This window comes from Salmo salar, chromosome ssa06, assembly GCF_905237065.1.
Source record: "Salmo salar chromosome ssa06, Ssal_v3.1, whole genome shotgun sequence".
NCBI lineage: Eukaryota > Metazoa > Chordata > Actinopteri > Salmoniformes > Salmonidae > Salmo > Salmo salar.
In genome coordinates this window covers 69,108,608-69,230,503 of record NC_059447.1, presented here as the reverse complement: position 1 = coordinate 69,230,503, position 121,896 = coordinate 69,108,608, and the positions used below count along the sequence as shown (strand labels likewise).

Genomic DNA, 121,896 nt, shown 5'->3' with positions numbered 1-121,896 from the left:
AGGCGGTGTCAGAGGAAGGCTATACAAGTTGTCAAAGACTCCAGCCACCCTAGTCATAGACTGTTCTCTCTGCTACCACACGGCAAGCGGTACCAGAGTGCCAAGTCTAGGACTAAAAGGCTTCGTAACAGCTTCTACCCCCAAGCCATACGACTCCTGAACAGCTAATCAAAGGGCTACCCAGACCCCTCTTTTACGCTGCTGCTACTGTTTATAATGCATAGTCACTTTAACTCTACCTACATGTACATATTACCTCAATTGCCTCGACTGCACATTGACTCTGTGCTGGTGCACCCTGTATATAGCCTTGCTTGTTGTTTTACTGCTGCTGTTTAATTATTTGTTACTTTTATTTTAAATTTTTTACTGATCTATTTTTTAAATCATTGTTGGTTAAGGACTTGTAAGTAAGCATTTCGCTAAGGTGTACTACACCTGTTGTATTCAGCGCATGTGGCAAATAAAATGTGATTTGATTTTTTGTATATAATTATTTTACCTGCAGCACAATGTCTCTCTCTCTCTCGTTCTCTCTCTCTGGCAACGGCCCACTGGCACACGCAGGTGACGGACACACCATGACTCTTCCAGAATTTTCATTGCTGACCAAAACTAAACTAGGCATGCTTTTATCTCAAAAACGCATCTTGCGACTCCATGATTGAAAGGCCGCTGTAGCCTGTCAATGCAGGCCTACAATAATTATACTCCGATGCGTTCTGCAGAGATTGGGACAACAGTGTGCAACACTTTGCATTCGGAGGATACTGATCCAATTCTGATCGGAGTAGCCTAATTGTTTGATATTGTTGCTTTTGTCCATCGGACAACGTAAATGTATATTATTCTTGTACGAATATTTTTTTTTAACTTGCACCGGCAAGCGAACAAGCGTTAATAAGTATTCAGAGGCCTTGACTTTTTCCACATTTTGTTACATTACAGCCTTATTCTAAAATTGATTAAATTAAAACATTTCCTCATCAATCTACATGCAATACCCCATAATGATGAAGCGAACACAGGCTTTTAAACATTTTTGTACATTTATTACAACTAAAAAACGGAACTTTTTTACATAAGTATTCAGACCATTTGCCATGAGACTCGAAATTGAGCTCATCTGTATCCTATTTCCATTGATAATTCTTGAGATGTTTCTACAATTTGATTGGAGTCCAGCTGTGGTAAATTCAATTGATTGGACATCATTTGGAAAGCCACACACCTGTCTATATAAGGTCCCACAGTTGACAGATGTGTGCATGTCAGAACAAAAACCAAGCCTTGAGGTCGAAGGAATTGTCTGTAGAGCTCCGAGATAGGATTTTGTCAAAGCACAGATCTGGGGAAGGGTACCAAAACATTTCTGCAGCATTTAAGGTCCCCAAGAACACAGTGGCCTCCATCATTCTTAAATGGAAGAAGTTTGGAACCACCAAGACACTTCCTAGAGCTGGCCGCAATCGAGGGAAAAGGGCATGGTCAGGGAGGTGATTAAGAACCTGATGGTCACTCTGACAGAGCTCTAGAGTTCCTCTGTGGAGATGGGAGAACCTTCCAGAAGGACAACCATCTCTGCAGCACTTCACCAATCAGGGCTTTATGGTAGAGTGGCCAGACGGAAGCCACTCCTCAGTAAGGCACATGACAGCCCACTTTGAGTTTGCCAAAAGGCACCTATGGGGATGTCTTTCAGCGGCAGGGACTGGGAGACTAGTCAGGATCGAGGCAATGATGAGCGTAGCAAAGTACAGAGAGATCCTTGACGATAACCTGGACCTCAGACTGGGGCGAAGGTTCACCTTCCAACAGGACAACAACCCTAAGCACACAGCCAAGACAACGCAGGAGTGGCTTCGGGATAAGTCTCTGAATCTCCTTGAGTGGCCCAGCCAGAGCCCGGATATGATCCAGATCAAACATCTCTGGAAAGAGACCTGAAAATAGCTGTGCAGCGTCGCTCCCCATCCAACCTGATAGAGCTTGAGAGGATCTGCAGAGAAGAGTGGGAGAAACTCCCTTAACACAGGTGTGCCAAGCTGGTAGTGTCATACCCAAGAAGACTCGAGGCTGTAATCTCTGCCAAGGGTGCTTCAACAAAGTACTGAGTAAAGTGTCTGAATACTTATGTAAATGTTATATTTCTGTATTTTTTTTGTTGCTTTGTCATTATGGGGTATAGTGTGTAGATTGATGGGGGAAAGAAATGTAACGTAACAAAATGTGGGAAAAGTCAAGGGGTCTGAGTACTTTACGAATGCACTGTATGACTTTGTTCCCAGAACCAATGGGAAATAAAAAATGTACGGTCCCATAACTTTTAAGGAACAAGATGTGGTAGCTGGGATTAAATTATACTTTTTTATAATGACTTTGAGAATGTGGAGTAGGTTGTGTAGATCAGTAGGGAAAAAATATATTTATTCCCTTTTTGGATTTAGTTTCAAGACAGCAAAATGTGAAGACTGTGCAAGGGGTGTTTTAGACTTTCACTAACTGTACAGTATATAGAATAGGCCTGAGAAAGTTAGACTGTGTCACATATCAGTTTGCAACCAATGTAAAAAAAAAAAAGTACATATCATTGAGTTAATAAAGCCGCATACAAACATCGTCTATTTTTTGTTTACTTGAGTAAGGCAGCTCCAAAAAGCAGGTGTTTCAGCCTAGCTCTGTGCTTTCTGTGGTGGTGGGGCAAGCCAGCAGAAAACACGGAGCGTTATGCCATGATTGGCTCAGTGTTCTGTCACTCATGGGGACACAATGTCACCGCCAAGTCTAAGGGTAGAGCTAGAAAATGTTAGCCCTTTAGGTGCTGCCAGAGAGTTACATTAGAAATGCCCATCCAAGAAGACTCAAGGTCATTGGCCACAGATAAAATGACATCAAATCACGTTATATGTACAGTAGCTTTGATTGGACTGATCATGTCAACATCATACTTTCAAAATCTTAGCTAGCAGTCATCATCATGAATCAAGTCGACAATCTACTGGCAAATCCTTTTTAATCCTTGTCATATGAAGAGAAATTGTCACATGAGTTGACGCTGGAGAGACGAAGCAGGTACGGGGAGTCAAACATTTAATAAGGAACGTACATGGAACGAGACAGGAACAGCGTTAGCATACAAGAAAAAGGCAAAAAACAATCAATGCATCAGCAGGGAACAGAGCAGGGAAACTGATAAATATAGGGGAGGTAATAAACAGATGATAAGTGAGTCCAGGTGAGTCCAATATCGCTGAAGCACGTGACGAGGGAAGGCAGGTGTGCGTAATTGATGGCAGGAGTGCGTGATGCAGGGCAGCCTGGTGCCCTCAAGCGCCAGGGGAGGGAAGAGTGGGAGCAGACGTGACAGAAATAATGAAGAAAAATGATAGATAAAACGTATTCGGCCATTGGACATAAACATTCAAATTCAACAATGAGTGGTTTGGAAGGAATCAGTGACAGTGGCTAACTGCAAGCATTGTAAAGTAATCACAAGCCTGTTATTCAGTGGAATGGCTGTGTGGTCACAAATCTGGGATTAAGGAGCTATTTTCCAAGTCAATGAAGCATGATTTGTGCCACGCTCAAAACAACTGTTAACTCGGAACTGCGAAAACTTGACTTCAGTGAGTTCAAGACAACTGGGAAGTCGGGAATAAACAAGCTCCGACTGGGAAAATATGTTTTGAACGGTCATCCAACTCAGAATTGTAAGTCCGGCCTCTTTCTAAAGCTACAACCTGAAGATCATGATACAACCTTTTTTTTCCCGAGTTCCCAGTTGTTTTGAAACCACAATAAATCCAGAGAATGCCAGACTTTGATGGACCGCCACCTTCCTGTTCAAGTGAGCACAGCACAACAAGGTGAGTCCAAAAATGTATTGTATGCTCCTGCATAAGTGATGTAATATTGTAAGAGCTTTCATTGTCTGCTTATCCCCCTTTATTTATTCTACGGTTCTTACTTGGTGTACAGGGAGAACACTGTAAGAACGGCCCATGTTCTGAGTTCTGTCGCTGTACATTTCAATAGTGCTAAACAAATAGTTATATTGACTACGTCCGTCCTAGCTCGCTTATTAATGTCTTAATCGAAATTACGGATGGCATCTTATCCGCTTGTCGTCCCCTTATACCATAGTTTGTACATCTCAATTGTCTGTAGAAAACACATTTGTTTAAGTAAGTCAGCCATATCAGCTATGTTTCTTTAAAAGGCAGTAAATGAGGCTGAATGAACTGTTTCGCTGCCAGACAAGGCTCCGCTGATAACCAGGTGAAGCAGTGGTAAGGTGTTGAGACTGCTGTTGGGACAGCTTTATGTAGGCCCGAACAGTTTGTGGGCACTGTTTTTCACCGTTATAGTGCAATTACTGTATTGTTTAGTGTTGTGTAGTGGCTTTGCTGGCATGCACCCCACTTGTTTATTTTTGCCCCACCAAGATTTACATGTTAAAATCGCCACTGCTTATACCTGTATATTGACATCACCATTGACTTTATCTTGGTTGCTTGTTTGGTAGACCTCAAATAAACGTAATGTACAGTACAAAAAAGGAAGTCATTTGTGTTGCTTGCCACAAAGCAGTATCTGTTTAATATATACATTTACAATATGGTACAATTTATCTCAATAAAAATAATGAGTAAAAATAGTATTCCATTTGAAATGATCTTCTCTCGTACCCACTCCCTACCCCAGTCTGTCATCTATACAGAGTATTCAGTATGGTCATTGTTACCGAAGATTTTCTAAGTACTTCCTTCAATTAATACTTTCTCATACAGCGTTCAAGCCAAGGCCATAAATTAATTCTACAGCTATCAATGGTCCTATTCAATCAAAACCGTTATGGGATATCTAGGGCAATGCTAATATCCCTTTCATATATAGACAAAAATCACACTATTTTACCATGCCAGCTTTTTATACAGTACAAGCTTTTTTTTGTCAATCTGAAAGAGGTAAGGGTTAAAAAAAAACATGGTAATTTAAAACCCACCTAAAGACCTAGTCATGATTCCTGTATTTTCACAGACCCTGTAACCAAAATACAGCTATCAGGTCTGTTAACAGTACGGTTCTCCGCTTCTTTGCAGGTAAATTAATTAACACTTCCATTGTTTAACGGCACCCCCCTACCCTCCCAATTTGTCAGTTACCCACTGATATGTATAAAAGGGCATACCTGCAAATAAGTTGTAAATAAGGGGCTGTTTGAAACATTGCCTTATCTTTTTTACAGGTAACATACCATATCTTGTCTGAAATGTACATAAGAAAGATTATTTTGACTTATTTGTTGTTTCATTGTTTTATATTGCAGAGCTATAATTTGTTTTATGTGTTACTCTGGAAACTTGGCTACAGATTAAATACAACTCTTAGTTTTCAACAGTTGCCACTGGTCTTCAAAACATTCAGTTCATCTTTCCTCTTTTCCTCTTTACTACACTCATCCCTCCCCTCCCCTCCCTCTATCCCTTGTTTCTGCTGCCCTCCTCTACTACTCGTTCTTAAGGATGACTTGCTTGAGCAGCGTGATCAGGGGCTTGTGGGATTGCTGGGCATATGGCTTCATGAAGCCACCGTAGCGCTTGACAGCGGTTGGGCTACCCCAGCGGAAGTGACCCATCCGATAGGACCCATCCTTCTTATCCTGCAGCCCCGTCCCAGTGAGGGTTCTGGGGACTACCTTAGTCTGAGCCTTGGCCCCCTGGTTCCCCAGAGCTCCCGCCATCTTGTCCTCCCAGCTGCTCAGCTGCCTGCGTGCCTGCAGGGGAAAGGTGCCCTCGGAGGAGTCCCCCCCTTCCAGACTGGAGGCATAGACTTTGATGGTGCGGCGTTTGCGCCCAATGGGTTTGCCCCAGCGGAAGTGCTCCATGGAGTAGGAGTGTCTTTTGTCGCTGTGGGACTCAGGGTCAGCATCCAGGGCTCTCTCTCCAGAGGTCAGGGCTGCCAACAGGATGCCCAGGGAGAGGCTGTCCTCAGTGGACTGCTGGGCAGCTGATCTGGGCTCTGGGGATTCATCCTGGAGCCCAGACCTGAACAGGTGGATGCACTCCTGCCAGACGGAAGAAGAACAGGAGACGGGAGCTCAATACAAATGGATGGACAGGAACAGTGTTTAGTGATATATGGATGGATGGGTTAAAGAACAATCTATGAATAGTGAGTGATGAAAATTGCTATAGATGATGATTAAATCTTATACTGATTTTGATGATGATTAATGAATGAATGAAGGTGATGATTTTAACTCTGACTCACCAGGATCTTGTCCTCTGAAGGGAGGTCTTTGCAGTGGGAGCTGTCCCAGCCCTGCCCCCCACCCCGGGGTTGCACACACACACCACCACCACCGCTAACAGCCAGGACGCACACACCATATTCAACCTATCACTGCACAAGACACACAGAGGCACAGGGAGGATTAGCCAATGACAAAGACATGTACAATTATTGAATTCTGATCAGAAACACGTCATGAAAATAGACTGCAGATGATGAGGCGCATAGAGGAATAGGGCTTGAGTCTGTGGTCATTTCACCAGCAGTTCTACTGTCCTGCATCAATCTGAAATAAGCCCTAACATTGAAGAAAAAGTATGTATGACACAAAAGTGAATGAATGCAGTATTCACAGGTAAACTGGTGAAGGGCAAACTATAAGAAGGATGGATTAGAACCCATACCATTGGAATTCTATCACCCAACGTATGTGATGCTCAGACATTCTTTTCAAAGATGACTTCACTGACCTTTGTTTATCTGTTGCTCCTATATATCAGTGCCCTTGTGAACACACACACATACAATACAGATATGGAGCTCATTCATGCCCCTGTCCCACACATACACTGGAACAGTTTCTATAAAATATTGTGAAAGATATGCAAAGGAAGTCTCTGAATGGGAGGCAGCCTTCAACAGGCCTTGTGACGCATCTCCCCTAGTCTACTGCCCCCTGTTATCTTTAAGTTAGCACAAGTTAAAGTTGACAAACCACCACTCCTGCTCCCTATATCCTTAACTTTGTGGCTGTACTTCAGTCATCCCATCACTGATAACCATCCAGGTGTTCTATAATAGAATCTAGAGCATCCAGTTATGTATTTTCATTCAGAAAAAGATCCCAGCAAACCATAACTGGTTCTGTAAATGTTCCCAGAACATATTATTATGTTCAAAAACTATAATAACACAAAATCTGTCCAGTTGTGTTGATGATTTTTCACTCTTTGTATTAGGATGGTAAAAACGTACCTCTGATTTTGCAAGAATGTTCCAAACATACTGTACTAACACCAGGTACTGTATAAAGGCAGGAATGTGTTGCCTTTAAATAATAAAGAAACACCTTTTACTGACCATACAACATACTTTTACTGAACATACTAAAACAGTGACTGAAAAAACAAAGTATTGAGTTCCAATGTAACTGTGAGTGTGTGTCATGGCATTCTTACTGCTGTGGAGTTCTCTGCCAAACTCAATAGATCTATGTCTGTGGAAACTTGTCTCACCTTCATCAGAATGTTATTTAAAAGTTTCCAAAACATTTAGTTTTGATCTTTGGAGTGTTATCCCAGGAATGAATCCACCACGCCTCTGGGATGGCACTAACACAAGTACAAAGCTGTTTACAGCGTTATGTTAAGAGTTCCAGGTTGTGATGTTTGTCTTTGCAGAGATAGGATAACTACATCTAGAAATATAAGTACCCTCTATTATTTCTTACTCTACCAATCAATTATATTTACAGTACTTTTAGTTCCCTACAAACTTGATTTCAGAAATCATATTACCTTTTTATTATTGCCTGATAGATTGTGGTGAGGTGTAAATAGATGTGAATATGTACTAAGAGTAAGCCATAGTTGGAATCTTATAGCCAGAATTTGAATCTTAATTTAAGGATTTCAATGCAAAGGGAAATCCAATGGAAACATTAGGATTTTAAAGAAAGAGAAGATACTTGTGAATTAATACTTTTTCTATCTCAATTGCAAAGGCAAATATGAGACATAATTATTTGATTAACCTCTACGGGTTTGGTGTCCCCCCGTGGGATGGTTGAGCTAACGTGCGCTAATGTGATTAGCATGACATTGTAAGTAAAAAATAACATTTCCCCGACATTTCCCATAGACCTATATGGGAAGAAAGATTAACAAGAATTTAAGCTAATTGCACTGTCCAATTTACAGCAGCTGTTACAGTGAAAAAATACCATGCTATTGTTAGAGGAGAGTGCACAACAACAAAACACTTTTCACGGCAACTGGTTTGATACATTCACCTCTGAAGGTAAATAATGTACTTAAATTCAGTAATCTTGCTCTGATTTGTAATCCTGAGGGTCCCAGAGATAAAATGTAGCATAGCTTTGTTTGATAAAATCAATTTTTATATTCAAATGTAGGAATTGGGTTCCACAGTTTGAACCCCTGCTGTGTCTGTGACTGAACAGGGGGGGGTTAGCCATTTGATTAACTGTTCTTATGGCTTGGGAGAAGAAGCTGTTAAGGAGTCCCAGACTTGGCACTCCGGTACCGCTCGCCATGCGGTAGCAGAGAGAACAGTCAATGACATGGGTGGCTGGAGTCTTTTACCATGTTTAGGGCCTTCCTCTAACACCGTCTGGTATAGAGATCCTGGATGGCAGGAAGCTCGGCTCAGTGATGTATTGGAACATCATGTCATGAATTTGCAGAATAACTTTATAACAGTCTCGCAGGAATGTTGTTTGTTTGTTGTATGTGTTAGTAGTAATACAGTATATTCACCAACATTAGTTGAATATTCCAGGAATGTTCTCCAACATTTTCTATTTCTCCTACATTTTATTGCTGAAGTATGTTCAGGGAACGCTAATGGTCACATCACACTATACCTATGTGAGAGTCTCCATGGACATTAGTAGAACGCTCCTGTAATGTTTTCATAACCAATTCAACTGAATCCAGACATCATGAAGTATGTTCAAGGAATGTTTTTGGTACATAACGTCATAACGTCACACAATAACTTTATGAGACCATTCATTGTAGAAATATTCCCTGCTTCTTTAAAAAACATCGATTTTACATATCCATCAAAATAAGCAGAATGTTCCTGTAATGTTTCCTCAGAACCATTTCTATTGCTCCCACATTTTGTTGTGGCAGTATGTTCTAAGAATATACCGGAACATTGTGTTATTACATTCCCTGGCAACCTAATGAGAACCTTAGAGGAATGTTCTGTAGTAGTTTTTACAGGTTTTGTGTTAGAAAATTCCAAGGATATACTCTATTTGGTGATCAAAAACATTGTTAGAATGTACGTGGGATTTTTATCAGATGATTAGCTCAAACCCTAACAAGAATTTAATGGGAATGTTAACTAATGTCCTGGGAATGTTCCCGGTTTGCTGAGAATAAGTTGAGCTCCGCATTGCAGAAAGGTCAGCCACTTGTTTCGTCAGAAAGACTAGAGGAGGAAATGCCATTCGGAAAAAGGTTATGTTGGGGGGAAATTAGCACTGATTTTACTGTAACTTTTAAACTCTACTCAATTGATAATGACAAATACATTGACACACAAGTATACCTTTGTGTCTGAAAGTTACAGTAAAATAAGTATTCCCCCAATATTCTTCTAATTACTAACAAAGTAGTTTATATATTTTTTATATTATTATTACTACAAAAACTGATGTTATGAGTTGGTAGTCCATGCATGCATGTTCATATTTCCTCTCCCTGATCAATTGATACCTAATCAATATTTCTCATCTCTCTACTTTAGGACAATAATCTCACTGAATGATTTGGTGTTGTATTAGGCAGATTTTATTGTATTGGAATTGAATAATCACATCTACTTCGCTATTGTAATGAGTAGATGGTATGTGGGCAGACCTCGCAGTCACAGCAACAGTCTGTGCCTTCTACAGTATATACCTTTTATGAACCATCCTCTAGCACTAAGCTTTGCTCTACAAGGAGCCTCTCACATACACAGCAGTATAGTAGTGCATTACATTATTGTTTGACATTATTATTATCAGGAGCAGTTTTTATTAAACCTTTGATATGCACCTTGCAGGATCTTCGTTAAACTTTGTTTAAATTGTCAGGAAACTTTAAACGTTACAAAATTTAAATTCTTACTTATAACTTAACATTGATTTCATAATTATTTGATAGTACAAGTATTGGATTTGTCCAATCATTTGTGTCCTAAATAATTGGAAAATTAGTTATCCTAGTTGATATACAGTAAATATCCAAAGTTTCAATGTTTATTTAAATGCCAATATACCAATCTGTGTTTAATAGAGATGAACATTATCAGCCTTAAATTTATCCAACAAATATATTTAAAACATAATGAAATATATATTGCAGATATCCAGATTAGTCAGCTTACCTCCGCTAATATTCAGGGTAGGAATGTTAACATGCAATAGACCTGTGCAATTATCTAAAATCATACTTATGCACACAGCCTAGTGCCAAGTCTTACTTAGAATTCTCAACAAAATAAGACAACAGCTAATTCAGAGCATGAATGGAAAATGATGCAGAAGTTTGCTGTTGCTCTTTAGCAGGTTCATCTTTCTTACCTTCTTTCACTCTCTCGTTTTGTTCTTCCACAGTCTCCTGTCTTTCTCTGCAGGATCTCACAGCGCAGAATGGAATCACTCCTCTCTCTCTCTCTCTTCCCTTGGTTGTCTGATCAATTTCTTTTGTAGGAAATTGTCCTGTGTCTATGTCTGTGAGGTGGGAACTCCTTATATACTGTAGCCAACGACACGTGTGGGGGGCTAGGGGTTGGGGAGGTCATAGGAAATTCCACCCTCACACACTTTCCCTCTCTCTCGCTAATCGATGGTGGCTCACGTTACCGGATGACAGGTGAGGTCTTAGCAGGTAGCTGCCACTTGTTGAGTCATGCCATAGCAACTAATGTTGTGTTTCTTTGCGTTTATCAGTTTTTGAATCATATGTGTACGTGGGAAAATGGACACATCTCTTTCTGGGCTTAAAAGGTGACGCTGACATCGGATCTGAGGTTCTCTCCAGCCCCTATTGTCAGTGGATGGATACTCAGAGGTGCTAAACACTGCTACCTAATCAGCTACGGAGGAGTGATGTGGAGTAACATGTTTTCATAGGAGAAAGGGCAGCAGCGGGCAGCGTGCAAATTGAGTTGGTTCCATTGGTTTTCATCAAGGATAACATTTAAGGCCAAATCAAATTTTTCTCCGAAATCTGACTCATTGATGATCACACATCATTACTACATGTCACGACTTCCGCCGAAGTCGTCTCCTCTCCTTGTTCGGGCGGCGTTCGACGTCACCGGCTTTTTAGCCATCGCCGCTCCATTTTTCATGTATCCATTTGTTTTATCTTGTTCCCTGCACATCTGGTTTTCATTCCCCAATCAATTCATATGTATTTATTCCTCTGTTCCCCATCATGTCTTTGTGTAGGATTGTTTGTGTTACGTGTATTTTGATATTGTGGATATTGTTACGCGCATTACTTTTTGTCTATGTTCCGTTATCTGGGCACATTTATTGTTATTTTGTGCTGTCATTTTGACTGGAATAAAAAGTGCGCCTGTTCACTAGACTCTGCTCTCCCCACTATGATGTGGGGGACCGGGAGCTGTTGGCTGGGGTTAAGGCTTTGAAGGCATGGAGACATTGGCTTGAGGGGGCTAAACACCCTTTCTTCATCTGGACTGACCACCGCAACCTGGAGTACATCCGGGCAGCTAGGAGACTGAATCCTCATCAGGCAAGGTGGGCCATGTTCTTTACCCGTTTTGGGTTTACCCTGTCCTACAGACCAGGTTCCCAGAATATGAAGGCAGACGCACTGTCCCGGCTGTATGACACAGAGGAGTGGCCCATGGATCAGACTCCCATTCTCCCGGCCTCCTGCCTGCTAGCGCCGGTCATGTGGGAGCTGGACGCGGACATTGAGCGGGCGTTGCGTACTGAACCCGCTCCACTCCAGTGTCCCGTTGGACTTCAGTACCTTCCGTCTGCTGTCCGTGACCAGTTGATCTATTGGGCCCACATCACCCTCCTCTGGTCATCGGTTGGACGGTGCGCTGTCTGTCTGGGAAGTACTGGTGGCCCACCTTGGCTCGGGACATGAGGGTTTATGTTTCCTCCTGCTCGGTGTGCGCTCAGTGTAAGGCTCCTAGACACCTGCCCAGAGGTAAGCTACATCGCTTACCCGTTCCACAACGGCCTTGGTCGCACCTGTCGGTTGATTTTCTAACAGATCTTCCTCCCTCACAGGGGAACCCCACGATCTTGGTCGTTGTGGATTGTTTCTCTAAGTCCTGTCGTCTCCTCCCTATGCCCGGTCTCCCTACGGCCATACAGACTACGGAGGCCCTGTTTACACACGTCTTCCGGCACTACGGGGTGCCTGAGGATATAGTGTCTGATCGGGGTCCCCAGTTCACTTCGAGAGTCTGGAGGGCGTTCATGGAACGTTTGGGGTCTCGATCAGCCTTACCTCGGGTTTCCACCCCGAGAGTAATGGGCAGGTGGAGAGAGTGAACCAGGATGTGGGCAGGTTTCTGCGGTCCTATTGCCAGGACCGGCCGGGGGAGTGGGCGGCGTTCGTGCCCTGGGCAGAGATGGCGCAGAACTCGCTCCGCCACTCCTCCACTAACCTCTCCCCCTTTCAGTGTGTATTGGGGTACCAGCCGGTTCTGGCACCATGGCATCGGAGTCAGACTGAGGCTCCTGCGGTGGACGAGTGGTTCAGACGTGCGGAGGAGACATGGGAAGCCGCCCATGGTCACTTCAAGCAGGCCGACCTGCGCCAAAAGACCAGCGCGGACCATCACCGCAGTGAGGCCCCGGTGTTTGCACCAGGGGACAGGGTCTGGCTCTCGACCCGAAACCTGCCCCTCCGCCTGCCCTGCCGGAAGCTGGGCCTGCGGTTTGTGGGGCCATTCAAAGTCCTGAGGAGAGTGAATGAGGTATGTTACAGGTTACAGTTTCCCCCCGATTACCATATTAAGCCCTCGTTCCATGTGTTTCTCCTCAGGCCGGTGGTGGCTGGGCCGCTCCAGGATTCTGAGGTACGGGAGGTTCCTCCGCCCCCTCTGGACATCGAGGGGGCGGAGGCGTACTCCGTCCGTTCCATCCTGGATTCAAGGCGTCGGGCGAGGGGCCTTCAGTACCTCGTGGAGTGGGAGGAGTACGGTCTGGAGGAGAGGTGCTGGGTTCCGGTGGCTGATGGATTAGACCCTGAACTACTGCCTGAGTTCCACCGGCCGGATCGCCCTCCGGGTCGTCCCCGAGGCCGGTGGGGGGGGGGTGTACGTACGTCAACGTCACCGGCTTTCTAGCCATCACCGCTCCATTTTTCATGTATCCATTTGTTTTGTCTTGTTCCCTGCACACCTGGTTTTCATTCCCCAATCAATTCATATGTATTTATTCCTCTGTTCCCCATCATGTCTTTGTGTAGGATTGTTTGTGTTACATGTATTTTGATATTGTGGATATTGTTACGCGCATTACTTTTTGTCTATGTTCCATTATCTGGGCACATTTATTGTTATTTTGTGCTGTCATTTTGACCGGAATAAAAAGTGCGCCTGTTCACTAGACTCTGCTCTCCTGCACCTGACTTCATCTCCGATACACACTCCTAACACTACACCTTAATAAACCCTTAGAAGTTGGGTTGTAGAGGGGCAAGCAAACACTCTTTCCACCTTACACAAGCAGAATTGAAGCAGACCCCCCGCACACACACACACACACACACATACATTTGGGCAGTCTATGGCAACTAGGAATTTATTCTTAAATATATTCATGTAAAATATTCATTTCTTTATTTGTGTCCATATTATTGTCAAGAGAAAACAGCCTAATTGTAACGGTCGTCTGAAGGTGAAGAAGTGGACCAAAGCGCAGCGTGGTAAGTGCTTATGATTATTTATTTTACAAGAAACACTCAAACAAAATGGAAAACGCACAGTTCCATAAGCTAAACAGAAAATAACCTCCCACAAAACTCAGGTGGAAAACAGGCTGCCTAAGTATGATTCCCAATCAGAGACAACGATAGACAGCTGCCTCTGATTGGGAACCACACTGGCTCAAAAACAAAGAAATAGAAAATATAGATATTCCCACCCGAGTCACACCCTGACCTAACCAAACATAGAGAATAAATAAGATCTCTAAGGCCAGGGCGTGACACTAATTCATTTAAAAAAAGCATCTAATCAACAACTAAATAAATTCCAATGAACTCTGCAACCCTATTTACATTTTCAACAAACATATATTGACAGATGCAAATAAATATAAGCATGTCAAAATATAAAGGATATTTCATGCTGAAACCCTCTCTTTTAAACACCAATGGTATTCACAAAGTTGATGGGTTATATTTAGGATAATGTTGTACAGCTTTGTCATTAAAAAAAATGTAAATATTAAAATTGTCTTAATTTACGATGTAATTTAATTTACATGTTATAAACTTTTAAAGTGACCAGTAATACAGTATACCCTCCCTTTGCAACCCTACACATCAGTGGAGGCTGCTGAGGGGAGGACAGCTCACAATTATGGCTGGAAATTAGCGAATGGAATGACAAACATATGGAACCATGTATTCCACCCCTCCATTACCATAAGCCTGTCCTGCCCAATTAAGGTGCCACCAACCTCTTGTGCTACACACACACATTGTGAAAAACACTGGCTTCCGTTGCCTTGGAGGATGATCTGAATACAACATTGTGACTGCTCCATATAATTAAAGGAAACAAGATACAAAGAAATACCAAGGAAATCTCTGTTAGGGGCTGGAGAAAGAAAGCAATTACACTTTGTTTCTAGAAAAATCTGTCAATAACTAAGGTTTTACATACTTTACAGTACATTTTGAATTGATTTGTAAAAAGAAAGGGACTTTAGGCTAGCCACAGAATGGCAGAGGGTGACATGGTGGATTTCAAATATAAAGCTTTTCTCTCTCCAATAAAATGTTGCTTTGATGTTGTATATTGAAAAGAGTATTGAACAATTGTCTTTTTTTGCTTTAAAGGGGATATCAGCAGTTGAAACTTTAACAAAGCTTACCTCCACCTATGATTCGGTATAAAGCTGAGGGATGGATGAGGTTGGATAAATGTACCCACTCTCAAATTCATTGACAGAGCTATGGATGCATGGCTATGGCCATCCATGATATCGAAATGAGAGTTTTAACCAAGTTTTGAGGCTATATAGTGTTTGTTTACATTGACCTAGTTTACAAACATTGGAGTAAAACAAGCTTATATTTGGGGTTCTGATGGGGTATGAGGCATGTATAAGATACATTTCAAAGAGTCAATGAGTCCATATAATTCATTTACAAGTCCAAACATGGATGTAGCTACTGCAGATTGACACTTTCAAGATGTATTTAAAAAAAATTGAAAAGCCTACCATTATCTCAAAGACCTGAACTTGGTCTTAAAACAGGTGTGTGTGTGTGTGTTTTGGTTGGGTTAGGAGGCTTTTAATGTTTGGTTACTCAAATATACATGAAACCAGATGAACACACACTTTGATATTTGGAATGCATTTCTAGGAAAGTTGTTCTGTGCTCTGTCAAATAGTTATTCAACAGCAAGCTTGTCTGAACATGAACTAAGTGTGTAATCTACATTGATGCCATAGAAATGTCAAAGTGCTTCAACATAACCTGTAGGCGTAGGATCTTAATTTGATCACCTTGTTGTTGCTGGAAATTTCCTGCACATTTGTAGTGTATTCAAGGTTTAAAAAGCCTTCTAAAGTTTGCAATTTACACATAAAAATGTCGGACTTGATTTGCCCTAACAAAAAAAGGTATCAACCCCTACAAAAATGTCCATAAATTCACATTTCCTGTTGCTGCATGATTATTTTCCTGCTGTAAGAAACTGATCAAATCAAATCTCACACCTGTATATGCTTTATTATGAGCCATCAAAACAAATTATTTCAGGTTGATTTATGAGCCCTATAAACTCAGGGAAAGGGCAACTTTCTTTACATGACAACTTGTAAAGTTTTAAGGGTTAGGATTGGGGTTATGGCTAGGAATGGATTTGAACCGGGGTGTGGACATGAAACTAGAGTTAGGGTTAACCTAACCCAGTGGTTCCCAAACTTTTTAAACCCTCAACCTAGCTTCATGTCCACATCCCAGCTCAACCCTAAATCCTACCACAGTGGTGATTTTAGCATGTATATCTTGGTGGGACAAACCCCCCAACATTATTTTAGATGCATGCCAGCAAAGCCACAACACTAAACAATACATTAATTGCACTAAAATGGTGACAAATGATGCACACAATGTTACAGTATGGCCTACATAAAGCTGTCCCAACAGCAGAGCTTTATTTTCAGCACCATGGCTTGAATCCTTACCACTGCTACACCTGGCTATGAGCAGAGCCTTGTCTTCAGAATATGGGCTGTTCTCCCTGTACACCAAGTCAGAACCGTAGGATAAATAAAGGGAGCATATAAGCAGACAATGAAAGCTCTTACAATATTCTATGATTACATTTCTCAAAAACAGGTTATAGGCTACATGTGCACCACCAAGTCAGAACAGCAGGTGAAATTAAGAGGTGAATGATGGGCCGCCACTGCCCTACCCCTAGCTTCATGTCCACATCCCAGCTCCTCCCTTCCCCTAACCCTTTTTATGGGCTCCTGAGTGGCTCAGTGTTCTAAGACAATTCATCTCAGTACAAGAGGCGTCACTGCAGTACCTGGTGGTTCAAATCCAGGCTGCATCACATCCGGCCGTGATTGGGAGTCCTATAGTGCGGCGTGCAATTGGCCCAGTGTCGTCTGAGTTTGGCGGGATAGGCCGTCATTGTAAATAAGAATTTGTTCTTAACTGACTTGCCTAGTTAAATAAAAGTTAAAAAACTAACCTTAGCTTCATGTCCACATCCCCAGCCTGGTCTCATAGACTAGATGTAATGTTTTGTATTTTATAGTATATTTTTGCAAACACGTAACATAAACTCAGCAATAAAAGAAACAGCCCTTTTTCAGGACCCTGTCTTTCAAAGATAATTAGTAAAACAACGAGTAACTTCACAGATCTTCATTGTATAGGGTTTAAATACTGTTTCCCATGCTTGTTCAATGAACCATAAACAATTAATGAACATGCACATGTGGAACGTTCGTTAAGACACTAACAGCTTACAGACGGAAGGCAATTAAGGTCACAGTTTTGAAAACTTAGGACACTAGAGGCCTTTCTACTGACTCTGAAAAACACCAAAAGAAAGATGCCCAGGGTTCCTGCTCATCTGCGTGAATGTGCCTTAGGCATGCTGCAAGGAGGCATCTGGACTGCAGATGTGGCCAGGGCAATAAATTGCAATGTCCGTACTGTGAGACGCCTAAGACAGCGCTACAGGGAGACAGAACGGACAGCTGATCGTCCTCACAGTGGCAGACCACGTGTAACAACACCTGTACAGGATCGGTACATCCGAACATCACACCTGCGGGACAGGTACAGGATGGCAACAACAACTGCCCGAGTTACACCAGGAACGCACAATCCCTTCATCAGGGCTCAGACTGTTCGCAATAGCCTGAGAGAGGCTGGACTGAGGCAGGTCCTCACCAGACATCACCGGCAACAACATCGCCTATGGGCACAAACCCACCGTCGCTGGACCAGACAGGACTGGCAAAAAAGTGCTCTTCACTGACGGTTGCGGTTTTGTCTCACCAGGGGTGATGGTCAGATTCGCGTTTATCGTCGAAGGAATGAGCGTTACACTGAGGCCTGTACTCTGGAGCGGGATTGATTTGGAGGTGGAGGGTCCGTCATGGTCTGGGGCGGTGTGTCACAGCATCATCGGACTGAACTTGTTGTCATTGCAGGCAATCACAACGCTGTGCGTTACAGGGAAGACATCCTCCTCCCTCATGTGGTACCCTTCCTGCAGGCTCATCCTGACATGACCCTCCAACATGACAATGCCACCAGCCATACTGCTCGTTCTGTGCATGATTTCCTGCAAGACAGGAATGTCAGTGTTCTGCCATGGCCAGCGAAGAGCCCGGATCTCAATCACATTGAGCACGTCTGGGACCTGTTGGATTGGAGGGTGAGGGCTAGGGCCATTCCCCCTAGAAATGTCCGGGAACTTGCCGGTGCCTTGGTGGAAGAGTGGGGTAAATTCTCACAACAAGAACTGGCAAATCTGGTGCAGTCCATGAGGAGGAGATGCACTGCCGTACTTAATGCAGCTGGTGGCCACACCAGTTGCTGACTGCTACTTTTAATTTTGACCCCCCCTATGTTCAGGGACACATTATTTCATTTCTGTTAGTCACATGTCTGTGGAACTTGTTCAGTTTATGTCTCAGTTGTTGAATCTTGTTATGTTCATACAAATATTTACACCCTTAAGTTTGCTGAAAATAAACGCAATTGACAGTGAGAAGACGTTTCTTTTTTGTTGAGTTTATAATATGAATTGTAATTCGTAACATATAAGAAATGGGTGATGGATATCCACAAATGATTACATAGAGGCAAAAATGTAACATAATACTAAATGGAGTGTTACGTATTTACATACAGAATAAAATGAAATGTTCTGGGACCAGGATGACGTCCCAGCTCATCCCTACCCCTGACCCTAGCTTCATGTCCACATCCCAGCTCATCCCTACCCCTAACCCTAGCTTCATGTCCACATCCCAGCTCATCCCTAACCCTACCCCTGACCCTAGCTTCATGTCCACATCCCAGCTCATCCATCCCTAACCCTACCCTGTGGCTTCATGTCCACATCCCAGCTCATCCCTACCCCTAACCCTAGCTTCATGTCCACATCCCAGTTCATCCCTACCCCTAACCCTAGCTTCATGTCCACATCCCAGCTCATCCCTAACCCTACCCCTAACCCTAGCTTCATGTCCACATCCCAGCTCATCCCTAACCTTACCCCTAACACTAGCTTCATGTCCACATCCCAGCTCATCCCTAATCCTAATTTCACAGCATCTCCCTCCCTCCTTCCTTCCTTCCCTCCCTCCCTCCCTCACTTTCCCTCTCCCTCAGGGGAATCCTCTAAGGTGGATTATGGGGATAAGATGTCCACTGTGTTACAGCCACACTGCTCTAAATCACTCTTTCACACGGAGAGACAGAGAAAGAGAGGTGGAGATTGGAGGAGAGAAGGAACGACGGAGACGGAGAGGAATGGGGAGGGTCTTACAATCAGGATGGTGTAAGGACAGGGGCGAGAGACTGGCCAGGAGAGAGGTAAAGAAATACCAAACGTCTTCGTTTAAAGCAGCTCTGTAGCTAACTCTGTACATGCACCGGGGGGTTCTATACTGGGTTCGTTGTTGGGTCCTGTTGTGTTGTGTGAATAAATAGAGTGACTAAATAGTATGTTGTTTTGGAGGGGGGTTTGAGATACATTGGCTTATGTATTTGTGTACAGTAAATGCTACTCAGTCGTTTGAAAACATGTATATCAGTTATGATGCAATTCAACTATTATAACATGGTAGATTCCCCTAGTATTCATTTCAGTGCTCAGAGTTCACTGCCTATTAATCACGCTACTAGAGCAGGTCAAAGGTTGTGGTTGGGAGGTGGGCATCGGTGTGAACTATGAATATGTGAGACATTAGTGTATGGACTACAATGGGGCGGCAGGTAGCCTATTGGTTAAGAGCGTTGGGCCAATAGCTGAAATATCGCTGGTTGGAATCCCCGAGCTGCCTAGGTATAACAATCTGTTGGTGTGCCTTTGAGCAAGGCACTTAGCAGACGTTCTTCTGCAGAGCAACTAGGATTAAGTCATGTAATGATGATCTGGTGGTACATATAGGCCTACCAGTGTACAGTGATTTTATAGTACTAAGGCTTTTTTGCTATTCCTACAGAGAGAAAGCTAAACCTGAACCTGAACCTGCCAGTCTCCAGAGCCAGACAGACCACTCTCTCTGACCAAGCTAGAACGTTCCAACCAGAGGAGAACAATGGCCTTCCTACCCCCTCACTGTACCCCCCTCTTGGGCTTGTGGCTGGCTCTGTGTATCCTGCTGGTCCGGGAGGTCCATGGAGAAGACCCTACTAGTCATCAGATTGGCGGTGGTGGCGGGGGCTCCCAGTGTGGGGACTACAGTAACCAGGTGATGGAGGATGGGATGTGCCGTCTGGTGGCCACCCTGCCCCAGACCGAGGACCAGCGCTGTCCAGACATGTTCCGTTGCACAGACGAAGTCTCCTATTGGCTGCATGAGAACGAGGAGAGGAAACAGCAGATTCTGTCACTGAGGGAGACCATCTCAGAGCTTCAGGAGGAGCTGAGGAACCACAGGCACCGCGTCAAGGTTCTGGAGCTGCAGGTGGGTTCTAGAGATAGAACTGGAGGAATGGGCTAATGGTGTAGAGAAATAGATGGCGTTCAAATTCTAGAACTAGAGTTCAGGGGAAAACAAGTAGGCCAGGGCTATAAAGCTTAATGGAAATAAAAGTTCAATGACTGAGATACAGTGCTCTAGTTTCTGTAAGAGTGTGTAAGGCTGGAGGTGAGCCACTGCTTCAGATTCAGAGCAGGACATGTGCCAGTGGTCTAGAACTGCAGGTGAGCAACTGTTCTTGAGATACTGCTGTGGTTACTTTACGTTAAACTGAACGCTAAAAGCCTGCGGAACACGCTCTAACCCTACGTCATAAAGGAGGACTTCAGCCAACTAACACACACATACTGTAGACACACACATACACACTGACACCTGCCTCTGTTACTCCCCCTATGCTGTGGCAGCCGGTAGCGTACGGTATCACCCCAGGTGTCCCTCCCTCCTAGCAAGTCCTTGACCCTGGCGCTAAGGGGATTAGCCCTGGGTACTCTGGCCTGGCTCTCCTGGCCCTCCTCCACCACGTGCTGCCTCGCGTGTCTTTGGCACTGGGACTCAGCCCTTTGGCTAACCATGGCTTTTACCTGGTCTGGGACAAAAGGGGGATAGTACCCCTGAGATGTGGTTTCGGGTATGGGCTGGGAATATAGCACCTCTAGGTGGGATGGTTGGGGTTAGTGGTTTGGGGTATGGGCTGGGAATATAGCACCTCTAGGTGGGATGGTTGGGGTTAGTGGTTTTGGGGTATGGGCTGGGAATATAGCACCTCTAGGTGGGATGGTTGGGGTTAGTGGTTTGGGGTATGGGCTGGGAATATAGCACCTCTAGGTGGGATGGTTGGGGTTAGTGGTTTCGGGTATGGGCTGGGAATATAGCACCTCTAGGTGGGATGGTTGGGGTTAGTGGTTTGGGGTATGAGCTGGGAATATAGCACCTCTAGGTGGGATGGTTGGGGTTAGTGTGGTGGTTCCTTTCTTTACTATCAAATGAGGAGAGACAAACTTATCACAAAAGTCAGAGTTATACTTAAACTAAATCTTTTAATCACTTATTAATAAGGGAGCAGGTCAATACAACACACACATATAAAGTGAATCGATTGAGTGCTCTACGATAATGATGGCTGGTGGTGGAGTCACCCTCAGATGATTCGTTGAGAGCCCTGAGACAAAAGTACAAAGATCTTAGCTATAAAAGACACACCCCTTTCAACCTACATGATGAACAACAGATGTATAGAATGGGTCATAAGGTTAAGATTTGTATGAAAGATACTTATAATTCACAGCAGACAGCATCTGGTGGGTGAAGGTGGTGGTTGAATCCCCTCTGTATGTCTGTCTGTCATTTCCCTTATCCTTTTTACTCCTTTTTCTCACTCTCTCTGCAAATCTCTTTTTCTGGGGTCATACAGTATATTGCCCCACTATTATATCCCAACACTTCTCACCTTATTACAGGGGAAAAGGGCATAGCAGTTACTGCATAGCAGACTTTTCTTAGCATGTACAGAACATCTTTGTTTTATGAAAATGTACTTATTAGATACTTTCAAGGATGAAATCTCTTGAGATGCACCCTCTCGTGTCCAAATCAAAAAAATGAAACAAACAATACTTAATAACAAGAATAATATGGCAACTACGGTCTAAAAATAATAAAAATGAAATAATAACAAAAAAAAGTACATTAACAGCATAAAAAAGTTAATAGGCCTACAACTAATAAAAACTACTGCTAACACTACTAATACAAGTAATACAACTAAGTACCTATAATACATAGATACAATTCTTTACAAACATCTTCACATGGTGATGTTTCTATTACTTAAAAACACAAACAGATTGTTCTTAACATTCGAAAAAGGCCTTTCTTAAATTCACTGTGTGATTGTAATGTCCTGATTTCTGTATGCAAATGATTTCAGTCAGTTGGGCCTTTGTATCTGAAAGATCTTACTCCAACCTTATGATATACCCTGGGAATTTGTGATTGCTACTGTTGTTGAGTAGTGTGTGTCATGTAAAGTGAGTATATACTGGGCACAGGAGGTTGGCGGCACCTTAATTGGGGAGGACGGGCTCGTGGTAATGGCTGGAGCGGAATACGTGGAACGGTATCAAATACATCAAACACATCATGGTTTCCATGGATACAGTAAAACAATTCTTAGATCTGTATAGTAATCTAAGCTTATAGTTAATTATTTTTCAAATATAATCAATGTGCTTTTCCAAAGATCATTCAGAATATATCCTCAAACCCAGATATTTCAAACAATCAACACTTTCAAGCCTTGTTCCATTAATCGCATGGATTTTCAAATGGCCAGCTGTGGAGTTTATTCTTTGCTGTGTACATATCCATGCACTGTTGTCTTAATGTGTGTGTGTGTGTGTGTGTGTGTGTGTGTGTGTGTGTGTGTGTGTGTGTGTGTATATATATCAGAGCGAGGAGAAGACCCGTATTAACTCATCCTTGGAGCATCGTTTCCATGAATTGGAGACGCACTATGCCGAGGCCACCACACTAGTGCACTTACAAGGGACCCTCATCTACGACCTTCAGGTACACGGTACAGTATATATCTTATAGTACCAGTAATGTAATAATCTAAGTACATTTTTCAAACATGTTGAGAGCTTGTTGTCTGTCTCTCTAGGCCCAGATCCATAACCTGTCTCGGCTGGTAGAGAGCGTACGGAGGAACCCTGGCTGTATGATCAACATTGTCGGTACCAGCCCTCAGATGAGTTCAGAGGAGGCCCTGCATCCAGGTACACATACACCCGTTCTTGGTAAACACACACACACTATCAGATATATATATATATATATATATATATATATATATATATATATAGTTAATATTATTAGCCTTATTTTGGACTTATTTATCATATCTACAATTCACTGGAGCCAAGGTCTACAATTTACCAGTAGGGGGAGACAAGCCTCTTTAAAAGTATTCTCTGAGCCCAATCTCCCACTGTTCATCTCTGCTCAAATACTGCATTTTTAAGTTTGTGTCAAATACTGATGAAACACTGTGTTTTCTCTGTCCGCCAGAGGTGCAGCATGTGAGGAACTGTCCTATAGATTGTGCGTCTATCTACTATAACGGTGTGAGGCGCTCTGGTCTGTACACGGTGGTGCCTTCACTGGGGGTCATGCCTGTCGAAGTGTACTGTGACATGGAGACAGAGGGTGAGGGTTATATACACTCACAAGTGTCACACATGAACAGAGTTGGTTTTTAGTTTGAAGAACCAATTTGATTAGTCAATAACGCTTCCTCATAATGTGTGTTTGCATAACTTGTACACTACCAATGCCAAAAGTGTGCAAAGCTGTCATCAACGCAAAGGGTGGCTATTTGAAGAATCTCAAATATAAAATATATTTTGATTTGTTTAACACTTTTTTGGTTATTACATGATTCCATATGTGTTATTTCATAGTTTTGATGTCATCACTATAATTCGACAATGTAGAAAATAGTAAAAAATAAAGAAAACTCTTGAATGAGTAGGTGTTCGAAAACTTTTGACCAGTAGTGTATGTCATATTTAATGTATACGTATCCTCTCCTTCTCCCAGGTGGTGGCTGGACGATGCTCCAGCGGCGTGTGGATGGCTCCGTGACCTTTGACCGGAGCTGGAGGGAGTATAAGGACGGGTTTGGTGATTTGCATTCTGAGTTCTGGCTGGGTAATGACCATATCCATGACCTGACCAGCCAGGGAGACTATAGCCTCAGGATCGACCTGGAGGACTGGAGCAACAAGCACAAACACGCCCTCTACCAGAGCTTCAGGTGGGGGTTAGAGACAAACACGCCCTCTACCAGAGCTTCAGGTGGGGGTTAGAGACAAACACGCCCTCTACCAGAGCTTCAGGTGGGGGTTAGAGACAAACACGCCCTCTACCAGAGCTTCAGGTGGGGGTTAGAGACAAACACGCCCTCTACCAGAGCTTCAGGTGGGGGTTAGAGACAAACACGCCCTCTACCAGAGCTTCAGGTGGGGGTTAGAGACAAACACGCCCTCTACCAGAGCTTCAGGTGGGGGTTAGAGACAAACACGCCCTCTACCAGAGCTTCAGGTGGGGGTTAGAGACAAACACGCCCTCTACCAGAGCTTCAGGTGGGGGTTAGAGACAAACACGCCCTCTACCAGAGCTTCAGGTGGGGGTTAGAGACAAACACGCCCTCTACCAGAGCTTCAGGTGGGGGTTAGAGACAAACACGCCTAGGCATGCAGCCACATCACACACAAACATTCTACCAATAGAGTGCCTTTTGGGTAGTGTAATTTGAACATTGTCATTAAGAAAACATTTCCAACTTGAAGAGGTAAATTAAGAAAAATTACTAGAAAACGGACTGTAAAAGTGACTGGGTTGACAGTAAAAGGGTTGACAATTTAATCTTTATCAGCCGTAACTCCCCATGTGACAGGGGGAATGGAAGCTTGTTGTGTGGAACAGGGAGGGGGAATTGAATGCAAGCTTAACAACAATATTTTAACTTGTTAAAACATTTCTAGCCTATAATGGGTAACAGGGTTGACATGTTATACTCGATGTACTCAGTTTTCCAACACAAAACAAAAAAAATTGTAGAACCATCTCACCTGCTTCTACACTAGGATTTGACTATTAATGTTCAATGTTCCTTTTTCAAAATAAATAGTTTTACCATATTAAAACGAGAGTCCAGTTCACGTTTCAGGGTAGACCTTAAACCTGAGGGACAAATGTAAATTAATCACTAATCACATTAATTAAGTAAAAACCTCAGAAATTACTTGTCCAAAGCAACAAAATAACCAGGGCTTTACAACAATGGTGAAAACTTGGGAAAATCTTGGGGTTGAGTGGGTTAACATTTTTTGCAGAAGTTGGACATTCCAAAATGGTAATTTTCTGCGAATTTTTTATTTTTATTTGAAAGAAACACACTGTTAATGGAATTTGGAATGACCTAGACATTCTCTTTTGGGTGGCATTTTAACTTCTGCTTGTCCGTGTGCGTCTCCATACAGTGTGGATGGGGAGGACAGCCAGTACTGTCTCCATGTGTCAGGGTTCAGTGGGACGACGGAGGACTCATTCAGCTGGTACCATGACAAGCAGGGCTTCAGCACCCCCGACACGGGCAACATCTGTGCTGAGATATCCCACGGAGGCTGGTGGTACAACCAGTGTTTCTACGCCAACCTCAACGGAGTCTACTACAGAGTAACAACCTCACCATACAGACACACACACTGCACAATAAATGACCTTGTCAGATAGAATGTGAATGGTAAGGGAATGTTTGATAGAGGTATGTGTGTAATGATAATCAAAAGTATATTCATAGCCAATCAAACAATCAAATGTTTTTTCTAATCCCCTTTTTACTTTTACATCAGCAGTTGTCACAAAGTGCTTTACAGATATTTACAGACCTATAGGTATCTGGTCACCGGTATTCCTCCCTGTTACCACCCTGAACGCTGACGTTGTGTTTGTGACCCCACAGGGAGGCCGGTATTCCCCCAAGGGGAAGAACCCTCTAGGACCAGACGGAATCGTGTGGTATTCCTGGAAGGACTCAGACTACTACTCTCTAAGGAAAGTCAGTATGATGATCCGCCCACGTACCTTCCGCCCACGCATGTCGCCCTGAGGAACCACCGCATCCATGACAACCACCCCGATGACGGTCAGGCTCGTCTGATCTGATGACATCACCACGGACGTACATGCTCCACACTTTTACAGTGAAATGTGCTGTAACCTTACTCACTGGTCTGGACAAGGAGTGAGATGGATTTTCAATGTGTGCACATATTTTTGAATGTGTGTGGACATATTTTTGCATAATGTTTAAATTTGCATATGTGGCCATGCCACCAATAAGCCTAAAGTTCAGTGAAACAGCAACAGACTGACAGGCACAGGAGGCTGGTGAGGCGAGGACGGCTCATAATAATGTCTGGAATGGAGTGAATGGAATAGTATCAAACACATGGAAACCACATGTTTGATATCATTCAATTTATTCCGTTCCAACCATTACTGAGTCCATCCTCCCAAATTAAGGTGCAACCAGCCACCTGTGCCAGTGAGAAGCTCAGTCCTGGATACTGTGGGATGTTATACTAAAGTCTTCTGACCAATACAGACACAACAACAGATATTGTCCAGTAAACTCTGAGAAACAAGTATTGAATGGAAGGGGTGGCACACGTCAAGTAGTCCTTTGTGTGTGTTGACCTGTCTAGAAGATGGCTGGAGTTACATAGATTCCACAGTCCTGTACTATAATAACATGACTGTGCCAAACTAACAGCCTATTGCTGGAGGGAGGAAGGGGAACTTCCCTCCTATAGATCCACAGTCAGGTGGACAATATACTATACAATACATAACATGCTATATATTATACCATACATAATATATAGAAGAGAAAAGACCCCGTTTAAACGGCAATGTGTGTTAGTGTGAAGACTAAGGGCTGAATCCCAACTAGAAAAACACAAAACTCAGATTCATGTAAATATAACGTTCTTACATTTTAGCAGATGCTCTTAACCAGACTGACTTAAAGTCTTCCCTGTGGCTCAGCTGGTAGAGCATGGTGTTTGCAACGCCAGCATGGTGTGTGTAACGCCAGGGTTGTGGGTTCGATTCCCACGGGGGGCCCAATTTTTTTTTAAATGCATGAAATGTATGCATTCACTACTGTAAGTCGCTCTGGATAAGAGCGTCTGCTAAATGACTAAAATGTTAAATGTTAAAGGAGCAATTAGGGTTAAGTACCTTGCTCATGGGCACAGACAGATTTTTCACCAAGTCGGCTTGGGGATTCAAACCAGCGAACTTTCGGTTATATGCCCAACACTATTAACCACTAGGCTAACTGCCGCAGTTCTTAAACGGCAGTTAGCGTTCAGACACAAGGAAGTGTGGGTGTTTATGGCCTTGTGTGCACAATGAGATATTTAACTATTTGTGTGTGTAGAGTGAGATACACTACATGACCAAAGGTATGTGGACACCTACTTGTCGAACATCTCATTCCAAAATCATGGGCATTAACATGGGAGTTGGTCCCCCCTTTGCTGCTATAACAGTCTACACTCTTCTGGGAAGGCTTTCCACTAGATGTTGGAACATTGCTGCAGGGATTTGCTTCCATTCAGCATCAAGAGCATTAGTGAGGAGTGGCACTGGTGTTGGGCGATTAGCAGTCGGCGTTCCAATTCATCCCAAAGGTGTTTGATGGGGTTAAGGTCAGGGATCTGTGCAAGCCAGTCAAGATCTTCCACACCGATTTGCGACAAACCATTTCTGTATGGACCTCGCTTTGAGCACGAGGGCATTGTCTTGCTGAAACTGGAAAGGGCCTTCCCCAAACTGTTGCCACAAAGTTGGAGGCACAGAATCATATAGAATGTCATTGTATGCTGTAGCGTTAAGATTTCCCTTCACTGGAAGTAACGGGCCTAACCCAAACCATGAAAAACAGCCCCAGACCATTATTCCTCCTCCACCAAACTTTACAGTTGGCACTATGCATTTGGGAAGGTAGCATTCTCCTGGAATTCGCCAAACCCAGATTTGTCGGACAGGCAGATGGTGAAGCGCGTTTCATCACCCCAGAGAACGCGTTTCCACTGCTCCAGAGTCCAATGGCGGTGAGCTTTACACCACTCCAGCTGACGCTTGGCATTGCACATGGTGATCGTAGTCTTGTGCAGTGGAAATGCTGGAAACCTGTTTTGAGGCCAACATTTTTAGCAAAAACAAATACATTTGTTTTTTTTGGGGGGGGGGATGTTACTAATAAAGCCGCATACAAACACGGTCTCTTTTTTGTTTTCTTGAGTAAGGCAACTCCTAAATGCAGGTGTTTCAGCCTTGTTCAGTGCTTTCTGTGGAAAGTGGAGCTCAGTGTTCTGTCACTCATGGGGATACTATGTCACCGCCAAGTCTAATGGTAATGCAACCTTTTAAACTAGGCAAGTCAGTGAAGAACAAATTCTTATTTACTATGACGGCCTACCGGGGAACAGTGGGTTAACAGCCTTGTTCAGGGGCAGAACGACAGATTACTACCTTGTCAGCTCGGGGATTCGATCCGGCAACCTTACGGTTTCTGTCCCAACGCTCTAAACACTAGGCTACCTGCCGCCCCACAAGAGCTAGAACTTGAGCTAAAAAATTCTCGTCCCTTGGGTGCTGCCATAGAGTTACATTAGAAGTGCCCATCCAAGAAGGCTCAAGGTCATTGGCCACAGATAAAATGACGTCAAATCAAGTTATATGTACAGTAGCTTTGATTGATCATGTTTTATTTATTTTTATTTCCCCTTTATTTAACCAGGTAGGCCAGTTGAGAACAAGTTCTCATTTACAACTGCGACCTGGCCAAGATAAAGCAAAGCAGTTCGACACATACAACAACACAGAGTTACACATAAACAAACGTACAGTCACATATGGTGTCCAGGGCACAGCTGGGGGCAGAGGGTGGTCTATAGCAAGCGGCAACGGTGAGAGACTTGTTTCTGGAAAGGTGGATTTTTTAAAGTAGAAGCCCGAATTGTTTGGGAACAGACCTGGATAGTATGACAGAACTCTGCAGACTATCTCTGCAGTAGATTGCAACTCGGCCCACTTTGGCAGTTCTATCTTGTCGGAAAATGTTGTAGTTGGGGATGGAAATTTCAGGATTTTTGGTGGCCTTCCTAAGCCAGGATTCAGACATGGCTAGGACATCTGGGTTGGCGGAGTGTGCTAAAGCAGTGAATAAAACAAACTTAGGGAGGAGGCTTCTGATGTTAACATGCACGAAACCAAGGCTTTTACGGTTACAGAAGTCAACAAATGAGAGCACACGGGGAATGGGAGTGGAGCTAGGCGCTGCAGGGCCTGGGTTAACCTCTATATCACCAGAGGAACAGAGGAGGAGGAGTAGGATAAGGGTACGGCTAAAGGCTATGAGAACTGGTCGTCTAGTGCGTTCGGAACAGAGAGTAAAAGGAGCCGATTTCTGGGCGCGGAAGAATAGATTCAAGGAATAATGTACAGATAAGGGTATGGTAGGATATGAATACAGTGGAGGTAAACCTAGGCATTGAGTGACGATGAGAGAGGTTTTGTCTCTCGAGGCACCATTTAAGCCAGGTGAGGTCACCGCATGAGTGGAACAAAAGGGCTAGCTTAGGCATATTGAGCAGGGCTGGAAACTCTACATCGAAATATGACAATAATCACTAACCAAAATAGCAATGGACAAGACATATTGACATTAGGGAGAGGCATTCGTAGCTGAGTAATCATAGCGTCCAGTGAGTAGCTAGGCGAGCTGGAGACACAGCGATTCAGACAGCTAGCGGGCCGGGGCTTTGGGGGACGTCGCGACGGAAAAGCCTGTTGAGACCCCTCGGAAGGTTACGTCAGCAGACCAGTTGTGATGGATCGTCGGGGCTCCCTGTCGGCAGTAAAAGGGTCCAGGCCAACTGGCAAAATAGGTATTGTAGCCCAAGAAATTGGCTGATGGACCTCTTCAGCTAGCCAGGAGATGGGCCTAGCTCGAGGCTAGCTCCAAGCTAGCTGGTGCTTGCTTCCGGACAGAGACGTTAGCCAGGAGTAGCCACTTGGATAGCAGCTTGCTAGCTGCGATGATCCGGTGTAAAGGTTCAGAGCTTGTGGTAGGAATCCCGAGATGTGGTAGAGAAAAAGCAGTCTGATATGCTCTGGGTTGATATCGCACTGTGCAGACTGGCAGGAATTGACTGGGCTATCAACATGTCAACATCATACTTTCAAAATCTTAGCTAGCGGTCATCATCATGAATCAAGTCGACAATCTACTGGCAAATCCTTTTTAATCCTTGTCATATTAAGATAAATAATTAAGAGAAATGATAGATTAAACGTATTGGTGCTCATAGGACATTGGACATAAACATTACACAACAAGTTAGAAATCACAAACTCAACAATGAGTGGTTTGGAAGGACTCAGTGACAGTGGCTAACTGCAAGCAATGCAAAGCAATCACTAGCCTGCTATTCAGTGGAATGGCTGTATAGTCCCAAATCTGGGATTAAGGGGCTCTTTTCCAAGTTTAAAATGATAAACATTCAACATTTGCCATGTTGTCAATGAAGCATAATTTGTGCCGCGCTCTAAACAACTTAACTTGGAACTGCGAAAACAACTGGGAAGTCAGGAATAAATTACTTTTGAAAATACGTTTTGAACGGTCATCCAACTCGGAACTGTAAATCTGGCCTCTTTCTACAGCTACGACCTGAAGATCAATGACGTCATCACGATTCGACCTTGTTTTTTCCCCCCCAGAGTTCCCAGTTGTTTTGAAAGCACCATAAATCCAGAGAATGACAGACTTTGATGACAAAATTTGTCCATGAAGGACAGCCGCGCTACCTTCCTGTTCAAGTGAGCACAGCACAACAAGGTGAGTCCAAAAATGTCTTGTATGCTGCTGCATAAATTATGTAATATGCATACTGTAGCTAAGAAAGTAATACTAAGTGTATGTTGTGCAGTAAGATGTTAGTAGCCCATGTGCCTCACCTTAATAATTTGGTCCATATACCCCTCTTAATTTTGCCTACTGTTCTGACTTGGTGGTGTACATGTAGCCTTTAACCTGTTTTAGAGAAATGTAATTATCGAATATTGTAAGAGCTTTCATTGTCTGCTTATATGCCCCCTTTATTTATCCTACGGTTCTTCTGACTTGGTGTACAGGGAGAACACTATAAGAACGGCCCATGTTCTGAATTCTGTCGCTGTACATTTCAATAGTGCTAAACAAATAGTTATATTGACTACGTCCGTCCTACTATAGCTCGCTCAATGTCTTAATCGAAATTACAGATTGCCTCATCTGCTTGTCGTCACCTTATACACCACATTTGTTTTAGCAAGTCAGCCATATCAGCTATGTTTTTTTAAACGCAGTAAATGAGGCTGAATGAACTGTTTCGCTGCCAGACAAGGCTCTGCTGATAGCCAGGTGTAGCAGTGGTAATATGTTGGGACAGCTTTATGTAGGCCCTAACAGTTTGTGGGAACCGTTTTTCACTGTTATAGTGCAATTAATGTGTTGTTTAGTGTTGTGTTGTGTAGTGGCTTTGCTAGGATGCATCCCACTTTTATTTATTTTTCCCCCACCAAGATTTACATGCTAAAATCGCTACTGGTCTTGTGTGTGGCTGCTCGGTCATAGAAACCCATTTCACGAAGCTCCCGATTAACAGTTCTTGTGCTGACCTTGCTTCCAGAGGCAGTTTGGAAGTCGGTAGTGAGTGTTGCAACCGAGGACAGACAATTTGTATGCACTACAGCACTCGGTGGTCCCATTCTGTGAGCTTGTGTGGCCTACCACCTCACATCTGAGCCGTTGTTGCTCTTAGACATTTCCACTTCACAATAACAGCACTTACAGTTGACCCGGGGCAGCTCTAGCAGGGCAGAAATTTGACAAACTGACTTGTTGGAAAGGTGGCATCCTATGACACTGCCACGTTGAAAGTCACTAAGCTCTTCAGTAAGGCCATTCTACGGCCAATGTTTGTCTATGGAGATTCCATGGCTGTGTGGTCGATTTTGTACACCCGTCAGCAACGAGTGTGGCTGAAACAGCCATATCCACACATTTTATGACGTGTCCACATACTTCTGTATATATAGTGTATTTAACTCTTTATAGAGTGAAATATTTAACTCTTTCTTGGTGTAGAGACAGAGACCCAGCTGCACCTGATTTCAGTCAGAGCTGGGTGCAGGCAGAGTACAGGGTGAAAGACCTCTTTCATTCCTCCCCTCATAATCAGCACAAACACACTCTTTGACGCTCCGCTCTGCTTATAGACCAACTCATTCTCATTCCTATCCATCTCTACAGAATATTCAGACGGGGGAATAAGGGACCTGCTGTGTGTGTATATGAGTGTGTGGGTGGGTGTCGTCCCAAATACACAAGTCCGGCAGAACAAGACATGACTCACACTCACTCTCACAAACACACTCAAAGAAATGCAAACGTGTCCACGGAGAGTACAAATCATTTTTATTAAATCAAACTTAAATTTTACCTCTTTCTGGGTGACAACATATCGCAAATATTTCTATACATAAAATAATACCTCAACAACCAAAAAGCGCATGCATCAGATAGAATATAAATGTATTTGTATTTATGTGACGAGAATAGAAAGAGGGAGATTAAATAATGATTGATGATTGCACTGCGGTATTAAGTGGAGTGAGGCAGAGAAGAGCTGTCATAGACACCTGGATAAAGGCATGGCTGTGTCCCTATTGTCTTAACACATTTCCTTACTAACCACTGCTATGTAAGGATTTGATAGGTGAAAGCAATATTGTGAAACCGCTCAGCTGTTTTTGAAGGAAAGAAAACAAGGAAGCAATTTATGAGTATTGGGACCCAGCCACCATGTTTGGCACTGGCTTTGGGAGAAGCATTGGCTCGCTGATGTTTGGCTTCCATGGACGAGGAGTAGGCTCCCATTGCATAACCTCTAACATTCCCCATCGGAATCTGTCCTTCCAGAAGGGAGAAAAGCAGAGCTCTATGTTTTGAATAGTAAAATAAAAATCAGACAGGGGGGAATGAGCGAAGCATGCAGTTCTATTTTCTACAGAACGTCAACAAGGCACAGTGGCAGGAAAGGGTCGAGCTTCCTGTTAGAGATCGAGGAAGTGAGTGAAGGAAGGGGTGGGGCACTGCCAGCAGTGTTCAGACACACTCACAAGCAAGGGGTGTGGTGACACACTCCCTCTCTTATCTGCTGGAACTTAACTGACAAGGCATAATGCAACATCTCTACTCTGAACTGTGAGTGTGTGTTTCAATCACTTGAAAAATCATTTCTGTTGAAATGCTGTGATTAAAAAATGCTGTGATGCTGGGGTAAGGTCCAAAAGATGACCAGGGGATAATAAAGAACCATGGAGGGAAAACAACATCCACAAAGACGTGCTTGGTCATGGGAGAGATCCATAACACATCCATCCAAACATTACCAGATAACCAAGGTAGGGAACTGTAGGTTAACTATAATATGGAACTGAGGAAGTCATGACTAGCCCATGGATTCAGTCAAACAAGGAAATGCAAACAGTATCCTCTTTGCCAGGGGAAGAGAGCTGCGCTTTAACCTCTGAATTTTGAGTGAATCACTGAGGCAGTGAGGGCAATGCTTAACTGTGCAATATGTTCAATGAGGGCCTGAATGTTTGTCATGTTACCCTGACCTGAGACACAGGAAGTAGTCAGTGTTGTTTCCTGTGGGACTGGGTTGTTTGGTGCTGTATGTGGCACCCACTGTGCATCAGGCACTGTTGCAATCCACCCATCTGGGTTTCGACTGTCTACACCTCTTCCTAAACAGTTCCTAGACTGTTTAAAACAGATTACATTAGCATCATTAGCTAACGACTGCAGGAAATGAAATTGCACTGAGCGCAAAGGGAAAAAGCAACAGAGTGAGAAAAAGAAAAAGAGAGATCTCTTCGGTGTTAAGCTGTTTCTTGCATTTTCAGTCTTAGGAGGCAGGTTTACATTGTGGTGAATTGACTGTGTGCTTGCTTCAGCTTCTCAGCAATCTGCCCAAACCAGGAATAAAGAGAAAAATCCCATTGAAAGCCATGTGCTGAATGCCTAAATAAAAACATTCATCAGATTGGAGCATTGTTGATGGACTACTATTTGTATGTACAGAAGCATCTATTCATAGCAGTCCCTCTCATAGCAGACCTTGTGACCAGGGTCGGAGACAATTGCATGTGAGCATGTGGAAATGATCCATTCATTAATATAATTTCAATGCTAGCAATACTCATTTGCTTGAGATCCACTGTCATTCAGGCAAAGAACTCATAGGTTTTCTATTTGAGAAGAAGCTACTGACATTTTAGCTAAAATTGTGTTTTCTGGCTATGTGGGAATGTTTCTTTGTACAGGGTGGTTTGGACGACTGTTCTTACCGTCTCGTAGAACTTTACTTGCTCCTCCAGGTACAGCTGCATCACCCTGTTGTAGTCGTAGATACGGTTGCTATGGAAGTGGTTCATCTCAGCTGTGGGTGGGAGAAAACAGGAAATCCACTGTCACATGATGTGGTATAGATGATGGAACCATCTCTTTATATGCCATAGGCTTATAGTACCTTGTGTTAGCACATTTAACCATCGCTAACACATTTAGCATTAGCCCAGTAGCCTTACCTTGTAGTGCGTATGACATGGTGCTAACACGTTTAGCCATGGTCACTTTGTCTTGAGGGGTGATCTTGCTAGCTGCCACCAGCCGGTCTCCCTCCTTCACCTTCTCTATGGCCGCCTAACAGTGAAAAGACAGAGCAGTCTTCAGTTTTGCACAAAATCCTAGGGATTCAACTTTACAGCTATACTGGATTAAACATGGATCTACATTAATAGCAAAGACACTGTAGGTCCTAACCAAAATAAAATGGTTTTGTTCTTTTAGCAATGTTATTTTCATATGGTTGTTATTCTCTCGCTCCTCTGCCCTAGGCTCAGTATCATGTGAATATCTATTTCTCTCCCTCCCTCCTTCCTTCTCTCCCTTCCTCCCCTGTAGGAGCCTACCTTGTGTACTCCAATGGTGTCAGGGAAACATCCCAGAAGGCCTTTGTACTCATTGTTGTTCTCCATGAGGAAGTGCAGGTCTTTCCTGGGCTACAGGGAGAGAACATGGACAATTAGATATCAATCACACACACACACACACACACACACACACACAACAATATCCCCTGCAAACAGAGCAAAAGCCAATTCACATTACACTTTTGGTACTGAGCCAGAAAAGCCAATGAACAAGATGAGTACAATAATACAACTGTGACATCATCAGAAAGAAATGTAATAGCAATGTCTCAAATAGCAAAAAAACAGAAAACCACAAAAAAACTATAGAAAAATGACCAAAAACAAAGATAATAAAGAACCATGGAGGGAAAACAACATCCACAAAGACGTGCTTGGTCATGGGAGAGATCCATAACACATCCATCCAAACATTACCAGATAACCAAGGTAGGGAACTGACACACACACACACACACACACACACACACACACACACACACACACACACACACACACACACACACACACACACACACACACACACACACACACACACACACACACACACACACACACACACACACACACACACACACACACACACACACACACACACACACATACATACATAGCACTGTGTCTGAGTGCTAGTAACTACCCAGGACTGGAACTACACAGCTAATGCTAATGATTGGTGGAGGTCAAAAGGTCAAAAAGAGTCTGGACCAAGGACAGAAACCTCTGGACTGGAGCAACACATGCTTACCAGATGAGTCCTCCATGTGGACGCTGCTGCGACAACATCAAAAACAGGGTGGGGCTTTGATTTCAGTACAAACCACACTACACCATCATAGATATAAGTCTAGATATATCATAGATATAAGTCTAACTGATATTCAAACATTATGTTCAACTGAACTGTCAGAGGAACGTAGTGAACATATTTTGTTCTGGTTAGTGCTGCTGGCTTTAAATGAATGTCATGGAGTAATCATACAAGTCTTGACCTCTTCCCTTCAGATAACACACACCTCACACACAGGATGCTTAGTGAAAGGGTCAAAAGAAGGTCAGAACTAGGTTATAAAACAGACACTGTGAGGCCACAGGAAACGCACGCAGACATCCAGGAAGTGACATCAGACAGGAGCAGCTTGGGGCGATGAAGAGAAAAGAGAGACCAAAGGAATGGGAATAGAGCACAAGGCCTCTGGGGCTACAGGAAGTACACAGAGCAACAGGAAATTGCCCCCCCCCCCCCCGTCCAAAGCTGCTCCTCAAGCATACATTCCCTCAAAGGCTTATTTTGGATTCCAAGGCCTCAACAACTACTGAGACAAAACAAAAACAAGGCTACGTCTGACGTATAGCACACATTTCCTTTGAAATACTAAAACATATTTACAGCCCTTGAGCAACTACACTCTCAACAGGAGACTCTTCAGCAGCATCTGAGTGGAATAATGTGTCTGTGTTAAAACTATTCCCACTGAGTAGCATTAAAAGGAAGGTGAAATCCTAGTTAATGGATAGTGTGCTTGTGTGAGCAATCCCTCCTAGCCCAATGATGATGACCAAATAGAGTTCCTTTGTGTATAGTGTGTAAACTGGATGTTTTTGTGTTCTTATGACTAAGTAACCAAATTGACCTGCCAATTTAGATGTATATTTTTTATCCTGCCACATTATGCCAAACACTATCATGAAAGAGGACCACAATGGAAATAAGTCATAGACCTTTGTGCTTTTTTGTGTTCATCCTCGATGATTATTAATCAATTGAATCATTTTGTATGCATATTGTTGGATTCTAGCTTGAAATATAGTTATTCATTTTACTATACTAAAACTTATTGATACTTTTCATGTACAAGGAATGTATATGTTGGGGTCAATGAAGGGTGGATAGGAATCTGGTGTATGGAAAGTTATTGAGTGAGACAAAGGGAAGTGCAGAAAGTTCATATTCTGTTCCTAAGGAGGGAGGTAAAGGGCAACAGTGTAGTTAGTCTCTGTTAAGGCAGGCCAGCTGCGGAACTAGAGAGGAGCGGGGAATTCGGCTCGAGGTTAAGTCAACAGATGAACTGAGAAGAAACCTCTGGGAGGGGGGCCAGAGGGGCCCACTACAACAATCCTCCTACTACAGTCATATCTCACACACATACACTTTCACACCCACCAAGGTTCTAGCATCAGGAAGGGCCATGACTACACCAGTGAGAGAAACCAATTAAGTTCCTGCCTAGCGACAGAGATGTATTGGCTGTCTAGATGTGTAAGGAGTTGACCCTGCCTAGTGGGAGGTTATAAATATATGTGCTTGTGTAATCATGCTTTGTCTTTGCAGGTGTATGACCCAGTGGGTGAATAAACTTGGTTTGAGATTTTTCCTAGTCATCCGTTTGAGTTTTAACTCTGTTTGTTCAGAACCTAACACTATCTTGTTTTTAAATGATCAAATAAAAATAAAATGGAAATTCAATTCTGACACTGAAAATAACCACACATTCTGATCATTTCTTTTAACCCAGAGGAGATACAGGGTTAAGAGAGACACCTGCAGGTTATGACACTTCTGTACTGGTACTGTACCTGCTCAGCCACCATCTGAGCTATCTCCTCATAGGTCTTTCCTGCTGAAGTCATGGCATCGGTGAGGGTGGCCTCTCCTGCAGATACAAGAACATGTTTTTTACATTACACGCAACAACACTTCTATTGAACAAGCTAAAACATACGGAGATCCATATATATCCCATTTATTGGGGTAAATGTCTGTCCAAGCAGGCCTACCTTGGTATCCACTGCTGGTGAAGACAGACGAGAGGTTCTGGAAGGCCTTGCCAATCCTCTGGTACTCTTTGGGCAAAGCTGAGGACACACACAGTTTCGGTCATGTTATAACTATGTAGGCTGCATAGCTGCTGTGTAGTGTTTATGTAGTGTATACATACGTCCTGTGCATCTCTTCCAGTGCTCCTGGCCCACTGTGAGTAGGTCCTTCACACCATCATCCATAGCTTTGGTGAAACGACTGAACTGATCACACTTCTGCTCCCTGTTACGCAATGGAAACAAATGAAGAAAAACACCCCATAACATTTCATATTGTGTATGTCTGCTGCAGAGTGGTGTGATGTCACTCACACTTCGATGGGGTCCAGGTCGGGGGCTTCAGGCTCTATGGAGGAGAAGATCATCACTCCCACGTCCTCGTCTTTCTCTGCTTTTCTCTTCCCTGTTTTCCAGTCCTGCAACAACACACAGTGCTCAGTAGCCAATCCTCAGTGTCACTACCAGTCCTGTACAATCAGAGCTCCATGTCCAGTCTGATACTGCACCCCTCTGCTGTTCCTGGGGGAGGAAGATGAGGAAGACTCCTACTGTACCTTCTCGTCCTTGTAGGTCAGGAAGAGTTGGAAGACGTCGCTGTTGGAGACCACAGGGTGCCGACACATCCTGGTCATCCAGCCCTGCAACCTCTCCATCCTCATCTTGATAAACTCCTCCTCAAAACGCCCTGGCAGAGAGGGAGGGAGGGAGAAAGGGAGAGAGAGCAGATATAAGCGGTGTGCATTGAAAGGAGCACCCCAGGCTCCCCGTATACCTTCCTACATTAAGTGAACTCCTCTCGTATAGGATAGACAGAAGGTGTCTCAGTGGAGGAGAGAAGACGAGAGGTTAGCAGGTCAGTCTCTCACCTGTGACCTGCTTGTCCGGTAGAGAGGGGATGGGGATGGCTGAACCAAACTTGTCCAGTAGCCTCTCATACAGCCAATCAAAGTGCTTGTATCGGTGATTGACGGGTCTGTTTGTGGTCTGCAAACCAATCACACAAAGTTAACATGCACTATAATGCCAATGGGTTGGCATAATCTTGGCTTTCGGCAACTGCAGCTTTTCTCTGAGACAGCTTGTTATATCAGGCATCTGAACAATGTATCTGTCCCTAGAAATGATAGAGCCAGAAACATTAATGACCATTCACATTGATGCTAGTAGTGGTCCCACAGACACTTACGTTGGGTATGACATGGTACTCGATGTAGCTCTTCAGGCCGTACATCTTGGTGCCCTTCTTGGGGTCGGCTACGACACAGTCCAGCTGAGCCTCTGGATAGGACCACACTGGACCAACCTCCCCCATCTGAGAAGGAGCAGAGACAACCCTACTAAATCCTACAAGATAAATCCTACAGCAATTTGAAAAGACTACAGTACAAAAAATTGCTAAACAACACAGCCAACCACACTCCATTCAATGTCCAGTACTGATGAAAGTCCTCCACCAACTCACATAGATGGTTATCTTCTCCTTTCCCTTGGGTGGTTGCTTGCAGAGGAGGAACAGCTCAGGGCCAGACTTGGAAAACCCGGGGAACCTGCTCAAAGAGGAACACACAGGGGTAAAGGTCAGGGGTTAAGTGTCAGGGGTTAGGTAGAAAGGGACACTTGACAGTCTGGAAATCCAACGGCAATGGTTTAACAGAGTTGGGCTAACTATCCTCCACCAAACATCTCAGATTCTCAACCGCAAACTAAGATGGCCAAACTGTATATTGACTCAATGTTTATGACCGTGGGTAAAATCTGGGTAAAAGTAGTCTTTAGGTCATGGCTAGTGTTTGTGGGTTCAGTGTGATGGTTTGGAGTAGTAGTCAGCTGTCTTACTTGTTGAGGGAGATCTTCATGGAGGAGCCAGTAGCCCCTCCTCTCTGGATGGCCCCTCCATCTCCAGACTCAGAGTTTGACTTCACATCATCCCACTCATCATCCCACTCATCTTCCTCCGCTCCTACCCACACACACACACACACACACACACACACACACACACACACACACACACACACACACACCCTTAGTAACCAAATACATGGAAGAGAGACCATACAGCATAAAAAGCCTAAAACCGAGATCAGAGAACATGCAATAGACCAGCGGGTTTCAAACCTCTCCGAGGACCCCCAGACGTTCTTATTCCAGAGCTAGCACACCTGATTCCAATCACTAATCATTAAGCCCTTGATTAGAGAATTAGGTGAGCTACTTCAGGGCTCCAACGAAACATCTTGGGTGCCCAATGAGAGGTTTGAAAACCACTGCACTGCACTACCCCGTGCTATGTTTTGAGAGAAAAATTATAAATATACTGTACAGTATGTATCCAAACAGAAACAACAAACCTATTATATCAGTCTAGATAATCAGTTAGATATATCCACAAAACCAACCAATTAAGTGTTAAGCTATAAATACTGTGAATAGCTTTCTTGAGAGAAAATACACACAATGCAAACACATGCCTGCAATAGAGAAAATAATGTACATTTACTGGTTATACACATGCCAGACATTTTCTTAAAACAAAAAACAGTCACTCGCACAAACAGGGAAACCCTCCCAGCAGGCAATGCATGGTGGGATACCTGACCAGTCAATAAGGTAGGGATATGGATAGATATCTTTGGAAGGAAAAAGAGGCACTTTGTTATTTCGTTCATTCAATCAGTCACTTCTTTATTCAGGATATAAATAGTTTTAAAACGGGAAGTGAAAAACCAAAGCCAGCAAAAACTCTGCAAAGGCAAGTGATCTCATAACTATCGATGACATCACCCTCCCCTGTTTAAGATCACACCTAGAAAATGCATTGCAAAACACCACTCTTCATGTATGCCAAAGGCTATATTCTTATTCCCAAAACATAGATATTAACAATGGATAAAGTTCCTAAAAAGAGGTATAACAAGGGGAAAATATATTTTCTGGAGACATCTTTCTGCAAGTCTTTTGCCAGAAACTTGCTAAAGTAGGTCTTCACTACAGTATTACTAGCAAATTATTACCAAAGTGTTAAGGTCCATAAAGGGGCCCTCATTGCCCTTTAGTTCCTTTAGAACAGTGACTCTTACCTGGGCCCTGGTAGGCCTGAGGATGGCTCTGTGCTGTGGAGCCCCAGGGGTCAGGGGCAGCACTCTTGCCTGTAATGGTGCCCTCTGGCTGGGCCGCCCAGTTGTTGGAGGAACCTCCCGTGGTGTCCTGGTTCCATACCGACCACGGGTCTTTACCGTTACTCGCCTAGAGGAGCGAGAGAGAGGAGAGAGAAAAATAGGTAGGGGTAGAGGACAGCCTTTTTAACAAATCAACCAATACTGGTTTTAAATGACTTGTCAGGGAAAGAAATGACAGGGTATATAACTTGACAGAAATTTGAATACAAGACTGCTTGAGAAAAATGGACAGATGGTGTTCTCACTCCAACCCTTACCTGTCAGACTCCCTCCCCACACATCCCACTCAAAATACAGAGTCAGGCAACACACTCACGTGTGATTGTGTGTTGAATGGTACGGAAGTTGAACCCTGGACTTGAAGGTACAGCGTGTTTCCTCAAGTCACACAAAATGATGCAGAAACATCTCTCTCGCACAATGCCACTGTCACGCTTATCTAAATAATTGAGAAATTCATGCCTCGTATTCAAGTCCAGCATTGTGACGCACTGCACTGTACCATTCAGATCATGCCAAGGCACGGCAGGATGCAACATGTCACTGTAAGCATTTCTCCCAGTCATTTCCATGGCTGGAGGACTACATGTGGTGAAGGACAACACAAGCAGAACAGACACACATCTCATGCGTTCTACAGTCAGTCAGTCAGTACTTCATTCACTGAGACCATAGAAGAATTTTGCATCAAGACAATCCACAGGACGACTGCATGCCATGCGTATGGGGCAGACGTTGGCTATGCCGCAAGCATGTGTGTGTAGTTCAGGGCTGTTCCTGGAGAGCTACCCTTCTCTAGGTTTTCACTCAAACCCCAGTCGTAACTGACCCGATTCATCTCATCAACCAGCTAATTATTAGAATCAGGTGCGCTAGATTAAGGTTGGAGCGAAAAACCTACAGGACGGTAGCTCTCCTAGACGGGGTTGGAGAGCCCTGTGTGGATGGTGTGTGTGTGTGTATGTGAGATGTGTGCGCGTTTGGATAGGAAGTTGCTGACCAAACATCTCCATGATAGGCTACTTACAGTAAGCCACAAAACAAACAGAGGGAGAGAGAGTACATTAGAGGACCAGAGTGGTGGGGGACACAGGCTCATAGCAGCTGTAGTGTGTTACCACAGAACAAACTGCAGGAGTTTTGACTTATTCTGCTGAATTGTCCAACACTTTGTTTACAACATATAAAAACAATGGTAGAATTGAGACAAATGATTGCTGGCTCTTGCCTGGTGGGAGAGCTTGTTCACTGATCACTGTAATAATTGATTGGTTATAGGGAACCGTGAATGTTGAGATCATTCGTTTGGTGTTTAGTGCTGGTAATAAGAAACATTGATCTATAGCGGTGCATGTTGTATCAGAGATGTGCTGATCATTCATCTGTGATGGGATGCGTGTCTGGAGGTGTAGGGGGTCGGTAGGCTTGATTTGGCCTCTGATTTGGAGGTTCCAGTTAACATTTACCCTTGTTAACTGGCTCCAGGTCAGTTGTAGTTTGATGGGCAGAAAGTAAGTGGACCCTGGTTTAGGGAGTGGGGTGTAGGAGAGGGTGGGGGTGGTACAATGTAAGATCATGCTCTTGCAGGCTGAGCTGGGGGTGGGGGTTGCAGGGGGGAAGATTTGAGATGGGAGGTGGGGGACGGGGCCATGTTCGTGCCCCTGACCACCGCTCGGTGCTGGTTACCTCGTCAGGGGAAGAGGAGGAAGGTGGGGCCGGGGTGTCGGGGGTGTCCGGCTGAGGACTACAGGCCCCAACATCCACCTTGAGGGGAGAGAGGGTGACATCATCACAAAGCGCCTGTGAGTGAAGGGTAACCTGGGCAACGCGGACACCAAGCAGGGGCCACAGTGAAGTAAGAATATTTGATGAGAGACAGTAATTTGGTGTTCTGTTGTTGACTCCCCTCTAACTTATAATAGGGGTACCATGTCTTCACAGTTGTATAGCTATCCATTTTCCAAGAAAAATAAATAGCTTGCATCTAGCATACAGTGCCTTGTAAAAGTATTCAGACCCCTTGGATTCCTCTTGGATTTATTGTGTTACATAGTGGGATTAAAATGGATTTAATTGTCATATTTTGTCAATAATATACACAAAACACTCTGTAATAACAAAGTGGAGAAGTAAAAAAAAAAAATTCGGAATACAAAATGTAAGAACTAAAATATAGTTGTTGCATAAGTGTTCGGTCCCTTTGTTTAGGCAAGCCTAAATTAGTTCAGGAGTCAAATTTGGCTTAACAAATCACATAAAAAGTTACATGGATTCACTTTGCATTAAATAATAGGATTGGTAGATGGGTAACAAATATAGGGCTGTCGCTGACAACAACAAAGAATAAATTAAAAAATTGTCGACCGGAAGTAGTCTGTTCTTTCAAACAATCGATTGGTCGAAATTTTAAAACATGTATTTTTGCATATATAGACACACCCAATGTGCCCTCTAAGCGGCACGTGTGCGTGCGCACAGTAGCCCAAGACTACCACGCAGCTCCTCCGGGACTGCCGCACAGAAATACCAGCCCACAGAGAGAAGCACAAGATTAAACTTCACTTTCTAGAGCAGTGGTCACCAACAGGTCGATCGCGATTGACTGATCGAGCTCCAAGGCATTTCTAGTCGATCGCCAAACATTTCTGTAACAACAAACAAGGATAAAGCCTTGTTTTCCTCTTTTTATTGTATTTGTCTCAGGCTGTTGGCGGTAGGTGCACCTGATTTAGCTTCCCTGCGCCAGGTAGGCAAACTGTTGCCATTTTGAACCATTTCATGTGTCTGAAGGTACAAACACTGCCTTCCCGGCACAACCAGAGAGTAAATTAAGTGCACTATAGGCCTACCGCTGGCCAATCAGATGGCTCAGATGACCGTGTCTACAGTAAGGTAGCAGGCATTAAAAGAAAGCTACAGTAAAATTGATACTGTGAGATTTCAAAAACATGACTAGAGAGAGACTGTCACCGAATACAGCAAAGAGCTGCTGTTTTTATGAGTTCATGTTTAAGTTCTTACACAGCACTATCAACACTTTGTATTCAACACTTTTAGAAACCATAAAATGCGCGTTCTTCCTATTTCCACTCCGCGCTACAACAAGCACTGCAGCAGTAATGAACGAGTAGGAAAGTGTTTCTATAGGATTGCATTATTATTATTAACAGCTTGGGTCTTTTTTAATATCGAGGAATATTTAACTTTCTCTGTTCATAGGAGTAACAACATGAATCTGTGGATGAGGAAGAAATAATGTGGTGCGACTCTAGTTTCGCCATCAGCTGGAAGACAGTGTGCCCTTTTGGTCAGTGGAGGAAAGGAAGAGCGGAGGGATGTTGAGGAGTGGACCCTCAGTCTGCTGCTCTCTCCCTCTGCTGAGACTGACCATCAGATGCAGGCACCACCAGCCCAGTAAAATTAAAATAAAAAGTGAATTATTTAAATGCTTACTCAGCTGTGCGTCACAAGTAATACAACAATGAATCTATTACTGGTGTGATCATATTAACTTTTTCAAATGTTCTTACGTTACAGCCTTATTCTAAAATTGATTGAATAAAGCATTTTCCACCAAGACGCTCGGCCAAATGGAGTTTGCCAAAAGGCACCAAAAGGACTCTCGAACAATGAGAAACAAGATTCTCTGTTCTGATGAAACCAAGATTGAACTATTTGGCCTGAATGCCAAGCATCACGTCTGGAGGAAACCAGGCACTGCTCATCACCTGGCCAATACCATCCCTATGGTGAAGCACGGTGGTGGCAGCATCATGCTGTGGGGATGTTTTTCAACGGCAGGGATTGTGAGATTAGTCAGGATCGATGGAAAGCTGAACGGAGCAAAGTACAGAGAGAACCTTGATGAAAACCTGCTCCAGAGCGCTCAGGACCTCAGACTGCGGAGAAGGTTCACCTTCCAACAGGACAATGACCCTAAGCACACAGCCATGACAACGCAGGAGTGGCTTCCGGACAAGTCTCTGAATGTCCTTGAGTGGGCCAGTCAGAGCCCGGACTTGAACCCGATCGAACATCTCTGGAGAGACCTGCAATTAGCTGTGTAGCAATGCTCCCCATCCAACCTGACAGAGCTTGAGAGGATCTGTAGAGATGAATGGGAGAAACTCCCCAAATACAGGGGTACCAAGCTTGTAGCGTCATACCCAAGAAGACTCTAGGCTGTAATCGATGACAAAGGTCTTTCAACTTTCAACTTATGTAAAAGTGATACTTCAGTTTAATTTGCAAACATTTCAAAAACCTGTTTTTGCTTTGTCATTATGGGGTATTGCATGTAGATTGGTTTTTTTCCTCACCAATTGAATCCACTTTAGAATAAGGCTGTCATGTAACAAAATGTGGAAAAAGTGAAGGGGTCTGAATACTTTCTGAATGCACTGCATATGGATCTGTGCCATTTACTTTGAACTGGACTGTGTTTACAGCATGAGTGGTCGTGAGTTGATGCGCTTGTTTTGAGATCAAAGTGAGAGCTGCATGTAGCCACTTGTGCACATTTTGTTCATATCCTTTGCTAGTTACTGAGTTATTAGCCCAGTTATAGATCATTTGTAGTCAGCAATAGAGGAGTGATAGCTTCCTACAAGAGCACAAAATGTGTACATTTCTAGACATCTTTGAAAAGCAAGTCAGGTAAAGAGTTTTTTTTTGTCATAAACAGGTAGTGTTTTATTTTGAGAAAGTCTTGAATAAGCTAAGTAGCCAATAGGCAGAGGGTAGCATAATTTGTCTGATTCTCTGTAATAACGGTATGGGAATAATAATGCATTTTATTTTGTAAAGTGGTTTCTTGCATCACACAACACTTTCAGTCACCTTGTCTGAAGGACAAGTGGATAAACAGGTTCATGTCAAGCACTGCATGCTCTTTTTTCAAAAGTCTCATAGAATGTAGGCCTGTGGCTGCTACTGTAGGCTGAATGATTTCCATGTTAAAATGTTATGGGATGCATTTTCTCCATTGTTTTTGATGCTATGCCACTCTGGTAGGCAGGCCTACATCATGATGAAATAGCCATGTCCACTGTTAAAACTGTAACTTAAAGCGGGTACAGCCTCAGTGTTCACAGTAAACGCGCACTGGAAGTTGAACAGAATTTTCACAACGTTCAAGTTTGCACTTGGGCATACCTGAAATTTGCTTAGTGCCGGAAAACAATTGAGGGAACATTGGACACACCTAGGGTTGTGGCGGTCACGAAATTTGGTCAGCTGGTGATTGTCAAGCAAATAACTGTCGGTCTCACAGTAATTGACTGTTAATTAACAAAAACATTTAGCATCTCCTGGCTTCCACACATAGCCTACAAGCCATTTTAAAAAGTCCAATAAATCCATGTAATATAGCCTACACCTACACAATAAATCCATGTAATATAGCCTACACTGACACAATAAATCCATGTAATATAGCCTACACTGACACAATAAATCCATGTAATATAGCCTACACCTACACAATAAATCCATATAATATAGCCTACACTGACACAATAAATCCATGTAATATAGCCTACACCTACACAATAAATCCATATAATAGAGCCTACACCTTCACAATAAATCCATGTAATAGAGCCTACACCTACACAATAAATCCATATAATATAGCCTACACCTACACAATAAATCCATGTAATAGAGCCTACACCTATACAATAAATCCATGTAATAGAGCCTACACCTACACAATAAATCCATGTAATAGAGCCTACACCTAGACAATAAATCCATGATTTATTTTAGACAGGTCTAAAGAAGCATGATATGAAGAAAATGTAGTCTATTTCAGAAGAACATAATAGCATACTCAGTTGCCCTGATGTTAGGTCCTGATCTAACTATGCCATATGGCTGTGGGCTACACTAGTTCATTTAGCAGACAAGATTTACTTAGAATTCTGTGGCATTATTTTATAGTATGAAGAATACAATTGAACAAAGCTGAATAAAATAAATATTTTCTCCAAACGATTTGAGGGAGTGCGCATATGCGGCTATTCTGGGTTGAGGTGTTAACAAAGAAATAGGTTTTCCTATATGCTTAATATAGAGTTATTAATGTAACTTTAGTTGTTCTACAAACGTTGAGCTATATATTTTTTAATTTTTATTTTAAGGCTTCATGATTAGATGACTGATGATTTGAAAAAAGTTGCTTGAAAGGCATGAGCTCTGCTTAGTTTTTTTTGCGCAGGCTTTTTGTGCAGGCTGTACACACCACAATAGTCTCATTCACAATTTGACAAGCACATGATAATGCCTCGAATTTCATGGCGGCATCCTCTTTGTGGCCGTAATGCATCCTAAAAAATCCATGCCTTTTGTGGCTCGGAGTGCTGCGTTGTGCTCTTCTCCATGAGTGTGCTGCGCAATCTAAAGCGCCTCTCACTCACATGGCTCTCAGTCAGGTCTTGATCAGGTCTTTCTCACAGGATACAAGTGAAGACAGACACATCGGGGACGCAACTGCGCACGTCCTTATCCAATTCAGAGTTGCATACTGAAGATAATAGAATAACTGTCCTCATTTACTTATCGTCAGCCAACAAGATGAGTAGGCCTAACGAACGGCAAAAGCACTAGCCTATGTCAATCTACTATCCCCATAGCACAAAAGTTGACCTATTCTATTTTGTGCTATAAATAAATATTCCAAACATAGTCTGGGACAGTTGTGGGATGTGATAGATCCTAAATTAATACAACCACTAGCATCATTTGTTTTGTTTATGCAATGTGGCTGATGCAACGGATCAGAATGTTTAGCTTAAAATGTTGATAAACTATTAGGCTATTTCTTCACATTAAAAGCGCTGCAATGCGCACATGGTAGTAGGCTATAAGTGCAAATTTTCCAATAGCGGGAAAACCCCATTATCAAAAGTGACCGCAAAATGCAATTATGCATGTAATGCTTTGATTATAAAAGGTGCATTTTTATGGTGAAAATGATCTTCCCCAAACTTGAAACTCACACGTTAGGCACTACTAAAGCAGATTAATGTGCATCATTTTAATAAGTTATTTGGCCACTTTAGTTGTGATACAAACCTTTAAAACATATAGGCCTATGGGCTAGGCTACATGAGGTTTGCGTCTATGATTAGAAAAAGTGGCAAAAAAAAAGGCATTGCTTCTGATGCTGGGCATCATTTACAAGTGATAATATATCATATCAGTGATAGGCTAATATTGTCACCCATCAGACTATTCTTGATTTAATCTTGTCTTTACATATACTAAATAATACATGTGTGACATTTGTTTTGATTTAGAATAGACCATTATCACGCACAGGGGCAGCGGGAAAAAAATACATGTCATCTATGCACTTAAAAAGCAAAGAGAGGACGCTTTCCCCCCATGTTTTATTTGATTTTCTATTACATTTACATTGATGTCAGATTAATTAGAGTGACAATAGAGTGCTGAGTACCAGACAGTTAGCAAGTTTGGTAGGCTACTAATGACCATCAGCAGCATCAGAGCTTGGAGAAGCCTAATTACCGTGACTAAACAGTCATGTGTAATTTGACTGCCTTCATGACTTGTGACCGCCGGTGTGGCGGTAATACGGTCACCGCAACAGCCCTAGACACACCCTTTGTGTTTTAATAAAATCAACTATAAATTCACATTGAGCTTGTCTGACGCTTTAAGCCCACTGTTTGATGAAATAAGACACAAATGACTAAAGAAGGAGCCAGAGATTAAGATAACCAGAAGAAAATAAACCTTAGCCTGAACCGACCATCCTCTTCCCGCTCCTACTGGCTTTTGCAGATTCTGCCGTGACTGCAACCTTTCTCATGTGGAATGCCAATTTATCTTACCATTTAGTACCATGCCAACTACATAAAAAATACCCTATAAAGCCAAGAAATAAACCATTGCAGTCTGCAGGTAGAAAATATTTGAATAAAATAAATATCCTAAGGGAGAGAGATGGAAAGATTTTTTAAATACATTGAGGAACTATTGTCATTCTCAATGGATGTAAAAACAGACTTCGCTTGTTTGCCGTTTGAGGTGAGGAAAACATTACTTTGAGAAGCTCCACAGCTCATTACTGGTGGTTCGTGAAGCCAACCAGAAATACTATCAGATCCCCAAATTGGCACATTTATATGCCTACATTAGTGCGCAGGCCAGGCAGCCTATAGGCCTAGTTCTATGGGTAATCAACACTGACAGGAGCGCTCCAAACAAAAGACAATGACTAAATTGACCAGTCAACTTATTGGGGTCAGCATGCATTCAGTTGTACAACTAACTAGGAATTCCCCTTTCTCTTAACAAATCAGACATCTCTTTAAGCATGGTCTATTTAAGTGATAATGCCCTCGAAGATGGTGTTTGGAGGATATATTGGCACGGGGGTTGTTAGGCCCGAGACAAAGTCGAGGGCTAGGGTTGCTACCCAAGCCGGCTGGTCGTTCATTCTATTGGTTCGGTTGCCAGAGACGTGACCCAGTCTTTCAGTCTTTTTGTTCTGTATCTATGGACGCGACCCAGTCGTTCGTCCTAAATGTTCCATTACCATACTGGCTGGCAACGTTCTTATCCCTTGCTTGCTAGCTAGCCAAATTACGGCTAACTTACAGTGTAAACGGGCATTTTAAAGTTATTGATTTAGCCGGTGGTAACTTGTGGAATAGACACTGGCTGGAATGTGGTTTTAACCAATCAGCATTCAGTATTAGAACCACCCGTTGTATAATTAATAATTATGCTGTGCATTATGTATTAAACCACCCAGACACCTCAAAGATAGTCATCCTTCTGAACTGAGCTGCAGGACAGGAAGGAAACTGCTCAGGGAATGATACCATGAGGCCATTGGTGATTTTAAAACAGATACAATGTTCAATGACTGATGGGAGAAACCTGAGGATAGATCAACATTGTAGTGACTCCACAATAAATGACCTAAATGACAGAGTGAAAAGAAGAACACAAACATACAAAATAAATATATTCCAAAACATGCATATTGTATGCAACAAGGCAATAAAGTAATACTGAAAACAAAACATGGCAAAATAATACACGTTTTGGCATTTGGGTAAATCCAACACCACACATCACTGAGTAACTGCCTCCTTATTTTCAAGCATGGTGGTGGATGCATCATGGTATGAGAATGCTTAACATCAGCAAATACTGCAGAGTTTTTCCAGGATTAAAATAAACAGGATGGAGCTAAGCACAGGCAAAATCCTAAAGCAAAACCTGCTTCAGTCTGCTTTCCACTAGACACTGGGAGAGGAGGTCACCTTTCAGCAGGACAATAACCTAAAACACAAGGCCAAATCTACACTGGAGTTACTTACCAAGAAGTCAGTGAATGTTCAAGTTTTGACTTAAATCTGCTAGAAATACTATGGCAAGATCTGAAAATTGCTGTCTAGCCATGATCCCCAACAGCTTGACAGAGCTTGAAGAATTTTAAAAGAATAATAGGCAAATATTGCACAATCCAGGTGTGGAAGGCTCTTAGAGACTTACCCAAGAAGACTCACAGCTGTAATTGCTGCCAAAGGTGATTCTAACATGTATGGGCTGAGGGAGCTGAATACTTGTGCAATGACTATAGTATAGTTATTTTATTAATTTACAAAAAATATATATCATTTTTCTTCCACTTTGACATGAGTATTTTGTGTAGATTATTGACAACAAAATGGAAATTAAATAAATGTTAATCCAACTTTGTAACAAAATTAAATCCAAGAGATGTGAATACTTTTGCAAGGCACTGTAGTTCCCATTCACTCATACTCACATTCTGTTGTATTTTTCAATACATACACAATCACACAATGTAACCCGTCTTTTGCTGAGTCCTAGACCAATATCTAAAAATAGGGATCATTTAAAACCCACAACCGTGCAGAAATAGTTATGGCAGCTGCTCTTGCTTCTTCATTTTAGAGGTTCGGATGGGTAGAATAATATTCATTCGATTAATAAAAAAACTGAGGTAATCCCTCAATTCTGCATTCTGCTATCTTTTTCACTCAAAACATCACACCACCATGGGATCGTTGGGAGCAGTGCATTGTGGTCTAGCTGGCACAGAGGCCACTGTAGCAGGGAGGGACTAGTATAGAGTGATAAGAATTAGTAAGGGGTGAGTCACATGTAAAAGCAGAGGAGAAGAGACAAGGGAAGTATGATATAAAGAAGTATTGGGACAAAAACCCAGAGGCAGACAGAGACATGAGGTTACACCACAATTATGATGATTTAAAAGACATTAGCTCCTATTTGAAATGAAATATTTTCTCACTGTGGATAAACATGTCATTACTTCTGTGTGCTACCTGGTTCTGAGTGGTGTTGTTGGCTGGGGCAGCGAAGGCGTCAAAGAATGATAGGTCTGGGGCGTGGGCAGCTACTGGGGCAGCTACATGTCCTACATTTCCCCCTCCTCCTGGGAGCTGAAGACAGAAGAGAAGCATTTACATTTGAGAGAGAGAGAGAGAGAGAGAGAGAGAGAAACATATTTACAAACAACCACATTTTACACCCTTAAGTTCTAAGCTCAAGTTCTGGTTGATTTATAGAAGGTTGAGTGGCTAACCACCTGGGAGGCCACTGAAATGGTATAGTGAAACTAATTGAGTAGCCATACACTGATAAACAAAAACAAATCCTAACTAACTCTTTAGACTCAGTAGTAGCCCTGTTTTGTATCCACCTCCCCCTCAGATTGTAGTCTGGTGTACGGAGATAGAAACCACTTGCTTTGGAGACACAGTGAACTTTAGTCCTGCTGTTTTCACTGAAGAGAACAATAACAGCATGTGGATATCAGTTGTCAATGGGAATATTATGATCCTGTGTGGAACCAAAACTGTCTAGGACAGCTGGGGAGGCAACTAAGGGTCAAATAGCTGGTGGGAGTCTGCCCAATAGTAACAAACACGCACTTCCATCTTGTGAATAAAGAAAGTAAGCACTGAGCACACACACACACACACACACACACACACACACACACACACACACACACACACACACACACACACACACACACACACACACACACACACACACACACACACACACACACACACACCGTGATCTGTTACTGCTGTGACTACTCGGTGCTGTTTGGAGTAAGACTAAACTGTTTAGCAGACCTCTCCTCTCTCTGCCATCGACTGACTGGACAGAACTCACATCTCTGTCTTGGCTTTAAGAAGACCAGAGTGACTCATCCCATACTGGTTGATACTGGATCACAGAAACACACCACTCAGAAGGGTCCCTACACCACTGCATTACATAAACATAGTGATACAACCCCCAGTCCTGAAGGGGGTATATCCTGTCCGGGTTTCCCAAAAACAGAGAGACTTGGCGAGTGCTGCCTTTTCCTTGACCCCCTTCCACAACCCTGAGCCCTTTCCCATTGACAATCCCAGTAACACTAGACAAGCTGCTTATCCATATGTAGTAACACTGTAGTTACACTACAAACAGGTTCAGGCTACATGGCGATTGCAACTGGTAAAAAAAAAAGTGAATTATACATAGAATATTTTAAAAACGGTGAAACAATATATGAGAAGGAATAAGACTTTGATATAAAGTGTAAATGAAGCCACTCCCTAACCTCAATGTAGTCTTCTGGCACTAGTCCAACCTCTCCCCTGGAATTCTGTGCTTCTATCCAGCCTCCTCCAACACCCTGAAACAAAACACACCAATAAGAGAGACTGTGATTGGCCTTGTGAGGAGAGAGTGGGTTTCATGATATGACGTGATTGGCTGATGACAGATTTGATGATGAAACAGTTACAGTCACTGCAGTGACCTTTGAACTGCCGTCCCCACATGATAACAGTGACATCACTTTGGCTCATCATACTACAGAGAGGAGCTTTTATTGTCTATGGGATCATGTGAGATATTGATCATGTGACTTTACAGGGCTGATGTAATTCAAACAGGACACAGAATATAGGCGTGCCAGCAAAACATGATACTTTTATACTCACATAAATGCACACAGAACTGATGATGTACGTAGTGTGGTGTGAGGGGGAAAGATGAGAGAAAGTTAGATGGGGGGGGAAGAGCGCGCACGAGAGAAGGGGGGTTCGAGAGAAAAAGATACTGTATGAGGACAAAAATAGAGACAGATCGAGAGATATGTGGAAGAGAAAGAGAGCGATAGAAAAAGAGATGGGTAACGATAGGTATAGAAAGAGAGAAGCGGGCTAATGAAGGGGGGGGGGGCAGTCATGTGCTCACCTGATTGGTGATAGTGACTGTCTCTCCCTCTCTCACGGTCAGCTCGTTGTTTCCAGGCTCAGCAGTGAAGTCATACAAAACCTGTGCCTGAGAGAAACAACAAGAGTCAACACAATCAGGGCAATCAGGCCAAACACAGACACACATCATCATTTATCTGCTGAGGAGTGGAGTGAGGAAATCTCAACCTCAAACAAGCTGAACTAGTTCTGCTGCCAAGGACTTCTGCTGTGCTGACTCAACCTCAGCACCTGTATATACATCTCAAACACAGAGCTTGAACCCTGATAGGCCCATTCCGACGGCCTCAACTCACCCCAGTGACTCAGTCCACGAGACCAGAGGTTCTCAAACTGTAGGGGGGGGGGGGGGGTTATAAACTTACTCTTGGAAGTTGTAATAGTAGAATGCACAGGGTGTCATTTAGAAATTGGGTAGTGCATCATCAGTTCCTCTTGTCATGTCAGTCATTACATATCTTAGAGAGATATTTAGAACTTGTCAGAAATGTCCAGATCAACTAGCCCATGTCAAAGTTATTTAGCTAGGATTTTTTGCCCATAGATTGTTGTAATGTTTGAGTCACTGAAATATCACATGAATACACATTAGACTTGGCAAAATGTGCAGAATTAGCTTAAAAATTGAAACATATTCTATGCACCCCATGACAAAATGTGTAGAATGAAAGGAAATAAGCTTTAAACCTGCGAAATGTTCTCTCCGCCAACAAGAGGGGTGTGAACAGTTTGTGAGATAAACAGAGCTTGTGCCCATAGAAATAGTGCATGTGCAGGGGGGATCTGACAGTGGGAACAGTGTTCGTGACAAGGGGCTCCTTCGAGAAACAGTAACCCCCCCACCCCCAATTTCCTCTACGCCTCTCTAAGAGGGAAGTGAGAAAGAAACAAATTATCATATCACTCCAAGATTAACCTCTTTCACTTCTTCACTGACGCTGTTTTTAGACAGCTCAGCTTGACCTCTGCACAGATTGGTCTATTGGTAACCCCAAGGCTACAGCAGTAACTACAAAGAACGTTGTAGCATTTCAGTATGAAAGGCCTCTGGGAGACTTAGGAAGCCATAGCTAGGGCCAAGAGTTATTCCTGGTTAGGTCACATGGTCAGGGAAACCTCCTGGCCTATGCTATGTACAGAAGATAAAAGAGGGGATGAGAGTCTCAGACAGAAGAGGGAATGCTATTGTCATAATGATGTAGAATTCACAGAGCTACGTCAGTGCTTGGGCAGCTAGCGTATCGATTAGACAGACTGAAGCAATGTCTGGTAATTCCACGGTAACGGAATTAGACTTTGACTCAGTTTTTTCACTTTAAAAATGTACTTAAAAAAAATAAAAAAATAAAACATTGATTTTAAAGTTCAACAACTTAATAACTTCCACAGAAAATGTTAGAAAAACTAATTTAGTGGAAGAACTGTGCCAACACAAACTTTGGTAATGGAATTAAGGTAAAATCTCCATCAGGTTTTAATGGGACCAGATTTTTTATGTACTCTAAATTAAAATTCAAAGATGTCTGCAGAAAAAATGGTGTGTCAGCAATGACATGGCACCTTGAGTAAAAAAATATATATTTTGGTTATTGAACTACAGTAAGTGAAGTGGATTTACACCCTGCAACAGAATTACGGTAACGGAATTACATCATGGGTCCCTGATCTGTAACTTTGGACATCACAGCCCAGTGCAGCGGAGCACAGTAGAGTACAGTGCAGTACAATACAATACAGCACTGCAGAGTAGGGTAGAGTTCAGTACAGTAAAGTAGAGCATAGTTCAATACAGTCCAATATACTGTACTATACCACATTGGACTGTACTCTACTGTGCTCTACTCACTATACTGTGTTGCTGTGCCCTACTCATTATTGTACAGTACTGTAATGTACTCAGTACTGTATTCGACAGTGCTCTACTGACTGTATTGTACTCAGTACTGTACTGTCCAAACTTGTCAAACATATAGTACCAGTCAAAAGTTTGGACACACGTACTCATTCAAGGGTTTTCTTTATTTTTACTATTTTCTACATTGTAGAATAATAGTGAAGACATCAAAACTATGAAATGACACATATGGAATCATGTCGTTTATTTATTTAAAAAGGCAAGTCAGTTAAGAACAAATTCTTATTTACAATGACCCTAACAACACTGGGCCAATTGTGTGACACCCTATGGGACACCCAATCACGGCCGGTTGTGATACAGCCTGGAATTGAACCAGGGTCTGTATTGACGCCCACATGTAGTGAACAAAAAAAGTGTTAAATGAAAATATATTTTAGATTCTTCAAAGTAGCCACCCTTTGCTCTGATGACAGCTTTGCACACTCTTGTCATTCTCTCAACCAGCTTCACCTGGAATGCTTTTCCAACCGTCTTGAAGGATTTCCCACATATGCTGAGCACTTGTTGGCTGCTTTTCCTTCACTCTGCAGTCCAACTCATTCCAAACTCTCTCAATTGGGTTGAGGTCGGGTGATTGTGGAGGCCAGGTCATCTGATGCAGCGCTCCATCACCCTCCTTCTTGGTCAAATAGCCCGTACATAGCCTGGATGTGTGTTGGGTCATTGTCCTGTTGAAAAACAAATGATAGTCCCACTAAGTGCAAACCAGATGGGATGTCGTATTGCTGCAGAATACTTTGGAGCCATGCTGGTTAAGTGTGCCTTGAATTCTAAATAAATCACTGACAGTGTCACCAGCAAAGCACCCCCACACCTCCTCCACCATGCTTCACGGTGGGAACCACACATGCAGAGATCATCCGTTCACCTACTCTGCGTCTCACAAAGACACAGTGGTTGGAACCCAAATTTGAGATTTTTTAGTCATCAGACCAAAGGACATATTTCTCTTCTTATTGATGTCCTTTAGTAGTGGTTTCTTCGCAGCAATTCTACCATGAAGGCCTGAATTCACACAGTCTCCTCTGAACAGTTGATGTTGAGACGTGTCTGTTACCTCAACTCTGTGAAGCATTTATTTGGGCTGCAATTTCTGAGGCTGGTAACTCTAACGAACTTATCCTCTGCAGCAGAGGTTATTCTGGGTCTTCCTTTTCTGTGGTGGTCCTCCTGAGAGCCAGTTTTATCATTGCGCTTGAAAGCTTTTTGCGACTACACTTGAAGAAACGTTCAAAGTTCTTGAAATTATCCGGATTGACTGACCTTCATGTCTTAAAGTAATGATGGACTGTCGTTTCTCTTTGCTTATTTGAGGTGTTCTTTCCATAATATGGACTTGGTCTTTTACCAAATAGGGTTATCTTCTGTATACCAACCCTAACTTGTCACAACACAACTGTTGGCTCAAATGCATTAAGGAAAGAAATTCCACAAATTAACTTTTAACAAGGCAGACCTGTTAACTGAAATGCATTCCAGGTGACTACCTCATGAAGCTGGTAGAGAGAATACCAAGAGTGTGCAAAGGGTGGCTACTTTGAAGAATCTCAAATATATAATATGTTTTGATTTGTTTAATAGTGTTTTTGGTTACTACATGATTCCATGTGTTATTTCATAGTTGATGTCTTCACTATTATTGTACAATGTAGAAAATTGTACAAATTAAATAAAAACCCTTGAATGAGTAGGTGTGTCCAAACTTTTGACTGGTGCTGTATTTTAGATTCTTCAAAGAAAACAATTATGAGCTGAACATAACAGTATACCAGTGGAAGGGAGGACAGTAGCAGGTAACCCTATGAACATAACAGTATACCAGTGGAAGGGAGGACAGTAGCAGGTAACCCTATGAACATAACAGTATACCAGTGGAAGGGAGGACAGTAGCAGGTAACCCTATGAACATAACAGTATACCAGTGGAAGGGAGGACAGTAGCAGGTAACCCTATGAGCTGAACATAACAGTATGCCAGTGGAAGGGAGGACAGTAGCAGGTAACCCTATGAGCTGAACATAACAGTATACCAGTGGAAGGGAGGACAGTAGCAGGTAACCCTATGAACATAACAGTATGCCAGTGGAAGGGAGGACAGTAGCAGGTAACCCTATGAACATAACAGTATGCCAGTGGAAGGGAGGACAGTAGCAGGTAACCCTATGAACATAACATATACCAGTGGAAGGGAGGACAGTAGCAGGCCCATGAACATAACAGTATGCCAGTGGAAGGGAGGACAGTAGCAGGTAACCCTATGAGCTGAACATAACAGTATACCAGTGGAAGGGAGGACAGTAGCAGGTAACCCTATGAACATAACAGTATGCCAGTGGAAGGGAGGACAGTAGCAGGTAACCCAACTGTGGTTTGTGACTATTATGATTTCCCATTTTAGCCAATTCAGTTGCAGCAATTCCGTTACAGATTTTTTGGTAATTCCGTTAACAATTTAGTAATGAATCACTTAATAATTCAAACAAAGATGAGTAAAATTATCAGTAAAATTACTATAACTAATTTGTAGGTCTTCCATTACAATGCCTTAATTAAGTGTTCCTACCTCTTGCCTTGATTCCACATTTGGTTGTGTTACAGCCTGAACTCAAAATTGATTACATTTGAGTTTCTCACCCATATACACACACAAAAGCCCATAACGACAAAGTGAAAATATGTTTTAAAAAATGTTTGCAAATGTTTTGAAGATGAAATACAGAATATCTAATTTACATAAGCATGCACAGCCGAGGCAATACTTTGTAGAAGAAACTTTGGTAGCGATTACAGTTGTGAGTCTTTCTGGGTAAGTCTCTAATAGCTTTCAATACCTAGATTGGGAAACATTTCCCATTATTATTTTCAAAATTCTTCATGCGCTGTCAAATTGGTTGCTGGTCATTGCCAGACAACCATTTATGTCTTGCAATAGATTTTCAAGTAGATTTAAGGAAAAACTGTAACTCGGCCACTCAGGAACATTGACTGTCTTCTTGGTAAGCAACTCCAGTGTAGATTTGGCGCACATCTCCCAGTGTCTGGTGGAAAGCACCCTGAACCAGGCTTTCCTATAGGATTTTGCCTGTGATGAGCTCCCTTCTGTTTCTTTTTTTTATCCTGAAACACTCCCCAGTCCTTAACAATTACAAGCATACCCATAACATGATACAGCCACCACTATGCTTGAAAATATGGAGAGTGGTACGTGGATTTGCCACAAAACATTACTTTGTATTCTGGACAAAAAGTGAATAGCTTTTTCCACCTTTTTTACAATTTTACTTTAGTGCCCTGTTGCAAGCAGGATGCATGTTTAGGAATATTTTTTATTCTGTACAGGCTTCCTTCTTTTCACTGTGAATTAGTTTACTATTGTGGAATAACTACAATGTTGTTTATCCATCCTCAGTTTTCTCCTATCACAGCCATTACACTCTAACTGTTTTAAAGTCACCATGGTGAAATCCCTGAGCGGTTTCCTTCCTCTCCGGCAACTGAATTAGGAATGATGCCTGCATCATTGTAGTGACTGGATGTATTGATACACCATCCAAAGTGTAATTAATAAGTTCACCATGCTCAAAGGGATATTCAATGTTTGATTTATCTACCAATAGGTGCACTTCTTTGTGAGGCATTGGAAAACTTCCCTGGTCTTGTGTAGGCCGGTGACAAAACAAATATAAATTTAATCCATTTTACATTCAGAATGTGTAACAACAAAATGTGGAAAAAGTCAAGGGGTGTGAATACTTTCTGAAGGCACTGTATTTGTTACTTCTATGAACTTTCATTATGGTCCCTCTTCATAAGGGCATGAAATTAGAAAATATTTTAAAGATACAGTATGTGGGTTTTTGGTAATGGAATTTAAAGGCACAAGGCAATATGTCTTCAATTTAAAGAAGGTAAGGAATTTCTCCAAAACGAAATATAAGTGTTGATATTAGTTGGCAGCGGTCTTTATCTATTTGTAATACCTTTTAAAACTTTCTGGTAGATGTTTTCTAATACAACTTTTGAATCTGTTTATCCAGAAATCAAAACCTTTACTTATTCCTAATTTTTAGGATGGAAAATGGTTGAAAAACATATCTATGCCTTCCTTCATTTCCCAAATATATACTTTCATTTGACACCCAATTTGATATGCTCCTATGAATTTCACATGTTGGTGCTCATGGGTCCTTTTCGATGGAAATGCCTCGTCGTCTGTCCGTCCGTCCGTCCGTCCGTCCGTCCGTCCGTCCGTCCGTCTGTCGTCCGTCCGTCCGTCTGTCTGCGTCCGTCTGTCCGTCCGTCCGTCTGTCCGTCTGTCCGTCCGTCCGTCCGTCCGTCCGTCCGTCCGTCTGTCCGTCCGTCCGTCCGTCCGTCTGTCTGTCTGTCTGTCTGTTTAGCACCTTCAGCCTCTGAATAGAGGTCTATTTTAATGTTAGCCTCCCAGCCAGCTTCCACGAGGCCGGGAAAAGACGGGGGACAGAGCTTCCACGAGGCCGGGAAAAGACGGGGGACAGAGCTTCCACGAGGCCGGGAAAAGACGGGGACAGAGCTTCCACGAGGAGACAGGGGACAGAGAGGGGGAGGAAGAAAGAATGATACCGTAGACAGAGTGAATCAGTCAGTTTTGGCATCAATGCAAGTTGTCAGAAGACTTTTGGGTGCTCTTTAGCTCAGTGTCTGGATCTACAGCTAGGCTACACACTGAAGCTGATGGAAGAGAATCGCGTTGGCTAATACAACATTCCTAATGATTCATAGAATGGATTACAATGAGACGAGAGGGTGGAAGCAAATAGCCAACATTCTTTGGAATGTCTGGACAGACCATAAAAAGGAATGCAGAACCTAGGCTATATAACAGGATCTATTTGATGTGGCCTTCGTGTAGCCTACATCCTATCCTCTTGCTGATGATAAAAGTACAGGAATGGCTGACATGTTTCTGTTGAATACTCCATAGGAAGGCGGAACCAAAGAGTCAAGATTCCTTAGAATGTGAAATCAATTTCATTTCTGTCCTTCAAACGCTACCCCAAAAGGAAGCATGCAGTCTCAAGAGAAATCACCAGAGATGAACTCAAAAGACAGCATTCTAGGATGCTCCATTAGACAGTTGAATTCTAGGATGCTCCATTATAGAATGTTAGAGGAGGAATCCTTCATTAGAACGAATGGGCCTTTCCCTTTCATTCCAAGCCAGTCTATTTCACGCCTAGCCTCATCGTAGCATTTTGCACATAATTATAACAGCTATAGATTACCTAGTACCATGCATAGTGCAACGTTAGTAGCTTGGTACCTTAGTTATCTTTAGTGGGCTTTTACGCGTATCAATAAGTTAACACCAAAGCGTTTAACATTTTCACCCTCTGCCACAAAGTTCTGTGCTCAAAGCACTACACTTCCCAGAGTTCTTAGCGTAAAGAAATGACCCGCACTGGAAGGGTAATAAAATGTCACAAGACACTTCTTAATGATACATATTTTCCATGTTTATATAAAAGCGTTCCTAAGCCATTTTGAAGTACAAACAACAGAGAAAATAAAATGTCTTCTCCCCTGTCTTAATACTGGTGAAATAGTTCACAAATGTAACACATTTCGAGGTGAGCGCCAGACTGAAAATAGAACTCTCCCAGCCCTGATATTCTCCTTCTCCGACTAACTCTGGTGTTAAAATAATTCAAAATGGATAGATCGCCAGCTTTCAGAAAAAAACACTTCTGTAAAGATGTCATCCTACCGTGTTTGCCATTGTCGGTGCATTAATCTATCATTACAAAACGGGCCAAGGTTTTCGTGGGTTACAAATCCTCAGCCAGACATTTCCTCGCAGCTCAACTGGGCGAAAACAAGGCACTTCTTGGGCGAGTCGTCGCAGAACAAATTTTAATACATCACTAAATACAAGATGCCCTTTAACCTCAAACCTGAGCGAGACAGCTAAAATGGTTGAGTGCCAAAAAATCCGCGACAGGCAATCCCAATTGTGTATATTCCGTCAACACAAATTTGACATTTCTTTATAGCGGGTAAATAGCTGAGCAAGATTCCTGAAGCCTACCGGTAGAAAGAAACCGGAAAGATAGGGCTCTGTCCAATGGTTCTCTCAAAACAAGCAGGCCTATAGGCTATGTATATGACAAGTTAGTTGTGTGTGTTTGCAGATCCAGGTCAGGACTCTCCTATCACTAGTAGCCTTGGCCTAGCTAAAAACAATAATAATAATCAAACGTATAATAATAATAATAATACTAACAACAACAGCAATAATAGTAAGGCCTAATAATAACATAATAATAGCGCTACTACTACGTCTACTTCTAATAATAATAATTTATTTTAATACATTTAGGTATGTTGTCTTTTATTTTGAAATTGTAATAGCATTAATTGTATGTCAAATTAGATTCAAATAAGAATTGGTTAGTGCCATGATGTTTCAATATAATAATTTAATTGTTACAATGTATCCTTGTGAAAAAGTTTTGACAGTTTGACAGCACATAACATACAGGTGTGAAGGGCGCTGTTCAAAAGAGGACTAATAAAATCCAGTGTCGCCATCTGCTGGACAGAAGCATGGTTAAAGGTCCATAGGCCTATTGAATTTACAGTGTCAGTGTCCAGTAGAAACCCATTCAAATTGTTTTAAGTTTGACACAGGCTTTTCTTCCTTCCTAGATTAATTTGCTCAGGAGTTTGTCCCACTGTTTAAAATGATTTGTAGTAATAGTTATAGGTAGATTCTGGAAATGTAATACAAATCTTGGGAGGAAAGTAATGTAATAGTTTAAGTTATTCCTGTTAGAACAAAGGTTCTAACGATGAACGTAGCCTTAAGATGCTTTTGGGAAACTGAGCCCAGTTCAGTTTATGCTTGGTGATGCCACGGGCGGCCCTATTCTTACTCCTTCCATTGTGTGTGATATGATGAAATAAGTGCCCTTTGTTATTATACTGTTTGGAGAAATGTAAGCACTAAATAATATATATATATATATGTTGCCCTACGTTATATCCCTTTGATACCCATGTCATCAGTTTGATAATGCTAATTACTCCTTTGTTATGTTTATCCTGGTAGTCTCCTCCGTTGGATGTTATATGTTAAGTCAATTCCCCATAGTCACCTGGCACTACTTTGTCATGTCTGCACCTCTATGTTATGTGTTGACCTCTATGTTATGTGTTGACCTCTATGTTATGTGTTGACCTCTATGTTATGTGTTGACCTCTATGTTATGTGTTGACCTCTATGTTATGTGGCCTCTCCAAGGCCTTACAAGCCACCACTCCTAAAACATCCTTCCTAACCTTCCCACCGGCCTTACAAGCCCTACAAAACCTCCATTCCACACCCTCTCCCAATGTGCCTCTGTTCGTTCCTGTGTTCAAGTGTGTTTGTGTAATAAATACCCCTAAACCTGGATTCCTGCTCAATCTCCTCATTTGCATTCTGACCAATGTGCCATGGTGGAAAAAACAGTCCTGAAACTAGCTTACAGTCTGTTCTTGCCCTAGTCCTTTTCTTCGATACTACTATTTGGATAGATAGGAGGTGGAGGATAAAGGTAGATAATGTCCACAGTGTCTAATTGTATAGTTGCAAGTCATTACTTGGCACTGAGCAGTACTAATATGAGTTTGACCTAAATGTAATGTTACTGTGTTAATTGCATCCCGATTCCCCACCTTTCTCCCAAAGCACACTTTCTTGTACGAATTTAGCAAAGCAATGCTGGAAACTATCCTACGCTTTTAAATCCATGACGAGGAGTGTGCAAATGCACACTTCAGGAGAAGGGTGGAGAAGAGCCCTTGTAGTTGAAGCCTACAGTGCTCTCTCAACCACCTTCTATGCCTAATCCTGTAGCTGAAGCCTACAGCAAAATATTCTGGATGTAAGTGTTACTCTACAGCATGGTAGTGTTCAGGTTATTGTAGTCCCATTCTCCACCACAGTTCTTGTGACATTTTGTTTGCAAGTAAAGTTTCTGTTTGCATACAGTAGTAAATATTGTCAATTGTCAACACTACAGTAGTGAGTTATTATATCTCACAGGGGACAATACCAGAGAGTCTGTAAGGGTGCTGATCTATGATATAGACTGTAATCAATCTGATTCTTCTGAATTTCTGTTGGCTGAAGGGTACAAAACATTTTGGGGGAAGAAAAGCCTTCCCTATATTCACTTATTTGTTCCAGTCCAGACCTTACATTGTGCCTTTCAACTCATCTATTTTGTGATCTCACCCTTTGGAAACTATGAGAAGGGAGTGGTTCACCTGACTAAAGTCAAAGATCTGTAGGCCTATATAACGACGAGATGTTTATGTCTCTGCCCTAACAATTGGAATCATTGTCCCAAAAGTGGGAAGGCAGGGAACAAGCCCATAGGTCCAACATAAGCCCATAGAAACACATTGGGCTTATTTTGGACAGATTTTGTCAAGAGTGAAAGCTCTCGCTTCGCCTCTTCCTCTCTGCCAATGTCATTGCTGTGTGCAGGCAAACCTCAGCAGCTTTTCCAGCAGACGACCCCCTCCTGCCTTCCAGATGCTGCTGAACAAGCTGCCCTCCATCAGCCATGTGGATGCTCTCCCATGGGAAGCAAGGACTGGAGTGGCACCAAAATGGCAGAAAAATGCCTTAGTGCCCTAAACCCCCTTCTTCCAATGGTCTGCACTTGTTAATTAATGTTAACTACCTCTAGCTAGCCAGTCAGTGGCACTGACAAGTTGAAACTGATTTAGTTTCACGCTATCCCATAAAATGTGACATTACTAACCATGTATCAATCAGACAATAACATTTTAAAGTTTATTGGGAAGTTTAATGAATAAGTTAGACACTCACCTGGCAACTTTCGTAGGTACATAGATCACTTCGTTTACATTTCCAACAGATTTTTCTTCTCCCCTTGACTGGTTGTCAACGGTTACTGGTCTTGAAACGCATGTGTACTTCTGGTAAACTGTTTGACACTTGTGGCAATACATATTGTTGCCACATTTTTGCCACAGATTGAAACAGAATCTCAAGAGAATTATTTGGCAGAAAAAAACTCTGTCGAACTGTTTGCAACTAGTGCCAATACATTTTATTGTTGCCGAAGGCTTGCCGCAGATTCACCACTATGGCAACATTTGCAAACTTCTGGCAACGGTTTGTGGCGCACCATTTAGTTTGCAGCAAATTTGCCACAAACTTGCTGGAAGTTTGCAGCTAAAATGTACTTTTGTAAGGGTTGCTCCTGAACTGTGTTCAGTCAAGTTTACAGTGCCAATTTTTTAGCCACTAGTCACATGTTCAATAAGGTATTCTGCAAATATCTGATCTTCCTCTAAGTCACAACAATAGACAAACACAATGTGCTTAAACTAATAACACACACATTATTGTATCTTTCTTGTCTATATTGAATACATAATTTAAACATTCACAGTGTAGCTTGGAAAAAGTATGTGAACCCCTAGGCTAATGACTTCTCCAAAAGCTAATTGGAGTTAGGAGTCAGCTAGTCCAATCAATGAGACGAGATTGGAGATGTTGGTTAGAGCTGCCCTGCAATGTAAAAAAACACTCACAAAATGTCAGTTTGCTATTCACATGAAGCATTGCCTGATGTGAACCATGCCTCGAACAATAGAGATCTCAGCAGACCTAAGATTAAGAATTGTTGACTTGCATGAAGCTGGAAAGGGTTACAAAAGTATCTCTAAAAGCCTTGATGTTCATCAGTCCACGTTAAGACAAATTGTCTATATATTGAGAAAGTTCAGCACTGTTGCTACTCTCCCTAGGAGTGGCCGTCCTGCAAAGATGACTGCAAGAGCACAGTGCAGAATGCTCAATAAGGTTAAGAAGAATCCTTGTGTCAGCTAAAGACTTACAGAAATCTCTGGAACATACTAACATCTCTGTTGACGAGTCTACGATACGTAAAACACTAAACAACAATGATGTTCATGCAAGGACACCACGGAAGAAGTCACTCCTCTCCAAAAAAAACATTGCGGCAAGTCTGAAGTTCGCAAAAGAGCACCTGGTTGTTCCACAGCGTTACTGGCAAAATATTCTGTGGACAGATTAAACTAAAGTTCAGTTGTTTGGAAGGAACACACAACACTATGTGTGGAGAAAAAAAAGGCACAGCACACCAACATCAAAACCTCATCCCAACTGTAAAGTATGGTGGAGGGAGCATCATGGTTTGGACTGCTTTGCTGCCTCAGGGCCTGGACAACTTGCTATCATCGACGGAAAAATGAATTCCCATGTTTGTCAAGACATTTTGCAGGAGAATGTAAGGCTATCTATCTGCCAACTGAAGCTCAACAGAAATTGGGTGATGCAACAGGACAATGACCAAAAACACAGAAGTAAATCAACAACAGAATGAAAATATGCCTGACCTCACCCCGATTGAGATGCTGTGGCATGATCTCGAGAGTGGTTCACACCAGACATCCAAAGAACATTGCTGAATTGAAACAGTTTTGAAAAGAGGAATGGTCCAAAATTCCTCTTGATCGTTGTGCAGGTCTGATCCGCAACTACAGAAAACGTTTGGTTTAGGTTATTGCTGTCAAAGGAGGGTCAACCAGTTATTAAATCCAAGGGTTCACATACTTTTCCCACCCTGTACTGTGAATGTTTACACGGTGTGTTCAATAAAGACATAAAAACATATAATTGTTTGTGTGTTATTAGATTAAGCAGACTGTGTTTGTCTATTGCTGTGATTTAAATGAAGATCAGATCAAATTTTATGACCAATTTATGCAGAAATCCAGGTAATTCCAAAGGGTTCACATACTTTTTCAATACAAAAATGTTTTTGCTCTTTCGTGAAGTTCTTCCTATCTTATGTTGTAAATCATTATTTTAAGAACAATAACAACAGTGTTACCTGTAGGACAATGTCTCTATCACAGGTCTCCAAGTGTACAGTAAGGGCTACAGCCTTCATCAAATCATTTGTGATGGTTAATTGTGCAGACTGATTGCTACGGTATGGACATGACAAATCGGCATGGACATGACAAATCAATGAACACTGTTATCTGCTTTATGACTCTGATTTTCCAGTTGACATTAGCAAGGAAAAACCTGCAATAACACCTCATGTCTTGCAGCTTTAACAGTATTGAGTTAAGAAACAGCTTTGTTAACTGTCTCACCGAGGACTAACTCAACTACTCAAAGAATGTTAAGGCCAAGGTTATGTAATCTACTCTGATGATATTGTTGCTGGCCATATATTCATAGATTGATGTGTTTAGAAAAAGTTGGTTTTGGCTTTGGTTATGTTGCACTGCAGCTATTTAGTTAAATGACACAGTCATTTGTGTGAATCAACTTGCTAGCTAGCTTCTTAGCCTGTTAGCTAGCTAACATAGTTAGGGGCTGAAGCTAGTAGTTCAGGGGATACAATCGACACATCTAACTTCTGGAGTTAGGAAGCCCCGCCTGCAACTTCAAAATCAGTGTTGGCCCTTAGCCCAAAAGGTCATGCAATGAGGTAGCCCCGCCTGCAACTTCAAAATAAGTGTTGGCCCTTGCCCAAAAGATCACGTAATGAGGTAGCCACGCCTGCAACTTCAAAATCAGTGTTGGTCATTAGCCCAAAAGGCCACTTAATGAGGTAGCCCAGCCTGCAACTTCAAAATCAGTCAAGCTAGTTTATACAGTGTGCAGCGGACATGAGTCGGTTATGGTTGCTCAAGGTCACGTAATGAGGTAGCCCCGCCTGCAACTTCAAAATCAGTGTTGGCCCTTTTTTACACAATCCAATATGCCGTCTCTATTTAGAACAAAAAGTAAGTAAAAATGCCGTCAGTCATCAAGCTAGGTAATAGATCACTATTACATACAGTACCAGTCAACAGTTTGGACACACCTACTCATTCCTGTGTTTTTCTTAATTTTTACTATTTTCTATGTTGTAGAATAATAGTGAAGATATCAAAACTATGAAATAACACATACAGAATCATGTAGCAGCCAAAAAAAGTGTTAAACAAATCAAAATATATTTTAAATTTGAGATTCTTCAAAGTAGCCACCCTTTGCCTTGATGACTCTTGGCAAATAAAGAAAAACCCTTGAATGACTAGGTGTGTCCTAACTTTTGACTGGTACTGTTCCTCCAGCATATTGACTGATCAAATAATACAGTAATACAGATAGCCAAATATAAGGGCCATGTAAGAATCTCTGTTAATTTAACCTATTTCCTGTTATTTTTGTGCCTTTTATATTCCCTATAGGGCGCAAAATTGCTTGGACCATGGCTGGCAAGTGAGCTGCGTCACATACTCCTAAAATAACATTGCAGGACTGTGGTTGGGTTTGGGACCAGTTCTTGAGGTTGGGAGTTGGACAGAAAGCCAGCGGGTGCAGTATGAAAAGCTGTAGGTGCAGGCAAGAACAGGATGAAGAAATTGGTCCGGCGCAGACCTCTACTGTACACCATGACAGTGAAGCCTGTAAAGTTAGAGCTGTTTATTACTGTGTCAGTGTGAAAAGTAGGGCATCAGCTGGGGAAACTGACAGATCAATAACGTTACATTGCCATACTGACTAATAAAAATTCACATTGCACTGAAAAAACATCACAATATCAATCTTCAATCGTTTGGCCGATGGTTTCATCCTTTGATTCAGGTCTAGTGTGATTGTGGCAAAAATAATAGCTAATGTTTGCCAACTTTTGGCCAGCTCTCTCTCTAACTGTACATCAACTGGCGAAAGCTAAGTTCATTTACATTTGTTGAAACGGGACAAAACAAAGGATTCAAAGCATGTCCACACAAAAAACAGCTGTTAGATAGTAGTAATAGCCACCTCATATCGCTATCTGACATATAGCTAGAGGCTAGACCTGGCTGTGGTAGCTGTACTAGCTAACGTAGCTAATTCATTCACCCCAGTCGAAAGGGGATGAAACATTTACTAACGTTACATGTCAGTTACAATACTAGCTCTAGCGCTGCCAATAAACACTAGTTTAGTTTTTTTCTGTTAAACTTCTTCAGGATTGGTGGGTCCCTTGCGGGACGGTTGAGCTAACGAAGGCTAATGTGATTAGCATGAGGTTGTAAGTAACAAGAACATTTCCCAGGACATATACATATCTGATATTGGCAGAAAGCTTAAATTCTTGTTAATCTAACTGCACTGTCCAATTTACAGTAGCTATTACAATGAAAGAATACCATGCTATTGTTTGAGGAGAGTGCACAGTTTTGAACATGAAAAGTTATTAATAAACAAATTAGGCATATTTGGGCAGTCTTGAGGGAAAATTTTGAACAGAAATGCAATGGCTCATTGGATCAGACTAAAACTTTGCACATTCACTGCTGCCATCTAGTGGCCAATATCTAAATTGCACCTGGACTGGAATAAATCATTATCGCCTTGCATTTCAAAGATGATGGTACAATGAAAATACAAAAAAGTTTGGTTTTTTCTTTGTATTATCTTTTACCAGATCTAATGTGTTATATTCTCCTACACTCCTTTCACATTTCCACAAACGTAAAAGTGTTTCCTTTCAAATGGTACCAAGAAAATTGGTTCAGTGCCTGAGCTACAGGCAGTTAGATTTGGGTTTGTCATTTTAGGCGAAAATGGAAAAAAAGGAGCCGATCCTTAAGAGCTTTTAAATTAAACAGCAGTTACCTTGCCAGCTACGTCAGTCAACTCAAGAGTAGCCAGTTTCTGCTCTGCTTACTTTTACAACTCGGTGAAAGAGCGCAACACATACACACTGAACTATGCTCAACTCTCCCTTGCTGGTCCAGCCAGACTTCCAGAAGCTTTGCTTTCACACAGCCTATCAGCTGCTTGGTGGCGTCCACTCAGTCCTAAATCCAGCCTTCTCAACACTCCAAACAGCCTACCCGACCGCTCTAGGCATCCGCATGGTCCTAAAGCACACCATTGCCGCTTTTTGTATCACATTGTTTTGATAAAACTGGGGGGGGGGACAAAAATGCAATTTCAGTATGTTGGGGGACATGACCCCGTCCTTCGTCCCCAGTGAATGTTGCGACCCTGCTTCACCCCATCATCTACACTAATTGAAGTGTATTTAATAAGTGACATCAATCAGGGATTGTAGTTTTCACCTGGTCAGTCTATGTCATAGAAAGAGCAGTTCTTAATGTTTTGTAAACTCAGTGTATATTCATTTACATACAAGCTGCAAACATTGTGTTTCCTGGTATTGTTAAGATATGGGTGTTTTTTTCCATGCTGTGTGTGTCGGCTACATGTGAGTGTTTCTAATGAGTGTTATGTGTGTGAGTGTGTGTGTGTACTGTACAGTAGTATCCGCCCACATCCATTCAACTCACAAAGGGACAGGATGTTCTCGAAGGAGAACTCAGATCAGTAACCAACGGAAACGACTAAACATATCAATAACAATGTGAAGAATATACTACTTCAATGGATTAGCATCTAGGTAGTGACAAAAACCTTGAGTTAAGGAAACGTATAATAAATCATAACACTGACTGATTGGAGAATTGACTGCATGATGAATGTCTACCACAGTAATAACACTGGTGGGTTATGGTGAAGTATTTGAAAAACACAGTGACTGAGTGATATTCATTGTTTACCCAGGTAGTCAAGGAGCTCAGAGTAGGGCTGTCGTAGTCATGAAATTGTGTCAGCCGGTTATTATATTGCAAAAGACTAACTAACATATTAATATAAACACGTTTAGCATCTCCGGGCCTTCACACATACAAGCCGCATACAAGCCGTTGATGCGCGCCTATGGAACATCTACATTTTAAAAGTCTATTAAATCACTTGAATATACACCATCACAATAAATCCATTATTTATTTTAGGAAGGTCTAAACAACTATTGATTGAGAACCACAGAGTTACGGCAAGTCGCAAAGAAAACAGGAGCTGCCGCCACTATTCCAGCACCATTTCAACTTCAACATTTCAACATCATCAAATCACCTCTGCTTAGTCTAATACAGTGACAACTAAAGATACCATAAACAATTTAGTCCAATCAATGTAAGCTAAATATGATGTGGCTGTCCATGGTTCTGATTTCTGTGTGCGTGCATGTGTGTTTGTGTGTGCGTTCATGCAAGTAGCAAGTTGACTCACGCTAATTGTAGAGAAACGCCAATGCCATCCTCCTCTCTTTCCTGTTGACGAAACGGTCTATGACTCTGTCATACAGTACACACTTTTAGTTTTTGTTGTCCTAGGCTACCTGGCTAAAATGCTGCTCGCTAGCCTAACTTCCATTCATGGGCAATGTTAGCTACTGTAGTTAACATTAGCCTTCTACATATAGCTACATACTGAACTTCCATCCTCTGTCATCAAGGCCAAGGGTGGCTACTTCGAAGAATCTCAAATATAAAATATATTTTGATTTGTTTAACACTTCTTTGGTTACTACATGATTCCATATGTGTTATTTCATAGTTTTGATGTCTTCACTATTATTTTACAATATAGAAAATAGTAAAAATTAAAAAACCCAGGAATGAGTAGGTTTGTCCAAACTTTTGACTGGTGCTGTATGTAGTAGTGATCTATTACCTAGCTTGACTGACAGCATTTTTCTTTCTGGTACTGTATATAAACATCTTACTCTAGTCTAAAATAATGTGTGATAGCCTAAAGCTAAGAAGAAAATGACATATTGTATGATCTAAAACCCTATAGTATGTGTTTGACTAAAGAAAGTAAAACAAAGTTATTGATGACCAAGACTTCCACCACAGGGATGAGTACACTTTGAATACAACTGGAATTGGTCTTGGATCAACCAATAATGTTATATACTGTATGGTGTCTATGGGAGAAGCCCAACTGACCCATTCCACTGATTAACCCTGGGATGTTGGTGTCCTGGTTGTTGGTGTCGAGTTACACCACCTCCTCGACAAAACAACATAGGCTATTTATAGAATATCATTTACTGTGAAAACTAATGGCAAAATGTTGTATCATGGATTCCAGTGCAATGAATCAGAAAGCGTGATTAAGTGCTGAGAATGGGAATAAGATGATTATCATATGACATCTCAAAGTAGATGAGCTGACTTTACTGTAACCCTCTATATTGGATGTGAGAAAATCAAATCAAATTTTATTTGTCACATGCACCGAATACAACAGGTGTAACATGGGTCGTCTAAAGGAGACCAAGGCGCCTAAGTATGGCTTCCAATCAGAGACAACGATAGACAGCTGCCTCTGATTGGAAACCATACCTGGCCAAATCATAGAAAGCAAAAACATAGAAATAGAAATCTAGAAAACCCCACATAGAAACAGAAAACCAAAACCACCCAAAACACCCACCTGTCACATCCTGACCACTCTACTATGGAAAATGACCTCTTACAAGGGTCAGGACGTGACAACAGGTGTAGACTTTACAGTTAAATGCTTACTTACAAGCCCTTAACCAACAATGCAGTTTTAAGAAAATACCCCCAAAAAAGTAAGAGATAAGATAAACAAATAATTAAGGAGCAGCAGTAAATAACAATAGCGGGGCGATACTGTATACAGGGGGTACCGGTTCAGAGTCAATGTGTCAATGTGCGGGGGCACCAGTGTCGAGATAATTGAGGTAATTATGTAGCTGTTCAGGAGTCTTATGGCTTGGGGGTAGAAGCTGTTTAGAAGCCTCTTGGACCTTGGACAATTTTTAAGGCCTTCTTCTGACACCGCCTGGTACAGAGGTCCTGGATGACAGGAAGCATGGCCCCGGTGATGTACTGGGCCGTACGCACAACCCTCTGTAGTGCCTTGCGGTCGGAGGCCGAACAGTTTCCATACCAGGCAGTGATTCAACCCGTCAGGGTGCTCTCGATGGTGCAGCTGTAAAACCTTTTGAGGATCTGAGGACCCATGCCAAATCTTTTCAGTCTCCTGAGGGGGAATAGATTTTGTTGTGCCTTCTTCATGACTGTCTTGATGTGCTTGGACCATGATCGTTTGTTGGTGATGTGGACACCAAGGAACTTGAAGCTCTCAACTTGCTCCACTGCAGCCCCGTCGATGACAATGGCAATGCTCTGTCCTCATTTTCCTGTAGTCCACAATCATCTCCTTTGTCTTGATCACGTTGACAGAGAGGTTGTTGTCCTGGCACCACACAGCCAGGTCTCTGACCTCCTCCCTATAGGCTGTCTCATCGTTGTTTGTGATCAGGCCTACCACTGTGTCATCGGCAACCTTGATGATGGTGTTGGAGTCGTGCCTGGCCATGCAGTCATGAGTGAACAGGGAGTACAAGAGGGGACTGAGCACGCACCCTTGAGAGGCCCCGGTGTTGAGGATCAGCGTGGCGGATGTGTTGTTACCTACCCTTACCACCTGGGGGCGGCCCGTCAGGAAGTCCAAGATCCATTTGCAGAGGGAGGTGTTTAGTTCCAGGGTCCTTAGCTTAGTGATGAGCTTTGAGGGTACTATGGTGTTGAATTCTGAGCTGTAGTCAATTAATAGCATTCTCACATAGGTGTTCCTTTTTCCAGGTGTGAAATGGCAGTGTGGAGTGCAATAGGGATTGCATCATCTGTGGATCTGTTGCTGTGGTATGCAAATTGGAGTGGGTCTAGGGTTTCTGGGATACTGGTGTTGATGTGAGCCATGACCAACCTTTCAAAGTATTTCATGGCTACAGACGTGAGTGCTATGGGCCGGTAGTCATTTAAGCAGGTTACCTTAGTGTTCTTGGGCACAGGGACTATGGTGGTCTGCTTGAAACATGTTGGTATTACAAACTCAGACAGGGAGAGGTTGAAAATGTCAGTGAAGACACTTGCCAGTTGGTCAGAGCATGCTCGGAGTACATGTCCTGGTAATCCATCTGGCCCTGCGGCCTTGTGAATGTTGACCTGTTTAAAGGTCTTACTCACATACTCACTTGAACACACAGTTGTCCGAAACAGCTGATGCTCTCATGCATGTTTCAGTGTTACTTGCCTTGAAGCGAGCATAGAAGTTATTTAGCTTGTCTGGTAAGCTCGTGTCACTGGGCAGCTCTCCGTTGTGCTTCCCTTTGTAGCTCTATCCAACAGCCCAGCTGGATAGATCTAGCTAGCTATCATACAAATGTGTAGGCTATGGATAGCTATGTTATGTATATGATTGTAGAAATAATCATGTATTTGCGTTCCAGCTGCAACACCGTTTTAGCTAAAATATTACAAAAGGCCTCCTCTACCCACCAACAAACTGTTCAAACGGTGAGTTAGTTAGATAATCACTTTCACTGGCAAGTATTCAACAAAAAACAGTGGGGATCCTCGGGACCCTTTTCACTGTAAACAGGTCTAACTAGCTAGATGTTAGCTGAGGAATGCTCACCTCTGTTCTCTTATATTGATATACATTCAGTGGCAAGTTTATTAATTACACCCATCTAGTACCGGGTCGGCCAGGTTTCCCCCAGAACAGCCTGAATTCTTTGGGGCATGGACACGTTGCTCAATTGGTGTCAAGGGACCTAATGTGTGCCAGGAATATATTCCCCATACCATTACACCACCGCCACCAGCCTGTACTGTTGACACCAGGCAGGATGGGGCCATGGACTTAAGCTGCTTTCGCCAAATCCTGACTCTGCATGATGTAACAGGAACTGAGATTTCTCTGGACCAGGTGATGCTTTTCCACTCCTCAATTGTCCAGTGTTGGTGATCGCGTGCCCACTGGAGCCTCGTCTTGTTTTTAACTGATAGGAGTGGAACCCGGTGTGGTCGTCTGCTGCAGTAGCCCATCCGTGACAAGGACCGACGAGTTGTGTGTTCCGAGATGCCATTCTGCACACCACTGTTGAACTGCGCCCTTATTTGCCTGTTTGTGGCCCACCTCTTAGCTTGAACGATTCTTGCCATTCTCTCATCAACGAGCGGTTTTCGCCCACAGGACTGCTGCTGACTGGATGTTTTTTGTTTGTCGCACCATTCTCTGTAAATCCTAGACACTGTCGTTTGTGAAAGGCCCAGGAGGCCATCCGTTTCTTAGATACTGGAACTGGCGCGCCTGGCACTCAAAGTTGCTTAGGTCACTCGTTTTGCCCAGCCTAACGTTCAATCGAACAGTAACTGAATGCCTCAATGCCTGTCTGCCTACTCTATATAGCAATCAATGGAAACAGGATGCGCCTGAGCTCATAGCAAAGGGTCTGAACACTCATGTAAATAAAGTATTTCTGTTTTTAATTTTATTTAATTTACAACCATTTCTAAAAACCTGCTTTCACTTTGTCATTATGGTGTATTGTGTATAGATTGATGAGGGGGAAAAAATAATTGTATCAATTTTTGAATAAAGCTGTAACGTAACAAAATGTGGAAAAAGTCAAGGGGTCTGAATACTTTCCGAACCGCCTCAATATAAGAGAACGGAGTTAAGCGTTCCGGAGTTAGCTAGTTGTTGTTAGAGAACCAGCTGTGCTTATGGCTTAACACAATTTAGTTTGCCGTGGAAAATATCAACGCTATGAGAACATTCTCATGGCCAAATCAGTGAACCACTAATATATCACACTAGCAAATACCAACCCCATCTACCATGATGGAAATAATTATGAAACTAGCTAGCTAGCTAGTTAACTTTATCTATCTACGTCAGCGTCCCCAATATCAAACGACTTTGTTTTGAAGGTAACAGTAACACAATAACAACAAGGAGTAACTAAATAAACCCAGCTAAGCTAGCACACACTGCAATAATAACAATCATAACAACAATAGTGAACTTATGTTTTTCTACGCATCCCAAAGGCATAAGTCTGACCACGCTCTCATAAGAAATCACACAGGGACAAAGGACGGTCTGGGACTGGGATCTATTTATACCCTTGTAAGAGCATGGGTCGGACCAACTGGCCAATCAGAGGCTAGAAACACTGCATGCCCATAATGTCGAGGCGGAATTTTGTACAGTGCCAATGTGGGCATGTTTACTGAGAAAAGATGGGCTTATTTCAGGCAAAGTGAGGGCAGCCCTCACCAGATATGGGTTGCTCACACTGGGCTAATTCCTTGGGGGCCAGTGTGGAACCTATGAGCAAAGGTGCCTACACATTGTCTCAATGTGAACATGTTTGTTGGGATTCCTTCCGTTCTTTTGGATCAAAACCTACAGAACTGTTCACCTGTTCTCCAACTCCAAATCAAAGGCATCCCTCCTCTCCTCCTCATATCATATATCACTCCTACAGTATATATCCAGACTCAGGACTTCCAGTAATCCACTGACAGTGTCCTTTGTCCATCACTGGGTGGGAGGGAGCTGTAGGAACAGGTTTATATGGGGAAGGAAGGAGGAGGTAGGAAGGACCCAGGAGGAGGAGAGGAGGGGGGCAAAAGGAGAGAGAACATCTCAGAAAAGTTAGAGCTAGGGAGTGTATGTGTGAGCGTGTTATGACCCTGTAGGACTCTGTTGTTTGAGTGACTGAGTGTGTATCAGAATCTTAGCGGTGCTCCGTAGCTAGACAACTCAGCAGGTAGAGTTCTCAGTCTCAGGGTCTATCTGTGGGTGACAAGACAGTATGATCCCTCTACTCTTCTCCCTGCTCCTGGCTTGGCCTCCAGGGACAGGGGCACAGCAGGACAAACTCATGCCCTTCGTGGAGAACCTTGACGCAGACAGTAACGTCATCCTTAAGTGGGGGTTCAGTGAGGTCCAGGGCACCATCATGTTCCAGCTGACCGTCAAGACCACTGGCTGGCTGGGATTCGGGTTCAGCCCAAATGGAGGCATGGCTGCATCGGATATTGTTATGGGAGGGGTCGGACCAAATGGCACCTATTTCATGGTATCTAAACTATTAACCTGTTATTATTAACTCGTTTCTAATCATTACTATTAGACACAAGAGAATGAGTGGTAATGTATTGTAGTAGTTGTTGTTCTGTTACGTCCATGAATAGCAGTAGTTATATTGTAGGGATAGATCTTAAAAGTAGGCTACTGTAACAGTAAAGTGGCTATAGTAGTAGCAGTAATCATGATTATCTAGTCCAGTCTTTCCCAACTCCAGTCCTCAAGTACCCCCAACAGCACACATTTTTGTAGTTGCCCTGGACAAGCTCATCTGATTCAACTCATTAAGGTCATGATTAGTTGACAAGTTGAATCAGGTGTGCTTGTCCGGTGCTACAGCAAAAATGTGCGCTGTTGGGGAACACTGATCTAGTCATATGGAGTTTTTTTTTACCTTTATTTAACTAGGCAAGAACAAAGTCTTATTTACAATGACGGCATACAATGGGTTAACTGCCTTGTTCGGGGGCAGAACGACATATTTTTACCTTGTCCGCTCGGGGATTCAATCCAGCAACCGTTCGGTTACTGGACTAACGCTCTAACCGCTAGGCTACCTGCCGACCCAGAGAAGGAGGAGTTGAAGGTGTATTGGTTTTCAACATCTGCAAACTGTTGGAAGATTAAATTACTCTTTAAAGTTACCTGTGAATGTGTTGCTCCTTCAGAAACGCCACAACATTTTTGTTTAATAACACAGAACTCGATTAAGCTTCATATAGACTCCAGATAACAGCAGTATTTCTGTGTTGTCTCTCTTTCAGGATTATCATGCCACAGGGAACTCATTTCCCTTGGTGGATAAGAAACAGAGCTACACCCTCCTGTCCCTGAATGAGGTAGATGATCAAACCACCATGACCTTCTTGAGGTCCATCCAGTCATGTGACCAGGAAGACTTCCACATCACCGTAAGTCAACTGTTTCACACAGAGACACAAACTGTTAATAAGTAATCTGTACTAAAAGTCTTGAAAGGATTGAAGAGGAAAATCATGTTCCGTTATCATGATTGACTATTTCTATTCATGAAAGGTTAGTTTACAAATATCTGAGCAACCTAAGCCGGTTTTGAGAGTTGTTCCCTTTTAACTTAAATAAATGTATTCTTTATTACAAACACAGAGTTCGTTAGTTTCTCAAGTGATGGTGGGCCAAAATATCCTTTCCCATCTGTTGCATGGTAATAATGGTATGGCCTTTAGACGCTCACACCCCTGAGAAATAGGATCTGCTCCCATGGCCGTTCCCATGGTTCAATGCCTAGAACAAGGTGTGATACGTTCCATTGTTTGGACCACAAACGTTTTACACTATATTATGGTTTGGCTTTTCATTGTTGTGTATCATTGTTGCATCTTCTCATAATCTCACTACAGGCCTCCATGCAAAGCTCCAGTTTCCTCCAAATCCCCCGATTTAATTTATCTTCTGTTCAGTGTGTTCAATCTAATGTACCTGCTCTTTGAAAGCACTCTGGAGACCATCTCCGGTTTACATGCACCTACTGATTCTTTTGTTTAGAGTAATTCAACACAAATAATCAGGTGCTTGGAACAATGGCCCAAACACAGGAAGGCAGGCAAACATTTTCAAAAGTGAGCAGTTGTACCCCTAGATGGTTCACAAAAACAGCATTAATAAAGACAATGGTGACATAACAAGTGTCAATGTCACGGCTGTCGAAAGGAGCAGACCAAAGTGCAGCATGGTTGTAGTTCCACATATTTATTTAATCCGTGAAACTTTACAATACATAAATATCTGAATATGACAAAACAAACCATGACGCAGAGACAAACAAACACTACTCAAAATATAATAACCCACAAAACCCAGGAAGAAAAACCCCTACTTAAATATGATCTCCAATTAGAGACAACAAGGACCAGCTGCGTCCAATTGGAGATCCTAGCGAGATCAACCCCAAAAAAACAACATAGAAATAGAGAACTAAACATAGATATAGAAAACGTAGAACAAAACACCCCCTGTCACTCCCTGACCTACTCTACCATAGAAAATAACATCTTACTATGGTCAGGACGTGACAGTCAAAACACCAATGTCACTAAATTATGCAGGCCCTACTAAGTGTCTACTGGCTTCTAGGCCTTTTCTTTACACCTAGTCCTCACTCTGTGATTTTTGTTCTTCTGTGCTCTTGTATGTTTGTCAATTGATGTTGTTTTGTTCCATCCCTCTTCTCATAGGACAGTCCAGTGAAGCTGATCTATGCCTATGGTACGTCTGATGACATAAGGTACCATGCCAATAGAAGGGGGACCAAGGAGGTCAATCTACTCAAGTTCATGCCCAGATCCAGCCCCCCAGACAGCAACTATCTAGACTTCGTTGTGAAGAATGTAAGTGACCTCACACACATGTCCTGAAGGGGGATCATCTATTTCCTCTAGATCCGGCACAGCAGGACTTTTAGTTTTAAGTAAAATATTTTACTTTACTCCTGGGGTGGAACAGGTCAAAGATGATTGAATGAAATGAATTTGAATTAATATTGTGATATTGAATATACAGGAGGTGGTATCTTTAGTCTACAACATGTGACTGTGGAACAAAATGGACTGGCAACACTTATACAATTAAAGTGATGCTCCAGAACTTCTGTATAATTTCAGCCAGTAGTTTTGAAAGTGGTGCTCATGAGCCAAGACGGGTCCCTGTTTTTTGTGTACTACTTCATCCATTTTGTATGATATGTTATGTCCTGCAAATTATTATTATCATCTGTTATTTTTTTTGTAGTTCGTATGATAGGTTATGAATCCAATTCATACACTATGTTACAAATCTGTTGTACTTAAGATCCCGGACTGCATCGTTAACACAGTAATCCTTCTTCCATTGCAGGTTACTGTCCCTGCCGAACGTACATACTACCACTGCAAGGTCATGAAGGTCCCAAAGCTCAACGGCAAAAATCATATCTATCGGGTAAATGAGCCCTCTCTCATTCCATGGTCTAATCATTTTACAATTACATCATAAGTTTGTCATTGGAGTCATCTCTTCCCTCTCCCTGCTTCTTCTCTCTATGCCTCCTTCTCTCTCCCTGTCGCTCAGATTGAGCCGGTGATTGAGCACCTGGACCTGGTCCACCACATGCTTCTCTATGGCTGCCCCTCCTCTGTGAACCAGACCTACGAGAAGAAATGCTACACGGAAGGATCAGGGGAGGACTGCATCAGAGTGGTGTCTGCCTGGGGGGTGGGAGGAGGGGTGAGAGACTGCCCCCCTTCTGAAAACATTAATGAACACACATGCTAGTCTGATCTCTGTCTCTACATTGTCTTCTCCATTCCAGGCTTTTGAGCTTCCAGAAATAGCTGGGATCCCTATTGGAGGACAGAATAATGATGAGTTCTACAGGCTGGAAATTCACTACAACAACCTGGCCCAAGAAGCAGGTAACCATTCACTAGCTAGTAATTAAAACGTTCCAATCCACTAATATAGGATTAACAAGTTTACCCTGCTCCAATCTTGATGATTAGGTGAACCATGTGCTAGTCCTTGAAAAGAACAAAGCCTGCACACCCTGAGGTTCTCCAGGTTCTCCAGCGATCATCTAAAGTCCTCATCATCACGTCTTCTCCTCTGTCTCCCCCTGCAGGTCGGAGGGATAACTCAGGCCTGAGGCTGTACTACACTGCCCAGCTCAGGCAGCATGACGTGGGTATCATGACTACAGGCCTAATGGTGGCCATTGGCTGGGGCTACGCTATCCCTCCCAATGCCACAGCATTCCACAGCTACGGCCTCTGCAACACATCACACTTCTCAGACGTACGTTCAGTGCCCTTTGACAAACGATTGAAGAAGGATGGTTGATGACATTGTAGAGCAGATTGTCGTCAAAAAAAGAAAGAGCCAGCTTACTCTTTCCTTTCTGGTATACTATGTATAGCCATCTCTGTTTCAACAAAACAGGATTTTGTTCAAAATGACCCTGCTATCTGTCTTTCCCCAGATCCTGCCTGACCCTGTCCCTGACCTCTCTGTGTTCTCCGTGGCACTGCACACTCACCTGGCTGGGAGGAAGGTGCAAGCTGGCCACATCAGGTGAGAGAGAGCGGCAGGGTCGCAACTTTTACTTTGTACATTCTGAAATTGCATTTTTGTTCCCCCCCCAGTTCAATCATTGGAATGTGATACAAAACGGGCAACGGTGCGCTTTAGGACCATGCGGACGCCTCCGAGTGGTTGGGAAGGCTGTTTGAAGTGTTTATCCGACTGGAAAAAACAAACATATATATATATATATATATATATAAAAGTATTTGATCCCCTGCTGATTTTGTATGTTTGCCCACTGACAAAGAAAGGATCAGTCTATAATTTTAATGGTAGGTTTATTTGAACAGTGAGAGAATAACAACACAAATATCCAGAAAAACGCATGTCAAAAATGTTAGCAATTGATTTGCATTTTAATGAGGGAAATAAGTATTTGACCCCCTCTCAATCAGAAAGATTTCTGTCTCCCAGGTGTCTTTTATACAGGTAACGAGCAGAGATTAGGAGCACACTCTTAAAGGGAGTGCTCCTAACCGCAGCTTGTTACCTGTAAAAAAACACCTGTCCACAGAAGCAAGCAATCAATCAATCACTCAGATTCCAAACTCTCCACCATGGCCAAGACCAAAGAGCTCTCCAAGGATGTCGGGGACAAGATTGTAGACCTACACAAGGCTGGAATGGGCTACAAGACCATCGCCAAGCAGCTTGGTGAGAAGGTGACAACATTTGGTGCGATTATTCGCAAATGAAAGAAACACAAAAGAACTATCAATATCCCTCGGCCTGGGGCTCCATGCAAGATCTCACCTTGTGGAGTTGCAATGATCATGAGAACGGTGAGGAATCAGCCCAGAACTACACGGGAGGATCTTGTCAATGATCTCAAGGCAGCTGGGACCATAGTCACCAAGAAAACAATTGGTAACACACTACGCCGTGAAGGACTGAAATCCTGCAGCGCCCGCAAGGTCCCCCTGCTCAAGAATACATATATATGCCCGTCTGAAGTTTGCCAATGAACATCTGAATGACTCAGAGGACAACTGGTGAAAGTGTTGTGGTCAGATGAGACCAAAATGGAGCTCTTTGACATCAACTCAACTCGCCGTGTTTGGAGGAGAAGGAATGCTGCCAATGACCCCAAGAACACCATCTCCACCGTCAAACATGGAGGTGGAAACATTATGCTTTGGGGGTGTTTTTCTGCTAAGGGGACAGGACAACTTCACCGCATCAAAGGGACGATGGACGGGGCCATGTACCGTCAAATCTTGGGCGAGAACCTCCTTCCCTCAGCCAGGGCATTGAAAATGGGTCGTGGATGGGTATTCCAGCATGACAATGACCCAAAACACACAGCCAAGGCAACAAAGGAGTGGCTCAAGAAGAAGCACATTAAGGTCCTGGAGTGGCCTAGCCAGTCTCCAGACCTTAATCCCATAGAAAATCTGTGAAGGAAGCTGAAGGTTCGAGTTGCCAAACGTCAGCCTCGAAACCTTCATGACTTGGAGAAGATCTTCAAAGAGGAGTGGGACAAAATCCCTCCTGAGATGTGTGCAAACCTGGTGGCCAACTCCAAGGGTTTTGCCACCAAGTACCTTGTCATGTTTTGCAGAGGGGTCAAATACTTATTTCCCTCATTAAAATGCAAATCATTTTATAACATTTTTGACATGCGTTTTTCTGGATTTTTTTGTTGTTATTCTGTCTCTCACTGTTCAAATAAACCTACTATTAAAATTATAGACTGATCATTTCTTTGTAAGTGGGCAAACATACAAAATCAGCAGAGGATCAAATCCCCCCCCGCCCTCCCTCCCCCGTTCTAAAACCAAAGTTGTGTCCCTGGAGAGAGGACACCCAAAAATATGATCATGATACCAGCCTATGATATGACCAATACATGGTGTCATTGTCTGGATAATTAGCGATAAGCTTTGATGATCTTTCTAGATGATTCTTCACTCTCACCACTGATGTGCTCTTGATTCTAACCTCCACAGGAATGGAGAGCAGATTGACTTCCTGGGCTTGGATGAGAACTTCAACTTTGAGATGCAGCAGGCCACCAATCTGGGAAATATTAAGACCATCAAACCAGTAAGCATCCACGTACTTCCTGTATTTCAAATGGTTGTCATGGATGAGTGGTATTGTTAGTCATTAGATCTTTCTTAAAGCAGTATCTCTTCCCCACTGCAGGGCGATGAGATTGTTGTGGAGTGCACCTATAACACAACCAATCGCAAAGGAATCACACAGTTAGGGCTGGCCAGCACTGATGAGATGTGTCTAGCCTTTGTCTTCTACTACCCAGCCATCCCCGTCACCAGCTGCTGCAGCCACCCTGACATGCATGCATACAGGGCCATGATGGGGAAGACAGTCGACCAGTAAGAGCCTTCACATTGTCACAGTTTTCACCCACACATTTACATTTTTAGACTGGTTCTGTGCCTGTTTGTTTTAGTGGCTAGTTACGCATGACTGTATGAATGAATTAAATGAATGAGTGAATTAAATGTTATTTTCGTGTCAAATTGGCAACCCATCCCTTATGGGATTAATTGACACAAAAAAAACATTACAATAATTCACTGTGGTAATTAAATGATAATTCTTCTTCCGGCGTTCTCTGCATTACGCATCACAAAGGGTGAAAAAAAAATTAAATAAGAAAAATCAATACATAATAGTAAATAAGGTAATCCAAAGAATAATTACATCCCTAGAGCAGTAAAATAATATTAATGTAAGTCGCTTGGATAAAAGCATCTGCTAATTGGCATATATTATATTAAGTTGTCACATATAAACCAGAATGACTTTGTGTGTGCCCCGCAGAGACATTGAGGAGATGTTGAAGACTGCAGTTTGGGACCAGTCGTCTACTGCCGTGCACGAGGCCACAATGAAGAGGGTCCCTCAGATTGGGTTCATCATAGATGTCAATGTAAGCATCCACTCAATGAAAATGTAAATGCTCATGCTGTCATTTCAAAACATCGTCTCCATCCATGTCATGTTTGTTCCTTCTACAGAAAAACTACACCATATATGAGGGAAACATCCGCAACATGACAGCTACTCTTTCAGTGAGCTGCAGGAGTGATCCATCCTTACAGGCTGGGCCCTTGGAGCCATTTAACTACAACACCTCCCCCAGAGGAAGCAGTTCCTGGGTTGTGACCTCTGTTGCTGGAAGTGTCTTGCTGATGCTCTGGATGACAATGCTTTAAGAATCCGTCCAGGCCAAGATGAGAAAAAACATTAACGTATGTATTCAATTTTGCCCTGCTTTGGGTAGGTCCCTGAATGTTTTTTTTTGTCCATTATATACATATTTCTTTTGCCCCCATTCATGCTCTAATGATTTCAATGAATTAATCAAAATAGCAGCTGGCTATGCCTATTTAGCATTGATTGCTCTTTGATTGCGCTACATTAAATCAACCAAACTTTGATTTTGATGACAGGTCTTTGTTTATTCATGGCAATAAATATTAGCCTGGAGCTTCCATGATATTTCTGTAAAGTAGGTCTATCCAATTTTACTGCATATTTTTGTACTTTTGTGATTAGATTAAAATATTTTTCATCACCTTGACTCTCTTTGTGTCTGCCTTCTATTCTGTTTTATCTCATTGGTCTAAAAATCAAAATCATACATGCATTGTGGCTGAGAAAAATATTGACTCATTAAGTGGAGTAAGGCACAGATTAAAGGTGTCATCTCTGGCATCTCGTCAGACATTGATTATTCATGGTTTATGATGAACATGCCAGGAGGGGTAGACCCAAGTCACTTGACCCAAATGATAGACTTCCTCCTTCTTTCTGTCTATCTGTTCCCTGTCAGGGTATAGGGGATACCTAGTCAGATGCACAACTGAATGCATTCAACCGAAATGTGTTTTCCACATTTTAACCCAACCCATCTGAATCAGAAAGTTACGGGGGGCTGCCTTAATCGACGTCCACGTCATCGATGCCCAGGGAGCAGTCGCTATTGGGAGTTACCTGCCTTGCTCAAGGGCAGAACAGCATATTTTTCCACCTTGTCGTCCCAGGGATTCGAACCAGTGTTACTGTCCCAACATTCTTCACCGCTAGGCTACCTCGGTAGAACACAGAACTATGTTGAGTCGCGTTCTCACGAGCTCGACTGAAGAACTTACAATCAAGCCTGACAAGGCCAATGAAAGCCGTGCCTCGCTAGAAGCCCCGCCTTCCATAGGTGATAACACTGAGGCTCTGATTCATTCCTTTAATTCTGCTCTTCACATTGAGCTGAGCAGAACAATTCAGCTACTTAAACAGTCTATCAAACTTTGCTCCAACTAAACTCTCCTTTTGTGGTTGAGCCCCCCTTTGGACGTTCTGTGCTTGAGTTTGTATTTTGTTTTCATAGTTTCCTAACTACAAACCAATTAGGTATTCTTCTGGTTGCTAAGCCTGGCTATAGCAATGAGTGAGATGGCTAACGCGAACAAAACAACAAAGGCCAACAAACCGGGTTCAGGTTAGCGACCCTGCGCCTGGTCATGCGGTTACACCATATCAACAAAAGATACTCATGTTTGTTGTTTTGTATGTCTCGGCTTGGTGCATGCTCAAGCTGCCCTTGCTTGAACCAGTTCACGTGCACATTGTCACCGGCTGCTTGGTGTTTCCAATAGTGACCGTCCTCTCCCAGAGGCCTGTACCTCGGCTGAGTCTGAGTTGTGGGATGCGGGATGGATTTGGGTCTTTGGTCGGATCAAATGTCTTGTTTAGCCTGGGCTTGTTGCATGCAGAAGCTGCCCTCGCTCAACCTGGGTCTTGTGCGCGTTGTCGCCGGTTGCTTACTCTTGAAGGGAGAGGTCGGCCAGGTTCGGTGGGGACTCCCTGCCTTCTGTGCCTGCCTTGGTAAAGCGTCACTTTCCTCATTTCCCAGACTTGGTCAAAGAAGGGTCCGGTTCTCCTCAGTGTTCTGGTTCTATGAGACTGTAGAGACAAGGTTAGATAAACACTGCATAGCATGTTAACCAGGCTAGCTAACTTGCCAAGGCATGCTAGCTACTGCTACCAGCTATTCCTACCTCCCCACGGTGGAATTGAAGAGTTCTGTCTTATCGAGGTTGAGCTTGAGGTGGTGGGCTGACATCCAAGCTGAGATGTCCGGCAGGCACGCAGAGATGCGTGTTGCCACCTGGGAATCAGAAAGGGAGGATGAGAAAAGTAGTAGTGTCATCCGCATAGCAATGATAGGAGAGGACATGTGAGGATATGATCGAGCCGAGTGACTTGGTGTAAAGAGCAGAGGGCCTAGAACCGAGCCCTGTAGTACGAACCCATGGTGCATACACAGGACGACACAGGATGAGATGAGATGCCCAGTCCTGAGAGGGTGGAGAGGAGGATCTGATGGATAACATTGGCGAGGCAGTGGATAGATCTAGGAGGATGAGAACAGAGGAGAGTCAGCTTTGGTAGAGCGGCGAGCCTCTGTGACACAGAGGAGAGTTGTGTCAGTTGAGTTGGCCTTCTTGAAGCCTGACTGGCTAGAGTCAAGAAGATCATTCTGAGAAAGATAAATGAGTTGGTCAAAGACAGCACACTCAAGTGTTTTGGAAAGAAAATAAATAAGGGATAATGGTCTATAGTTTTTCATGTCATATGGGTTGAGTGTTGGTTTCTTGAAGAGGGAAGCGGCTCTGACCATCTTGAAGTCAGAGCCAATGGTCAGGGATGAGTTGGTGAGGGAAGTGTGAAGGTCTGCAGAGAGGTCTGGAGAAGGCAGGAGGGGATGGGGTCAGGTGGGCAGGTTGTCGAGTGGCCAGACTTCACTAGTCACAGAATTTCATCTGGAGAGAGAGGGGAGAAAGAGGTCAAGGCGTAGGGTAGTACTGTGTGAGGGAGGCCAGTGGACTCAGTAGGCTGAGAGATGGAGGAGGTGGAGGATTAAGGAGGAAAAAGTGGAGAAGAGCAGGGGTTGGAACCAAAATTATTTTCCAATCGTTTAATTCTAAACATAATTCTATATTTTTTTGTTCCGTTCCATTGTTCCGAACACCAAAACAAAATTGACAGGTTATATTGTTCCTTTCTGTCCTTTTTTATTTTTTTTACATTTAGCTCAACATTAAATTACTTCACAATCAGTGCGGATAGAGCAGCTTGCTATTGTCATGACGTTGGCCTCTTTTGGTACAGGGAGGACAGTTGACCCCCTCCCCTTTGTACGATTTCCCAACCTACCTTCCCCCCACCCAGTCCCTGTGTGAAGGAGTGGTAAAATTCCAGGAGAGTCTCTGGCCACATGGCCCATAGAGAGACACAGGAAATTCTTCCAACTCACAGAATTGGGGAGCCAAGCGACATTTGTGTTCTGGAGAAGGTATGGAAGATTGGTGAAGAATCCAGCTACGAACCGGTCCGCTTGGTACAATTTTGTGATACTCAGAAGAGACAATATAGCCATATTACCATAAAACTGTTTATATAATAGCCTCAGCTTGAGACTTGCATCATAATGGTTGTATAGAATGTATTAATAAGGATAAAGCTTTTATAATACATTGAGATGCTATGTACTGATGTTAATGTGATAGAATTGTATTTCTGTAACCAAGTCTAACTCAGTCATAGGCACGCCCCCAGGGACACATACAGGACCAGGCGTCATTTGACAAGCCTGTTCAAGGGTCACTATAAAACCCACCCTGATTTACATTTCTCCAGACCAGGCCTCCACTCCATGGCCAATAGGTTTTACCATCCAATTCCTCTACTGAAAGTGAACCATACCACGTGGTTAACTTTTAGACTATTGATACCGACAGAATAAGAACAAGTCTTTGATATTAATTATTAGTCTGCAGCTAAGTAAATTATATAATCGAACGCGAAGACCAACGAAACATCCATTCTATGACGATATTAATGAATGTCGCTCTGAAAGATCCATTCTAACCGAGAGAGAGAGAGAAAGAGAGAACGCGGACAAAACTCTCCAACAAGGATCCCAATGACACACTGAGCGTAAATATATATTGATTGCAATTGTTCCCGAATGAGTGAGCGTTCATGTGCAAAGGATTAGCATATCAATTGTTAATATTAATGAACTCTGTGTGCCACAGCTGACCTTTTATGATCCATTGTTCAACAGGCCGACCTGCCTGTTTAGCCCACAAGGGCACATTCCTCTACCAATCCTTTGTGACGATAATTACTGTTTGTATGTTTTCTGTTAATTACTTAGTGTAGTAAATAAATGATTTTAAGACAATTGATGTATGGATGATTTTAGTAAAGACTGGGTTCGTGCAGATACAACAATTTACGACGTTTGGAATGAGACTGAACACGAGGTAAAATACACCATTTAAACCAGAAGATAATCGGCCTATATTGTAATATAGGAAAGTTTATATTAGGAAAATTATAACTTTGTAATCTGAATATTCTCCTTGGTGCCCCGATCTCCTAGTTAATTACAATTAAACGATTAATCAGTTTAATCGCGTGATAATAATTACAGGGAGTTAATTGATAAACATGTCTTCAGTTTAATGGTACCCCAAAGACACCACATTTATGGAGCCCCCGTGCGAGGAATCTAAGATAGAATTGGACTTTGCTGTGAAATTCTGTATATCAATTGTGCAAACAGAATTGTACAAGCAGCCTGCTATCTAAACAAAGTGATTGTGTGTTTTTCAATTGGGAGAAGCTATTTAGAATGGCTCCGGTCTTATGTCGATAGCAGTGAGGGATAAATTCCAGATTTAGTCCGTTAGGCCAAACGGTACTATTTCTGTCGGTCAATATTAACTTCTAGAGTAAGGTTAGAAATTAGAAGTTAACTGTCCGGTAACCGAGCCGAATAATTTGTCTACCGCACTAAGACAGTGTGGGCAGACCGTATGCGTATCTGTATTTAAGTACCGTGTCGCTCCGGTCAGCATAAACGCTAGCAGAATATGCTGAATGGGGTTAAGGTGAGACGTCACTAGAAAACCCACCCATTCCATAGTGAAAGGATCCTATTTTGGTGCTTGGAAGGATACTCCTGAACCAAGTAGCAATAGCTTAGCATTACTGCAAGCTAACAGAGGGAACATTTTACCCTCTCCGTACCACGTTTAAAATTCCTCCGCTAGCGTGACGGAAGTCCGACCTTTGTACTTCCGTTTAATTTCAGCATTCTGCACCCTGGTGGTGAAAAATTGCCAGTACATCTCTAGGGGAAATTCAAACGTGGAGCACGGTAACATATCCAGACAATCACAATTGACTGGATATGACGTCTCATTCAATTTAACTAACAAGTGAAATTGCCAGATTTACCTTTTCAAGTGGATCTTTAAAAAAAATATCCAAAATTGATTGGGCGTCCATAATGAGACATGATTAACTTTTTCCAAACTTAACTTAGATGAAGCAAGGCTCTCAGGTTAATTGAAAGTTAATTCCCAGATAGCCTATACAGGTTTGATATATCATAAATAGATTAATCAGTAAAATCTGCTTTAGCAAAGCACAGTCAGTAAAACCCCTTTACTGACGCTCAGCCCCAGGGAGGAGCGTACCCTAGTGGTGAAGGGTCCCAACATTTGACCTACGGTTTACACTTATGATATCCAATCAATGGAGATTGTATGGATTATCGTCTCATTCAATTTAATAAGTTAAATTGTCGAACATACCTTTCTAGGTTCTTCCAATTAAATGAGACAACTTAAACTTTGCATATTAACCTGGATGAAGCAACCTCTCAGGTAATTCAAGTTTAATACCCAGATAGCCTACCCAGGTAGGACTAATCATTGGCATTGATTAATTCAATTTGCTTTTGCAAATTCATTCACGTCCAACTTCCACAGTACTGTACAGTACTGATGGTTCATTAACGTCTATAAATAGATTAAAATCGTCTTTGCAGCTCCCCACATTCCAAAATTTTGGAAAATTAGGAAAAACATTTTTTCCTTTCAAATGTTCTAATAATGTGCAAGCTATCAGAGGGGGTGGTTCCCACTCACCCGCTAATTAGTGAACCTCCACCCGTAAATGGATTGATCTCTGACCTCAGCAGCGATAACAACCCTAATTATGCCATTAGTGGAAAAGCAGACAACAATGTTTTCCAAAATCAACCATCGGGCGCAGGCCTCGTAAAGGTTCTCTCCAGTCTAGCTCTGATGTCTTGCCATCCGAGATTGCCATCTGTCCAATACCGCAGTGCACAGCTGAAGCACGAGCAGGTAACGGTAGACATAAAGGGACAGGTGGAGAGGACCTGGAAACCAATGACAAATGCAGAAAAGGGAAAAATTCTGCTAGCTATGGAACTGTGCTTGAAAACCGAACAATTAAATGTAATTGCAAAAACGTATGACGATGAACAAGCACAAGCTCTTCAACAAAATCGTTTTCTACAGGAACAAAATCATATGCTACAGGAACAACTCGATTTAGCCAAAACTAAATACGATGATGTCCATGCCAAACTAGATAAATCTGAAGAGTTATCTACAAACAGGAGCGCTCAACTTGACAACATGCATGCTGTTTTGTTGAATGTTACTCAAAATAACACGGTACTCCTCAAAGCGCTGCAGACCAAAGACGATCAGTTAATGAACACAATGACAAAGTTGGATGATAAATCAGCAGAACTTATTGAAGTCGCTGACCAAATGAATGATGAGAGAATTCAGGTGATGAGGATGGAAATATTGATTTCTAAGCAAGCAGAGGATATCTCATCACTGAATCTCTCGCTCCGTACTCAAGACCTCTATCTGGAAACCATGACAGATAAGTTTGAGACCGAAAGGAGCAGGTGTGACACTCACGTGTCCAAAATCAGTACTCTAAGCGCTCAAGTGGACTCTGCAATGCAGCAGAATTCCACCCTTAGGTACCATCTGGAGGAAATCCAGAATGGTCACGCTCTACAGCGCGACTACCCATCCAAGCAACCGGAGCCCGGTACTCTAAGGAGTGAGGACAATAGGTTTCAGACCTTGCCTCCCTCATGTGTCCCTCAGTCTTCTCCTCTTGGCCCTTCGGCACTGAGTAATATGGCGCCTCTTGGCCAACAACAACAAGGCTTTTCTTCTTCTCTTGGCCTTTCGGCCCCAATTTCTCCACAGGATGAAGCCAACCCTCTCCGCCCGCTTGGCGCGGAATACCTTGACAAACTCGTCAAGAATTTCCCTACCTCTGACCCCGTTCCAGGTCAGCGAAACGATACTGAGACGTTCCTAGCTGACATAGAGGACGCGTTGGATGGCTACCCGAACGCTACGGGTTCTGACAGGGTTTACCTGTTGAAGCGAACGTCGAATAGACACGTGACGAGGTTCATTCGTCTACAACAGCAACACGTGCTAAATGACTATGCTAAACTTGCCACAGCTTTGAAATTAGAATTCAGTGGTTCTGCGACTCGCAAACACGATAGCTCACTGGCTAACACCGTCAAACAAGCTCGGAACGAACACCCACAAGCTTACTATCATAGGCTTCGTTCAGCTTACTTTGGCCTACTCACTGAAACAGGAATGGAAGAGCTGTTACCATTCAAACAAATGTTTCTGTCAAACATGTATCCCACCTTCATTACCTACTTGGGCCCTGCCGCCCACGTTGGCTTGCCTATCTTACAACTCAGAGAGCTTGCAAGCACAGCTTTTGATGCATCAAAAGTTCACAATGCTAAGAGCCCTGACCACTCGGTTTTGAAGTTTAACCAGGAGCACTCACTCCAGTTAGAGGGTGCATTATCAGGTATTGGAGCGTCGAGAGATGACGCACAACAACAGTTTCTACCACGAAATCATGATTCCAATAACCTCCGCGGTCGAAATAACTGTAAAGTACGTAGCCATCAACAGGACTACCGCTACAATCGACCCGTTCGCTACGTTCCTGCACCCAACCCACAAAAAGTGTCAGAGCACAAGGGTAACAAAGGGTTGAAGGACGATCAAAACGTAGACCAATGTTCTCCAGAAGTCCCACTACGGGAAGAACTAAAGCGAGAACAATTTGAGAAAAGGGTAAAAGATAAGTCACAAGGACTAGACAGGGAATTACCGGACACCAGGCCCGCAGAAATTAACACCCATAGCAAGGACGTTAAAGTTCAAATTTCTCCCGCTCTCATTCAAGACCCTATCCAGGGCCCGCTTGATCAAGAAACAAGCCCCCGGGCTTTGTCTATAGACTCTGATACAAATGTTGCGAAAAAAAAGGTCAAACGCTTCGTTAAAGCCAAGGCCACTCAAAATCGGAAAAGTCAATCTGCTTCCACCTTGAACAGAAATGGCACATCACGTCGTTGCGAACGACCACTCCACTTTGTGGGGAATATGTCCACTAACCACGAATCTAAACGGCCATACCTGGAAACAGTCCTGGAGGACTGCTTAACTTGTCATGCGCTAATGGATTCGGGTGCGACAATATCACTCATCTCTCAAACATTGTTTGATGATCTCAAAAGGGCTTTGAAGCCAACTAAACGTTGGTTAAAAGTGGAACGATGCGACACTAAACTTCGAGGGGTCACTCAGACTACCTCGCCTCTCACATTGAGAGTCATGCTGAAACTACACTTCCAGGACGTATCGCTCGTTCACCCTGTGTATGTTACCAGCCTCGAAACTGTAACCCTGCTACTTGGAGCAGACTTGATGGATCGGTTACTCCCATTGATGGATTGGAAAACCAACCAGGTATGGTCACAGGCCACAGTGCCTTCTCCACTGACCACACTGTCTCCCCCTAATGCTAGCTGCAACGCAGTCATTCACGAGGGGTATCTGTCGAAAGCACCCCTTGGGAAAAAGACGTTTAGAAACCTCTTGGTACAAAATCCGATCCACGGAGAGAGTACGATATCTCGACACATTCCATCAGCCAACCTGATTGACCATTCTTTTCATGATTTCGAGCCAGCTGTCTCTGTGAATGAGCAACTTCCCTCCTCCTTGCAGTCATGCAATACGGTAGTTGAGATGAACTTCTCTTTCCCTTTGGACACTTCCGCAAGCACTGCGGCCGTCCCAGCAAGAAAAACATTGATGCGCAGAGTATACTCTGTTTCCGATGATACACCTTCTGCTTTGTTGGGGACTGTCACCCCTTACAATGACACTAATGGTGTCAGTCCAGCAACTGACCCGATGACTCCCACTGGTGAAACACTTTGCGATATCACAGACCGATATCCTCGTCTCAGTTCGCAGGTAATGAAGAGGTTGCCACACGCGGACGCGGTGGTGACTGACATGCCTCGACAGCCACTGAGCGTTTTGAAGCACAAACACCAGGAGATTTGGTTGAAAGGTTACAGCCATTCTCATAACAACGCGGCCGCTGACAACTCGTACATAGGGTCCGACCTTTTCATTTGCGCATCAGACACCAACACCACCCGCTGGTGGGGGGGTCCCGAGGCACAAAGGGGGGGAATAGTAGCCCAGACCCATGATGAGCCTCATCGAGGCCGGTGGGGGGGTCAAGACTACGGACAATACCGTACGAGGCCGCCAGAGCATAAACCAAATCTAGTTGTAAACTCTCCTATGAGAACAGTGAGGAGCAGACAGGCCCCTAGACGGGGATTATCTTAGAAGACATCTAAGATAGTACTGAGGTGTACCACACTGGTCGTAAAGGAAGTCCAGTGGACTTGTCCACCTCCAAAACAAATGGCATCAGTAATCATTCTTTGCCATGTGTAGGTTCAACTACAATACAACTAGTAAAATGCTCCAATCATGTGTTCCGGTAGATAATATTTCAGAATAAATCGGTAGGATAACTGGTCCCCTTGAGTACCAGTACCAATACTAGCAACAGTCAGTCCAGCTACAATCAGTAAGAAGGTTAGAGACTTAACCAATCAAATTACCATTGACAACAGCGACATAGGAGTCACTCAGAGTGCAACACGTGGAGGGGAATCTCCAGTGCACTCTTCCAATGGTTAACACACATGTCACTAATAAATAGGACCCTCCATTCAGGAGGAAAATTATTAGAAGTCATGAACCATGATCACACCACGTATGACTGGTCCAATACTTAAAGAGTACTTCCGTCGTGAGGTTAGCTCCTCCGTGGATAACATAGCTATGAAATAGACTTCATACCTATCGCCACTACAGTAGTGGAAGACACAGTGACTTGTAGAAAAACTACTACAGACTCCCTTGACACCAATTCTGACTGACCTCCAGGCATTGACCTGAAAATTACCTGACTACGTCAGACTCATTCTGAACAAGTTGTAATCTGCCCGGATACTTGGTTTTCTTCCCTTGACATGCGCGCTTGTGTAAGCATAAGCGCACATGCACAACGGAACATCCAATTAGGATTTATGCTAGGACCACTTAAGGGCCCAAGCAATATACCAGCCTTAGTAAAGTTGAACATTTACTTCTAGGCCTTTGACTCTACAGCACTCACCAGTTTTCTTCCCAGAAGTCCGTAGGTCATACCTGTAGACTGCCCAAAACTAGTGCATTACAGCTGTAGACTTATCATATAGTTACCAACTTAGGATAGCACCTAAGCAACACACCAAGTAGGAAAAACCCTAGATATGGCATTAGAGACAATGCCATGATAATCATTTTGCCAGAACATTGGACGTATATAGAATACAGTCCAATTAGATGATTTTTTTTGTGTGAGAACTATATTTTGTATATTTTTGTTTTGTTTATGCTTTCATTCCTTTTCGGTTCAGTTCCTTTGACACATAGGAAGTGATAGAGCCATAAACAAAGTCCCCATACAACCATCACTTAGTGCCACAACGCCGCTCATTGGGGAATGAATGTAATTATATATATTTCATGAGTGTGTGTGCGTTGTTAACATCTGCCTAAGTTACTGCCCAGATCTTCCAGTCTGGACGACGGGTCCGGAACGACGACCCCAAATCCGGACACCCACAGCCTATCCTTGTGGCGGCATGCCCGCTGTCAGAGAGACTGCCAAGGTAAACCACCCGAGGGAGGGACCGCAACGGCGATCACCAACCAGGACATCCCCTGGCCCTTCCTGGGGTACTTTACAGCTTCCAGGGAACCTACCAAGGTACACCACTAGAGGAGACCGCAACGGCGATCACCAACCGGACATCACTTGCCCATCCTTGTGGTGGACGGCTCCGCTTTCAGAGAGCCTACCAAGTTCAACCACCAGAGAGGACTGCAACGATGATCTACCAATGGGACATCACGTGGTCATGATTTTATGTTGATTTGTAACTTGCAGGATAAACAAGATCCAAACCACCAGGGGGGGTATGTCATGACGTTGGCCTCTTTTGGCACAGGGAGGACAGTTGACCCCTCCCCTTTGTACCATTTCCCAACCTACCTTCCCCTCACCCAGTCCCTGTGTGAAGGAGTGGTAAAATTCCAGGAGAGTTTCTGGCCACATGGCCCATAGAGAGACACAGGAAATTCTTCCAACTCACAGAATTGGGGAGCCAAGCGACATTTGTGTTCTGGAGAAGGTATGGAAGATTGGTGAAGAATCCAGCTACGAACCGGTCCGCTTGGTACAATTTTGTGATACTCAGAAGAGACAATATAGCCATATTACCATAAAACTGTTTATATAATAGCCTCAGCTTGAGACTTGCATCATAATGGTTGTATAGAATGTATTAATAAGGATAAAGCTTTTATAATACATTGAGATGCTATGTACTGATGTTAATGTGATAGAATTGTATTTCTGTAACCAAGTCTAACTCAGTCATAGGCACGCCCCCAGGGACACATACAGGACCAGGCGTCATTTGACAAGCCTGTTCAAGGGTCACTATAAAACCCACCCTGATTTACATTTCTTTAGACCAGGCCTCCACTCCATGGCCAATAGGTTTTACCATCCAATTCCTCTACTGAAAGTGAACTACACCACGTGGTTAACTTTTAGACTATCGAGACCGACAGAATAAGAACAAGTCTTTGATATTAATTATTAGTCTGCAGCTAAGTAAATTATATCATCGAACGCGAAGACCAACGAAACATCCATTCTATGACGACACTAATGAATGTCGCTCTGAAAGATCCATTCTAACCGAGAGAGAGAGAGAAAGCGAGAACGCGGACAAAACTCTCCAACAAGGATCCCAATGACACACTGAGCGTAAATATATATTGATTGCAATTGTTCCCGAATGAGTGAGCGTTCATGTGCAAAGGATTAGCATATCAATTGTTAATATTAATGAACTCTGTGTGCCACAGCTGACCTTTTATGATCCATTGTTCAACAGGCCGACCTGCCTGTTTAGCCCACAAGGGCACATTCCTCTACCAATCCTTTGTGACGATAATTACTGTTTGTATGTTTTCTGTTAATTACTTAGTGTAGTAAATAAATGATTTTAAGACAATTGATGTATGGATGATTTTAGTAAAGACTGGGTTCGTGCAGATACAACAATTTACGACGTTTGGAATGAGACTGAACACGAGGTAAAATACACCATTTAAACCAGAAGATAATCGGGCTATATTATAAAATAGGAAAGTTATATTAGGAAAATTATAACTTTGTAATCTGAATATTCTCCTTGGTGCCCCGATCTCCTAGTTAATTACAATTAAACGATTAATCAGTTTAATCACGTGATAATAATTACAGGGAGTTAATTGATAAACATGTCTTCAGTTTAATGGTACCCCAAAGACACGACACTATGGAGCGGGCAAGCTATTTACATGCATTGGACAGAGAAGTGTGGGGCAAGAGATGTGACTGAAATGTTGCAGTGGGGAGAGAGTGAGAGAGGATGGAGGTCATCTTGTTGTTATGACATGCATTATCTGAATTACGCCCACAGAATTATACCTACGTAGGACCGGCTTCTATGGAAGAATTTTGAATGTCATTGAACTTCAGAGAGTTGGCTTAACGATGGACCAAAACTAGCTAGATAGCTAACAATCTTGTGTGCACAGTGGCGCCAGAATTAAAATAAAAACACGTCTTACCTTTTTGAAGTTAATAAATCCAATGTGAAATGTAGTATACTCAACCAGCGTTGAAAAAGTTAATCCATTCTTTTCAAATAAAAAAATCTCTGTCCTTAATTTCTGAATCACGCTTGTAACGTCAGTAGTAGGCTAGTAGACTATGCTGGAATAAGTCACTGGAATAAGTTTCTGAGTGACAGAGGGACTAACTGGTTTCCTTGCTTTTAAAATAACTTTTATTTTCTGGAACAGTGTATATCACTTTCATTTCCAGTGCTGATTCTGTTCTTCGAAAAAATGGGTTTTCGGTTCTGTTCCCTGAACCGGTTCCAACCCCTGGAGAACAGTTTCCCAGGGTTGGAGGCAGAGGCTTGAAATGTTGATTGATAGAAAGTGGCTTTAGCAGTAAATACAGAGGAAGAGGAGGGAGTGGAAGGATGATAGGTCCTCTGGAAATTGAGTTTTCTTCCATTTCCGCTGAGATGACTGCAGCCCTGTTCTGTGAGTACTTAGTGAGTTACTCAGCCACGGAGCAGTAGGGGAGGACCGAGCCAGTCGGGAGGAAAGAGGACTGTGAGAGTCAAAGGATGCGGAAAGGGAGGAGAGTAGGATCGAAGAGGCAGAGACAGTAGGTAGAAGGATTTAGCAGAAGGGAGAAATTATAGGATAGAAGTGGAGCATAGTGAGAGAGAGAGAGAGAGAGAGAGAGAGAGAGAGAGGGAGGAAAGATTGCGATGGTGCATGACCATCTGGGTAGGGGCTAAGTGGGTAGAATTGGAGGAGAAATGGAGAGAAAAATAAACAAAGTAGTGATCAAAGACCTGGAGGGTGGTTGCAGTGAGATTAGTAGGTGAACAGCCTCTAGTAAAGATGAGGTCAAGCATATTACCTGCCTTGTGAGTAGTAGGGGACTGGGAAAGAGTGAGGTCAAAGTATAGAACAAGAATGCCCGCACAAGGTTAAAGCTCCCAATTCCCCGATTTACATTTTAGTCATTTAGCAGACTCTCTTATCCAGAGCGACTTACAGTAGTGAATGCATACATTTCATTTCGTGCATTTGTTTTTGTACTGGCCCCCCGTGGGAATCGAACCCACAACCCTGGCGTTGCACATACTATGCTGGCGTTGCAAACACCATGCTCTACCAACTGAGCCACAGGGAAGGCCGATTTACTGACAACGTTCCGATCCGAAACGAATCTTTGTCTGGTCCAACAAACTGAGTGCTCCCATCCCAAAATATACACATTTCACCTTACATTGTGTATCTCTAATAATTGAATAACAATGAGATGTGTACATGTAGTAGTTCCAGAAAATAATATATATTTACAAAAATACCAAGTGGGTAAGCTGGAAGGCAAGACAAATCAAAGTGACATACTCATGTAAGAAATGGTCTGATATCAAACTTGGTTCAGACCTCTAGGAGACATGGTACACAAATGGTTTATCCAATACTAGAGGTCGACCGATTATGATTTTTCAACGCCGATACCGATACCGATTATTGGAGGACCCCAAAAAAAGTCGATACCGATTAATCGGACGATTTTTAAAAAATGTATTTATTTATTTGTAATAATGACAATTGAATGAACACTTTTATCTTAACTTAATATAAAACATAAATAAAATCAACTTAGCATCAAATAAATAATGAAACATGTTCAATTTGGTTTAAATAATGCAAAAACAAAGTATTGGAGAAGAAAGTTAAAGTGCAATATGTGCCATGTAAAAAAGCGTAAAAAACATTTAAGTTCCTTGCTCAGAACATGAGAACATATGAAAGCTGGTGGTTCCTTTTTACATGAGTCTTCAATATTCCCAGGTAAGAAGTTTTAGGTTGTAGTTATAGGAATTATGGGACTATTTCTCTCTATACCATTTGTATTTCATATACCTTTGACTATTGGATGTTGTCGTGTCTTTGGCTATGCCGGATTAAGTGATATGACATGCTAACTTATAACATGATTTCTCTGTAATTAATATTACCTGATTAAGCTAATCATGTAAATGTAATTAACTAGAAAGTCGGGGCACCATGGAAGAACGTTTATAGAGCCGTTATCTTCCGAATAAACTCTTAAAATACTTTGTAATATTTTACATCGATAGCAGTCAATATTAACCCTTGTTTTATTTTCAGTCTCATAATGAAAGTTGTAAGTTCTTGGCTATCTTCACGAACCCTGGCTAACAAGTTGAATCAGCAATACAAAATTGGGTTTAATTATTTATTTACTAAATACCTAACTAATCACACAGAATTACAAATACACAGAATACAATGATGTCATACAGAAAACGTCCCGGTAGACGGAACAGATATGACGGCTGGTTACACAAAGGAAAGGGGGTTGGGCTTGAATGAAAGAGTGGGAAGATTTAGGAACAGAGAAACAGCAGCTATGCTATCGTAAATACATTATCTTATGCATTCTAAATTACCGCCCATTTGGAAAAGGAAAATGCAATAAATATTTACTCTGAGCTGCACTTCGGTAGATTGGTCGTAGATGCTGGCCGGGTTGGCCAACAGATCTCCCTGTTTTCGGAAGAATGTCAATGGTGGTCGATTGGATACGTGGTGGTATCTTCGTCTGGTTGTTAGACTGGATCCGTCGTCCGTCCTTTCCTAGCCCACGTTACGGCGGCCGCTGCTAACTCAACGGCTAGGAAGTAGCACTTCTGTAGTGAATAAGCTCAAAGTTCATACCAGTTCATACCATAGCTCACGCCGAGGTTGGCTTAGTTGACATGTGTGTCCTTCTAACGTAGAGGCTGCAGACCTCCCGTACTGGAACTATGTGGTTATCTTTTCGTCAAAGGATTATATAGTGGAGAGGGGGAGGGAGGTGTTTCATCGTTTATAACCCCCTGTCTCTTCACAGGGTTGGGCCACTGATCGAGCAGGGCACTTTCCTTATGAAAACCCAAATCTCTCATTCGGAAGCTAAAATTACATTTCATCTCCTAACAAACATTTTCAATATCAAACATTTCAATTGCATAACAATTCCATGTGACTCTGATAACTAGAGGGTGGATACTTTCCCACAACCGAACTGACATACATACTCATTACGTTCCCAAGCATATTTCCAACTGGTTTTATTAACAAAATATGTGGTACCTTTCCCCATTTGTTTGATGTTCCCAGACTCTCTATATTTAACACAGGCTATTCTTCAGTAGGGTCAGTAAGAGAGGGGAAGGGAGAAAGGTATTTATGGGGGGGGGTCATAAACCTTACCCACAGGCCAACGTCATGACAATGTTCTTATAGGCACTTTAGTATTGCCAGTGTAACAGTATAGCTTCCGTCCCTCTCCTCGCCCCTACCTGGGCTCGAACCAGGAACACATCGACAACAGCAACCCTCGAAGCATCGTTACCCATCGCTCCACAAAAGCCGCGGCCCTTGCAGAGCAAGGGGAACAACTACTTCAAGGTCTCAGAGCGAGTGACGTCCCCGATTGAAATGCTATTAGCGCGCACCCTGCTAACTAGCGAGCCATTTCACATCGGTTACACCAGCCTAATCTCAGGAGTTGATAGGCTTGAAGTCATAAACAGCTCAATGCTTGAAGCACAGCGAAGATCTGCTGGCAAACGCACGAAAGTGCTGTTTGAATGAATGCTTACGAGCATGCTGGTGCCTACCACGCTCAGTCAGACTGCTCTATCAAATATCAAATCATAGACTTAATTATAATATAATAAACACACAGAAATACGAGCCTTAGGTCATTAATATGGTCGAATCCGGAAACGATCATCTCGAAAACAAAACGTTTATTCTTTCAGTGAAATACGGAACCGTTCTGTATTTTATCTAACGGGTGGCATCCCTAAGTCTAAATATTCCTGTTACATTGCACAACCTTCAATGTTATGTCATAATTACGTAAAATTCTGGCAAATTAGTTCGCAACGAGCCAGGCGGCCCAAACTGTTGCATATACCCTGATTCTGCGTGCAATGAACGCAAGAGAGGTGACACAATTTCACCTGGTTAATATTGCCTGCTAACCTGGATTTCTTTTAGCTAAATATGCAGGTTTAAAAATATGTACTTCTGTGTATTGATTTTAAGAAAGGCATTGATGTTTATGGTTAGGTACAGTCGTGCAACGATTGTGCTTTTTTCGCAAATGCGCTTTTGTTAAATCATCCCCCGTTTGGTGAAGTTGGCTGTCTTTGTTAGGAAGAAATAGTATCCACACAGTTCGCAATGTAAGGCAGGTTCGCAATGTAAGGCAGGTGGTCTGAGCATTGGACTAGTAACCGGAAGGTTGCAAGATCGAATTCCTGAGGTGACAAGGTAAAAATCTGTCATTCTGCCCCTGAACAAGGCAGTTAACCCACCGTTCCTAGGCCGTCATTGAAAATAATAATGTGTATTTAACTGACTCGCCTAGTTAAATAAAGGTTAAAAAAAAATAAAAAATAAAAAAATACATTTGTCCACAATCAATGTCCCAAAATGCCGATTACCAATTGTTATAAAAACCTGTAATCGGCCCTAATTAATCGGCCATTCCGATTAATCGGTCGACCTCTATCCAATACAATTCTCTTCTAAATAATAGATGATCAGTATCCCCCACATGTTCGATGCCAATGTATCTCAAAGAGCTAATGTTGTGACGAGACTCCATGAAATGCGCAACCATAGGGTTTCTCTGGTCAAGGGTCCTGATATTACTCCTGTGTTCTGCTATCCTTGTTTTCGGAGCTCGTTTGTTTTTCCTACATAGCATAGACCACAAATACACTTGATCAGGTATATACATTTTTTTTATGTGAGCCATGTAATGATGCCCTTAATCTTAATGGCCTTGCCCGTAATAGGGTGATTGAACATTGTGCATTTGTTCGTAAAGTTACACTGGTTACATCCGCCACATCTATAGTTACCATCCGGCAAATTGTCTAGAAAGGTACTACATGGCTCTGGTGGAAGATCAGCCCTTCAGACGTGCCCACAATGATGTGGTCAAACTGTTTACCAAGTGGGGAGTATTGAAGGAAGCACTGAGCGCATTGGTCAGGCGGTCGGGGAGGTTTGGGTGTGAGGCTGTCATCCTGGGCCATAAGATTTTATAACGTTCCCTTGCGTCATGCAGCCATTCCTCTGGGTAACCCCGCTGTCTGAAACGCTCATCCAGATAGTCGGCTTGTTTGTCATAGTCATTCTGTGTACCACAAATCCTGCGTATGCGACTGTATTGACTAATGGGGAGGCTCTTTTTTAGGGGTGTAGGGTGGAAGCTATCTCCGTGTAACAGGGAATTTTTGTCCATCGGCTTCCTGTATAGATCCATGCTAAAACCACCCCTCTCCCTCTTAATCAAAATGTCACGAAAACGTATTTCATGCGCATCAAAGGTGAGGGTGAATTTCAAATGTTCACTGCTTGTATTGACGAAGGAGTGGAATCGATGAAGTTCCTCTGCTGTTCCCTGAAATAGAAACAATATGTCCTTTGTTTCCAGAGTCTGATATGGCACAAGAATGGATAGTTCGGGCTGAAAATCACATTCTACTCAAACAACCCCACATACATGGCATAATTCAGTGACATTTTACTACCCATAGCAGTTATCTTCTGTTGAATGAACATGTCGTTTTCAAACATGAAAAAGTTCTTAGTCAGCACAATCTCAGCAAGTTCAACAATGCAGTTAGCACTAGGGAGTGTGCCAGTGGGTCGTTGACTCAGACAGTGTACCATGGCTTCTAAGCCTCCCCGATGGAGGATATTAGTATACAGGGATTCAACATCAAAGCAAGCCATAAATGTCTCCCCATTGATATTGTGCATTATCTGGAGGGTGTTAATCATGTCAATAGAATCACGTACATACGCAGAGAGTGATACCACACTGGGTTTTAGAAAGAAAATCTGAGAAACATCTTTTTCTACCAATCTGCAGTATGTTTCTAGGGAGGGATTTCTGTATCTGGGAGGACAAAAGGTGGATTTGGCTCGAAAAGGGGTATTCGTTCTGTGGGAATTGTCATTCCTTATTGTGTCACCCATAGTCTGAACACTCGTCTCACCCATACCTGACACATCCACATTTTAACTCCCCAAGTCTCAAGGTGTCAAGCTAATTTAACTCTCGAAGGGAACCTGGTAGGCGATAGAGTGGACACGTGACAGTGACAGCATGGAATTCAAATGAGGAGATAGACAGGTGAGAGCGGGAAAATAGAAAATCTTCACTTATGAGAAATAAGTAGCCCTGTGCCACCACCGCAATGATCAGATGCTCTCGGACTATGAGAGAACACATAGTCAGATGACGAGAGAGCTGGTGGAGTAGCAATGTTCTCTGGGGTAATACATGTCTCTGTCAGAGCCAAAAGGTGTAGGGTCTGAAGGGCAACATAGGCTGAGATTAACTCAGTCTTCTTGACCGCAAATCAGCAGTTCCAAACGCTGCCGGAGACTAGGAATTCCACATGGGTTGTGCAAGCAGGATACACTAAATTAGAAGGGTTGTAGTCAAGGGATAGGAAACACACACACACTTAACAAAGCTACAAAAGAGCAAAATGAGATCATCAGAAGAAAGATAAGATACTCAAGTGAGAGAGTGGTGTGGAGCGTTCCTCTCTATCCTTCCTGGAATAACCAAGTTATTAATGCCCCCTCTGTTAATCCGAGTCCCTTGGGGTTCACCGGTTTCAAGTGGCTTTTGTCAAATTTCGACCCAATTAAGAACCAACCTCACAGACAATCGACAGAGTAAGTTCAAATATAATTGTATTCAGTATGTGACAGACAAGGGATGTTTGGGTTTTGTTATAATGCATGGCTATGCTGGACTATGCTGGACTGGACAGCCTGGACAGGCAATGGAAAGCATCTCCACATTGAGACTACCTGTAAGGGTGAAGAAGGTCGCAGTAGGTAGGGCTATCCATCAGGTCTCCTATGTGGAGGCTGTGAAAATAGCTGAAGGAGCGGGTGGAGATGAGATGGTAGTAAATACTGCTCAAGTTTGAAATAAGTCAAGAAAAATCGACATCATTGTTTCTGCAGCTGAACAATATCTGGGATTAAAATATTTCACATCTGAAGAGCTCCATGGAGTACTGTCTCAAGTAGTCCCAGCCAGAGTAGGGAAGTTTGAGTTATCGAATGACTGAAGGAGTGGGAAGATTTTTCCTGATAATACTTTTTAGTTTTTTTAGTTTTTGTTATTTTTTATCTTCCTGTAATGGAATTTACTTTTAATTTGTGAATGTATCCCTTATCCCTTCATCCCTGGTCCAGTTGGTGTGGGAATGCACCTCTAACTTTTGTTTGCAGACTGCCATAGTACCAAAGAAGAAGAAGAATTTGAGGGGCCGGTCTTTCGGCGTGTCATTTTGCAATTTGCAGCCAAAGATTTGTATAACTAACCCAGATAGTTATACAAATCTGTCATAGTGGGCAGAGCCAACGAACTAATGAGATCCTATTGGCATTTATTCGCATATTTCCGTTAGGGAACGCCTACTTTGAAGTGTGCGTGTGCAATAACTAAATTCGCCCTGGCACTCCTAAACGACACCATTTTTTGAAACTTTGGCAAAGGGTAAAGTCTATAAAACGCAGTCCACTCTATTACAGATTTTAGTTTTGGAAACAGTTTTGGAAATACACTTTGTATGGAGATCAAATGTTTCATCGATGAGAAAATTATCTGAATGACGGCAAAAATCCATCTCACTCCATATTCTCCCACTGCTGACCACAGTTGTTGGGCTTATTCTCGTCCCAATATTTGGTTGTGAGTGGAAACGCCCACCGGATACTTCACATTCATACATCCTGTGAATTATCTGGCTCATTGTTCTATCTGTGCGTAGCAGCGGCTATCTGGAACGAAGCAAAGCAGCCACGGCTTTTTAGACTGGGAATCAGCTGGCTAGCTAATGGCTATGGTTCAATCAGAATGATATCGCAGCGGGAACGAGGAGAACTTGCACGTTTTTATACTGTTACGGACCCTAAAAAGCATAAGAAAGGATATACAGTGTACAAAGTCACTGCAAGGGTAAGTTGACAGAGGCTGTGTTGTTGACAGGCAGCTACCGTTAGCTAGCTACTGTGACGTTAGTTAGCAGCTAGCTAGCTAGCTAACGTTGTCATTGTTGTTTTATCCAGTCGTAGCTACAACTGCGAATACTATTCATACGGATATGTTGTAGTTGATAAATAACGACATTGTAAACCTTATGTTGGCTCCTAATATGTGTGACATTTTTCAGTTCACCTGCTAACTTGCTCCCATTATTCAGCTAACGTTAACTAACTAGCTGTCAAACTAGTGCCTAGCTTGCGCTAGCTAATAACTAGCTCGTTTATGTCTGACAAATGAGATAGAAAGCTGCCTAGTTAGCCAAGCTCGGTGATAACACGATCAAGAGAGGAGATTACATTGAACGCCACCTTCTGCCATATCACTATATGCTAACTAGGTAGTTAGCTAACGTCGGTTAGCTTTATTGTCAATAACAGTTAACTGAACAGTGTGCAATCATGAGACCAGTAAGAAGCTGCCACTTATAAGTCTAGCTTGCTGCTGCCCCAGTATCTGTACAAGCCTTTATAGCTGTCGACGATGAGTATGACGTGGCTCCTCTCTAACGCCCAGGAAGCTCCCATTCAAAATCCCATTTGATAACTCTGCATGCGTTATAATGTCAAAATACTTTAGTTACTCACAAAATATGGGGTTTCGCTGAGTAACTATCTGAATTTACTCCCGTTATGGCTGGTATGTACTTACAAAAAGGTCAAGCAACCCGAAAACAATGTACAAGTAACCGAAAAAATGCCTATTTGGCAGTGGTGGAAAAACTACTAAATTGTCATACTTGAGAAAAAGTAAAGATACAGTACCTTAATAGAAAATGACTCAAGTAAAAGTCACTCAGTAAAATTCTACTTGATTAAAAGTCTAAAAGTATTTGGTTTTAAATATACTTAAGTATCGAAAGTAAATGGAATTGCTAAAATGTACTTAAGTTTCAAAAGTAAGAGTGTAAACCATTTAAAATTCCTTATATTAAGCAAACCAGACAGCACCATTTAAATTAATTTTTTATTGACGCATAGCCAGGGGCACACTCCAACACTCAGTCATAATTTACACATGAATCATTTGTCTTTAGTGAGTCTGTCAGATCAGATGCGGTAGGGATAACCAGGGATGTTTTCTTGATAAGTGAATTGGACCATTTTCCAGTCAAAATGTAACGAGTACTTTTGGGTGTCAGGGAACATGTATGGATTAAAAAGTACATCATTTTATTTTGGAATGCAGTCAAGTAAAAGTTAGCAAAAATATAAATGGTGAAGTACAGATACCCCAAAAAAACGACTTAAATACTTTACACCACTGCTCCTCGACACCTCTGTGTTGGGCTGTTGTAGACTTTCGACCTGTGCTTAGCAGTAAGGTTAGAGCTCCTCAGAATCCTTGGGACGTGAGTGCTTATACAGTTTCATTTAGACCTTATTTGGAAGTACATACTGGCCGTGACGCTTGCAGAGCTGTCTAGTGGTTTCAATCAGAGCTTCCAGAGCGTTAGAGAGGAAACACGTCATACTCACTCATTGTCAACATTCCTAGTACACAGATACTGGGGCGTCTAGTTGCATACATTTTACTAATCAGTCTCAGTAAGTGCTTATGCAGCTTGAGAGAAACTGCAGTCTATGCAATTTATTGTCTAGCAAAAGGAAGTCCATGGCAACGACCCAAAGTGACCCATTGTGCAAGAGTAATCATCGTTGCATCCAGACCCACTCCTGGAGATGTTGACACTCTACCTTTTAGTTTGTATTTCACATCAGATTCAGAAAGGTCACATCCCAGCAACACAGATTTTAGCACTATCAGAGATTATTCTCCAAAGGGAACCGTATCAAGTCTTTCCAATGGCTACAATACCACACAACCAGTTCAGTGTCACACACACTCACCCAAACAAGTGAAAAAGGGTTGATTTTGTCACAAAGATGCTGATGGGAGAGAGAAAGGGTTATATAATTTCCTCCTTTGTCTGTCTCTGGCTCTGTCACTGTGAGTGGTGCAGGAGGTCAGAATACTACAGGGTTTTGAAACTGGGACACTCTCAGACAGAATGAGTCGTCAGTCTGCCCACAATGTTCTAAGGCGAGGGACAGAAATAATGAATAAATAGATGCTTCCATACCCACTACTGCAGCTTTTTTCTGTATCAGAAATGGGCTTAGGCGGTGGGTGTGACAGGGGGGTGTGGCAGAGGGCAGGGCAATGAGCATAATTGGTCGTTGGCTCGGCTACATTTTAGAGAGAATTTGAGGCCCCTATCTTTGCACTGTAGACATTTTTGCATTTAAGACAATTTCCTGTAATTCTATACATTTCTCCATGGAGCTGAGATTTAGTAAATTTTTAAGTTAATTTCCTGCAGTTCTACACATTTTGCTATGCAGCTGAGAGAAAATGTAGCATTTTTAAAGCTAGGTTCCTGTAATTCTTTGCATTTTGCCATGTCTATTGCGGTTCTTTTGCTCGACAATAATAATAAAATGAATATTGCTAAATTTGCATTTTCAATTCTCTCTGACTGTCTAGCTTTTATTTTGGTGATTGTTAGTTCTCAAATATTTAAAAAAATATATAGGTCCATTATCTTTTCTACATACTTTATATCTGGTTTTAGTGGTTTAAGTTGAAACTTTGTGTTTTCCTATCCTGAAAAGTAATAATAATAAAAAAAACATTTTTTTATGCTTTTTGGACTTAGGCTACCCCAAAAAACGCTAAAATCAAAACAAACTTTATTTGTCACATGCGCCGAGTACAGCAAGTTTAGACTTTATGGTGAAATGCTTACTTACAAGCCCTTAACCAACAGTGCAGTTCAAGAAGACTTAAGAAAATATTAACCAAGTAGATGAAAACAAAAACTAATACAAAGTAACACAGTAACGAGGCTATATACAAGGGCCACCGGTACCGAGTCAGTGTGCGGGGGTACAGGTTAGTTGAGGTAATTTGTACATGTAGGTGGGGGTGAAGTGACTATGCATAGATGATAAACAGCGAGAAGCAGCAGTGTACAAAAGGGGGGGGGTCAATGTAAATTGTCCGGTGGCGATTTTTATTAATTGTTCAGCAGTCATATACCTTGGGGGTAGAAGCTGTTGAGGAGCCTTTTGGTCCTAGACTTGGCGCTCCGGTACCGCTTGCCATGTGGTAGCAGAGAAAACAGTCTATAACTTGGGTGACTGGAGTCTCTGACAATTTTATGGGCTTTCCTCTGGCCTATTGTATAGGTCCTGGATGGCAGGAAGCTTGGCCCCAGTGATGTACTGGGCCGTTCGCACTACCCTCTGTAGCGCCATACGGCCAGATGCCGAGCAGTTGCCATACCAGGTGGTGATGCAACCAGTCAGGATGCTCTCGATGGTGCAGCTGTAGAACCTTTTGAGCATCTGGGGACGCATGCCAAATCTTTTCAGTCTCCTGAGGGGGAAAAGGTTTTGCCCTTTTCAAGACTATCTTGGTGTGTTTGGACCATGATAGTTTGTTGGTGATGTTGTTGGTGATACCAAGGAACTTGAAACTCTCGACCCACTCCACCACAGCCCTGTCGATGTTAATGGGGGCCTGTTCGGCCCGCCTTTTCCTGTAGTCCACGATCAGCTCCTTTGTCTTGCTCACATTGAGGGAGAGGTTGTTGTCCTTGCACCACACTGCCAGTTCTCTGACCTCCCTATGGGCTGTCTCGTTGTTGGTGATCAGGCCTACAGTGCTTCCTCCTTTTACCTTACTAGGGTAGGGGGCACTATTTTCACCTCCGGATGAAAAGCGTGCCCAAGGTAAACAGCCTGCTACTCAGGCCCAGAAGCTAGGATATGCATATAATTAGTATATTTTGATAGAAAACACTCCAAAGTTTCTAAAACTGTTAAAATAATGTCTGTGAGTATAACAGAACTGAAATGGCAGGTGAAAACCTGAGGAAAATCCATCCAGGAAGTGCCATTATTTTGAAATGGCTGTTTTTCCAATTAAAGGCTATCCACCATTTAAAGGGATAGGACCCAGATTCCGTTCCCTATGGTTTCCACTAGAAGTGAACAGTCTTTAGACATTGTTTCATGCTTTTTTTCTGAAAAATGAGGGAGAATGACCACATTGAGTCAGTGGATAGTGGGATGTCCCCAGAGCTGGTTCCTGTGCACGACCGAGAGCGCGCCTTTCTTGTTTTTCTTTTATATTGACGATGCTATTGTCCGGTTGAAATATTATCGATTATTTAGGCTAAAAACAACCTGAGGATTGATTATAAACATCGTTTGACATGTTTCTACGAACTTTACGGATACTATTTGGAATTTGTCTGCCTCTTGTGACCGCATTTGAGCCATTGGATTACTGAACAAAACGCGCCAACAAAATGGAGGTTTTTGGATATGAAGAGGGACTTTATTGAACAAAACAAACATTTATTGTGTAACTGAGAGTCTTGTGAGTGCAACCATACAAAGATCATCAAAGATAAGTGATCAATTTTATTGCTATTTCTGACTTTCGCGACTAGTCTACTTGGCTGGTAACTAACTGTATTTAATAATAATAATAATAATAATATGTATATATATTTCACCTTTTATTTAACCAGGTAGGCAAGTTGATAACAAGTTCTCATTTGCAATTGCGACCTGGCCAAGATAAAGCAAAGCAGTTCGACACATACAACAACACAGAGTTACACATGGAGTAAAACAAACATACAGTCAATAATACAGTAGAAAAATAAGTCTATATACAATGTGAGCAAATGAGGTGAGATAAGGGAGGTAAAGGCAAAAAAGGCCATGGTGGAAAAGTAAATACAATATAGCAAGTAAAACACTGGAATGGTAGAATTGTAGTGGAAGAAAGTGCAAAGTAGAAATAGAAATAATGGGGTGCAAAGGAGCTAAATAAATAAATACAGTAGGGGAAGAGGTAGTTGTTTGGGCTAAATTACAGATGGGCTAATGTGATGTTTTGTCTGCTGAGCGTTATCCTCAGATAATCGCATGGTTTGCTTTCGCCGTAAAGCCTTTTTGAAATCTGACATGGTGGCTGGATTAACAACAAGTTAAGCTTTATTTTGATGTATTACACTTGTGATTTCATGAAAGTTAAATATTTATAGTAATTTGAATTTGGCGCTCTGCAATTTCAACGGATGTTGGACAGGGGGGACGCTACCGTCCCACACCCCCTAGAGAGGTTACAAGTTGCGAGCTTGCATTGCGGGACTTAGAGGTACCCAGAGTCACGGCTTCATTGCTCCAGACCACCACAAGGGGGAGTTAAAGCACTCATTATGCATTTGGTCATATAAAAACCTTGGGACCCAATCATATCGAGTGGTCCCTGGGTGAAGATGGCTGACAAAACATTATGGTGGAACCAACTGTAAGTAGTTATAACGTCATACGAGTCAAGCAACAAAAAAAATACAATTGAGAGGAATATGTTGATGTAGAGACAAACATTTGTGCATATTTTTTTGTCATAAAGTTAATTTACGAAAATCGCTATTTAGCAAGTTAGCTGACTAGCTAGTGTTATGACAGGATAATTCATTTATAATTCGTGTTGTTTAATGTTTTAGGGACTCCTGAGAGAACCAGCAAACCAGACTGTCGTCTTGTGAAACAGTGGCTGTAAAGAATCTAGCTAGATAAAGCATTTACTGCAAATTGAATGTACAATTGTGTAAGCTTGCCTTGCAATGCATCTGAAGTAACATAGATGGCTAACTATTTACTTGCTTATTGTGTTGTGGAGGATAAAAACAACTGTATGCCTATGGGTGTGTAGCTAGCTACAGTATGTAGCCCGTCTGTGTATGGACCCTAAAACGTTAGGTTCTGAATTAATATTCATACTAATCTATGAACCTCAGCTGTCATAGTTGTTGTATCAACTTCAAGTCTGAATGGCATAAATGAAGCCTATGAATAGATGAGAATATAATAACTTTGTGCTAAGGATGCAAGGTCTATATACGTACTGTACGTACTCCTATATATGTACTGTAGTTATTACCACGCATGAGATTCCCACATTGTAGCCTGGTGCAGTTCAGGTATGAATCTCTGAGACATACTTTTTCAGTCATATCAAACTCCATAATTTAAATGATGCTGTGTCTGCATGCATGTATTACAATTATACACTTCAACAGTGTTTACCGCTCCTGGGACATCAGTGATTACACATTGTAACTATGCAATAGACTAGAAACATGATTTAAGTAAAGGCTGACTTGTAATTCATATATACAGAAAAAAAAAACTATGCATATCTAACTGATATAAGGTGAATGCACCAATTTGTAAGTCGCTCTGGATAAGAGCGTCTGCTAAATGACGTAAATGTAACTCCCTTCATCTACATTAATCTGAGCACACAGGATAGTATTTCAATAAGATACTTAATTTCAACCAGTGGAGAATGTGAAACGCTTTATTGAAAGAAGTTCATTATCCAGGTGTTATAAATACATAATACATGCATTATGATAATTGTAATATATTATAAATACAAGTTCAATCTGTACTTCAATGCACATATGGTGTGCATTATAAAACAAGGAAGAAAGACGAGGTGGGGAGAGAGGTGTAGAAGACAGAAAGGGAAAGAGGTAAGAACAGCGGCAGACAGCATATGATTAACGAATTAATGAATTCTCTCAGTTCATCACAATTGCGGTGTCTCCTAACCTGGGGGCCCAAGGCTGGTTATCTTAACCTTTTTGGGCTACCCCCCCACTTCTCTCAATTTCCGCCTGAAGACATACCCAAATCTGTCTGTAGCTCAGGCCCAGATGCAAGGATATGCATTTTCTTGGTATCATTTGAAAGGAAACACTCTGAAGTTTGTGGAAATGTGAATTGAATGTAGGAGAATATAACACAATAGATCTGGTAGAAGAAAATACAAGGAAACAAACATACGTTTTCTGGTTTTTGTTATTGTTGCATCTTTCAACTGAACAGGAACAGCCAAACATTCAGATAGAAATGATCCCCAGCATCCTATGCAGAACATGAGGTCAACAGTATCTGAGAAAAGTTTCAGACACATCTTCAGGAATGAGCGAGCTACATGACATTGAGCATGAAGTCACCCAGGTGTCCCACACAAATGTACCCAAGTGGCCGAATTGGTACAGTGATACATTTTGATGTAAAAAAAACTATATACAAAATACAAAAATTATATTCTAACACACCCCTCAAAAAAAAAGTACCCAAAAAATTCAAAATATGAAATTTTGAAAAACTTTTAAGTAACAAGGGTAACTATTTACAGACATACAATGTACAATATTGTGAGGACCCTCAGTCCTCTACACAAAACTGTGCTGCTGGTGCCATGGCCCATAGCAGTCTCTTTCTGCTGTAAAGCATAGAGTTACTGAGCAGGTGGTACATGTGATGGGGCATTTCCTGTGACAAAGGGCACAGCGTCGCCTCCCCACTGTGCCCTTTTTACCCTGAGGCACATTCATGTCTGCAGAGATGAATTTGGGCAGGTGAACACCACTGGTTGAAGGAGCAGAAGAGGTAGAGGGGACAGAAGGTGCTGCAGTGGACTTGCTGTAGCTAGCAAGCTCCTGGATGAGCAGCTCTCGGAAGGCTAGCTGTGAGATGGGGGTCTTTCCACAGCTCTTGGCCATTTCCTTCTGGATGATGAAGGAATTAACCACAGCAATGTCAACGAAATGATAGAAAAAAGTATTGTACCATTTCATGGTCTTGTGGAGAACATTATAGTAGCCTGTCAGTGCATTTGACAGGTCTACACCCCCCATGCTCTTGTTATAGTCCTTGATAGCTGCAGGAATGGGGACATATTTTGTGGTCCATGCCCCAGTAGCGCCCTTCACACGCCTGACGACGTGATCTCCACTGAAGGACTTGTGGATACTGGAGCACATGACCACCTCTCTGGTATCCATCGACTTCACAAAGAGCAGGCCATCTTGGCGAATCCATCGCATGCTACCCCGCTCAGCCCGCTTAGGCATGTCGTTCTCCTTGGTTTTTGGAAAGCCCACTCTGTTGGGCTGAATGGTGCCACAAGCCCACATATCCAGCTTCTTCAGGTCTGAACAGGGTAGGGCTTGTGTAGAAATTGTCCAGAAAAAGTTTGTAGCCCTTCCCCAGCAGTTGAAAATGTAATAATGCCATGACAGAATCATAGCTGAGTCCCTTACCGGTCGCAAAACTGCTCTTCCCCTCATAAACAACAAAATTGCACATGTATGCACACGCAGAATCATCCAAAACAACCAGTTTGTAACCCCATTTAGTTGGTTTGTTACGCATGTATTGTTTTAGGCTGATTCTGGCCTTTGAGGCTACCATCCTCTCATCGATGGAAAGGTTCTGGGTGGGCTGAAAATAGGTCTTGCAGGCCTTAACCACACTGTGGTAGAGGTTTTATTTTGCAGAGCCTATCATAACCTGCTGTGCCTCGCTTGTTCTCGTTGTCCTCATCAACTTTAGGGTCACTGATGTGAAGCGCCCGTGAAATTGTCAGAAACCTTTTGCATGACATGACAGTGGAGGGGAAAGGCAGTTGATAGAGGGGAGCAGTTTTCCAGTAGTGTTTCAGGGTTTTCAGCTTCACTAGACCCATGTATATGACCATTGACAAATAACAAAAAATATCTGACATGGAAATGGGCTTCCATACCTCTTTCTTGCCTGCCTGCTTCTTAGCACCATATTTGTTAGTGTTCAAGCAAGGGAATCAATAACTGAAGATGTAAAAAACAGTTGAAAAAGTTGCATGGGGCTGTAGTTGGAGGACCTTTTCGGTCTGAATATTGGAGGTGGTGGGCCCACATCCTCCTCAAGCACAGAGTGCCAACGACCCTCCTCCTCTCTGATTGCTGGTTTCTCTTTTCCCCACCTCCGCTTCTTTGTCACAGACTTCACACCTGGCCGGGCGGGGGTAGGTGTGGAGCCGGAGACAGCAGGGGTCCGGCTAGATGAACCAGCTCCTGTGGGGGATGGGCACCTTGGCAGTGGGGGCTCCCAGTCAGAATTGGAAGGACTGTGAAGACAGACACACAGATTATATATAGAATAGTTTAGATAAAATACATGTAAAACATGCATACATGTAAAAAAATATCTAATATATACAGACAGACACACTCAATGTTTAGCCATGTGTACTTCACACGTTTCATTACTGATTTAAAAAAAATATATATATATATATATATATATCTCATACAAAATAAAAGTTAAAAAAAATATGTATATATATGTCACCCAAAAAAAGAAATATAAATATATATATATATCTCCAAACAACTCAAATGAATAATATTTGATATTATTAATTTCAAACAATGGCATGAGAGGTACTTTCCATTCCAAAATTGCGTCCTCTCCATGCAAAAACATTTCCTCAAACTGGGAGTCCAAACTTGACTCACAATCCGACTCCTCTTCAAGTAATTCTGTGTCACTATCTCTATAAATTTCATCGATAATGTCGTGTAGATCTGTATACCTGGACTTTGCCTTTGATTTTCCAGATTTACTCGCCATAATTCTATCGATGAAATAGCTGACAATGATCTCGACTCAAAACTGCTACGCGCAAACAATGTGGCTCCTTCAGGTAGAAGTTTCAATGGCGAATGGCTGTGTTACGCTCGACTTTCGTTCAAGAGCTTGTCTTCCCGGATATAACCATTTAGATATTGCCGTTTACCTCAGCTCATTGGCTATCTACCAAGCTAGATTTCAAGATGATCAGTGGTCATTGGGCCGAAATACAGTCAATCAACGAAGCACTGGTCATATCATTGGCGCGCAATGAGGTCATTGTTTGGTGTGTTCAAATCAGTTCCTTTCGGTCAATACGTCCCGCAAAAAGAACAATCAAGTATGGCTGTGTTACTAACAAACAGAGAATTGCAATGAAACCAACCATGACTGGATAAACGTGTGTTTAGCGTGAGTAATTACATCGAATGCTTCATCGAAAGTTGAAGGAGACGGAATTCATGACACTAGCTGTTTAGAAAATGTTTTGTGTTAGGCTATAAAAATGGATTTTATCGAACAAAACGACCATTTATTGTGAAGATTGGGCCTTTTGTATCGCCAAAAGAAGATCTTCAAAGGTAATTGATTATTTTATTGCTATTTCTGACTTTAGTGACGCTAATGCTTGGTTGGAAAATGCTAGTAATGCTTGTGTTTGCGGGACGCTGTCCTCAGATTATTATGTATGCTTTCGCCGCAAATCCTTTTTGAAATCGGACATTGCGGCTGGATTAACAAGATGTTAAGCTTTTAAATTATGTAAGATGCATGTATTTACAAGAATGTTTAATATTACGAATTGTGTATTTAGAATTTTTTCTCTCTGCTATTTCACCGGATGTTAGGCAGGTCCACCTAGCCCATAGAAGTTAACCTGTTGGGGATAGGGGGCAGTATTTGCACGGCTGGATAAAAAACGTACCCGATTTAATCTGGTTACTACACCTGCCCAGTAACTAGAATATGCATATAATTATTGGCTTTGGATAGAAAACACCCTAAAGTTTCTAAAACTGTTTGAATGGTGTCTGTGAGTATAACAGAACTCCTATGGCAGGCCAAAACCTGAGAAGATTTCAAGCAGGAAGTGGCCTGTCTGAGAAGTAGTGTTTCATCTTGGCTCTTTTTATTAAAGACTCAGGATCTGTGCAATAACGTGACACTTCCTACGTCTTCCATAGGGTCTCAGAGCCCGGGAAAACGTTGAACGATATCGAGGCAGGCTCTGGCTGAAACACTTTATCGCTTTTGGCAAGTGGCCACTCAGAGTACTATGGGCTTAGGCGCGTGCCCGCTTCGACCGAATGGTTTCTTTTCCTTTGTCTGTTTATCTAAACGCAGATTCCCGGTCGGAATATTATCGCTTTTTTTTATGAGAAAAATGGCATAAAAATTGATTTTAAACAGCGGTTGACATGCTTCGAAGTACGGTAATGGAATATTTAGAATTCTCTTGTCACGAATTGCGCCATGCTCGTCACCCTTATTTAGCCTTTAGGATAGTGTCTCGAACGCACGAACAAAACGCCGCGCAAGCGTCCCACCTAGCCCATAGAGGTTAAGAGCGGGTGAGGTGGTGATGACGGGTCTGGCTTCCTCTCTCACATCAAAACATACCTGCAAACGAGAGACGGATGGATAGAGAGAGAGCATGATTAAACCTTTTTTTTTTTTTATTCTAACACAGTCAGTCATCATAATCATCAGGAGGTGAAATGCAGAACTGACCTTGGTTCATTAACTCTGGGACTACTACATCTGTCTGTATTTCAATGTAAAGCATCTCTTTAATAATACTTCTTTTTGACCCGACCAAGTGACCTCTCACCGATTATAATGCTGTGCCCTCTGTCAGCCAGTTCAGATGCGGGACGGGTTCACCAAAACCGCTGATATAACCTAGAGGATTTAGGGAGAAGGGGGGAGAGGGATGAAGTGAAGAAGAGACTGTTATTGTGTGTGTGTGGTCTCACCTGGTGTCCACACTAAGTGGCTGCAGAGTACTTTATGCTGAAAAACAGACACATGAGGACAAACAATAGAAGATAATGTCAATATAAGATACTGTATGTGACCCAGACACCTATCAGTGTACCTGAAACATTTAAATATCGAGGGCTTTGTCTCACCACTTCGTTATTGCAAGGCTAACCCCCAGGTAAATCATGACTTGGCAGCAACAGATAGTCCAGTGAAAATGGCAGTGTTTGTGGTGTAAATCTGAAAATTAGCAGCTGACATCTTTAGGGTTTTTTAATTAATGCATGTGAGACAGGTTCCATGTACTACAAGACAGGCAGAGACGAAGAGAGAAAAAGAACACAGAACAGTTTAATTACCTCTGGTTAAGGACACTTTTGCCAGCAATAAAGCTTCCACGGCCTGTTCCTCGGACAGTGAACATCTGGCAATTATCTACATTTTCAACCCCTTGATCAGCTCGCTCTCTGAAAGTAAAGAAGATGGCTTATTTTTTGTAGATATGAAAAAAACAACATATGACCATTCAATCTTAAGCAGCAATGTAATTTTCAGGATACGTCAATACAGCGTAGAAAGCTTAACCTCTCTAGGGTAGGGGGCAGTATTTGCACGGCCGGATAAAAAAACGTACCCGATTTAATCTGGTTATTACTACTGCCCAGAAACTAGAATATGCATATAATTATTGGCTTTGGATAGAAAACACCCTAAAGTTTCTAAAACTGTTTCAATGGTGTCTGTGAGTATAACAGAACTCATATGGCAGGCAAAAACCTGAGAAGATTCCTTACAGGAAGCGCCCTCTCTGACCATTTCTTGGGCTTCTACACTCTCTTTATTGAAAACTGAGGATCTCTGCTGTAACGTGACACTTCCAACGGCTCCCATAGGCTCTCAGAAGGCGGCAAAACGCTGAATGATCTCTTTGCAGGCCCTGGCTGAAAAACAGTAGCGCATTTGGATAATGGTCGTTCAGAGAACAATGAGACTGAGGCGCGTGCACGAGGCGACACCATGGGTTTTTTTTTTCGTCTTTGAACGTAAACAGGGTTTCCCGGTCGGAATATTATCGCTTTTTTACGAGAAAAATCGCATAAAAATAGATTTTAAACAGCGGTTGACATGCTTCGAAGTACGGTAATGGAATATTTAGAATTCTTTTGTCACGAAACGCGTCGGGCGGGGTCACCCTTCGGATAGTGTCTTGAACGCACGAACAAAACAGAGGATATTTGAACATAACTATGGATTATTTTGAACCAAACTAACATTTGTTATTGAAGTAGAAGTCCTGGGAGTACATTCTGACGAAGAACAGCAAAGGTAATCACATTTTTCTAATAGTAAATCGGAGTTTGGTGAGGGCTAAACTTGGTGGGTGTCAAATTAGCTAGCCCGTGATGGCTGGGCCATCTACTCAGAATATTGCAAAATGTGCTTTTGCCAAAAAGCTATTTTAAAATCGGACATAGCGATTGCATAAAGGAGTTCTGTATCTATAATTCTTAAAATAATTTGTTTTTTGTGAAGTTTGCGGTGGGTATGCTAGTTCTGAACGTCACATGCTAATGTAAAAAGCAGTTTTTTGATATAAATATGAACTTGATTGAACAAAACGTGCATGTATTGTATAACAATGTCCTAGGTGTGTCATCTGATGAAGATCATCAAAGGTTAGTGCTGCATTTAGCTGTGGTTTGGGTTTATGTGACATTATATGCTAGCTTGAAAAATGGGTGTCTGATTATTTCTGTCTGGGTACTCTGCTGACATAATCTAATGTTTTGCTTTCGTTGTAAAGCCTTTTTGAAATCGGACAGTGTGGTTAGATTAACGAGAGTCTTATCTTTAAAATGGTGTAAAATAGTCATATGTTTGAGAAATTGAAGTAATAGCATTTCTAAGGTATTTGAATAACGCGCCACGGGATTCCACTGGCTGTTGAGTAGGTGGGACGATTTCGTCCCACATACCCTAGAGAGGTTAACACCAGGCTGGTATTGTGGTTGTTCATTAGGTGATGGTAAATATGCAATGATACCTGCACCGTCTACACGCTGCAAAGACTCGCTAACTCTTCGTGACAGACATATTGTGTTCTTTCATCCTTGTGTAAATAAAGCTAACTGTTACACTGTCATGAAATATGACTATATATCCACTATGAAACATATGACATGGCCTGCTTATGAGTTGCCATGAAAGAAAGTTAGATTAATTCAACTGAAAATGGCGAGAAAAGGCGTTCATAGCTAAATACTTTTGGTTAGCTTGAGAATAATAATTGCATTATTTATCATTCTACGGTATGTATATGTAATATAGTACAATGTTATGAACCGACACAGAATCGTAGGAGCTATGTAAAAGTTGGACGGAAGAACGCCCAGTTCTGCTTACCTGAGATGCCATCATCACACAGTCCTTCTTCGTATGACTTCCTTTGTGTTGGAAAAAGTTTGCTTTCAGAACAATTATTTTTTATTGAAAAAAAAAAAAAAAAGTTTTGCTCTTGATAAAAAGACACAAATGTACCTCCATAGCTTATAACAATTTGCCTGTGAATAACCACACCTTCATACAAAACAAACGTGCTACTGTATGCAGATTTCTTGACGCACAACCGAAGATGGTGCCATATCCTGTCAGCACGCCCACAAGCGAGCCACTCAGGCGCAGAATGATGACGCGTGGAAGAGGGAAAGGAATGAGATTGGAACAACCAAACTTTGTTGCAAGTTGGGGAAGGGGGCTAATAGCTGAACAATAGACTTCAACCTTTACTAAAGAATAGTCTAATAGCCGAGCTAGTTGTGATTCTCCCCCCCCCACCCCCCCCACATCACAGACCAGATTTGCCCTAACGACCAAGGGGTAGCTTGCTACTCAATGTAATAAAAATAAAGTAATGACCTTTCAAATAAGTTACCTTACAAGTTATGTTGGCTGACAATGTGTTAGCTATGCTGTCCTTACGAACCACAGAGCATATTACAGCATTATGTACCGGTATGTTAGTTAGCTACCTAACATTAGTAGTTAGACATCAAACTTGCCAGTATATTAACTATAGGCTATCTAACTATCCAACGTTTATTGACTTGATTATTTCCATAATTCTTAGCTTAGCTAAATGTTATAATTGTTGTGCATTCTCAATGGACACTCGGGTGCGTTCGTAAATTCGCTCTGGCTATCTACATCGATTTCAGAGCACTCTCGTCTGAGTGTACTAGAGCGCAGAATAAAGAATTTGCGAGCGCTCAGCACCAGTTAAATATGGCCGGTGTCAGTAAACGTCGGCAGAAAAGCGTAATTCAATTGTTTCCAGTCACAAGCGCTCTGGTTAACACAAACTGCCTAACCAGCTCTGCTAGGGTGAGTAAAATGATCAGAGTGATCTCATTTGTGTCTGGAAGTAGCTAGCAAGCTAGCCAACGTTAGCTTGGGTGTTTGACTGCCGTTCTAAGGCCAGAACACTCAAATCAACCCTACTCCTCGGCCCGAACATCCAGTGTGTGCTCCGAGAGCGAAACTGTCTGAACGCTCTGAATTTATGAGCGCCACGTTGTACAGCGCCATATTTTCTATTCCATTCTAATGGTGACCCCCAGGGTTTTTCATTTTTCATGGAATAGAAACACCATAATATTAATCAAATTAATTAAGCAAGTACAAGTCAAAAGTTTGGACACACCTACTCAATCCAGGATTTTTCTTTATTTTTACTATTTTCCACATTGTAGAATAATAGTGAAGACATCACAACTATGAAATAACACAGGTCTCCTGCGTGCCCCGCATTCCGTAGTACAGACATGGCCTGCTCTCCTTTTATGTAAGGAATTAGGCACTTTTCCAAGTTACTACAGAATGTATTGTAGACTGCACAGTAGCCTAATAAACAAATAAACACACTTTGTTAATAAAATAATGATAAAAAAATATTCTTTCAAATTGCAGATGTTCATTTAGTTATGGATCCATAACAAATTACTATGGGAATAAATATCACTGATTTACAGAAATATTGGAACAAAGTTGTCTAATGAAGGTCAACTATTTAGAATCCTCCACTCCTGTAGGCTACTCTCTACCGTCACGTTGTACAGCGCCATATTTTCCATTCCATCCGAATGGAAACCCTGAGGGTTTAGTTTTTTGTTTTTCTCTGAATAGAAACACCATAATATTAATCAAATGAATTAACCTCTTACATCTAGACGTAACGCTAGCGGAACACCTGCTCCAATATCCAATGATAGGCGTGGCGTGAATTACAGATTCCTCAAAAATACAAAAACTTAAATTTTTCAAACATATGACTATTTCACAGCATTTTAAAGACAAGACTCTCCTTTATCTAACCACACTGTCCGATTTCAAAAAGGCTTTACAGCGAAAGCAAAACATTAGATTATGTCAGCAGAGTACCAAGCCAGAAATAATCAGACACCCATTTTTCAAGCTAGCATATAATGTCACAAAAACCCAGAAAACAGCTAAATGCAGCACTAACCTTTGATGATCTTCATCAGATGACACACCTAGGACATTATGTTATACAATACATGCATGTTTTGTTCAATCAAGTTCATATTTATATCAAAAACCAGCTTTTTACATTAGCATGTGACGTTCAGAACTAGCATACCCCCCGCAAACTTCCGGGGAATTTACTAAATTACTCACGATAAACGTTCACAAAAAGCATAACAATTATTTTAAGAATTATAGATACAGAACTCCTTTATGCAATCGCGGTGTCCGATTTTAAAATAGCTTTTTGGTGAAAGCACATTTTGCAATATTCTAAGTACATAGCCCAGCCATCACGGGCTAGCTATTTAGACACCCGGCAAGTTTAGCCTTCACCAAAATCAGATTTACTATTATAAAAGTTTGATTACCTTTTGTTGTCTTCGTCAGAATGCACTCCCAGGACTGCTACTTCAATAACAAATGTTGGTTTGGTCCAAAATAATCCATCGTTATATCCGAATAGCGGCGTTTTGTTCGTGTGTCCCAGACACTATCCGAAATGGTAAATCAGGGTCACGCGCATGGCGCAATTCGTGACAAAAAAATTCTAAATATTCCATTACCGTACTTCGAAGCATGTCAACCGCTGTTTAAAATCCATTTTTATGCAATTTATCTCGTAAAAAAGCGATAATATTCCGACCGGGAATCTCCTTTTCGGCAAACAGAGGAAAAAGGGCACGCGCCTAAGCCCACAGTCCCTTGATCGGCCACTTGAGAAAGGCGATAATGTGTTTCAGCCTGGGGCTGGGATGACGACATTCAGGTTTTTCCCGGGCTCTGAGCGCCCATGGAAGACGTAGGAAGTGTCACGTTAGAGCAGAGATCCTTTGTAAAAGATAGAGATGGCAAAGAAGTTCAAGAAATGGTCAGACAGGCCACTTCCTGTAAAGGAATCTCTCAGGTTTTGACCTGCCATTTGAGTTCTGTTATACTCACAGACACCATTCAAACAGTTTTAGAAACTTTGGAGTGTTTTCTATCCAAAGCCAGTAATTATATGCATATTCTAGTTACTGGGCAGGAGTAGTAACCAGATTAAATCGGGTACGTTTTTTTTATCCAGCCGTGAAAATACTGCCCCCTAGCCATAACAGGTTAAGCCAAATTTAAATCAATCCCATATACTATGTTATTACAAAAAAGGTTTTACATTCTCTGGTAATGCCAATACGGAATACTACCAAATGCAGAATTCTGCGGCAGCACGCAAGGTGTGCCGCAGTATGACGCTACTTTTAAAGAAGGAACCACTGTTCCACTGTGTCATCAGCAAACTTAATGATTAGTGTTGGAGTCGTGTTTGGTGCGCAGTCGTGGGTCAACAGGGAATACAGGAGGGGACTAAGTACACACCCCTGAGGGGCCCCAGTGTTAAGGATCAGCGTGGCAGACGTGTTGTTGCCTACTCTTACCACCTGGGGGTGGCCCGTCAGGAAGTCCAGGATCCAGTTGCAGA

At 42.4% G+C, this 121,896-nt stretch overlaps 5 protein-coding genes across 11 annotated transcripts in view; 3 read left to right on the top strand and 2 right to left on the bottom strand.

The window, feature by feature from the left end:
• Positions 1 to 4,563: 4,563 nt before the first annotated feature.
• Positions 4,564 to 10,749, bottom strand: LOC100169856 (proopiomelanocortin B; the record flags this gene model as incomplete). The annotated part of the gene is given in 4 exon segments (NM_001128604.1): positions 4,564 to 6,067; positions 6,274 to 6,327; positions 6,330 to 6,405; positions 10,616 to 10,749. Coding segments are annotated over 3 exon segments (675 nt in total). The 3' UTR covers positions 4,564 to 5,509.
• Positions 10,750 to 19,168: 8,419 nt separating this feature from the next.
• LOC106608036 (angiopoietin-related protein 7) lies at positions 19,169 to 27,679 on the top strand. Its single transcript, XM_014205699.2, has 8 exons — positions 19,169 to 19,340; positions 19,973 to 20,437; positions 22,904 to 23,023; positions 23,118 to 23,232; positions 23,525 to 23,662; positions 24,056 to 24,272; positions 25,501 to 25,696; positions 25,983 to 27,679. The coding sequence occupies exons 2-8, from the start codon at positions 20,069 to 20,071 to the stop codon at positions 26,127 to 26,129; spliced, it is 1,302 nt and encodes a 433-aa protein (XP_014061174.1). The 5' UTR covers positions 19,169 to 19,340; positions 19,973 to 20,068; the 3' UTR covers positions 26,130 to 27,679.
• Positions 27,680 to 32,538: 4,859 nt separating this feature from the next.
• On the bottom strand, positions 32,539 to 61,457 carry snx9b (sorting nexin 9b). Of its 4 annotated transcripts, none has more exons than XM_014205569.2 (19): positions 61,111 to 61,457; positions 53,431 to 53,517; positions 52,790 to 52,864; positions 51,492 to 51,608; positions 42,826 to 42,903; positions 41,041 to 41,206; positions 39,797 to 39,920; positions 39,423 to 39,510; positions 39,147 to 39,272; positions 38,827 to 38,944; positions 38,515 to 38,645; positions 38,273 to 38,376; positions 38,080 to 38,183; positions 37,919 to 37,996; positions 37,718 to 37,794; positions 35,120 to 35,209; positions 34,736 to 34,850; positions 34,496 to 34,587; positions 32,539 to 34,114 (listed from the first exon to the last, which is right to left on the bottom strand). In XM_014205569.2, the coding sequence occupies exons 1-19, from the start codon at positions 61,120 to 61,122 to the stop codon at positions 34,067 to 34,069; spliced, it is 1,830 nt and encodes a 609-aa protein (XP_014061044.1). In that variant the 5' UTR covers positions 61,123 to 61,457; the 3' UTR covers positions 32,539 to 34,066.
• Positions 61,458 to 75,725: 14,268 nt separating this feature from the next.
• On the top strand, positions 75,726 to 83,863 carry LOC106608039 (DBH-like monooxygenase protein 2 homolog). The gene is made up of 12 exons (XM_014205701.2): positions 75,726 to 76,207; positions 76,980 to 77,126; positions 78,429 to 78,581; positions 79,087 to 79,170; positions 79,300 to 79,455; positions 79,541 to 79,643; positions 79,850 to 80,022; positions 80,207 to 80,298; positions 82,260 to 82,356; positions 82,459 to 82,649; positions 83,101 to 83,209; positions 83,298 to 83,863. The coding sequence occupies exons 1-12, from the start codon at positions 75,941 to 75,943 to the stop codon at positions 83,493 to 83,495; spliced, it is 1,770 nt and encodes a 589-aa protein (XP_014061176.2). The 5' UTR covers positions 75,726 to 75,940; the 3' UTR covers positions 83,496 to 83,863.
• A 20,184-nt stretch (positions 83,864 to 104,047) lies between these two features.
• Positions 104,048 to 121,896, top strand: part of rps6kc1 (ribosomal protein S6 kinase polypeptide 1) — a 111,419-nt gene continuing 93,570 nt past the window's right edge. For all 4 annotated transcript variants that reach the window (XR_001329350.2, XR_001329349.2, XR_001329348.2 and 1 more), the window contains exon 1: positions 104,048 to 104,331. Coding sequence is in view for 1 of the 4 variants with exons in the window: in XM_014205476.2 (XP_014060951.1) it covers positions 104,230 to 104,331 (102 nt within the window). In the remaining 3 variants the exon portion in view is untranslated. The remainder of the gene's footprint in view (positions 104,332 to 121,896) is intronic.

What these genes read in the sequence shown, in the direction of transcription:
- LOC106608036 (XM_014205699.2), top strand. Translation starts at nt 20,069, where the DNA reads ATGGCCTTCCTACCCCCTCACTGTACCCCCCTCTTGGGCTTGTGGCTG. An exon ending in CCCTCATCTACGACCTTCAG is followed by an intron (nt 23,024 to 23,117) that starts GTACACGGTACA and finishes CTGTCTCTCTAG; the next exon opens with GCCCAGATCCATAACCTGTC. An exon ending in GCCCTCTACCAGAGCTTCAG is followed by an intron (nt 24,273 to 25,500) that starts GTGGGGGTTAGA and finishes GTCTCCATACAG; the next exon opens with TGTGGATGGGGAGGACAGCC.
- snx9b (XM_014205569.2), bottom strand. An exon ending in TGCCAGAAGACTACATTGAG is followed by an intron (nt 51,609 to 52,789) that starts GTTAGGGAGTGG and finishes TTCTGTCTTCAG; the next exon opens with CTCCCAGGAGGAGGGGGAAA. An exon ending in GACCTGGACCCCATCGAAGT is followed by an intron (nt 38,184 to 38,272) that starts GTGAGTGACATC and finishes ATTGCGTAACAG; the next exon opens with GGAGCAGAAGTGTGATCAGT.
- LOC106608039 (XM_014205701.2), top strand. Translation starts at nt 75,941, where the DNA reads ATGATCCCTCTACTCTTCTCCCTGCTCCTGGCTTGGCCTCCAGGGACA. An exon ending in GCAAAAATCATATCTATCGG is followed by an intron (nt 79,171 to 79,299) that starts GTAAATGAGCCC and finishes CCTGTCGCTCAG; the next exon opens with ATTGAGCCGGTGATTGAGCA. An exon ending in GGTTCATCATAGATGTCAAT is followed by an intron (nt 83,210 to 83,297) that starts GTAAGCATCCAC and finishes TTCCTTCTACAG; the next exon opens with AAAAACTACACCATATATGA.